Source organism: Botryllus schlosseri, chromosome 12 (genome assembly GCF_051294905.1).
Source record: "Botryllus schlosseri isolate E-star chromosome 12, Bs_hap1, whole genome shotgun sequence".
Lineage (NCBI taxonomy): Eukaryota > Metazoa > Chordata > Ascidiacea > Stolidobranchia > Styelidae > Botryllus > Botryllus schlosseri.
In genome coordinates, this window is record NC_137247.1 from 4,929,302 (window position 1) to 5,073,480 (window position 144,179).

The 144,179-nt window shown below is 40.3% G+C and overlaps 11 protein-coding genes, 1 long non-coding RNA gene and 1 pseudogene across 15 annotated transcripts; 4 read left to right on the forward strand and 9 right to left on the reverse strand.

Moving 5' to 3' along the window:
• Window positions 1-5,040: 5,040 nt before the first annotated feature.
• Window positions 5,041-28,905, reverse strand: LOC145451627 (solute carrier organic anion transporter family member 3A1-like). The gene is made up of 12 exons (XM_080329837.1): window positions 28,401-28,905; window positions 24,039-24,263; window positions 18,476-18,560; window positions 18,309-18,407; window positions 13,254-13,412; window positions 13,082-13,186; window positions 11,768-11,932; window positions 9,906-10,069; window positions 8,740-8,909; window positions 8,609-8,673; window positions 6,239-6,359; window positions 5,041-5,384 (listed from the first exon to the last, which is right to left on the reverse strand). The coding sequence occupies exons 1-12, from the start codon at window positions 28,668-28,670 to the stop codon at window positions 5,252-5,254; spliced, it is 1,761 nt and encodes a 586-aa protein (XP_080185963.1). The 5' UTR covers window positions 28,671-28,905; the 3' UTR covers window positions 5,041-5,251.
• A 3,417-nt stretch (window positions 28,906-32,322) lies between these two features.
• On the reverse strand, window positions 32,323-33,944 carry LOC145451702 (uncharacterized). The gene has a single exon (XM_080329915.1). It carries the CDS (start codon window positions 33,939-33,941, stop codon window positions 33,177-33,179), a length of 765 nt encoding a protein of 254 aa, XP_080186041.1. The 5' UTR covers window positions 33,942-33,944; the 3' UTR covers window positions 32,323-33,176.
• Window positions 33,945-33,978: 34 nt separating this feature from the next.
• LOC145451701 (uncharacterized) lies at window positions 33,979-35,638 on the reverse strand. Its single transcript, XM_080329914.1, has one exon. It carries the CDS (start codon window positions 35,636-35,638, stop codon window positions 34,862-34,864), a length of 777 nt encoding a protein of 258 aa, XP_080186040.1. The 3' UTR covers window positions 33,979-34,861.
• A 34-nt stretch (window positions 35,639-35,672) lies between these two features.
• Window positions 35,673-37,760, reverse strand: LOC145451703 (uncharacterized; annotated as a pseudogene). The gene has a single exon (XR_013919004.1). The product of XR_013919004.1 is annotated as an uncharacterized LOC145451703 (transcript).
• Window positions 37,761-43,289: 5,529 nt separating this feature from the next.
• On the forward strand, window positions 43,290-48,222 carry LOC145451637 (uncharacterized). The gene is made up of 4 exons (XM_080329847.1): window positions 43,290-43,725; window positions 43,785-43,854; window positions 45,322-45,561; window positions 48,040-48,222. The coding sequence occupies exons 1-4, from the start codon at window positions 43,406-43,408 to the stop codon at window positions 48,154-48,156; spliced, it is 747 nt and encodes a 248-aa protein (XP_080185973.1). The 5' UTR covers window positions 43,290-43,405; the 3' UTR covers window positions 48,157-48,222.
• A 2,286-nt stretch (window positions 48,223-50,508) lies between these two features.
• On the reverse strand, window positions 50,509-76,824 carry LOC145451623 (dynein axonemal intermediate chain 3-like). Its single transcript, XM_080329830.1, has 17 exons — window positions 76,613-76,824; window positions 76,174-76,361; window positions 73,090-73,362; window positions 72,235-72,455; window positions 69,692-69,808; window positions 68,640-68,751; window positions 67,713-67,916; window positions 66,105-66,284; window positions 65,031-65,153; window positions 63,909-64,037; window positions 62,741-62,900; window positions 58,397-58,579; window positions 57,142-57,272; window positions 55,210-55,383; window positions 54,191-54,313; window positions 54,006-54,119; window positions 50,509-50,731 (listed from the first exon to the last, which is right to left on the reverse strand). Exons 1-17 carry the CDS (start codon window positions 76,626-76,628, stop codon window positions 50,603-50,605), a joined length of 2,577 nt encoding a protein of 858 aa, XP_080185956.1. The 5' UTR covers window positions 76,629-76,824; the 3' UTR covers window positions 50,509-50,602.
• A 1,354-nt stretch (window positions 76,825-78,178) lies between these two features.
• On the forward strand, window positions 78,179-79,300 carry LOC145451777 (uncharacterized). The gene is made up of 2 exons (XR_013919035.1): window positions 78,179-78,628; window positions 79,128-79,300. It is a non-coding gene; the product is annotated as an uncharacterized LOC145451777 (long non-coding RNA).
• Window positions 79,301-93,578: 14,278 nt separating this feature from the next.
• On the reverse strand, window positions 93,579-96,481 carry LOC145451647 (cAMP-dependent protein kinase type II regulatory subunit-like). 2 transcript variants are annotated; one of them, XM_080329859.1, is made up of 2 exons: window positions 96,332-96,481; window positions 93,579-94,778 (listed from the first exon to the last, which is right to left on the reverse strand). In XM_080329859.1, exon 2 carries the CDS (start codon window positions 94,766-94,768, stop codon window positions 93,761-93,763), a length of 1,008 nt encoding a protein of 335 aa, XP_080185985.1. In that variant the 5' UTR covers window positions 94,769-94,778; window positions 96,332-96,481; the 3' UTR covers window positions 93,579-93,760. The 2 variants fall into 2 exon arrangements, with proteins under 2 accessions (XP_080185985.1, XP_080185984.1); XM_080329858.1 differs by lacking the exon at window positions 96,332-96,481 and having other exon boundaries at window positions 93,579-95,822.
• Window positions 96,482-96,916: 435 nt separating this feature from the next.
• LOC145451646 (uncharacterized) lies at window positions 96,917-111,149 on the forward strand. 2 transcript variants are annotated; one of them, XM_080329856.1, is made up of 9 exons: window positions 96,917-98,142; window positions 99,568-99,721; window positions 100,611-100,763; window positions 101,153-101,317; window positions 102,563-102,733; window positions 103,208-103,390; window positions 105,692-105,865; window positions 106,960-107,118; window positions 108,837-111,149. In XM_080329856.1, exons 2-9 carry the CDS (start codon window positions 99,610-99,612, stop codon window positions 111,065-111,067), a joined length of 3,348 nt encoding a protein of 1,115 aa, XP_080185982.1. In that variant the 5' UTR covers window positions 96,917-98,142; window positions 99,568-99,609; the 3' UTR covers window positions 111,068-111,149. The 2 variants fall into 2 exon arrangements, with proteins under 2 accessions (XP_080185982.1, XP_080185983.1); XM_080329857.1 differs by having other exon boundaries at window positions 99,568-99,712.
• Window positions 111,150-114,480: 3,331 nt separating this feature from the next.
• LOC145452290 (dnaJ homolog subfamily B member 1-like) lies at window positions 114,481-118,921 on the reverse strand. The gene is made up of 3 exons (XM_080330500.1): window positions 117,306-118,921; window positions 116,162-116,314; window positions 114,481-115,481 (listed from the first exon to the last, which is right to left on the reverse strand). The coding sequence occupies exons 1-3, from the start codon at window positions 117,885-117,887 to the stop codon at window positions 115,254-115,256; spliced, it is 963 nt and encodes a 320-aa protein (XP_080186626.1). The 5' UTR covers window positions 117,888-118,921; the 3' UTR covers window positions 114,481-115,253.
• A 7,455-nt stretch (window positions 118,922-126,376) lies between these two features.
• Window positions 126,377-128,069, reverse strand: LOC145451748 (uncharacterized). The gene is made up of 3 exons (XM_080329985.1): window positions 127,650-128,069; window positions 126,765-126,963; window positions 126,377-126,669 (listed from the first exon to the last, which is right to left on the reverse strand). The coding sequence occupies exons 1-3, from the start codon at window positions 127,817-127,819 to the stop codon at window positions 126,412-126,414; spliced, it is 627 nt and encodes a 208-aa protein (XP_080186111.1). The 5' UTR covers window positions 127,820-128,069; the 3' UTR covers window positions 126,377-126,411.
• An 88-nt stretch (window positions 128,070-128,157) lies between these two features.
• On the forward strand, window positions 128,158-137,829 carry LOC145451747 (TGF-beta-activated kinase 1 and MAP3K7-binding protein 3-like). The gene is made up of 6 exons (XM_080329984.1): window positions 128,158-129,098; window positions 130,966-131,186; window positions 132,243-132,397; window positions 132,468-132,561; window positions 133,949-134,145; window positions 135,933-137,829. The coding sequence occupies exons 1-6, from the start codon at window positions 128,422-128,424 to the stop codon at window positions 135,969-135,971; spliced, it is 1,383 nt and encodes a 460-aa protein (XP_080186110.1). The 5' UTR covers window positions 128,158-128,421; the 3' UTR covers window positions 135,972-137,829.
• Window positions 137,830-140,732: 2,903 nt separating this feature from the next.
• LOC145451746 (lysosome membrane protein 2-like) lies at window positions 140,733-143,983 on the reverse strand. Its single transcript, XM_080329983.1, has 2 exons — window positions 143,484-143,983; window positions 140,733-142,375 (listed from the first exon to the last, which is right to left on the reverse strand). The coding sequence occupies exons 1-2, from the start codon at window positions 143,524-143,526 to the stop codon at window positions 140,922-140,924; spliced, it is 1,497 nt and encodes a 498-aa protein (XP_080186109.1). The 5' UTR covers window positions 143,527-143,983; the 3' UTR covers window positions 140,733-140,921.
• Window positions 143,984-144,179: the final 196 nt, after the last annotated feature.

Genomic DNA, 144,179 nt, shown 5'->3' on the forward strand with positions numbered 1-144,179 from the left:
TGACGTTATGTGACGAGTACAGTGGATGATGATCAGTATGATTAATGATGATTACCATGAATTACAAGAGAAGGCACCGATCTATGTATGACGAACCACAACTACGGAACAGTATTTCGCCGACAGTCCGGGAATGTCAATATATTATGTCCAATGCTAGGGTTACCGTACGTAAACGGGTATCAATCGAAAGCTGACTCTGCACTGATTACGAAAATATAAATTTGATTCCGCTCGTGGCCCTGGAACTCCCACAATCAGCCTCGAATTTTTCATTGTTATGGAGATTGGCACTGGGACGCAACAATGCTGAACAATGCTGTCTGGCTCTTTTTCTCTTGAGCTACTCTCTCGTTTCGCCAGACAGCATTGTTGCGTCCCGATGACAATCTCCATAACAATGAAAAATTCGAGGCTGATTGTGGGAGTTTCAGGACCACGAGTAGGGCTGGGCACAATGATTCGAGTACTCGAATCTGAATCGAGTATTAATTTTGGTGATTCGAGTCGAGTAGTAAAATACGATTTTTTCGAGTACTGAAATCATACACGCTTCTCGCCACTGAAAGTTAATTCATCAACGAGAATTATAGTTTCGATACGAATTTTCACTGTTGAAGCCTTGGAACCTTGATTGGCGGTATCGTAGCATACAAAACATATAATACAAAGCTACGAAAGTTACTGGACATAGCACATTTCCAGAGTCGGGATTATCCCACAACATTGCCACCAAGATGGAATGAAATCGGTATGGTCGAAAAAGTACCAAAGTATCATTTATGAGATGGATAAAGGGTATTATATTCATTGTGGGGGAATAAACGGTACATATTTGAAGCTTGACGAATTGTATACTGCTATGACGTCATAATGAGTGATACTCGATTATTCGACTCGACTCGAAGCATATTACGTGATTAAGAATCGAATCACTCAGGTACTCGATTTTGCCCAGCCCTAGCCACGAGCGGAATAAAATTTATATTTTCGTAATCAGTGCAGAGTCAGCTTTCGATTGATACCTGTTTCACCAAATTTAATGCTCGGCAAGCCGGTCAAAAATCACCGTCAAATTGCCTGTAGCCAAATTTAAATTGTGACGTGATACGATTTCACTGAGGCGTGAGATTTGCCTGTGTCGACACCATATAGGACACTATGCACCCACCATCAATATGACAGAACAGAGCGAGCGTTGAATGCGCCACAGTATCGCAAATATCGCCTAATGGTCAGGCGAAACTGTCACTTTGTTTTCCACGCCCGAATGAAGATCTCTAACGTTTTATAAGAATTTATGACTTTCACACACATACTTACCAAAAGAGAGCCTTTAAAAACGAAGTGAAATGTCATGATTAACGGATGCTACAGAGTCTTTTCCGGTCCTATGAATGTTACTACTAGGGTTGGATTATCCGGATAACGGTTAACCGGTTAACCGGTTAACCGCAGGTTTTTTTATTATCCGATATCCGGATATAAATCTGCCGGTTAACCGGATAAAATAGTATCGGTAATAATGCGTTTTACACTTTTAGGAAGCTTCAATAAGTCGTATTATCAGTGTTGCGCTCGGCCAATTAGCGAGAACCGTGTCGCCAATTAGCGGGATACGTCAATGCAGTGTGTAACGCGACGCAATCTCCCGCTGTGAAGATCGCCAAATTAGGTCATTGATTGCCTCGAACTCGGCTATCGTTGCTGGCCTGATTTTTCGAGTCTTCAACAAGCCTATAGTTCCGCAGCCAGAATCACATCTGCAATGGGCTCTGTGGACTTTATAAGATCACTGGTCTACATAATCACACCTGCATTGGCTTGGTGCTCACGATATTATCGCTGGCCTGCACAATCGCATCTGCAATAGGCATGGTACGAACGATATCATATCATCGCTGGCGTAACCATCGAGTCTCGGGCCTGGCATGCGTTGGCTCCTGTCTCTTGGTGACTTGGAGACAATATGCCGGCAAGACTATTATGATCAGCGATTGTCATTAATGAGTGACATCACGTAACTTAATGACATCGAATGTTCGCATTTCATGCGTGCAAGCGTAATTAATTTCCACTGATACTAAATTCGAAAAAAAAAACGAAACCCCTTCGTTTTATTTAAAACACCCCCCCCCCCCCCACCACTTATTTTTCCGCTGTCTACGGGCCTGATCATGTGAATTTCCCATGGAGGAATTAGAGCGAGCTATCATGTCGGCCTCAATTCCAGTATCAACTACTCGTCCTTACAGCACTGGACACCTAAACAGAAGAATGGGCAAAAAGGAAGCGCTGCTTTACTATATTCAGCCCATTTTGTGGAAGCAGAAATAATTCCACTGATGAAACCCAATGATGGAAAGCAGAAAGAAGTCTTGATAAGAGATGACTACAGAGAATGTGCAACAGGCACCTTGGCGATTTTGGATGACAAATATGTTGATCATCGTTTTCGCAAGCCTGGTGCTACTCATAGCGCTAGATGGATGAGTCAAGTCCTGTACTGTCAAAAAATGTTCATGTGGAGTGAGCAAATGGACTATTCTGAAGAGTTATCCAAAATCGCCAAGGTGCCTGTTGCACATTCTCTGTAGTCATCTCTTATCAAGACTACTTTCTGCTTTCCATCATTGGGTTTCATCAGTGGAATTATTTCTTGCTTTGCTTCATCAGCTTTCACCGCCAACCAGCTGCCTTCAATGGACTTCAGCGTTTTATAGATTCTTGATTTATCAATATGTTTCCACTTCTTCTTGAACGTATTAAAATCCGTGTTTTCAGGGCCTGTGGTTGTCGATCCAAACAAACACTTTCAAACCTCTCGAATGACCAGTTCATAAATATGATGGCGACAGGCATTGTAGAAAACTTTCCTGTTAATCAATTCTTCAAGTAACGGAACCGCACCTTTGTTTTTACCAGTGTTTGAGGATGTTGTGTAAAACACAAGAGCTCTAACAGATTTTGTTAAATTCCAAAGTTCCAGCAATTCAAATGATGCATCACCCTGTGCTTTTCCTGTAGCACTTTAATGATGCAGCAGAGCGTATGGTAAAATTGAATACCGACTATGCTGCGTTCATAACGGATGACAAAAAACAGCGAGCGAGCCTCCTACAAGCTGTGGAAGATCACCGGAACAGATATGCAGATTTCTCGAAATCAACCATTTCATCCACCTGATTTATGTAATATTTTGCCAAGTTGATCTCTTTCTTTGCCTTATTTTTTCGTTTCCTGTGATGTTTATTATGTGGCTGTGAGTGGATGTTACATTTACAGTTGTATTCTTGCACATGGGGATCCAGGAAATTGATGAACAGTGCCGGGTAAGTTTGAGGGGTGTAGGATATGTGATCCAACAAATTGACGATCAGTTTTAGGTAGTTTTGAGCAGTTCTAAGGTAGTGTGGGACATGGAAATGATATCCTGAACTAGGAATGCCTTATATAGTGGGGTTTTGTAGCACTCCAAACCGCAACAGCTGCATAAATCCATGTTATTTGTCACTTTAACTATAGGCTAGGTAAGATCGTGACACTCAGATTTTAGGGGAGTCCCCTATTTTCAGCTATTCTTCCAGCTCAATGTGCACACGGATGCAGGGGACGAGTTACAAAAAAAAATAGCCAGAATATGATTTTAAGGTATAAGGCATGGGAATCGGACTGAAAACCTGGACTTTTTGAAAGTCGGTCAATTCTGAACAACCCTACCATACGTGTCACTACATTTACATTGCTGCTGGTCATCATCATTCATCATTGGTTTATTAGCAATTTTATCAGTTCAATACACCACAAAAATGCGATACAATGAAAAGACAGGAAGATGTCGAAGCGACAAGGAGTAGTCTATGGAATCTGACACCCATCTTGGCCTAGGCGTAGTAAAGAGGAGGCATGCACACTGAATGAAAGTAAAGAAGATAGTATAGAAGAAGAATGCGACAAGAAATAGGGCGGCATGTCATGGGAAGCGAGATCGATAGGTCAGTCGTGGTCCGGTAATCTTGAGGATGGACTGTATTTATTTAGTAGTAATTGGTTGTATTTCGACTTGAATGTGGACATGCTCGTCGACTGTCGGATGGCCGGCGGGATACTGTTCCACACATCAGGTCCGGCATATTTGATGGAGCGATGATCTTTTCGGTCGATCATATGATATTTGGACGACGTGGACGCGCGTGTGTTGTACTTGTGCGCTTTTGATTCAGAGGTAAAGAAGTCATTGAAATATTCGGGGCAACGACCGCAGTGAAACTGATACATAAACTTGGCGATTTCTAGTTTCCGCATATCTTCTATGTTTAGGTCTATTATGTTATCTTCTGTTGCTTTTCATTCAGTGTTAATGCGGCTTATTTACATGTTCGTTTATTATTATTATCTGCTGGCCAAGGTTGTTGTTTAATTGAAAGACTTCCAATTCGTTTTGATAGCTTCTTGTCTCTCATTGTATCGCAATCGTGTGGTGTTTTGAAATGATGTTGAATAATACGATTCTGTTCGAATCCAACCACAATTCGGCCCAACTACAGTCGCGCTCACATCCTCGCTAGCCCATTCACAATCGAGGTGTAGTAGTCAACCCTCAAGATCACCGGACGCCAATCTGACATATCAACCTCAACTATCGACACATGTGTAATTCATTTTCATCACTATTCGTTTATGCTATGGCAATCCGAAGACTGTGCCGTTACACATGCATCTTATTTACATCGCCTAGGGGTCTCATTTCAAGTACTACTCCTAGTCGTTTCGACACCTGCATATCTTTTCATTGTATCGCAATCTTGTGGTGTTTTGAAATGATAAAATGATTAATGAACTGGTACTATTACTGCTGAGGTCGCACACCTAGGCTACGAAGAGACTGCATTTCATGTCAGACTCTGGTGTGACTCTGTCATAACATTTACGCTTAGGTAAGATGACTCCCATCGCTCGATATTGTGGAAGTACGCCGTTAGCAATTTTCCATTTGGTGGCAATATCTGTTTTATCGGTATACTCCATGAAATACAGTGCTGCGAAGTAAGGCATTATCACCATGCCAATATTTCATTTAATAGTAACAAAATGCGCTAGGTGTCACACTTGTGTCAAAGCTAAGTGACAGAGGCACGTGGATTGTTGTCAGGGTGCTGTTTCCAGTTCATCGCATCACGAAAATCGCCATCCTTGGTCGACCGCAGTTTCGCTTCGTAGGCAAATACTTCATCTATTCCCTCGTTTTGCGTCACGCTAAATCCGCTTCTTTGTTCACAGCGACGTTGTGATTGATCCCTTTACTTCGTTGGGCAAAGTAGCCCAAAAGATTAAATACGAACGTGAAAGCCACCCCGGAGAATATAATGTTCAAGAACGAGTATCTGTTAAAAGTATGTATACCACGTTAAATTTTCCCTCCGAATATCGTTCTAACTTTGTTAGAGTTGGCATAGGCCAAGGCCCTATTCACTAATTTAAAGGAGCCATATAGGCTACACATACGCACCCACATCTGTACCAATCCACGCTGTATAGTTTGGTTTGGTTGGATTTGGAAATGATTCACTCAGTTAGATGTAGACATGGAAGTAATAGTATTCATTAATTTAATCACGCTTCAAAATTGTGAATCTAAGCCCGATCCCCAATGACTCAAACATGATATCCTTCAGTATACTGGTATGAAAAAAAAACATTGTAGGTAGTTCCGATGGCAGTAAACAAACTCATGTTGTTGTGAAACAGTGATTCATACTTTATAATTATAGGGTACTAGAATGAATTGTAATTTTGAGAATCGGAGTACGAATCCACTTCTATACCGAGTGAATGATTACTAAAACAGCGGTAGGAAGTGTTAATACTATTTTTCGATATGTGCCATACAAGCATACGTTAATATCTCAAACACACGACATGTGTAGCGTAGGCTACTGGGAAATGTTGCGGGGAAAATCACTAAATACCATATATAACTTAAAGCTTCATGTCATACGTCTGTAGTATGTCAAGTGTTAAAAGATCAAAGTTCCAGTAAATTGATTTCCGTTCGAGTATAATTCGAACATTTCAATAACTGATAACCAAACAACGTTTTTGAGGATATGTCCCAAGCAAATATTCCCTACATATTTATTCCTTCACAATGCTATAAAACTGAGAGTTTTATGTGGAAAATGCGAGGAATCTATTTAAATACAAATTGTTATCGATCATTCATTGGAGTGTTTCCCACCTGAACTCATTTCTATCGTGCTCCAGACAAACAGAACTGCCGATGCACGGACTTGGGGTGCTCCACGTAATACACGCGCCATCAATGACTGCTCCAGTAATCACCGGCGATGGTATGAGTGCTGTAACAATTGCAATAAACGGTGTTGTTGCGACATGTTAACAGAGAGATGGCTTCCAATGAATGCGCATTCGGACGAAGTTGTTCTGATCGTTCAACCGATTTAACGACATGTAAAATTTTTTTATCATGATTATTGGACTGATTGATTTCATATCAGATAGATCCATACATTTTCATTACAACACTCCATGTGAGGTACGTGTTATCAAGCTTGGGACATATAAAGCATTGTGGCTACGTTTTGGCGTGACATATGATTACAAATGCATACACAAAGCCATTATTTAGTCCGTGATTATAGAATAAGTCAACTTGCTCATACCCTGACCCATTCATTATAGGCTTTACACGTGTTAACCCGGATCAATGGTGGATTTGGGTTATCTTTTTTGGTAGGATTGCACGGACTAAAACTCGTTTGCCACCTGAGTACATGGCAAGGTTCAATTCAATTTAACCAACCCCGCGCAATGTCTAAGATCGAGCATCGCGCGAAACGTGCAAAATCGCGCAACACACAACGCGAAATAAGTTACTAAATGAAGGCGATTTAAGCAACTGTATGACTCAAGATCTGGACCGACATATTCCAGTCAGTAGCCAAGGTGCGATGCGACTTCGAAATGCCTTTCAATTATTGTGAGATTAGAGGTCTGGCGTTAAGCGCCAATGCGGTTTAGTGTCAAAGCCCGGATCAATTTCCATGAACTTTTTGTCACGGTCATTTGAACAGTTGTCATCGCACCGTGGATTCAGCTCGTTTCCCCGTTACGCGGCGACTACTTAACTTGATAACATAACATAACAAGTCCCACTGCAAAAATCCCCTATATCTCGCTGCTCGTTTATAGCTTTAACCTTTAGTGCAGTTGTTCCCAAACCTTTTTGTATTCATTCCCCACTTCAGATTTATTCCTATTGTTCATTCCCCACTACCCAAAACTATCGTCGTATTTCCTTTTAACTTCTGTCATTACGGAGCAGCTATTTGCTTGTTGGAGTGCACAAGACACACAACCACACCAGTACGCAAGACAATCCCCTATAATCGCAACATAAAACGCATTTTGAACCGATATCGGTAACCCTCAAAATTTAGCGAAAGCGTTGTTTCACGTCATGCCGGTCGTGCTGGATGCGTTTGTGACGGCATGATTGGTTATCCATCGTTAAAATGAGTTTTTGTGAACAACACGCAATGTAATTTTCGATACATCCATTCCAGAGCAGTTAACTGGTAACGGTAATCGCGCATGTGTCACCGTAAATATGTAGACTGTCATAGATAATGTTTAACAAATGCGTCTATTCCCCACCAGAAACCATTGAATTCCCCGCCAGTGGGGAATTCCCCACCAGTTGGGAACCACTGCTTTAGTGCATAGTTGCGAGAGGAGCGACCAATCAATTAATCAATCAGAAACATGGATAGCATATTGACTTTACATGTGCTTGCAGCGTTAGGCCCACAACTGTCTGTCAGGATCGACGGCACACAAAATAGCTTAGCTTGCACAATGCACATAATAATTGGGAAACGCAACTCGATCTTCAACCTCAATTGAATCAATATAAAAGCCATGTATATCTGAATACAAAAATGTGGTAAAGTCACCCGCCATATCCCAGTATATTTTTTGTGTAACTGCTGAAAGTGTTGAATGCTTTGTTCATGCTTAAAGTGTGAATTCCATACTAACTCTCAGAACGCTGGATACGGATTTTGAATCCTGGCATGTTCGCGCATATATTTTTACCGAAAGCAGTCGTTTATTGTATAATTCATAATTCGAGTGTTGGAGTTTTTCCAGTCCTGTATTTGTAGGCTTGGGTCGTCGCTTAATCGGCGAAATATTGAGCAATGAGCATTGAGCAATGAGCATGGATCAACCCTATATATATCTATGCGTTCGGCCAGCATGTTCTCATATTTCATCGGAGGATGGAACAAAGCCTATAGTTTGGTTTGAACGGTGAAATTTCGGACATGTCCGTATGGCAACCCTATATGAATTGAACTTGATTCATGTTCCGTTTAATTCTAATGCGGAATTTCATTAAACTTTCAAGTTTACGCAAATTCAGAAATTCCAATTCTAATCTAATTTGAAAAAGTCCGACTCTTGATATCAGCATTTATTTCTATAAGTGTCGCATGAATTTGCGAAGTTCTGGCTTAACCCGACTGTCACCAACAAAACCATTTGGGAATGCGATAATATGCTAGGATTCCAGACGTTAGCTTACCAAGAACTCTGATGACAAGAAACTTGAGACCGATCGCCGTACTCTTGTCTTGCGGTTGCACGGTGCTGTGAAAGTCAAAACGCCATAAAACCGAATTACAATTGGGACGTAAACTAAACCGGGGTACATACCTTAAAATAACGGAATAATATGGAGTTATAATATTGCAAGCGAGAAGCGCCGCCAGGCTCACAATGGCGACGAAAGTGTAACATCGAGAGGAACACTTGACTTCGAGTTGATGAAAACAAGACGACGCGTTTTCCTTTATGACGTCGGCGCCAAAACATTCGGCTGCATTCTGATGAAAAGAATTGTTGTGGTTAGGGATATATTATCCTGTATAATGGGTAGAGGATTATGGAAAGTAGGCGAATGGCCGGTGCCTAGCGCCGGACTATGTAAATAGGCCTGTATCTGTATATTGATCTTCAAGTGTACTAGTACGCCATATGAGTTGCGTTACCAGTATCACTCTAGGCTTTGAGTTCAAAATGCTACCATAATTCCAATCTGAAGCGTCCCAGGATTAAATTGGTCGAATAATAATCTGCCGTCTCGGCAATAGGTTGCTGTGTCAAAATGTTTCCTGAGAAATAACCGCTAGATTGCTATTCCAAGATAAGCAACCTTTTGCATGTGCCGCCTACATTGGTATAGTACGCAACTACACAATATTCCCGATGCTTATCGGCAGTGCCCAGACTGCCAACGGTTGCAGATGTCTCAATGTCTCAATCTCAATGTCTTAATGTTTTCCTATGTCGGTAAAACAATCCCTGGGACATTCTTACAATCCTCAACCAAGTATAGATTATAGCACTGCGTAATAAAGCCTAATACTCTATTCATAATCGAATCACTCGGTACTCGCTTTTTGTCAGCCCTAGAGATATAAGGTCGAAATCATTAACTTTTCGTAAGCCTGTAAGAGTGTCCCGAATACTTCCAAGAATATTGTCTTTTAAAATCCATTCTTTATCAATAGTTTGATCAGTTTACTGCTCTTGGACGCCGAAAATCGAAATTAAATTATATCGTGTATGCGGAAAGCCTGACGGGCAACTGACGACAATCAACTTTTCGATATAATCAGAAGCCGGGACAGACAGGATTATGTGATAAGATAGTTTTCAATCAAGTCTCTTGTTGCGAACAAATCGACTACAAACAACAATTACGCCGCTTCGCTCTGAATATCCGAAAAACTGTGATAGGTACACATACACATAAGTCACAGAAAAAACGCAGACGCGCAACCAAGATCCAAAGGCATTGCTCATCCTCATTTGCTCACCTCGACGTCGCAAGTGACGAAGTACGAAAAGGCGCACAGTAATATCGTAACAGCTGATATGACGCACGCGAATATCATCTTCCCGCGGGTTTTAAGCCCGGCTTTTTGCACGACCAGGCCACCAGAGACAAGTCCCAGACATAACACGAGAGGCATTGACATTCCTAGAACGAAACGGAGCCTGTAAGTACCCAGGTTCGCCGGATCAAAGGTCGCGAAGAGTCGATATAGGCCGTCACAATAATTGATGAATGCCCACGTCCCTGCGTTTCGTGGTACGGATCGATTACAAATGGCAGAGATGTTTGACAAGTGGCGAGACATCTGAGACAACTCTTTCTCTTCGACCACGGAGAGATTGATTAGAGATGTAATCACCCCGCGCGTTCCCGACATCTGATTGCTGTCTTGCGTGGTGACTGGTGACGAAGAGGGCCGAGCGACTTAACTTGTTGCCGACTTGAACGACTTGATAATTCTAGTTGGCTCTTTAGACGAGATCGCAATGACGATAATCTAATTCTAATCTATAATTTCGCGTTTTGATGAAAATGCTACAGAAGAGCTGTATTGCGCGAAGCGAATCAAACTTGGTGTAAAGACATTGTCATTCTTATGCTTACGAGCATATACACTTCTTTGATATGAACAGACCTCGATTTTTGATGCTTCTTTTTCGTTGGAAATTTAATTCAATTTCCATTTTTTTCGAATTCAGTAAGTCTAATTCCAATGTAATTTAGAAAAGCTGCCAATTTTCTCTGATGTATTGTGCTTTGGTAAACACAGATGCGAATATTGTGACGTAATTATTAGTGTTATTATTTTTCATACTGGATTATGTCGTTATTCGATGCCCGGATAATATTGTTTTATCAAATATCACGGTACGCATACTCCGGCCCGAACAGAACAGACTTCTTTTGATTTGAACGTGTTTAAACTAGAATACTGAGTGCAGCAGCTTACAGCGCTGTATAGCAAATATTCTATCACATATGCTTGCGAAGCAATATCCTTGCGTGTTGACGAATTGAGTGAATTAATGATATATCGCAGTTTTAAAGTTTTGTCGATAAGTGACAACAAGTGGCAACAAATGGCAAAATGCGTGACGATTTTAGCTCTCAAATTTCATATCTAAATTAGTTTCACGCGAAAATCCTTCGCAGGAAAAGAAATATTGTGATTCCGATCTGGGCAAAATCTTTATTCATTTTTGAAGCCCCAGACACCTAACCACACAGAACGTACGATTGTTTCCGTCTGGCTACCCTGCATTATATTATATCCAATTAGTTTCCAGTGTCGTCATAGTATACATACCCACGCGTCTATACCCCTGACCCGAAACATCCGACGGTTCGCAATAAAAGCGCCTAAAATTCAGGTGATCGCAGAATACCTTAAAGCGCGAGTATCAAATAACTGTATCCTTGAACCGTGTTTTGTCGTGGAGTGATTTTATCTGAAGTCAAATCCGAGTTAATGCGACGCTAATGGACCCCGAGTTCGAGGCGATCCACGCAACCTTAACGATTTCCGGAAATCAAAGGTCGTCTTCAAGGTTATTCGGCAAAAGTTTCTTGTGGTAGTATAGTATTACATTTGTGAAATTGTTTTTGATGGTATCCTGCAGTCTAATATGAAATACTGAATTCGGTGTTGTTATGTGAATTGACGCGCGCGTGTGAGATGCAAATAATGCTTGTCCTTTTGGTATCTTTTCACCGATGTTAGTATAGTTATCCAATATCCATTTATGCGAGCATCGCAGGACACCAATGAGCCATAACTCCGAAGTCTCAACATATAGCTGATTTATTCGGATTACGACACGGTAAAGTAAACCATTGTCTCACCGAAGATGAAACTTGCTCTCGACTTGCTCTGGTAAAACACGGTCTCCAAGAACTTCGGCATGAACGTAGTTAGAGTCCCCACGGTGAACATGAGAGCCGAGTATCCCAGCACTACGCAAAGATACAACGGATCGCAGAGCAGTCTTTGAACAGTGATGAAGGTACCTGGGTTTAAAATCGGTTAGTTTCTGGTCCGAGGCGCCTTTGTTCGTTCTACGGATGTATAAGGCACAGAATGAAACTGAAATCTTAAACGACTCACACGAGAACGCAACCTGGGTTTAGTACGGGTTCATCGGGTATCGAGACATGATATGTTTTTTACTCAGCCGTTAACAAGTGACTTTTGCCCCAAACTAATGCTCGTTAGCGCATTTTTCACAAAATCATCGTACGTAATCGTAACAATAAATTCCGAAGTGATAACACTGATGGGTAGTTGAAGTTATAAACAGATTACATAGCTAATACGCGACTGATCAAGTGTGGACATGATCGTTCGCCTCAATTAGCAGTTTCTTTTACTTTGTTTGCCGGGTATTGTAATAATGTCATGGGGTGCATTGCACTGTGGCTTCCGAAATTTAAAATCTGAGACGAACTCCTTGTTGAACCGACGAGGACTTCGAGGGTTTTAGCCATTCCATATTGTATACGTTGACTCTATCGGGTGTAAATCGTCCGTAGACTCATATTCCATGTATTTTCGGAAGTACTTACTCTATTATGCCTAAATTTTACAGCTTTTGATTGAAAAAATACTTTGTTTTTTGAAAGGCATTTTTTGAATCAATGTTTTAAACAAAGGCCTTTAAAAAAAATCAAAATTGTGATGTTGATGATGACCTCCTACCGTAAAAATGCTGCATGGCGATGTAGTCCTGGTTAAAGATATTTTTGGTCCGCATATGACAGGGGTTAGTCGCCTATTTCGCCAAAGGAGCTATATTTACCCTATATTTTCAAATTTCAATTCCATATGACGTCAAAATTAAATATTCGTGACGTCATGACTCGAAAACAACAATAAAAACAACAAGGGCCTTGTTTTAAACATGTTTCTCTTAAATTGATTTTTGTTTTAAATGCAACCCTATTAGTCACAAGGCTACGAATATGATTCTTTATTGAATTTTTCAGATCCAAAGTCGAGAGTGAAAGACTTTTTAAACTTTAACGACAAGGTCACCGTGATTGTTTTGATGGCAGCATCATTTCAAGCGTGTACTGCAGCTTGTTGACGGCCCGGTCATTTAGGAATACACACCGCGTCCACACGCATACATTTATTGCCAGTTTATCAAACATTCTTACTTTTCAAAAAGCAGATCACTTTCCCGCAATGTTCACGGGATATGTGCTGACGTCTACCGCCAAACGTCTGACACGTTTCATCGCTTGGTTTGCAACCTTTCCTGTCTGATGATAATGGAGATGTGTCATTCAACAAGTTGGACGAGGCGGCGGCATGCATTTAAGTCGTTACCGCGAGGGTTGATGGAATTCAGTTCCTCCCGGTTGCTTGATTTGAGGGCCGCAGGAAACCAGAATAGCGGAAGTGAGCTCAAAATAACCAGAATTCCGATTATAATGTATCCGAGCCACCAAGCCCCAATCCAGTCCTTTTCGTCGATGCTTATCTTCTCTAAATTAAAAGCAACACGTCACCTCAAAGCACTGTGGTATGATGACCTGGCCAATGATTCACACGCATTTTTCTTGTGCGTGCTGGTCAGCTTTCAGCTTATCCAAATTATATTATACTTAAAATTTTAGGTACACGGTTTTTATTTCAAATTGAGTTCGGATTTAAATTATAGCTAGTTTTTTTTAAATACGATTAGATTAGATTGTAGAATCTTTGTACAATGTACAGCAAGCTTGGCTCGTTTCGCACGATACACTTCTGTTGTAGCCTTTTCAGGAAAACCAGAAATTAAATTAGAATTAGAATTAAAACATTTCAACGGTTAGATTAGAATTAGATTACCGGCATTTCGATATAATTAGTTTAATTAGTCAACTAGAATCATTTAGTTGTCCAAGTCTGCTGGTTAGTAGTCACGATAGAGAATTAATGGCGTCTATTTTATTCCCAAGACATATCATTAGCACGATACGATTTTCTTTAGTAATAACTATGCCACAAACAGCATTAGTTACCCAGCAGTGAGTTGTATATAAATAAGCAAACCAATGCAATGCCCAGTCAGGCATATACCACGCTGAGAACCTACGTTATCTTGACCCGTAATCTGTTTTCGAAGTATTAGGTCTACATACCGGCGTCTGATTGGTAACGTGGTTATAGAGTTTGCGTGAACCGAATGTGATGCGCTTGGGAGCCATTTCTTATGCACTCGCGTTTCGCTATCAACACAGAGGACAATACTAAGACTTTCGGGAAACAGTGAGTATCACCACAACGTAATCCTCCTCAGAAGACCACGGTAGCGTACGCTGGACTGATTTTTTTAGCCTACGCGTTGCAAACATTTGCTCACACTTGTAGTTGTCTTATGATCTCTAGTCCACCTTCCTGGAGACTTTCAGATATATCTACACGACTACGACACTAGTTAACGACAGGTGGAGAAGGTACAAGCCGCTGACGAGATATCACAACCATTCACTCCTTATTGAAATATACATATATCACATTGAACGCCGCCGAAATGATCGCACAATGCACGATATCAGTATCATGCGAATGAATTACTGACGCTCGTAGGCTCCTTACATAACTTTGGATGCGGATTCACTCTCTTGCAATATATTCAATTCAATTGGCGATATCATCGATAGCGTCTTTGATATGCAAACTTGCACAGTACGCTCTCCGAACCTAACCCTTGTCGCACTTGTAATGAGATCCAGTAATTGTGTTATGTAAACCGAAACCCTATATTTCGTAAATAAACAATGTAACTATACCGACGATCCGACTTTGATGACTTCATTCTAATCGTCTCTCGTTGAACGCACGACTTTTCGTCCTGTGATTATCACGTTGGACCAGGGATTTGTTTTAGAAATCCCTGTGCGTTGGACAGGGGAACAGCTCGTTACCTGATTGGGCCGTGATTGCTGGGTGACAGGCGGATGATCTGATGCAGACGTGTACAATTGCACATACAAACTACCAATTTAGTTAGTTGACGGTCAACTAAGTACTGTTTATCGAGTAGTTGTGGTTATGGTTCTTGTTATCGATTAGTTGCTGAACAGTTAGATTACAGGGGTGGACAAACTTTTGAGCTCGCGGGCCGCATTCAACATCTAAATCCATGCGCGGGCCGCACTATATAAAATTGAGATTATAAACCAAAACGCAATGTTGGTATTTGATTATATAGTGAGGAAATGGAGATGCTTATTTAGAACAAAACAAACATTGCTTTGATGATGTCGAACACACGTCAGAAACATAGAGGCGAGATTTCATAGGCTGGTCGACCTCAATAACCAATTTGTCAAAACAATAGAGATGAAAGTCGGTTGTCCCTATTCTTAAAACAGGATTGAAATTAAAATCTGTGAGCAGCGATCTGTTCTTAGATTTACTTATTCCACTTTTGGTTCAGTTCCAGGACACACAATGCTGACAGCATCATAACCATATTAGCTTTAAACACGCTTCTACGATATGTAGATAAAATATAAATACCCCATCGCATACTGAGAACGAATCTACCTAAGACACGTGCGAATCGTTTGTATAAGCACATCACTAAAATAATTAAAATAGGAGTGGCCAATATGAAATCCGACTCGTGATCCGAATTATGTCAATCTCGTTTAGGATTTCTGTTGTGTTCGGTAGTTGAAACCTTTCAAACTGCGTGGGCCTTGAGATCGGGCTGTCGCGCCAGAAATTTAACATAAAGTAAGGAAGTATTTACCTTGGAACAGTGGTTTTCAAACTTTTTAAGACACGCCCCCCCCCTTACGATGGGGAAAGATTTCGTGCTCCCCTTATGGTCATATCACAAAACGCAACGAGGGTGCTAGCAAACCTAACTGACAGTTTGGCACTGAAGGTTACGACTGTGGACGAGAGATTTTTAAATATGAAATTGAGACTAAATACAGAGCAACAATTATGAAGTTAATGAGAATCGCGCGGAGCGCGCAATTTTTTTTAGTGGAGCTCAGTTTCGGGCCCCCTTCAAACGCTTTCACGCCCTCAAGGGGAGAGGGGGTGCACCCCAGTTTTAGAATTATCATGGTGAAATATACTAAAAATAAGTTCAATCAAGTTCCTGCATTAATTAGATTTTTGGTAGGCATTTTATCAACATTTGAAAAAAGTTTCGTTATACTCTCGCGGGCCGCACAGAACGGTGTTGCGGGCCGCATGCGGCCCGCGGGCCGTAGTTTGCCCACCCCTGAGTTAGAAAATACGGGCCGTCGTTTGGTGTGAATCGTGATATCGAAGCTCTGTTGTGTGGTGTTCTTGTAACAATTGGTGGCTCTGGGCAAAACCGAGTATAAGTCCTTCTGACTTCGCCATAGTATGAGCGATGTAGATAGTTACAGTAAGTACGTACATTTTATGCGACCAGAAAGAAAATAACGCCAGTTGTAGACTTCGTTAAGATAATTTGGTATTTTGAAAACCATATCTTTTTCATTGCACTTTGTGACAATGCTATAGGTAGGCTATCACGACTTCACAGACATTTCATTTTATCTAACCCCTAACCAGCTAGTGCGCCGCGAACTGTTTTTGATTTTGAAAGGGTGCCGCGAGTCCAAAAAGGTTGAGAACCACTGTACTGCATGTTCAATGTTTCCAACTTGTCATGCCGGGATAAAGCACCGAAACTATATGGTGACGAGATAGCGCGCTGGTATGATCCACAGCTGCAACACCAAGGGGTTACGGGTTCGATTCCGACCGAGGTCAACTGAAGAATTCCTACCTAAGTGTCGGGGGTTTATCGAGGCTCCTCCTCGCCAACTTATCCGTGATAAGCGGTGTCTTATTAAAGCCAAATAGAAGGGGGCCGTGTTACAAGTCGGCAGCTACGAAATAAAAATGAAGAAAATTGGCCTGGGGTAAATGACCACAGTAGTCAACAAACACCATGAATACCACACACAAACAAACCGAAATTATAATTGTCGTTTATGATATAACACTTATTGGAATTGGCACGGGGTGTCTAATTTCAGTACTAGAATCCTTGTGTCCAGCACTACTGTATAGTCATCCAAAGTATGATTCCCTGTGAGTCGCATTTTCTGAGACTCATTTCATACGAACATTTCGAAAGAAGAGATAGCACATTAAATCAAAACATCCCACTTGAACGCGCAGTCCCTGAGATTTCGGGGTTTGACTGCGGTTAATACATACCACTCAGGGGTAAGATAATATTTCACTCAAGAAGATTAACTGCTCGCATGGAGTTATAGCGGATACGGTGAATAAGTCAACACGCGTTTCGGGATGTAATGAACCCTGTGGAGTGCCATCATTGTGAGCGCGTAATTGAGTGGAAACAGATAATTCGGAAACACATATTATCCCTCCGCATGAAATTCACTTTTAAAGCCCGTGACAGCATAATCAATCAGAACATTGTGCGGCGCTTTTACATTGCATAGCTATATATAGAGCAACGGTTCTTAACCGGGCCTCGCTGAGCCAGTCTCAGGGGTTCGCCGGAGGTCACGACACATATAGTAAAAGTCGCACTGATTTGCTGCAATATTCCGTTATGAAGTTTTTGTTTTGTGTGAATATCATGTTCAATTGTTTTGTTCTGTTAATACTGCTATTGATGCACAGCCCAATTTGTGTGTCAGTGTTCTGTCAGTCAAGTATTAGAAGTTTAATGTGGTAGATTGTAACGCAGCAAAAATCTGGGGTGCGCCGAAGGTCTGCAGATTAGCGTATGGGTTCGCATGTTTAGTAAAGCTTATGATCCATGGCTATAGAAACAAAGAATGATATTCCTTGTCGTACCACTCGTACGGGACAGTATCGGGTTTAATTCCGTGACTCTTGCAATGCTGCCAGCTAAACATTGAAGTATATGTCGCAGCTTAACCGCCTGATGTGCACAGACCGCACGCCAGAATCATGTTACGCGCTGCAGGTGCACAGAACAACCTATGGTACATAAAACACTTATAACAGACTGCCGAGGAAATAGGGAACAATGACTAAAATCACAACTGGTTCATCTTATCCCAACTTTTATGACGCCTCTTGGGGGTACAGAACTTTAATATGCAATTGCATAAATATATATTCATATTGAAATAAATCCGAATATTTCGGCTGACACTCGTCACGGGTAATTGTCAGCAACTAGTTAAAGAGAATTGAAAATAGCATTGTCCATCAACAATCGTATCATCGTCATGTTTATGACGTCATAAACATGATAATTCCCAATCTGAAACGCAATCGCCCCTCGAGATAAAACAGACAAGACATTAGTAGGCAATCGAGTAAATATCATTATTATTATTAATTAAATATTGAACAATATTGAACAATATTTAATATTTGATCATCAATTCTTACCGACATCAACTTTATCGAAGTCCACGTACACCGTTGTCGTTAGCGAACCAATCAGAAATCCCATCCCCGGCCCCATGTTTTGCAGAAAGAGCATAACTCCTGAAGGTCAAACAAGGTCACGCATAAGCGGGCGCCCACTCGAACGCACAGCACAGCGTAACGCATACCTATGTATATCGGAGTGCGTGTGCCTTCGGCGAAATCGTCCACATACGAAGAACCCAACGGTACCAGTGTGGCAGCCCCGATTCCCTGCGGAAAGAAAATAAACACGACCTCAGTAATATCATTGTATCATTCAATTCATATTCGACAGGTGTCCGATGGAAATGGTTGCAATTTGGAGCAGATGATACATATTTCATTTCAGATTTGCTACCCAATTTCGTCGGAAATGACCCAGAAAGTCAGCTTTTATTGTTAGTAAAACATAACTTTCTAACCGTTCAACCATTCAGCTGAATGATAACTATAGTTTTGCGTTTGGAGATCTGCGCACGCCTATCTCCAAAATTCATGAAGTCTTCACTGTCGATTCGAATATACAAGCAACGACATAATCCCGAAACAGCATGTGTGAAACAGCTACAGCTTCATAAAAACTTTACTTATTGAATAAATGCATGTTAGGTGTATATATCAATATTATAACGCCAGTCAAGGTCAAGTGTCATACTCATAGGATATTACAGTATGGCGGAAACTTGACGTCACTACATATTCCTCAATCAATTGCAGAGCTCATGAAATCCGAATGGCGCAAGGACATTTTGAATAAAACATCTTCAAACAACTTTGTCTCGTGGCGTGAAAGTCGACCAAAATCCACATGCCATTTACACGCGAGGCGCTGTCGGATTTACAGATCGACAAATTACGCAGTCAAAGCTTCCAACAGTGATTAATTACAATTACCCGCTTTACGGTTCCGTGTTCAACAATCTCACGCAGTTTAACCCCATAGTAGAACCCGTAGTATAAATGTACTCGGATACAGTGAAAAATTGCCTGACGATGTGCACTATTTGTACACGCAGTGATGGAGTAATGGCTACAATTTTTCAGCATGGAAATCTATTACTACGTGAGCGGAGTTCTAGATATCCCTGTACTTGGGAAATCAGGAATAACGAACCGCGTGTAGTAATTCCTGAAACTGATTATGGGTGACTCACAGGTGAAGCCATGCTTCCATGTTTTTGTTAGTGGCGCTCCCCTGAAAAGCATCGTTTCGAAAAATTCTTTAAACTGCTATATCTTCCAAAAGTTTGGTCGAGATTGCAATCGGCTATAGGATGTTTTGTATAATTATGGGACGACTGTGGGCACGTGTCGAATGGCGCCTACAGCACCCAATTAGCTGGCAGTGTTGTTTGGTTAATTGGTTGCTGCCGCAGATAGCATGAAATGGCATCTCTTTGAGTTTGCTCAGTTGACCGCGCCTTGCTATATATTCCAATCATCCATTGTTCATTTCCGGCAAGAACTAAATGCACAGAGTTGGACAACAAGAAAATTTCCAGCTTTTCCAAATTGCATTAAAATTAGAACTATAGCTACACATTTTTTCCAAATTAGATTAATATTAGAATTATTGAATTCGCGAAAACTTGGAAATTGAACCAAGTTCAGCTGACGAACACGAACCTTTACAAAAGGTTCGCTGTGAATGCGAACGTGAACCCGAACCTCCGAAGATACGTGACGTCACAATTCTAATTTCAAACACGACATTTGCATAAGGATATAACTGCGTACGTGAACTGTACATGATATTGAGGGACCATACAGATTAGTGTTTTAAAGCACAATACGCGACGTTCGAAAATAACAAATCTAGATAATCACGCTTGAGCTTGTCAACTTCCCGTCACTACATCCACGAATGTAAATGTATTGTACAGAAACGTTTGTACACAATTATGCGTATATCTATTAGGATTGGTAGATATAAGCCTGCATTCTTGAACTCGCTTGTGGAAGTTAGCATCAATCTGAATTAGTTACTTCTAATTTACGCTATTTTAATCGTCATTATCGAAAGTGATAGTGTAAAACGCCTTTTGACCAAGTCCGAATGATATCGAAGTCCTCACGTATGTACTGTACATGTATTGTATACATGTACTAGCGTCCCTTTTGACCTTAAGCAACGTTGCATTCTCTTCATCAATTTCGTATTGTCAATCGATTGGTCAATAGGGTTGTTCAAAAAAAACTTTTTTTTCCAAATCTCACTCGCCTAGTGACTAAATCGTCAGGTTGTCCAAGAAAACGATGCACACCAAATTTGACTCGATTCCAACCAGTAAAGGCCGTGCAATCTTGAATTGAAATTTTAAAATTATTATTAAAAATAAAAAAATAAAAATTCTCAAATTTTCCTGTCAACCTCATGAAATTGTTGAGCTGTCTTCAAAGACGATGCAAAACAAATTTGAGTCAATTCCGACTAGTAGAAGCGGAGTTATTCGAGTTTTTCGTTGATAATTCTCGGATTATCCTTGATGTGGGGATTATCAACGAAAAACTCACATAACTCCGCTTCTACTGGTCGGAATTGACTCAAATTTGTTTTGCATCGTCTTTGAAGACAGCTCAACAATTTCATGAGGTTGACAGAAAAATTTGAGAATTTTTATTTTTTTATTTTTAATAATAATTTTAAAATTTCAATTCAAGATTGCACGGCCTTTACTGGTTGGAATCGAGTCAAATTTGGTGTGCATCGTTTTCTTGGACAACCTGACGATTTAGTCATTAGGCGAGTGAGATTTGGAAAAAAAAGTTTTTTTTGAACAACCCTATTGGTCAAGCCAGCGCTGTTCGCTGATTACGTGCGTATACTATAGACAACGATGCTCGTGATGCTGTGTGTTCACAAACGGAATAATATTCCAATCAAACTTTTCTAACACGGCAATTAATTTTTGTAAATTGGCAACGTGCATTTTAGTTTAGTACTGAATTTCATTTCATGCTTCCAGCGCCATATAGTGAGTGGTCCGACGTTAAAATGGATACGATTTCATTCAAAGGTGTTGAGATACCTTTAAAAATTGTAATTTATACAAAAGTTTACAGTGGAGAACCTACCAAGGTTCGTTTGCGAACACAAACCTTCAAATTTTTGAGGTTTACACACTAGGGCTCTTCAAAAATGACTTTTTTTCTCAAATCGTACTGGCTACTTGATAAAATTGTTAGGTTACCTAATTTAAGCCTACACACAAAATTTGGTTCAATTCCAGCCAGTAACCGCTTTGCTGCAGGAGAAGAAAGTTTCTATTTATTATATAAAAATAAATAACAAAAAATTTGAAAATTTTCTGTTCACCCCATGAAAGTGTTAGGCTGTCTATAGAAACGATGCTCGCCAAATTTGGTTCAATTCCGACCAGTGGAAGCGGAGTTATTGCCGTCGAAAAATTTGAATTTGAATAAAATAGTATTTACGGTGAGCACAACTATAATAAATAAACAAAGAATCGGTCACCGTAAATACTATTTTATTCAAATCCAAATTTTTCGGCGGCAATAATTCCGCTTCCACTGGTCGGAATTGAACCAAATTTGGTGAGCATCGTTTCTATAGACAGCCTAACACTTTCATGGGGTGAACAGAAAATTTTCAAATTTTTTGTTATTTATTTTTATATAATAAATAGAAACTTTCTTCTCCTGTAGCAAAGCGGTTACTGGCTGGAATTGAACCAAATTTTGTGTGTAGGCTTAAATTAGGTAACCTAACAATTTTATCAAGTAGCCAGTACGATTTGAGAAAAAAAGTCATTTTTGAAGAGCCCTATTACACACATCACTAGTAGAAACATTCCAGAAAGTAGATTAGAATTAGAGCAAAGAAACACTCCACAAAGTATATTAAAATTATAGATTACCGGTTGTCCAAGTCTGTAAATGCGTCCAACAAACCGTGTAATGCGTATATACAATTTATATATATCGTACATATAGCATAGCCATTGCTGTCATATTGCAATGAAGTGTGCATCTGCGAAGGCAGAAAATATCGCATTTATGATTTCTCCCTTTCATTTATGTTTGCATTTTCTGATCGGGGTCTAAATCGACCAAGTAAAATAGTTTCGAGACATCTGGCTATGCATTTGTGACGCAAAACTAACTGTTAATGAATCAGAAACTTGAGTCAAGTCAGAGTAACTGACCCGCAGTATAACCGGGCCAATCACTTCACTGTTTTTGTGACTGCGGTATTTCTGGAGTTGAACATTTTTTCAACAACGCGTTTCTCCTGTGCGGTTATAAGGGGGAAAGCGGGCTACCGTGTGTATACGGACCGCACTGGAATTTCCCTGTTCTAAGAGCGCTGCTGCATGTTCATGTGCAATGTGCATGTGTAATTGCGCATGATTGAAGAGGCTTAGAATGAGCTTAACCTTGGACTTTGTTCGGTATAGTATGGTACTTGTTATCATCACGCAATCTCCTGAGGCCCTCATCAAATCGGCCCCTAATTATGAGGAATTCTTCTGCAGAAGCGTGAAGACTAAAGATATTACATAAGGAACCTGGTGATGCTACGCTGTGTTTTGCTATGCTGTTCCGCGTAAAAGGTAACCCTTACAAAATAATTCAACATCGTTAGTCACGGCCACTGACAGCGGAGAATAGGTATTTAGGCGTAACCGATTTGAGTGTTTCATAAACATGCCGGGTTTCAAATTTAGTATTTTTTATAACCACATGGAAATTTCGCGGAAAATTTAGCTTCATCATTGCGTTTGCGGCACAAGATAGTGAGTCAAACTTCATACGGCACATGCGTTTCACGAAACCGATATTGCCATATATGCATGAATTGAATACGATACTGGAGTGAATAGTCATTGATACATGCATCGTGTCGTCTGACCAGCAACATTTTACAAGAACGCTACCTTGCTGCCATTAAGAAAATGATAGTAAACATTGAGCTTATGTCGAAAGCCATGCTCATTGCTCAACAGAGTGTGACCCCATCACTCAAAGTTGTCCAAATGAAACAAACTTGTTCATTACTATACCTGTCGCGATTATTATGGATATGATATCCGATCTGCTCAGTGCCGACTGCAACATAATGACTAGAAATGTACAGCTGGGGTTTTGTGCACTGTACTACTGTAGCACAGAGCTCGGAAGCCTATGCGACCATCTTGATTTTTTTAATGCCTTCCCTTTCCCTTAATGCAGCTCGTGATACGATTTCTTAAAAGTATACAACAGAGCACAAATATGCTTGTAAAATTCCCCCGCGAAATCAGTTCGAATGACTTGTGATTTTCTCCTCATGTTGATTGATGCCGACAAACTTCCGTATAAATTGTCAGGCATTCGAGCACTTGCTATGTCTTTGACGTATCGCAGACAGACATAATAATACCTGTCCTTGCAGTGAATTCACCAAATCCACACTCATGTTGATTTCAATGTGATGGCAAAGGCATTAGGCTTTAGGCCTTATGGCAATGTGCGATTGTTAATAATGCCACCGTGGCTGCGTGAACATTCTGATGGCCACGTATATACTATTATTTTTTCTGAAGAGTAAATACTAACTACATCAGACTGTTACATTATATCTACTTGCTGTCATAATCAACTCGAGCTGAACCATTTAGAAAATGGAAACAATCATGCGTCTGTCATTGGATTTCCGATACTAATTATTGTTATCATCAGGCCTTGAAGACAATAATGCACCCACACCTGCAGCATTTCTCCTGCGAAAATCAGCATATACGAATTGGAAGTGCCACAAGCTGTTGTGCCTCTCGTTTCAGATTTCCCAGATGTGATATTGGACAAATAGTCTGGATCGTAAACAGGCGTGATTGCGTGTGGAATGGCGTTTAAAAATCCGCCGATCGCGACCACCATTGCCCCAATAGCCATGCATCTCGGCCTGCTCCCTTTGCTACACAATTGACTGACCTGAAAAAGCGACAGGATATATTTATTAGGACCCTGGATTGCCATAGATTAAAATACTGTCGCCGAGAAATAGGTCTATGGTGTTTTGTTCAGGCCTAATAAACTGAAAACTCTTAAGAAGTACTCTAAAACATAGTCACTTGACCAAGTGGTGCAAGCAGTACAAACCTACTTAAATACAGTCTCTGAAGGCGTAGAAGTAGCCTACTGTACTTCGTTACTGACCATGACCATGACCATCTTTGTTTATTAGCCAATTTCGACGCCATTTTGATTTTCGAACACAAACGTAAGTCTAGTGAAACACCGCCAAATATTTTATCTCGCCGCTTGAAAATAGGGTTTTTGATTTCGGGGTCAAGGGCATTGAAAGCATGCAGATAAAAATCAAGTTCCAGTTTCCACACCGTTTGATTTTCTTCGAGAATAATGATCTCTTAACAAATCAAACTGCATCCACTTTGTTGGAGATGGTGTTGCATATCAGAAGTTTCGGGAATTCCACGTATCCCTTTTTAGTTGCCGTAGATTGAGATAGAGATAGGATAGGGAGTAATCAGACCGTACGTGGCTGATGTAGTTCCTACTTCCTATAACGAGATCGGCCGCGGTATCTGTATCATCAAGGAATTCGCCTGGATAGTTCAGCATCGACCGTCTCGTGTTTGACACAGGATGTAATGCGTCGAAGTGGGTGAGGTTGAGAAGAGCGTAAAGTTTATGCTTGTTCTCTTTAACCCACGACAGAATAATATCTATATTCACATTGGATTAAACCCAATATAATCGGCTGGCGCTCAGGGACAAACGTCAGCGCCCAGTAGAGATTTCAAAAGAACTTTGCATATACGATTGTTGATATACAAAGCTCTACTAGTGGCTGACGATTACCCCTGACGAGTGTCAGCAGAAAATATTCTGATATATGAACTGTGAAACGATATTTCGACGACAATCCGACAGTCGACGACCATATGTCCAGTGTCCACATTCAAATTAAAAAAAAGCAGGCAATACCGAATAAATACTAGTCAGAGCTTGAGATTACTGAACCGCGATCTGATATATGGACCTCGCCTTCCGTCACGTGCGACCTCATTTTGTCGCATGTCCTTTTATGTTATATTCTATTACTCTTCATTCAGTTTGCAATGTGCATTGTGCATGCCTTCTCTTTACATCGCCTAAGTCCAGGTGGGTGTCTGATTTCAAAGAATACTCCAAGTCGTTTCGACGCCTTCCTATCTTGTACCGCAATCTTGTGGTGTATTGTCTGATAAAACTGTTAATAATATACTGAACTGAATTTATGAAAGTGCCAATGTATTATTCAATTGTACATTGAAGTTCTGTACCTCCAAGAGTCTCCTTCAGTTACACACAATAGATTTTTAGATATTATATCACCGATTAAGTATCAAAGAAGAATTTGAACATAATATTCTCGATTTCGACTGCTTGTCCAAATATGCGGAACTGTCGTCAACAGCTTCAAATGAGATCCCACAGACCATAAATTGGTTTTCCGGGATTCTAGAATCGGCACGTTTCAAGCCGCGCATTGCTCATAACCTCACACCCAATACATACTCTACGTTTCTCTTGAACGCCGGTGTGGCCAGTTCGAGTCAACGACCGCATGACTCGGGTGGCAGCGATAAAAATAGTATTACATCACTATCCCTTCGTCATCGATTACCAGTTGCTCAGCACCAAACGGCCCCCTTCTGTTATCAAAATATTCGATAAATCCGGGAAGTTGCAGAAGTGGTGGCAAAAGGTCGACGGATAAGGTAACTTTTCTCACAGGCATAACAGAGTGTTGGCCAGTCGAGTTATCGCGATTAAGAGATCCGCTACGCCTACACAAGTAATCCGATTTCTCAAACTACCAAGGGTTTGCAAGCACAACACGCAAGACGCGTAATGCTTTGTTATTATCTACTGCTTAGAGATAGACGCTGACTGATTATGAAAATGTAACAAATCTGTTACGTCTAGAACGCGACAGGTTGACGCGTTACCAAGTCGTACGCTGCTGAGAAACTGATGGATTTTAGATTACCTGCTACTGGTGGACACTGGATATACAATTATAAATGTGTATTGTAGTTCTTGCGTAGAGAAATGCTACAAAACGACGCAATCAGACTAACATTCTTAATTTGCGTCGTCACTGAAAGCGCCCTCCATAATGCTACCTATGGGGGTACAGTCATTATGGAATATGTTGCCTTCTGTGAAATTTGTCAGTCTTCTCAGCCAATTTCTTCATCTGGGTATATGTCACTGGTTCTTAACCGGGGACCATGAGTGAGTTTTGAGGTCGGCCACTGAGCTACATGAAAATGATGAAGTTGGTCATAATTTCAAGATGTGTTCGTGCTTATAAGCGGACGAGTACACTGGTTCGTGAATGCCATATGACTAGGGTCACCATATTTTGGAATCCTGTAAGGAGGACACTTTCTAAAAATCATAAAAGTTAGTTTGCCGAAATTGAAAACAGTTGATTTTTAAACATTTACTGGAATTCTCGTTGTGTTGACTAAAAAAAATAAGGTCACGACTTTGACTCGGCTCCCGAATGACCCGCTCGAACGTCCGCATAACCTATTTGGCGTCATTTATGCTGATTTTCAGTTGACCTTGTCGATTAGCCTAGCTGTAAAAGCTGTAAAGGAACACGAGTTGCCAAAAAGGAGGTCATTTAGGCGTTCTAAGAGGACATTTTCAATTTTCTCAAAAGGAGGACGTTTGGTAACCCCACATATGACAGGCCAGGGCCAAAAACAGTGCGGAAATACTTGATGATAAATAAACCGAAACCAAAACCAGTACTACACTAATGAAATATTCGCAGGGTCTCATGCCGTTGAAAATACTGTTGCATCGCAAAGACAGATTTCGCGCCGAACTTAAGGTGGGACATGGGTCCACGGAAAGTGAGCCACGACTACAAAAGGTTAACAACTCATGGTCTATATATACATATATAATACACAGCACCGTATAGTCCACCATTATCAACATTGAAAGCGGCCTGCGAAACAGCGCGGATATCAAACAAACGCTCAAATCAGCTGTTTGCAAAACATGGCTGGGAAGATAGGAATAAGATATAACAAGATTTCGTCATTGGTTTATCCATTGCTAATTATAGAGGGCAGGGATATAAGTCATGATGCTGTATTTGGCGTTTGACACGGTAATGCGAGTAAAATCTGGTGCAAGCAAATTGCACATTGCTTGGATTCGGAATAGTCGAAGTCGTGTTATTGGAACAACGATCATCACATTTACACTCTGGTCAGCAACATCCTTGGTGGCAAATGAACCGGCAATTGTTCGGTTCGTGTTACCCAAAAATACGGTATACATATTAGGCTACCATTTTCCGGAAATTCAAGTCGAAAATATATAGGGTTCATTGCCACGATAATAAAAACGAAATGCCTGCAACAAAGCACTTTATTTGTGTTGGAATATCCGATTACCGAGTTGTACGCTCATGATGATTCTTATTGAAATATATATACTATACGGAACCCTTCTCAATAACATAGAATCCGATAATATATTCCAGGTATTGTATAATGTATATGCGCTGAATTAGGCCTTTGGAACGAAAAGGAACCCTGCAGCAATTTAACATTAATTAATTCCAAACTCGTTTACAGGCGTGGTAGTCGGATTCTGAACTAACATGTTGGAGCCGCTTCATCAATATTCAGTTATTAAATAAAAATTAATTAAAAACTAAGAAAAGTGTCTTTTCACAACACCAAAAAGCTCTCGTATGGTTCAACAATGACAACTTCTCATATGCACGTACGTGATTCGTGATTGTCTATACCTCTAATAGGCTGACGAGTTTAAAATTTAATTCATTGGGGGCATTAAATTGTCTACTCATAAGTTTAGTCTAGGTTCAGTCTTAGGCTTTTGATAAAGAGTTTGGCTACCAGCGAAAGTTCAGATTCATTGTGGGAAGATCTGGCTGCGTCCGTGGTTATATTAGTAACATTACTTCAAAATTTGCTCGGATAATCCGTTAATTAGGATGCATGGCTAAAGTACAACAGCGCGGCAAGGTATCGATCATAGATCACACATGAACAAGATCATCTCACTCACCAACACAACAAACAACACGTTTCCCACGTTGAATGAACCGACCAGTAGCCCGGAAAGTGAACTCGATATTTGGAATTGTCTTTCGATCGAAGTCAGAACGCCTTTGGTATACATCGACAGAGCCGACTGCGTGCACATGAGTATTCCGGAGAAGAACACGAACCACTTGATGCTTCTGAATCTTCGGGGATTTGCGGGAACCCTGCCGTTCGATGACGCTTTATCGAGCGGCGCCTGTGTCGAAAAATTTCGGTCCTCGAGATTGGCCATATTTCCAGGTCGGATGATTCGTTAGTTCTGAACCCCGTCTGGAAACACTGAACGTCTTATATAACGGCTGGATTTTCTCGAGGTAGTGATGCGTTCAATTTACAGTGTGATCGTACAACACTATGCCTTCTTTTACAAAAGAACGCACTGTATTTATTGTTTGTTTTGCCAGATCAGTACCACTTCCTCGGACTCTGTCTTGGCGACTGGTACGATCTCGTTTCACTATGCCTCAGTCGGTTCTATACCAATACCGAGAAAACCATTACCGAGAATGGACATTACCGAGAACGCTATTACCGAGAATGGACATTACCGAGAATGGGCATTACCGAGAATGGTCATTACCGAGAATGGACACCACCGAGAATGGCCAATGTCAAGAATATAGCTAACTGGGACTGACGTTGTCGAGAAATTTATACCTGAGCATCGCTACTGAATGTGGCAACGCCGTGATGCACTCACACGACCTGTGCATATGCATAACATGCCTGCATTGCATATATTGCATTCTCGGTAATGTCCATTCTCGGTGGTGTCCATTCTCGGTAATGTCCATTCTCTGTGGTGTCCATTCTCGGTAATGTCCATTCTCGGTGGTGTCCATTCTCGGTAATGGCATTCTCGGTAATGGTTTTCTCGGTATTGACCGGACACCGCCTCAGTCTGTGCGTACCTTACTAATTTCCGTACCTACGATCCATATTTCTGGGAACTTCTAAAAACAAAAAAAAATGCAACCAAAGCTGTCTCATTTCATTTCTTTGTTTCGATGAGATTTGAGACAATATTCGCAAATATAGGTAGCGAAACGGTACAAAACAAGACAACGATTCTAACACCATACCCAGTAGCGCTCTCCAGTCCAGACCACGATCTGACCTATCGACTTTTGCTTACCACGTCACTTCTTTACTTGTCCTTTTTATGATATATTGTATTACTTTTTATTCAGTGTTCGCTTTACATGCCATGTTGTGTACAGTACGGATAAGATAACGCAAGTGTGGAGCGACTGAGTTTTTGGTCGGTAGGTCGTGGATTCAATCACCACCCCGGTCAGACCTTACACGGCTGTTTCTGTACCTTGTCCAGCGGCATATGCACATCATTCCCTCATGTTATGCATATGCATATGCATATGCATAGATCGTGTCCCATCATATCCTATCTTGCTGGTTAGCTAGATTAACCAGCTAGAGGCCGCCGCCGCTCTTGTTGGCCTCCAGATCAACGCCAAGAAGACTGAGGTTCTGGCCATACCAGCTCTACCGAAGAACGCGACACCGATTCAACTGGGAGAAATCGATCTCAAGTATGTAACGAGTTTTGTGTACCTCGGTATTGACGTCGCTGACTCTGGAAAAGCGCTCAAGGCGAGGCGAGCAAAGGCCTGGGGCGCGGCAAGACGGCTGCATAGCCTCTTCCATTCAAGTGCCTCAACCCAGCTCAAGACCTGTATCTTCCGTGCCACTGTCGAGCAGGTTCTTCTCTACGGAATAGAGGCACTCACGCTGACAGAAAAGCTGGCTATGACGCTCAACGCTAACTACGACGCAATCCTCCGCTATGCACTCGGCATTCACCATCCGGAGCATATATCCACGAATGCATTGCGAGAACTCACAGGAACGGTCCCATGCCGTCTACTGGCAGCTGAACGACGCTTCCGCCTAATCGGCCATCTAGTGCGGCATCAAGACGAGCAACCAGCCGCCGCCATCATCAATCACATTCCCACGGAGCCATGGCGCAGAGGTGGCTGGAATCGGAAAACATGGCGCTCGACAATGGAGACTGACCTAGCGCAACGCGGGCTGTCGCTTGAAGACGCCCACGACCGCCTACGTTGGAGACGCTTAATACGAGCCTAAAACTGATTATCTCGATGTTTTCTGTTTCCCGTTTTCTTCTGCCCTTTTCATTTTTATTTTATCTAATTGAAAAGCCGATATATATATATATCCTATCTTGTTTTCATGTGCTAGGACAAGTTCTGCCCTTAGCCATTTCGACACCTTCCAATATGTTCATTCTATGCCAGATATGTGGTGTTTTAAAATGATAAAATTGCTAAATAGAAGAACGATCTATTATGAAAGAACAATAACCTTTAAATGTTGGAGGTTTTTCGTTATTCGCACCATCAATCGATTCGCGGCACGGGGTTTTCTCTGGATTTTGTCTCGCTTGATTTCAGCGTCATCCTTACTCGCGATTCTATACGAGGAAACCCGATTTGAGGAAACGCTCCAATAACATTGTCTAACTGAGGTATTACCTCGATTGCTTTCAAGACAAGTATATAATGGGTCAATAACAATTTGTCGTTACCGTTTTACTAACACCTCGAGGATTACGTCTATCTGCCGGAGGTGATCACGCGATGACAGACAGCTCATGCCACCAATGAGAATTTGACTGAAGTTTGTTGCAATCCGGACGTCCTTTCTTCTGGGTTTGATTTGGTGGATACTATCACCAACGTTACACGCAGTTTGCTTTTAGCTAATTACTACGCCACCAGCTGTGGGATTAAAATACACGATGTACGGGTACGCAGATATACAGCTGACGATTCTTTCCAACCATGCTGCCCGGTTTATTGTGATTGATGGCGATGTTACTGCGCGGCTTTCAAAAATCGGGTAAATTGATTGATCGCTATGTGCGGCTTTACATCGCCTAGGCCCAGGTAGGTCGTTGTTGTTGTTTGTGGTATTTATGGTGTTTGTCGACGACTATGGTCATTTACACCAGGCCGATTTTCTCATTTCTATTCCGTAGATGCCAACTTGTAGCGTGGCCCACTTATAGGCTTTTATGTAACACCGATAACACGGATGAGATGGCGAGTAGGAGCCTATGTAAACCTTCAACATTTATATAGTAAATCTGGAGTCGACATTGAACCCGCAACCCATTCGTGTTGCAGCTGTGGATTATACCACTACGCCAGTCGTTCGCCTTCTTCATTTTGTGGTCCCCTTGGTCGGAATTTGAGTGAAATTCCCACTAGAAGAAATCAGCCCGGTAATTAAATAAGGTCATTTTCTCCCGCGCAAACACCTGTTGACTGAAGAATAAGACGGACGCTACAGGGTGTTTTTTAAAAGCACGGCCGCAACAACACTTTTTCGACCTCCAAAAAATGGTCTTGGTCCCAATCAACACAGCTTCTGGAGGGCTTCGCTCCGCGGACTCTCCATACATCTATTGATACATACAATTAACAGTAACACAAATACACGCGCACACACACACACACACCTTTTCCAAAGCGAACTAAGTTCGGGATCACGCGATTCGTAGAAGTGGGCGTGTTAGGTATAACGGCGAACGCAAAACTTATTCCTTTATGTTTGGCAGTATGTTGATAAGTTATAAAATGTAATTAGGCCAAGGATTTTGTCTGAAGCATTGGTGTCGTAAATATCCATGCAGAATTTTATGCAACCCTGTTAGTGCTAACACGATATGGTCACTGCCAGAACATGCTGTATCTTTCACGATCGTATGGTATAGTATTTTATAATATCGTACTAGTATGGCCCAGAAAAATAAGGTGTAATTATGTGTTATACTGTACCATACCAATTACACTCCTAAAACTTGAGCAAATTTTCTTCTGGCTAAAAAAATCAAGCAGTAATTTGGTTCTGTATATTTCAAATTTTAATCAGTGAAGAACAAAGGAGTCTAAAACACGAAGGCATGGCGACCCGTACCATCAAACTTTGATTTTGCATTGCCCTCTGCGTGCCTGACGAGTAGCGGAACCGAAACAGCAGTAGAGTTGATAACATACGCGCGACCATAAAGACAACAGTGGCAACCACCCCCACACACCACAGCTTTGGCAAGCGAAGTGGTGGCATAACACAACCCTAACTACAATTTTAAGCAGTGTGTGAGCAGTCGATAATCAATTCTGTCCGTGGATTAACAACATATTTACCGGCAAGTACGAATGAGGGAAATCCATCAAGTTTACAGACAGCAACACGTCGGATCAACCCCACCGCACCAAAAGCCAACATACGCTACAGAAAAACAGGGCCGCGGTCCTCATTCAACACTTGCGTCATGATTACAGCCAAGAAAAACTCTACGGCTCACACGAGCAGCTCCGTCACTTGGAAACGTACGAATCACCGTCAGAACACAGACCGAATTGAACATCTATCATGCAGCACGTAGCAACTGATGACTTGAAATGACTGTCGTCGCTCACATGTCTCATCACATGATTGCGGTTAGTTCACATTTTGTCAGGAATAAATACTTATTTAACAGAGAACACGGGTGCAACTACGTTTCAAGTCGGTTATAAAATCAGCCTTGCTTCACTAAAAAACCAATTTCACCGATACACGTTTCTGTACCGCCGGTTACAGAGCGCACGGGTCTACCTAGTAAGTTGTAACTTGAATAGGAAACGTAACGTTCTGCCAAAACAATGAGCGTAAGGTAGTAATCCAGCTACGAAAATGTCGGTAACCTCTAGTTGGCTTCTTGTTCTGCATCATTATTCTCGTCGTCACCGTTATCATTGTCGGAGGTCCACAAGGTCAAGTTGTCTCGGAGCAGTTGCATGATCAGAGTAGAATCCTTATACGATTCCTCGGTGAGGTTGTCCAATTCCGCAATGGCAGTGTCGAAGGCTTCCTTGGCCAGCGAGCAGGCGCGGTCAGGCTCCTTCACGATCTCGTAGTAGAACACCGAGAAATTGAGTGCCAAACCGAGCCGTATGGGGTGGGTAGGCGCCAAGTCTTTCGCGGCTTCCGTAGCGGCTTTATACGCGGTCAAACTGAATTCTTGCGCTTCTTTACCGCCGGCTCCTTTGAACTCGGCGAGGTATCTGTAATAATCGCCTTTCATTTTGAGATAAAACACCTTGGACTCCGCGTCGAGTGCTTCGGCCGATAGGAGGTCCGCGTCAATATGCTGCAAGATTTCCTGGCACGTTTTATCTAGGTCCTCCTCGATTTTCTTCTTGTAATCGGTAACCATCGCCAGTTTACGATCTCCATCTTCACCCGGCGCTGAGCTATTTTTACCCTCGATACTGCCGATGATACGCCACGCCGCCCTGTGTCCACCAATCACGTTTTTGTAAGCAACGGACAGTAAATTTCTCTCTTCCACAGTTAGAACTTGTTTCGATTTCGTGACCTTGATCATATGTTCGCACATATCGTTGTAACGTTCCGCTTGTTCTGCTAGTTTCGCCATGTACACATGCTGTTCTCGTGTGTATTGATCCATTTTGATCTAACGGCTAGAGAGATATCGCACCTAGGAATCTAAATTGAAAGTTCATTGGTGAATTTCAAGTACACGTAATACATAATCAAACACGGTATTTCTCTAAGAATTGAAGCAAATAGGCATCACAATTAACAAAAATACAGGGTACGCATGCTGAGCAACTGAGGGTGTGGCCTGATGATAGTACGCTTTGGATGATACAATTGGATGATAACAGAAAATTTGTAATTGGCTGAACACATAATGGTAACACACATCAAAAAGGATTTTGTTTTTTCGTTAAAAAGAAAACTACACTGAAATAATTATTGCAACTAAGCACCACAAAACCAGATGCCAACCAAAAAAGGATAGCTATGCAGACGCACATACTCGGCATCAGTGTTAAAGTTGACGATGTATCCGCTAAACACGATCTACACGACTAACTAGACTCGGTCGAGAACAACATCTTTTAAATATATATTGTCTATTTTTAGATTACGAATATGTGGCACATAACAGTGGAAAGCCAGCATTGGCCTGGCAAATTGAGCTCAATATCAGTTCAACCTAGAATTGTGTACTAAGTCATTCCATAACATACACCCGCACACCGCAATGTGTCTGATAAGCGTTTCAACGCTGTTGAAGAAGAGGGTGCATTCGATAAACAGTTTGAAACTTGCTCTGAAGCTGGCACGTGAAATACGAAACGGAGTGCACGTTATCAGTTGACCTCCGATTTTTTGAATCAATGGAATTACGCAAACAAATTACATGACTCGAGTCATTAATAAAAAAGGTTGAACATCTCGAAGAATTATGCGACCACACAGCACTGGATGGGTTGAAAACAATAAATACAGCAATCTGCGACAAACTTTTCCAAATCAATCGAGCTTCAGTCAATTAAGGTAATGCATAATAGTCGACGATCAATTCTCATTTTGATTCTCTCCCTCATCCGCGTTGTCGGTCTCCGACGTCCACAACGTCAAGTTGTCTCTCAACAGTTGCATGATAAGCGTCGAGTCCTTGTAGGATTCTTCCGGCAAATTGTCTAATTCGGAAATAGCCTCGTCAAACGCCTCTTTCGCTAGCTTGCACGCTTCTTGCGGCATGTTCATGATTTCGTAGTAGTAAACCGAGAAGTTAAGAGCCAGGCCGAGACGTATCGGATGAGTGCTCGGTAATCCTTTGGCAGCCTCGGTAGCGGCCTTGTAAGCCTCTTGGCTTGCGTCGGTGGATTTTTGCTTCGCATCTCCAACCTTGAACTCTGCGAGATATCTCTGGTAGTCCCCGCTCATTTTGTGATAGAAAACGGTCGATTCCTCGTCAGTTTTATTGGCAGGGATCAGATCGTTTGTGATATGTTCCAAAATCTGATTGCAAGTTTTTTCGAGCTCCACTTCGATCTTTTGACGGAAATCTACGACCATGTCCGTTTTGACTTTCGTTTCCTCTCCCGGAGAGCGGATGGTCTTTGCTTCGATGCTGCTGATGATTCTCCACGACGCACGGTGGGCTCCAATCACGTTTTTATACGCGACAGACAGCAGATTCCTTTCCTCCACATTCAAAGTAGGGTCCTTTTTGACCACGCGCACCATGCATTCGCACATGTCGTTGTATCGCTCTGCTTGTTCCGCAAGTTTCGCCATGTACACCAGATCCCCGCGACTGAGATCGTCCATCCACTTCATCGCAGCCATACCCGATTTTAAACTAGCACTATTACCAAGAAACCTGTAGTTACATAAGATCAGTGGACATTTAAATTAGATTTGCAACCAAATGTCATAATGCACAAATCAAGATCGTGAAAATGCCTCTACATACATTTGTGCGCACAATTTGCCGTACTATTGTTAAAAAAAAGATTGGAATATCACTCAAATAATAGTGCTGTTCAAAAATACTTTTTGACCCGTCAGGCTTGCAACAACGGAAGAGGTACAGAACACGAGTAGGATACCGGTACTATTGAATAATTTCACAATCCAGATCAACACAAAATGCTTTCCGAACAGATTCCATTCCGCAATTGCAGATCCGGTAGTAGGTAAATTCAAGGGATCAAAAATTAGAATATTATATCATACTGAATACCCAAGAAGAACTATCAGAAAAACGGAAGGACCAAACAAGACTGTCAATACCAGACCTGGACAACTAGAGAATTTCCAGTTTATTCAAACTTGATTATAATTATAGCTACACCATTTTTTTTTCAAAACTACATTGGAATGAGAATTACTGAATCTTGGACATTGAATGACGTTCAGTTCATATCAAATCATAGTTCACAAGCATGAGAATAGCATGTCTGTACAACAAGCTTTGCACTATACAGTTCTTCTGCAAAATTTTCATAAAAACAAGAAATGAGATTATAATTAGAGCAAAAAAGCATTTCACAAATCAGATTACCGGCTCGAATTGTTGTAATTGGACAACTAGAATTATCTAGTGATCCAAGTCTGGTCAATACAGCATTATTTTACAGGCAGGAAATAGTTTACGATATACGACCAAAATACTGATACAAATCCAGGTAATCCGCCACGAAATCACACGCCGACATCACGAGATTTTACGTTCACCAAATGTAAGATGTGCACAAACGAAAGTATAACAACTATAGTCCAAAGTAGCTAGCAATTGAAGTCGTTAAGACGCAGTACGCCAACAAAACCTCAATTGTCTTCTGGTTCGTCATCATCTTTATCATCGTCGATTTCATTATCGGACGTCCACAAAGTCAAATTGTCTCGGAGCAGCTGCATGATCAAAGTCGAATCCTTGTACGATTCTTCAGAGAGATTGTCTAACTGAGCGATGGCGTCGTCGAATGCTTTCTTCGCGAGCTCACAAGCTTTGGACGGATCTTTCATGATCTCATAGTAGAAGACTGAGAAATTCAACGCCAGTCCCAGTCTGATGGGATGTGTGGTGGCTAGATCTTGAGAAGCAGCGCTGGCTTTTCCGTATGCTTCCAAGCTGTTGTTTTTAGCGAGAGCTTGCTTATCACCTACCTCAAATTCGGCAAGATATCGTTGGTAGTCGCCCTGCATTTTGTAATAGAAAACCTTGGATTCGTCATCTAGATCTTCACAAGTGAGGATGTCATTTGCGAGATGCTGCAAGATTTCGTCGCATTTATTGTTGAGTTCTTCCTCGATTTTTTGCCTGTAATCTTCAGCCATAGTTAGTTTTCTTACAGCTTCATCATCAGCTGGCGCAGAGTTTTTCTTTGCGATGCTGTTGATGATACGCCAAGACGCGCGGTGCGCTCCGATGACATTTTTGTATGCTACAGACAACAGGTTTCTTTCTTCCACGGTTAGTTTGGTCTTCGTTTTAACCACGGCGATCATGTGTGTACACATGTCACAGTAACGTTCGGCTTGCTCGGCAAGCTTCGCCAAGTAGACATGTTCTTCTCTGCTCTGTTCGGCCATATTAAACTCAAATGTTTGCGTAAGAGCAAATTTTATTGATTAATAATCTAAGACGCAAGGAGTTTGGAGACTTAATATGTGGAATCAAAATAGTTACCGTACGTCAATTTTCTTAATTTTCAGAAAATCAATAAGTTTCTCTAAAATTTTCATTTTTTTCCCGGCAAAGCAAGTTTGTCTGATTCAGTAGCTACAACATACATTATTATATTACATAAATTAATTCATCTCATTCACAGGCACTACCGTATTTAACCTAGTTTACCGACACGAAGGCAAAACGTTCACAACCAGGCTGCAGGTCAAGAAAGTCATCGAGTCGAGTCGATACATTGGTTATACAATTAGAAAATTCCCAGTTTTTTACAAATTAGATTGGAAATCATCATCATCATCATCATTGGTTTATTAGCAATTTTATCAGTTCAATACACCACAAAAAATGCGATACAATGAAAAGACAGGAAGATGTCGAAGCGACAAGGAGTAGTCTATGGAATCTGACACCCACCTTGGCCTAGGCGATGTAAAGAGGAGGCATGCACACTGAATGAAAGTAAAGAAGATAGTATAGAAAAAGAATGCGACAAGAAATAGGGCGGCATGTCATGGGAAGCGAGATCGGTAGGTCAGTCGTGGTCCGGTAATCTTGAGGATGGACTGTATTTATTTAGTAGTAATTGTTTGTATTTCGACTTGAATGTGGACATGCTCGTCGACTGTCTGATGGCCGGCGGGATACTGTTCCACACTTGGGCTATTGGCTACACGCTTTATTACAAACTAGATTCAAATTACTGAATTCGCAAAAGAAAAACAGTAGAAATCAGGTTCAGTTAATATCAGATCATTTTCGTTAGCATTTTCAAGTAAGCAAAAATTTGAATCAAAATCAGAGCATAGAAACATTTCATAAATTGGATAATAATTATATAGCCGCATGTTTTCAAACTGTATTAGAATTATTTGCGAAAGAATTACAACAAGAATTAAGTTACCGTACGGTAGTTAATATCAAATCCGACCTCTTAAGACAATGACAAATGAGAATGACAAATGTCTGCACACCAAGCTTGGCTCGTTCCTCACTATACAGTTTTCATGTAGCATTTTTACGAAAGCCGTAAATGAGAACAGAATTAAAATTGGAATATAGGAACACTTCGCAAATTAGATTACCAGAATTTGGCTCTAGTTAGACAACCAAGTCTGCCGGTAAGGCGGTAACGGCAGCTGGGGAACTACGACGGATGAAGGTTTAGTGATACAATCAAATACTCTCATGTCACAATCGAAATGAAAAACTGATACTCGGGCAGTCGAGCTACATTCTACACAACCAACAAGAAGGTAAAGACCAACATCTCAATCACCCTTCATGCTGTGATTGCTGTCATATATAGTGACAAGCGTATAGCCACAGTGCGGGAGGGCTACGGCCTATACGAAATTTGATTCCAAAATTCCGTAATTTTATCAATCAAATATTTAGGTATAACTCTACATTTATTGAGCACAAGAATTCAATAAATTTTAAGGCCCTGCTGCATTTCATAACACCATGTAGAAAAACGTAATTTGCGTCCTCGAAATGTAGATTCATTGTGATGTCATTGGGAGTTTCATACATCTCATTCCATAACTTTTTCTCACTGTTAACATAAATCCGAATCGTGAATAACCCTCCTTTCAACATAAATATGTAGTGATTGATCTCGGACCATTAAAAAGATTGTATAAAACTCGACTGAAACTGAGATCAAACAAGATAAAAATGCCACAACGTCAAATCTGAGACGACCGAAGGCGAGCCGAGTTCGTAATGACTCGTAGCGGTTCAACCGAAAACGGGCGCGTTAATAATCCGAGAGTGTCCGGAAATATCCGTCGGATTCTGTCGGACGTTCTCGGATCAGCATGGACGGTGTTGGAGGTGAATCCCGGTGGGTATTTTTCGCACAACGCTCAGTTTAGTAATCATTTTGTCATTTCAAAACAATGCAATATTGTGATAAAATTGAAATAATTACTGGAAGTAGTCGAAACGACTGAAGTAGTCTATAAATTAAACGCCTACTTTGGTCCAGAATGGAAGATAACATAGATATATTCGACAGGCGATGAAAATAACGTGGAATGTGTCGGTACTGTGCCGGTATTGATATGTCACCTGCGCTGATTGACGGTGTTTCATACCGAGTTGGGCGACAAGATTTCCTATGGCATATCTTTATGATGTGTCGAGTTTTATGTTTTTCAGTAAAATAGTAGGGTAGGAATTTTGCTGTCCAACTCGGGTATGTAGGCCTATATACATAGGTTTGCAGATTTGACGCAAAAGCCTGTCTATTCGGTCTGTGTTTATACAGCTCGGTGGTCTGTGCTATACTAGTGCAATACTAGTCTGCCCTCAAGACTACCGGACCACAATCTGACATATCGACCTCGCCTAACGACACACATGCATCAATCATTTTAGTTCCGCGGTTCTCAAACTTTTTTAGACACCCCCCCCCCCCCCTTTATGATAGCGAAAAATTTCGTGCTCCCATCGTCATAACACAAAATGCAACCAGAATTCTAGCAATCCCACGGATAGTTTGATGGCATGGAAGCCTATGACTATTGATGAGAGAATTCTCAAATATGGAATTCGGACCGTACACAGAGCAATAACTATGAATTGGAGGTGAATCGCGTAGAGTGCGAAAAAATTTCACTTGACCGTGTAGCTTCGCGCCCCCTTCAGATGCTTTTTTCAGGTTTTTGAAAATGTTCTCCGAGAATGCCTAAATGTCCTCCTTTTTGGCATTCCGTCCACCTTTACGGCTTTTACAGCTCGGATGATGGACAGTTTCAACTGAAAATCGGCATAAATGACACGAAGGCAGAGGTAGTCGGTAACGCGAAGTACGTTCTACTTTTTCGTAGTACTCTGGTGGTTTTCCTCTACTTATAGTACTTAGTCAAGTAGATCTAATTTGCCGCTTCTCCTACTTCGTAATATTTCGTGATCTACTTACTTACTTTCGCTATTTTCAGTTTTTCAAGTAGATGTGTAGTATATCCTTCAATCAGAAAGATAGTCTGAGGAATTTCAGGTCTGTCTTCACGGAGTAACAACATTAAATTTCATAAAATTTAAGTGGAGCCCAGAATTTCCGTCGCGCTTAGCGCACAGTATAGAGTGACAAATATGTTTTCGCGAAAGTATCGGTGAATATATGGCGGGTTGCGTGGTTCCGTTCACAGCGTGGGTTCGATCCCGGTCGGGTCAGACCAAAGACCTGATTAGTAACACTGGTATCCATGACTTCCCTGCTTGGCGCTCATGCATTACTGGGATAGCATGGAGGGGTGGTGCATGACTTAGAAAGCCGTAAAGGCTATATATCTGCACTTCCTTGTCCAGCGGCATATATACACATCATGCACTCATGGTATGCATTTGCACAGATCGTGTGTAGGTGTATAATGAGTCGGTGTATATGCCGCAAAAAACATCAAGGGCAAAAATAAACTACGTCCTTCCTTGCTTCCGGCATAACGTTTGAAACTACCGTTTCGCAATCTAAAAATAGTACATTGAAGGAAGGAAAGGAAAGGAAGGAAAGGACGTAGTTTATTTTTGTCCAAGAAGCCGGACGCTTAACCATTACGCTATCTTGAACGCTCTCTCATTCGAAATTTCATGCTGGTGACGTCATATTTTGTGATACGATTGTTGATATACAATGTTCTTTCCAATTCTCTACTAGTTGCTGACGATTACCCCTGACGAGTGTCAGCCGAAAATATTCGGGTTCATTTCAATATAAATATACTATTTAATTGTATATTGAAGTTCTGTACCTCCAAGAAGCTCTTCAATCTAGCATTTACCCATCATATCGTAGTCTAGCAGCCCATGGCATGTCCTAGTCTGGAAAAATGAACTCTGACTTTATTTTAGATTGACACCTGTTTTAGCAGACTTTCTGGACAAAAGACATGAATATATATTTTCCGCTTTTTAGAGTAGTATTTATATTTATATTTCAATTCCCAGCACCATAGCCTACTTTGAGTTCTAATAAGTTTCAGTTCTTTCATCTGGAGACCATACATGATGAGTAGCTATAAAAGCAAGTGTAGTAATGCCTCCGTTTTCCGAAAACAAAGCTACACTATACGACATTTTTACGATCAGCCATATAGGCTATTTTATTAACGTTTACTATTCGCGCAAAATGGTAACACCGTATCCGACACAACTTCTCCGTATTGCTCTTCGACCAAATTGCGGGCCTTATAATATCGGGGCGGGCGCCATACCATGATACTTTCTAAGTCGGGTTGTTCGAGTAAACAGGGGATTAGTGTCGCATTCCCATTCAATGCTATCATTTTCATTCCATGTTGCGGACGAATGCTTATGCTGTCGATAATTTATACCTCCTGGGATGCATCAATAATATGAATCAAGCTCTGCACCTTTCGCATAGCTCAATTTGCAGCTTTTGACAGTCTATGCGAACGAAGTACGATCGTTTTCACAACTATACTTACTCACCTGAGTAGATTTATAGTCGGTCAATTCTACTTCTACTTCAAGTAGTTTTGGGCCGCGTTTAAAAGGACTACTTCTACTGGTACTTGACTCCATTTTTGCGTCGCTACTTCTACTACTTGAGTAGATTTCTTGACGACTTTGACCACCTCTGGATGCAGGGGATAGGCTACTGAGGTGGTCAATAACGAAGTACTTCTACTTTTTCGAAGTACTCAAGTAGTTTTCCTCTACTGCTGGTACTTACTCAAGTAGAGCTTATTTTCGCTACTTCTACTTCGTAATATTTTGTGAAATACCTACTTACTTTTCGCTATTTGAAGTTTGTCAAGTAGAAGATGTTTAATCCCCCAATAAGAAATATAGCCTGAAGAATTTCGGGTATGTTTTCAAGTAGTACCATTAACATTTAATTTTCATAAAAGTCATGTAATACCCAGAATTTTCGTTGCGCTTCGCGCACAGTAGATATGGAGTGACAATTATGTTTCAACGAAAGTATCGCTGAATATTATTTAGATGCCGGGTTGCGTAGCACCGTTCACGCCGCATTGTCGCCTATATCAAATATTTCATCACATGTCCCCCATAACGTTTGAAACTTCGGTTTCGCACTCTAGCAATTACCTATTATACCTAGCAGCACATGACGTGTCCTAATCTGGAAAAGTGAAATTTCACTTTTTTTAACGTCTTCAGACTACAGAGTCATACTCTATAGTCAGACCTGTTTTAGCAGACCGCCGTTGAAACTTAATGGACAATGTCGCAATGTCGATAATACCAGCGCAATGTCGACAATGCCGGCGCAATGTCGATAATTCGGCGCAATATCAGCAATGTCGCCGCAATATAGGTACAATATACGAACTTATACCTTACAATATATAGAGTATATCTATGGTATTGGGTGGGGATATAATGTGAAATTCCTATATTTTAAAATTTACAGGAGATAAACTTAATGGAACGACTATATTGCGGCGACATTGCTGACATTGCGCCGAATTATCGACATTGCGCCAGCATTGTCGACATTGCGCTGGTATTATCGACATTGTGGCAACATCATCGACATTGCTATCTGTCAAGTATAATATCAGTTATAATTATTTGTATATAAGTATATTGCACGGTATAAGTTCGTATATTGTACCTACATTGCGGCGACATTATTGCGCGACATTGTCGACATTGCACGACATTGCCGACATTGCCGACATTGACAAAGTATATGTACCCAAGCACTGCTCTATATGAAAATAATTATATGAAAGCATCGGTATCAGATCTAAAACGTGAACCTAAATAAATTTCATATGACATCGATATATGTGTTTCCTTATCTATGTTTGTGATATCTAAGTTAAGTATATCTACATCTACAATGACATGGGCGATCCCATACTATATCCAAAGAAGTGATAGCTGCGATATCTGCGATCCACGAAGCCCCATCGCCCATTGAGATGTTTAAACTCCTGGCGGTCGGGAATTACGATACGACTGACAACCAGCAGGAAGATATACAAGATCACATGCTGCTCTATAGGAGTGATGATGGAGAATTGGCGGAAAACACTGACACTATTGCTTTGAAACCTTGCGTTGAACCAATGGAACTGCCAGGGAATAGATCGTTTCAGTGCAATGGTACCTATACCGAAACAGAAGAAACACCTAAAATCGAAAAAATCCTTGAACAGCTACCGAATGACGGTTCCCACGTTGAACCTGAACCTGAACCTCGTAGTGGAATCAGTGGCGATGTCACGGACGATATGCATCAGTAAAATAATTGTAAATTGATTCTTCATTTGTTGGTTTTGATGCTATATTGTTTTCCAGAGTTGAGCAGTCAGAAAAGGATTCATTGGTTCGCAGGAGCAAAAGGATCAGGTCTACGAGTACTACAGAGGTATGGTGCTACTTTCGTGGCGTGAGTCATAAAGACCAGTCGATTTTAAGTGTTTCTTTGCGCCCATGTTGGGGTGGCTCCCTGGCTCGAGACAATTTCTACATGATTTAATTGACTTAATTCGAGTCGCTGAACTGAAAAGACTAGAGTTAACTTGAACATGATGTGAATATGGAATGAACTGTGACTCGCTCACCCAGACACAAATTTTCAGGCCGAATTTCAAGTCTTGAAAACATATTTTTTTCACGTTAGGCCTACCATTAATTTATCGAACCCTGCCCTGGGACTTGACAATTAGTCGAAGCATCGCCGCCGAAATATGCAAGGGCCCGGCTTCTTAGCCGGTAAGTTCGCAATTGGTGGTTTCAGTCCTATCCGTATCAGAGCAAATACTTGACTCAACAAATTTCGGTATCTTTGCATCTCTCCTAATATATATTTTATATATATTTCAGTATTTGTATCTGAAGAGCTTCTTGGAGGTACAGAACTTCAATATAAAATTAAATAGTCTATTCATATTGAAATAAACCCGTATATTTTTGACTGATACTGGTATGGGGTAATCATCAGTAACTAATAGAGAATTGAAAAGAACATTGTTTATCAGCAATCTTATCACCAAATATAACGTCACCGGTATGAAATTTTGAATAATCATGACGAAGAGCTCATTGTACTATAGTTAGATGTACATTGATTAGTATATTCATATTGAAATGAACCCGAATATTTTCGGTTGACACTCGTCAGCGGTAATCGTCAGCAACTAGTAGAGAATTGGAATTGAACATTGTATATCAACCGTCGTATCACAAAATGTGACATCACCGGCATGAAATTTTCAATGTGAGAGCGTTTAATGTACTATTTTTAGGTGGTACACCAACTCCTTTTGTGCGAATAATTATTGAGACGACATATTTCGCGTCGTCGGGACTCGGGAGGGACCGTTCACACTTTCATTTGGTGTCGACTTTTATCAAAATGCATCAACCAAAACTCTGTCAACAAAAGGAGTTTGTGTAGCACCTAAAAATAGTACATTAAACGCTCTCTCATTGAAAATTTCATGCTGGTGACGTCACATTTTGTGATACGATGGTTGATATGCAATGTTCTTTCCAATTCTCTACTAGTTGCTGACGATTACCCCTGACGAGTGTCAACCGAAAATATTCGGGTTCATTTCAATATGAATATACTATTCAATTGTATATTGAAGTTTTGTACCTTCAAGAAGCTGTTCGAATATTGTTAGATGGTACACTAGCTCTTTCTGTTGGCAGAAACTAGGTTGGCGTAGTTTGACAACAGCCTCTACCGATAATGCAAAATCAGTCGTATTTCATGTTCCGATTATTTGTGATGATGAACAAATTTTCTCCGTCTCTCTCTCCTATTCTCCGTTGTGAAATCGCCGTGATGGTACTATTAGTTCTTTATGACTCTGATTGTGATTAGGTTCGCCAAACTCCGATGGGACTTCCCAAACCAATCAGACTGAAGAAGAAGATATTTTCCGTGGAAGAGATATACCTCAACAAGGCCTATCGGACACCCGACGCAAAATGCTTAGAGACTATTTTTGAATTTCCGAAAGTGCTAAAAGACGGCACGGTCTGTAATTGCTCAAAGCAAGCACGAAAGCGCAAATTCGACTTCTCGGACGGGTCGAGGAATATGAATAAGAGTAAGAAAAAGGTAGGTGAATTAGAAGTGTTTATTTTTGATCTGTATAATTCTTTGATGTAATAATGTCAGTCACCGTAGCTCGATGGTTACTCATCTGGTCTCGCAAGACAGAGGTCCCTGGATCGATTCCCACTGGATATCTCCTGAATGCGTTCAACCCGAACCCTGGAGTTCAAGGGTATTTTAAACAATAATGTACCCGTGTTTTGAATCATCAAAAGTTCTTGTTGCAAACTATTTCGTCGCTAGAGTCTAGGGTTGTTAAAAATAGTTTTTGTTGCAAACTATTCGTCACTAGATTCTAGGGTTGTTAAAAATAACTTTTTTCCCGGATTCCGGGGATTCACTGATTGAATTGTTAGGTTGCCTCAAAAAACGTTGCGCACCAAATTTGGGTCAATTCTAAACAGTAGAAGGCGCTGCAGAGCCAATTCAAACTTTGAATTTATTATTACTAGTTTGATTTTTTTTTACCTAAAAAACGGAAGATTTTGACCTAAAAATCTGAATTTAGACTTTTTTGAACTAAAAAAAATGAATTTTGATCTCACGTATGCTAATTAGGTGTTTTCACACATAATGGTAAAATTGTATTACTTATCTTCATTTCTGGTTGGAACTGTCTGTCCTTACGAAGTAGTTTGGCCTGAAAAACCGTTTTTGGCTCAAAAACTGAAAAATTTTACATGAAAAAACTAGTATTTTAACGAAATCTGGCCCTATGAAGAATTCCAGTAGTTACATCACATATTATGGTAGAAATAATTATAATTTGTTGTAGTACAACGAAAGATACTTTCCTACATTCTCGGGTAGGAAGTGTCCGTCCTTACTAAGTAGCTTGCCAAGAATGGAGAAGGAATGTTCAACAGCAGTATTTGTTGGCTGACGACACTGAAGTTGTGCGTACACTGCTGGTGAGCACACTGTGTTGCCTCATTCTGACAATGTTGTCTTCATCACAATTTTTCATATTGCGCTTCTCTATATAAGAACCATGCAATGCCCAAGCAGTCTTGCTTCAGTTAGGATATTGCGGTATGACGCCATGTCAACCTATTTGTTTGATTTGACCGTTTATGATTCACAATGAGCAGACAATGGGCGTTTACAATTGTCTGCCTATAAAGTAGGCTACAAGCTGTAAAATAAAAAATAAGTTCCCCGACAGTGCAAAATCTACGATACAAACAAAATGCAGAGGTCGAAAAATTTCTGACTTTGTAAACAATTTTGACATGTCAAAAATAAATCACCCTAATTATAACACAATAAAAGTTGTTTCAAATTTTACTGTCAACCCCTTGAAATCGTGGAGTTGCCTATAAGAACAATGTATAGCAATTTTTGCTCACTTTCAACTAGTAGTTATTGTAGTTGAAAATTATTGATGTATGCAAAAATAGCATTGACGGTGGAAAACCCAGAATTGTGAATGAAAAACTCAAATTTGTTTTGCGTCGATTTTGTAGACAACTCTACGACTTCATTGGTTTAACAGTAAAATTTGGAAACATTTTTTTATTCATGATAAATGCTAAAATTTCAATTATCTCTGCAGCGGCTTATACTGGTTGGAACTGAGATAAATTTGATGTGAAGCATTTTTTCGGCTACCTAGCAATTTAATCAGTCCATCTCCGCAATCTTGAAAGAGAGAGTGGGATCAGATTTATTTTCGGCCGCACCATCGAGATGCTTTGACGATGGAGATGCGCTACGACCCTTAAGCAAGGTCATATCTAGTCTGCACCACCAATTTTTCTCCATGCTATCCGTGGATGCTGAGCGCCTAGAAAGATAGCCGCGGATACCAGTTTTTGAGTCTTTGGTCTGACCCAGCCGGGGATTGAACCCACGATCGATCAAGAAGCCGGACGCATCACCATTACACTATCTCACTCGATAAAAAACAACATTTGTACAACCCTACTGCGGAGTCAAAGTAGCTTGCATCCATTTTACACATTTGTAGATAATTAACTTTATATCAAGTTCTCATTTTCTTTCGGCCATATCTTGGCCATGCTTAAGTTCGGAACAATCTAACAAGCATAAAAATGGCCGAGATATGTTCGAAAAATATATTATAAAAATTTGATTTTCTATAGCTATGAAAAATGGATCTCAAACCTTGAAAAATGAAGACGCTCGAAGTTGAACCTACTTTTGTGCCGGCATTGATTTTCAACTGATGATGATGTTTGATTCAACTGATAATTCAAGAGATGAAATTACTGATAAACTGAGACTTGTGTTGGATCATAAGTGGCCCAGTTATTTTAAATGTGTTTTTGTCTTGTCTGACAACGTGTGGCTATTTTTTTCTGTATAGCAACTGTTTACCAGAAGGCAATAAATTACACAATGCTTCAACAAGATAGCCTCTTCAAATTTGGTTCTAGTTTCCGTGATTGTGTTTCGTTCTTTTCACTAATTTTACCCCTCGAATGAACTCATCTCTGACTGTTCATTCATTCGATCTAGAGATGGAAAGGAGTCAAGAGAAAACGTTTGAAATTGAACAAAGATTCTGACGATGTTTTAAAGAGGAAACTCGCGAAATTAGATAACGAACTTTTACTCGCCGACCTGTCACCCTGATATCTTAACTGTGACCATTGCACGTTTTTGATCATGCTATAAATAAATTTTCTTTTCGAATAAAAATTTCATGCAAGTTTGAGTCGCTACAAAGATATTCAATGACAGGAAGCTTGTAGTCCGGAGAAATAGGCCTTGGTATTGTCAGCGTGGTGTGACTGAGAAAATTAGTTACAAATCTTACTCGGTTGAGCATAGCTGTTTTGTAATGCACTAGTGCATTTTTTGGAGTGCGCAGGAGAGTTATTGTGTGCTTGTATCACGTGAGTGGTGACTGAATACTAGTCAAAATTACCGGTCTACGATCTGACATATCTATTTTGCCAACTGACACATGTCGTTTAATTTTTATCGCTTGTCTCCTACGTTAGTTGTTCAGTGTAGATGCATCGTATTTACGCGTTTTATGCCAAAGTGGGTGTTTGATTGAAACTACCTCCAAGTCGTTTAAACTCCCTCCTATCTTTCCGTTTTGTCACAATCTTGCGATGTTTTTGAAATGTTTATAAACCGAACTGAATGTATCTGTATTCTGATTATATCAGCCAACTATTTTTTATTTGTAACTGCTCGAATGTTACATTTTGTGAAGTAGAGGGTAGATTTTGATCGCTTTTCTGAATGATATTGCCAATACGTGGGTGATGTACCGTAGGTTTCCACTAAGTAAGAATGCACGGCACAAATCCCGGAAATTCGTGCTGCTTCGAGTAGGAATAAGGTCACAATTTTCAAGTTATTCCTAATATGCTTGAACTAGAAGTAGAATATGGAACTTTGAATGCATATAGGTTAACTACGGAAGATATTCGAAGGAAAAAATGAACTTCTCACCTATTTTGTCAGAATTGTACTTGGTCTAGATCAGGGGTCACCAACCTTTTTGCAACCGAGGGCTACTTTTGGGTAATGATTGAAGCGGCGGGCTACTATTTACTCCCGCCGTTTACCCGCACCACACTTAATTTCCGCTTTGATATTCATAGCACTGGGCAGGCCTGGGCATCATGTTATCTGTTTCTATAGCAGTCAGTGGGAAGCCTGGCATTGTATGATATCAACTAGTGCGCTGCACTCTGGTATTTAACTTGACACTGCAATTCTGAGTGAGTGTTCCAGATGTGCATTAATTAAGCGTGTTTTGTGTTTGTTTTTGAAGTTCATGTCCGAAAAGGCTGATTCACAACGATAAGTTGAACCATAGACGCTTGCATTCTTCATAGCTGCTGCGCATACACCACTGTACTTTTCCGTATCAACAATGCACCAAACGTTTGCTGCAGACTGAGATGGGGGTCATTTTGTAATTTCAATCTCCAACTGTTCAGCATCCAGAAATTACAAGATTTCATTATACCGGACAGCAGCAACGATTAAACGATTACAGAAAGTTAGAAACATGATACATCAAACTGCGTTGAGTGTAACAGAAACAAGCTGTGCCAAAAGATGCATTATGTAATGGGTATACAGATATCGAAAATCTGCTAGTACTTCACGGCTATCTGACTCCGAATAGTAATATTGTTTACTACTTTGGCATTGTCCTGGTCGTCGAGCTATCGCAACGGAACCCCCTACCATTTCAAGAAGACCGTGGACGGCATTCCGTCATGTCGCCTTTATAGGCAATGCACCGTATCTTGAATTTCTGTTTATTCTATCACATACATCTATATATCACTTATTGTAGTTGAAGATATTTTTCAAGTGTTTATGCATGTAAGTTACATGTTAGTGTGTTTGGAACAAGAATAGCTGAATCAATCAATCTATATATTTAAAAGCTCACTGGTAATAATCTGATAAACATTGGTAAATGCTGCTATTCCACCTATTTTTAGAATGGGCTCGCGGGCTACTCATCTAGTCCCCGCGGGCTACCTGGTGCCCGCGGGCACCGGGTTGGTGACCCCTGGTCTAGATCTAGAAAACGAAACCACTCAGTTATCGATCAGTGCTAGGTACTGATGATCCATGTTCTATGACTAGGTCAATTACTACTAGATGGCCCTAAAGGTCTCAGAAATGAGCAATGGGCGTGGATAATGAATATGGATTTGAAAAGTTTGGCTGGATTCGTGTAGAATTTTTTCAAATATTTGTGTGAATACGACTTGTCACTAGATTACATGTAGATTTGCAGTTCATTTATTTAATAGGATAATACATTTGTAACATATTGTGCTGTGCTATCTAATACTCTAATGGAGATATTTAAATCGGTAGATGTGCATTCCACTGGGTGGATCAAATATAATGTTTGGTGTTCGAACATATATAACAACTGACATACTGGTGTAAGAACTCGGTAAGAATTGTGAAGATTCATGCGGAGAAGAAACATACTCATTTGCAAATGAAAGCTTATATTGTGATAAAAACATATTCTTTACAAAATATAAAGCTATTTCTTAGAATCAAAAGGCACGCAAAAGCTTGACAATCACATTTCGGGTTCCTCTTCCAGAATTCCCAGTTCTCGTAACAATTTTTTCTCAAGTTCCAAGTATCCCTCGTATTGTTTTTCGTATTCCTCGGCCAAAGCTTCTTCGGATTTTTCATCAGGTTTGTCCTGAATGAAGGAAACAAAATAATTTGGGTTGATGACAGGGTTGTAATGACCAGAGGTGGTCAGTAACCAAGTACTTCTACTTTTTCGAAGTACTCAAGTAGTTTCCCCCTACTTCTGGTACTTACTCAAGTAGATCTGATTTCGCTACTTCTACTTCGTGATATTTTGTGATCTACTTACTTTTTGCTATTTTCAGTTTGTCAAGTAGAAGTAGTTCAATCTTCCAATCAGGAAGATAGCCTGAGGAATTTCGGGGCTGTTTTCACGGAGTATCAACATTTAATTTTCATAAAATTTTAGTAAAGCCCAGAATTTTCGTCGCGCTTCGCACGCAGTGGATTCAGAGTCACCATTAGGCTATGATTTCACGAAAGTATCAGTGAATATAATTTAGGTAGAGGGTTGACGTGGCTCCGTTCAGACCACATTGTCGCCCTTCGCCCATATCAAATAATAACGTTTGAAACTGATGTTTCGCAATCTAGCATTTACTTGTCATATCGTAATCTAGCAGTCCATGGCGTGTCCTAATCTGGAAAAGTGGACTCTGACTTTTTTGTCGGTTTGGAGCTGTTTTAGCATACCACCTTTGAAACTTTCTGGACTAAAACCATGAAATACATGTTCTGCTTTTAGAAGTAGTATTTATATTTCACTTTCAATTCCCAGTATCATATACTTTGAGTTATAATTAATATCAGTTCTTTTGTCTGGATAACATACATATTACATGTTGTAGTATAAAAGCAAGTGTAGTAATGCCTTTAATTTCTGGGGATAAAGCTACACAATATGGCATTTTTATGGTCCACCATATTTTTTATTAACGTTTACTAATCGCGCAAAGTGTTTACACCGTATCCTATACAACTTCTTCGTATTGCTCTTCGACTAAACTACGGGCGTTATAATATGAGGGATGGCGTCATACCGTGCTATTTTCTAAAACGTACCGTACTGTTCGAGAAAACAGAGGATTAGCATCATATTTCCATATCAATACTGTCATTTTCATCCCATGATGTGGACTAATGCTTATGCTATTGAAAATTGGATACCTGCTGGTATGCATCTATATGAATCAAGCTCGTCACCTATCGCATAGCTCAATTTGCACCTTTTTACAGTCCATGTGGACGAATTAGGATCGTTTTCAAAACTACTTACTTACTTGAGTACTTTTAAAGTCAGTCAATTCTACTTCTACTTCAAGTAGTTCTTGGTGGCTTAAAGAAGAAGTACTTCTACTCATACTCGAGTAGATTTTTTTCGTCGCTACTTCTACTTCTACTTGAGTAGATTTCTAGACTACTTTGACCACCTCTGGTAATGACTCGAATCACGATTATTTGGTGACTCGACTTGAAGGGAATTGCTCTACTCGAGTCATTGAGCATGACTTGCACGACCAAGAGATTTTGAAGAATAGTAAAGTTATATTATTGGTATTTCGTCTATCAGAGCCAGAAACTGTGGAGAATGAAAAAAATTAGTATATTATGGATGCAAGGATTCAACATCACCCAAGCAGAGTTGTAGAAAAGTGAATTGAGCGTGTTTTGAACCCGAAACTGAACACGATGACTCAGACTCGAGTCTCAACACTATGACTTGGACTCGATCCTCTGCACGACTCGGACTCGACTCTGTGATGAATTGAAAATGACTTGATCTGACTCGAGTCAAAACTATGAAAGTAAGATTGACTTGTGAGTTGGTTACAACCCTGGTTGACAATAAACATCGATTACGAACAGTTATAATAAAGGTCTTCCACCAGCCAATGAATGTACTGGAATGTATTCCATCTCACACTTATTATTTTAGAAACAAACTTCACAACATGCTTATATCACAAGCCAGCTAATCATATGAATAAACACAAGGGCGATATCCAATTTGTAACTTTTTTAGTATCCAACTGTGCCGTTGTGTAGCTATTGTTTGGCACATGAGATTGATTATTGGCAGATCACATGGAGGGAGAGGTCGACTTTGTTTTTGCGTTGCTGTTGTTCTCATGGGAGGTTTCTGTTTTAATCTTTATAATCTACTTGCCATAACTACTTTAATATACATTTTAATGATATGTTCATAATGAAAATTTATTTGGAAGAGACTCTTGGAAATACAGAACTACAATACACAATTGATTAATATTTTCATATTGAAATAACCTGAACTATTATTGGCCGAAACTCGTCAGGGGTAATCGTCAGCAACGAGTAGATAATTGAAAAGAAAATCACTGTATATCAACAATGGTATCATCAAGTTTAATATAACCAGAAGATTTCGAGTAGGGATGGTGTGAACCTCTGCAAGGTTCAGGTTCGTGTGAACGCGAACCTCATGACGTCACGTGATGTCATATTGCTAATTCCAACCCTACATTTCAGTGAAGTGATAGCCAATAATAATGTACACGATACCTAGCGACGACTAGGGTCACATAATGCCACAATGCTGAAGTACGTAAACATCGCCAAATGTATCAACTGGGGCAATCAAATGGTACAATAATCCCGTAAAATCAATATCTTCCGTCGCTTTGCCAACAATTTCGACGAGGACTTGCAAAACGATATAAGCTCACGCCTTTAACGGTCTTGGCCAGACCGGACAATGTATTCGGAGTCTGAGTATTCCTACGTTGATATCTAGCAGAGTGTAAAACAAGTTTCTATACTTGCTACCGATATTACCCCACTAACAAGTTACACAGCAGTAGCTAACACCCCAATCGCACAGATTTGGTGTTTACGATACAATAAACATATGAAATCAAGATGACCCCGTACGTCTGCTCGATATTTCATATCTGACAACGATATCAATTTCATTGAGTGGTTGAATAAGCATCATTCGCTGACAACCTACATGTAGTATATTTCACTCTTGATGTTGTGTGATTGTGTGTCAAGCACACAGCAGAGAGTCGCTAAATATTCAAGTAAACTTTTGTGACAAAGCAAGTAAAATTTTTGAGATTGGTGCATGCTCGTTTAGTGTTGATTTTTTATGCTGCCAGCGCCATGCATATGGTGGCCCACAGTTGAAATGTTATAAATTTCAACCGAAGATGTTATAATGAAGTGAAAATTGTAATATATGAAAAAGGTTCACAGTGCAGAACCTACCAAGGTTCGTTTGCGAACGTGAACCTCTAAATTTATGTGGTTCACCCACAGAACGCGAACGTGAACCTCACACTCACACCAACCCTACTTTCGAGCTGGTTAATTCAAACTGAATGAATCGCATTACGCATTACCTCCTTTTTCTTTTTGACGACATTACGGCCTTTCGATTGCCGCGCGACACGCTTGCTCGTAAAATATTCTATCCTCTTGGTCTCGCGGTCAAAGTAATTCTGCATCCCGCTCACCTGAAATATAAACCAAGAAACGGCGGTAAAATCATTTTGTATTTGCATGTTCCGGAGTAGCTGAGAGTTACCTCGTTGGCAGACGCGTGCCTCAAATTCCAGGGTATTTCAAGTATGTGCAATGTGCCAACGTTATCTGAGACGGCGATCAAATGCTGTTTCTTAGACACCACCCATGGAACGATTGATGTGATCTGAAAACAATGTCAAAAAAATTACGTCTTTGGTTGTATTAAGCTTAATCATTATCCATTTGTTTACGAGATAACCACTCAAATTAATGATCAAACTGGAAAGCAGTTCCCAAAAGCAGTCACTGATATTTTCATGTACTGCTGGCATCTGATTTCCAGGGTTGTAACCAAGTCACAAGGTTCCGAGTCACAAGTCCATCTCACTTTTTTAGTTTTGACTCGAGTCAAGTCGAGTCATTTTCAATTCCCCACCGAGTCAAGTCCGAGTCCAAATCAGTTAGTAGAGGATCGAGTCCGAGTCATAATGTTTTGACTCGAGTCCGAGTCCAAATAATTATGTTTACTGTTCAGTTTTCAGTTCAACCTACTTTTTTCAACTACGCTCGAGCGATATAGAATAGCTCACATTCATAATACACTAATTTTTCTCAGTTCTAACAGTTTCTGGTCCTATTTTCCTAGTATCAGGACTGATAGACGAAATACCAATATGTGGTGACTTTACTATTCTTTGAAGTTACAATGAAATGTCTGTCACGGCCTTCCGAGTCTCGAGTCATATGACTTGGTTCGAGTCATGCACAATGACTCAAGTACAAGTCGAGTCAATACAAAAATTGACTCAGGTCGAGTCATTTTACGCATTTGAAAAAATGTCTCGAGTCAAGTCGAGTCACTACAAAATCGCGACTCGAGTCATTTCAACCCTGCTTATTTCAGAATCCAGGATACTGCAGTCTGATTAATAATGGGTCTAATTCAATTCATCCCATCCGCAATAGCAATTAATGCAGAGAAAGGAATTTGTATATATATTTGTCCGTCGAACACTGCCATACACTTTTGGCGAAAAGTGTCTCAAGATCTTAAACAAACGCAGTAAATTTCTCTTTTACCTGTGCGGCCGTGACGTTTTGTACGAGAGACGGTTCGTGAGTTCGATCCAGGAGGTCCCAGACCTCCACGTTGCCATCTTTTGTGCCCAAAAAGAATACTGCCGGTCTGGTAGTGCTCCAGTGACCCGCTGTGTACAATTTTGTCGCGCAAGCGGAGTTGAGAATAGCGTCGTCCTGAAAACAATTGCTTTGTATAATAGTCGCGATAGCCATAACACTGAATGTGACTCTCACAAAGTAGGCCTAATATCTTCGTTTGCAATCGAAAACGAGATGTACACCCAATCAACTTCCCGCAGGGGTGGGCAAGCTTTTTTGGTCGCGGGCCGCATTCAACATTTGAATCCATTCGCGGGACGCACTACATAAAATTGGGACACTAAGCCAAAATTCAATATTGTTGTCTGATTATATAGTGACCGACGACATGGAAACAATATATATGTATTTGTATATTTGAAACAAACCAAATGTTAATTTAATGATAACGTACACGCTTCAGAAACATTGACGAGAATTTATAAGCGGGTAGTCCTCATTGTCAAAATTCAGTCAGTAGTCCCGATTCTTAAAACTGGATGTAAATTTGAGTCTGTGAACACTGAGTAGAGATCTGTTCAAAAAATTGCTGATTTCACTTTTGACTTAACTCCAGGAAATACATATTTCCTTTAAATACGCTTCTCCAATATATAAATATTATAAATATAAATACTTCTACACATACAAACAACGAATCTATCTAACACACTCGCAAATCGTTATTTTTTCAAGTAAAGCACTAAAAGTAACAAACTTGCTTGTGTTACCAATCTAAAATCACACTCATGGTTCGAATTATGCCGTTTAAGCTACGCTTTCTGAGATTTTTAGCAACTGAAACCTTACTAAATGCATGGGCCTCGAGGTCGGGCTATCACGCCATCAATGGAATAAAAAAAGACCATGTAAAGAATATAACTCATCATTATCATGTTGAAATATATTAAGAACAATTTCAATCAAGTTCCACAGTAATTTGATTATTTTTACAATGGATGGACTCTTTCCATTATAATTTAGCAAATTTTTTGACATTTGTAATGCATGCTGTCAGAATTGTCCAATATTTATCAATGTTTTTTTTTATGAATTCTAAGTGGATTACAAAAAACGAAATTGAAAAATTTTCAACGGTTCAAAAGATAATTCGATTCTAAATTCTCTTGTCACTAGGTGGCGCTGCATGCAAAAATCTTTAAAATCGATATTTTTTGCTTAAATTGATGGTGGAGAACCAATTGAAACGTCTAATTATACAATTTTGGGATCTAGGAATTGGAAAAAATCAACTTTTTCGCTCTAAACTCAATGAAAAAAAAGTTACCGATGAAAAAAAATGGGGGGGGGGGGGCGGATTTGAAAATCCATGTGGTGTTCAGTTTCCACAAAGAAAATTATTGCAAAATGTACTTTGAAGCAGTATGGTTAATATAAAATTGGATTTTCGAAGTGCAATCTATTCTGCCATAAAATCTCAACAATTTTTTTTTGCAATTGTTGATTGCTTAAAATAGTATTTACTGGTCGTCATTGAGTTTAGAGCAAAAAAGTTGATTTTTTCCAATTCCTTGGCCCCAAAATTGTATAATTAGACATTTCAATTGGTTCCCACCATCAATTTAAGCAAAAAATATCGATTTTAAAGATTTTTGCATGTAGCGCCACCTAGTGACAAGAGAATTTTGAATCGCATTATCTTTTAAACCACTGGATATTTTTCAATTTTGTTTTTTTGTAATCCACTTAGAATTCATAACAGAACAACATTTGTAAATATTGTACAATTCTGAGGGTGTGCATTACAGCCCTTGCTAAATTATAATGGAATTAGCCAACGTTGATTGAGGATTTCGCAGGCCGCGGGCCTTAGTTTGCCCACGCCTCACTTACCGTAACATTTTCTTTCCAAACGCTGAAAGTCCATCCGCCAACGCTGAGCAGAATGTCGTTAAAGAACGGAGATCGTTGAAGTGAATTTACAGGGCCGTCGTGAGACGCACACGCCCAAGTTGGACGTGGTACTGCAAAACGAAGATACAATTTCACGATTGCGTCGGATTTGTGAAACAAATCAATATACATCAACGTGTTATTGACAAGTTAATGTTTTATTATTAACAGATTGTGACGGTACACCTAGTTAGTTTACGAAGCAGCCTACTGTAGGATTTATTGGGTTTATAAACAACTCCTGCAGGACCGGTTCCGGTCCAGGGACCACAGATCGCCGACCACTGTACTACAGTATCTGCGGTCACCACATCGACGACCTCTGGGCAGAGATACCATAATTTTCCGAATATAGTGCGCCCCCACGTATAATACGCACCCTTAAAATGGCGTGTAAATTCTGGGAAAAAGCCTGTACCCATGTATAGTACGCATCGTGCATTCGCAGTAAATGAATAGTTGTGTTTTAGTACACGATGTTGTTCTATTTTGCGATGTCATTGTCGAACTATCATGACATAATGATCGCTAATCATAATACAATTAACGGCATTGTCTCGAAACGAAAGTAGATAGTAGCCAAAGCCTGCGACGCGATAGCTCAGGCTAGCGACACACGACATCTTGCGCACGAGGCCTATTACAATTACAGATGCGATTGCTCAGGCCAACGGTTATGTCGGGCGCACCAGTCCTGTTGGGGATGCGACTGATTACGCAAGCGATTATATCTTGCGCACATGGCTTCTTGTGTATGCGATTGTTAAGGCCTGTCTTTGACGCGATGAATCAGCAACGATTGCCGCGCACGCTTGTAGCAATCAGCGACCTAATTTCGCTCGCGTACAAACGGCAAACTAACTCGGCAAGAGAACGCGTGCTCTGCAGAAGACTCTCGTTAATTGGCAACACGATTTTCGTAAATTGGCAACACGCTTCTCTATTTGGCAGCGCGTTACACTCTATAATACGAATTACGGGGCACGATGGCTAGAGATGATGCGCGATTGGAAACAAACGTGAAGAAAGGTGTGATTTCAAGTTTTTGATGGAGGGAGATTTTTTTCAAGGCTTGCTGTACCCATGTATAATACGCGCCCCCCTATTTTAGGGCAAAAAATCGGTAAAATTTTGCGCATTATACATGGAAAATTACGGTACTTCCTTTTCCGACTGAATTTTCCACTCAACGTACCGTTGGATTTCCCGGTTTCGTTGTCCTTCTCCAGTTTGAAAGTCGCGTAAACCACTTCCCCATCCTCGGTCCCAAGAAAGTATTTGCTGGATACAGCGTCAAGCGGCTTCTGATTTTTCGCAGACGAACCCCGGCCGTAACCGACTGTGCTCTCCCTCCTGGCGGACAAGTCTGGTTGAGGTACTGAGAAAGGCAAATAGATTCGAAGTGATTTTTGGTCGTGGTCTCGACCAGGGCAGAATTCAGCAGGAATATTTCTGTCCTTGATATTTTTGCGGCATATTCATCCACTCATGATATACATACAATGATCTGTGCATATGCGATTATGCATACCATAAATGCATGACGTGCATATCAGGGCTCTTCAAAAATCACTTTTTTTCTCAAATCGCACTGGCTACTTGATAAAATTGTTAGGTTACCTAATTTAAGCCTACGCACCAGATTTGGTTCAATTCCAACCAATAGCCGCATTGCTACAGGAGAAGAAAGTTTCTATTTGTTATGTAAAAATAAATAACAAAAACTTTCTTGGTTGAATTCCAAACAGTACAAGCTCAGTTATTGTCATCGAAAAATTTGGATTTGAATAAAAAAGTATTTACGGTGGGCACCACTATAGTAAATAATTAAAGAATTGGTCACTGTAAATACTATTTTATTGATAATCCAAATTTTTCGACGGCAATACCTGAATAATTGAACCAAATTTGGTGAACATCGTTTCTATAGACAACCTAACACTTTCATGGGGTGAACAGAAAATTTTCAAATTTTTTGTTATTTATTTTTACATAATAAATAGAAACTTTCTTCTCCTGAAGCAATGCGGCTATTGGTTGGAATTGAACCAAATTTGGTGTGTAGGCTTAAATTAGGTAACCTAACAATTTTATCAAGTAGCCAGTGCGATTTGAGAAAAAAGGTCATTTTTGAAGAGCCCTAGTGCATATGTCGCTGGACAAGGAAGGTGCAGATATAGCCTCGTAAGGCTTTCTAAGTCTTGCACCACCCCTCCATGCTATCCCGGAAATGCTGAACACCAAGCCGGGAAGCCATGGATACCAGTGTTACTGATGAGGGGTTGAGTCTAACCCGAACGGGGATTCAACCAACGATGTAGTGGTGTAGTGTAACACAAATTCAGGTTTATTTCAATATGAATACATTATGCCATTATATAAAAAAAAATCATGTTCCGACAACGCCTATGGTTGGTATGCTGCTGCACGCCGCTAACCTCTTGCAATCTCGCTGTAACAAACATTTGCATGGGAAAACAACCCTACTAAGAAGCGATTGATAAGGCTTATAGATTGCGGCGATAAGGACTTTGCTATCACACGGAGTATAGTTTTGATCCGATATTTTATCTGGATTACGGCAGATACCAAGAAAACTCCCTCATGCACAAGAGAACGGTATCGGTTTTCATTTTTTCCTATTCCAGCCACATCTGGTAACAGTTAGACATACATAGTTTGCTATATCGCTGAATGCCATGCCTGAAAACAGCAATTCAACTTCATATGAATGGCCTCTATAATTACGTGAATGTCAGTAACGTGTTTTTTTATAATTTCAATTCGCACCTCTGGGCCGTTAGAAAATTTTCAGATTTTCCAGTTTAGATTGGAATTAGAATTACTGATTTTGCAAAAACTTGCAGGTTGACGTAAATTACAAATTCATTGGCCCCCGTTCATTCAAGGTTCGCGACCCCGTAAGTTGACCAAGCAACGGTATAATTTCATCAAGTCAATTTCGGTACGGTAACCACAGTTAGAACATTTAGAGCTTGTTTACAAATTAGATTTGAATTACAGTTACAGTTTCTTACAAATTACATTGAAGTCATAGCTACACAATATATTTCCAAATTAGATTTAAAGAGCTTCTCGGAGATACAGAACTTCAATATACAGTTGAATAGTATATTCATATTGAAATGAACCAGAAGACTCTCGGCTGACACTCGTCAGGGGTAATCGTCAGCAACTAGTAGAGAATTGGAAAGACATTGTATATCAACAATCCTATCTCAAAATATGACGTCACCAGCATGAAATTTCAAATAACAGAGCGTTCAATGTACTATTTTTTAGATAGTACACTAACTCCCAGAGGTGGTCAAAGTAGTCACCGTCGCTACTCAAGTAGAAGTAACGCCGGAATTTCTACTCAAGTAGAAGTAGGAGTGATGGTTCACAAGTAAGTAAGTAAGTAGGTAGGCCTATTCTAGGCTTATTTTTGCCTACAAAACTGAAAACTGTCAAGTGGAAGTAGAAGTAGTCTAAAATCATAACTACTTAATAAGTAGTGTGAGTAGGTAAAATCTACTTCAAGTACTTCAAAAAGTAGAAGTACTTCGCTACTGACCACCTCTGCTAACTCCTTTTGTTGACACAGCGTTGGCTGGTGTATTTTGATAAAAGTTGACTCAAATTCTCCACTAGTTGCTGACGATTATCCCTGACGAGTGTCAGCCGAAAATATTCGGGTTCATTTCAATATGAATATACTATTCAATCGTAAATTATACTTACTGTATTGGCGAAAGAACTAATCAAGTTCATCTCACATGAAATGACAGTTCATTCGCATATGCACGAGAGCAGTAAATTTATGCACACCAACCTTGGCTTATTTCACAAGATACACTTCTGTAGCATTTTCAAGAGATTCAAAAATTAGATTAAAATTAAAACTAGATCAGTGGTTCTCAACCTTTTTGGCTTCGCGGACCCCTTTTGACCGTCACGGACCCTCGCGGACCCCCTCGAGTTTTAGTCTAATTTTAGCTCTATTATGATACAACCTTCGTATCTGTCTTGTGCAAATATGAACTGTAGGCTTGTGATATACAGCAAAATAAAGATTTTTCTTGAAAATAACATCATACTATTTATGTAGAAATTGGTAAAGCTAATTTTGCTGCTGTATATCTTGAAGTAGGCTACGTGGTTGTGTCTAGAAAATCCGCGTCTTCGTTTTGATATGAACGAGGAGTTCTGAAAACCATTTCCGCAAAGATAGATGGAGGCTAATGCAATATTAACGCATAACGCTTCTGACGATACATTTGGTGTGATCGCAACGTTTATGGCACCAAAATGAAGAAACAGATATTTTATGAACTTATCATGTCCAGCATCTAGCGTAGGGACGGGCAACATACGAACCGCGGGCCGGATTCGGCCAGCCGCGATGGCATTTTGATCGGCCCCCAGAGAGTTTCTACCGTCAAAGTGAAATCCTTATCTAAAAGTATAGACAAATTTTATGCGCCAAAGAATGGATCCAAGTTTTCCAACCTGAGAAAGACTGTCATGAAAGGACTTGTCCTGTTCGGGTTTACATACATATTTACGAGCAAACATTTTCGACCATGAGCAATTGAACATTAACAAGACATGGCTGCATACCAATATAACTAGTGATATGAATTTCAGGGTTGGCGCGTAATGCTGTGATAGTAACGAAACACTCCTTGTTCATCAAAAAACAGCCTTGTCGATAGGTCATCCGCAATAAGAATGCGCCAAATCTGATAGCCGAGCTTTAAGAGCAGGTATATCATTGTTCGAGTGACGACGAGTGTAAGCCGAAAATTTTCGGGTTCATTTCCATATGAATATACTATACAATTGTATATTGAAGTTCTGTACCTCCAAGAAGCTCTTCAAATAGTGGTTATGTATGTTACTTGATAAAATGGATTCCGTGGTGAGGTTTCATTCCCTGTATTGGGACGAATTAGGGAAATACTTCGGAAATTCATATTTCAAACGATTGCACTCTAATTTGATGACATTGACAACTTCAAACCGAGAAGGTTTCGCAGATATTACGACGTCACCCTGATTGACGTTGCTATCTCCATATTTTCATTTTTTCCACAAACCCCACCAAAACGTCTCTAAACAGCAGTATGTTTGTATCAGCAGGTTAATGGAAAATTGGCAATGAAAATGAATTTTCACAGTACGATAGTTCATGTCAGACGATTATGATGATGATATGAATCATGAAGTTTTAGCAGTTGTGGTGCAAAACTGCCTCATGCTTTCTCAAAATAAAAAATGAAATAAAAATCAGGTTATCAACCATTTTAAAAAGTTAGAGGTCTCGCGGACCCCTTGGAATTGCTTCGCGGACCCCTAGGGGTCCGCGGACCCCCGGTTGAGAACCGCTGAACTAGATCATACTCAGGAACATTTCACAAATTAGATTACAATTAGTTTACCAGCATTTCTCTCTAATTGGTCCGATTAGACAACTAGAATTATCTAGTTTTGAAGTCTGCTGATGATGATACTATTCTCCCAAAATTGGGCTTACCGTGATCCCGTTTGCCTTGTTTTTCTTTCAAGCTGAACACCAACGGACTGTATTCGCCGCTTCCGTCGTGTTTTTGGAGTACCATCTTCAACATCGGTTTCCAAGTCAGGTCCAGGTGTTTGAACGTTTGAGGCCCGGTGATCGAAGCGACTTTTTCGATCTGATATTAAAATTGCGAATAGGCTTGAATCAGGGTTGTATTGACTCGACTCGCGAGTTTTTTGGTGACTCGACTTGACCCGAGTCATTTTTTTCAAATGCGTAAAATGACTTGACTCGACGCGATTTTTGTATTGACTTGACTTGTACTCGAGTCATTGTGCATGGCTCGAACCAAGTCATATGACTCGAGACCAGGACGGCCAAGATAGACATTTCATTGTAACTTCGAAGAATAGTAAAGTTACCACATGATGGGAATTTCGTCTATCAGTCCTGATACTTGGAAAATAGGGTCAGAAACTGAGGAAAATTACGATATTATGAATGCGAGCCATTCTATTTCACTCGAGCAGAGTTGAAATGAGTGGGTTCAACCGGATTGAACTAAAAACTGAACAATGAACATTATGACTTAGACTCGGACCTTGGAATCGGGACAAAAAGTTATTTTTGAACAACCCTAATGACTAGGGCAAGTTTTTGCAACTTTGTTTTACAGCTTCCGACAGCTTCCTAAATACTCGGAAGTTATGTAGAATGCTGTTTTAAGCTGTTTCAAGGAATCTTATAGTGCAACTTTTTGCAACTTTTGTCCATCTTTTTTCACGCAACTTTTTATCGATTTTTCATGCAACCAACTTTTTACTGGACATATTTGGCAGTAGATGTAAATAGATCGCCTGATTATTCGACTGAAATACCGTAAATCAGCACTGAAGTAACGGTCTGACGGGTATTTCGGGAGCTCAGCCGGAAAGTTGACCATTTTTTTTATTAATTTTTAGTCAACCAACGGAGAATGTGGATCGAAAACTGTTTTTCGGGAGTGGAACTGGGATGTTGACCTTTTTTTTAGTTAACCGACCAAAATGTGGTCTTCAAGTGCAACTTTTGTGAAAGATAAATGCAACTAATGCAACTTTCCACGGATTTAACTGCAACAAAAACTTGCCCTACTAATGACCCTGTATCCTAACCCATGTATGGTTTCAAAATTCCATCTCACCTGCTCCCTTTGTCCCGTCGGTTTCGGAGGCCTTGTATCCCAAACCATGATGCTTTCGTCAGGACTGCACGTCATGATTTGGACGCATTCGCAATTTCGATTTTCGACTGGAACGCCGTGCCGACTTATCTGTTCAATGTTGAAGCGAGATAAGACGGTTAGCGTTGAATCATTAACATTTTGATGTAATGCCGTGACCGAGTGTTAGGGCGTTGCTTCACGATAACATATCCTACCTAAATTTGTTGTTCAATCACCATTATCATTACTTAGGTCATTCTGCGAGTCATATCGCCAGCTCGTAGGCCAAATTCTGCACTCAAAATTCGAAAAAAGTACAGAATCAACACCCCATCATCAGTTATACCAAAGTTGCCGTGGAATATCGTACATCCAGTGGTTTGGAGCAGTGGTTCCCAAACTTTTTCAGCTTGTGGCACACCAGAAAAGTTTAAAAAAAACTAGGAACAGAACTCAGAACATACAGAACAGAAACGAGGTTGCGCTGTCGACAAACATTCCGGCATTTCATCACTTATCCCAAGCAGTGTCTCTCGTTAACAGCTTTTCATGTCAGTGAAAAAATAACAGCAGTGTTCACATAGCCGTGAGGATGCAATTGATAACATAATTGATAACACCAATCACGGAATAAAATTTAGAAGCAGACAGCAAAATATTTCTGCAGTTCTTATCCGAAAATATTTGTGGCACACCTGAGAATCTGCCGCGACGCACTAATGTGCCGCAGCACACAGTTAGGAAATCACTGGTTTACAATGAAATACGGGATTTAATAAACAAAACTATTGTCGGTGTTGAGTCAGACCATGTCGTTACATTGCCATCATAACTTCGAGTTTACGGTAGAAATAGGCATATTTGGCACCTTTCTTTCAACACAATATAGTGAACCGTGTGTTTTAATTAATAGAAAGATCTACATCGTCAGCTATAGGGTCGACGAATTATCTAATTAATACAGTTCGATGTACTAACAAATTCAATATTTCATAGTTGTCTGCTATAAACTTGCCTATTTAGTAAAGACATCAGCTATATGTTCTTCTTATCGTATGTACCGTTTAAAAGAAAATGATAATTCCGAAATAAAAAAACCACCTCAAAATGGTCAGGAATCCATTCTAGTCCGGTGATTACGTTCCTGTGGCTGTTCTCAATCGCTGAGACGGCGCAATACCGCACGACCGGCGTGTCGGGCCCGGTTTCTTCTCCAAACATAGCCTGAAATATTGACGTAATTCAATATACGAAAGTATCACTAGGTGGGGTAAATCTACTTGTTTACACGAATGTCAGACACAATAAAAATTGTGTCGATTTCTTAGCCATGGGCAGTGAATTTTATTTTTTACTATTTCGATTATTCTTTATGCTGAAATCGCTATGATTCGACCTATTAACATACAGTGAGCCGAAAATCTGTAATATTTAAAGATACTCTTGAAGGGACAGAATTTCAATATACAATTGTACATTATATTCATATTGAAATAAACCCGGATAATTTTGGCTGATACATTCGAATCTACGATACAAGATTTTTGTCTGAGATGTGGCACCAAATTCGGATTGTACCTCGTCAACAGGAAAAAGGAATGAAAGACCGTTATAATTGCACTGGACCGTTTTGGCATTCATCAACATATATCATCCCAAATCATCATAAGATTGTGCCAATTTTACGCAATTATCATCGATTTCTGACTAGGTGCGCAGCTGAGCATGGCTATTTCTAAAGTTTTTTATGACTATGGCTAAGTGAAATAGTGTGTTTGAATGTTAGACTTCGCCAAATAGTTTCTTCTCCTTCCAATATATTTTCATTTTACCGCAATCTTGTAGTGATTTGAACTGATTAAGATATAATTGACTGATATATTGACATTGACAAATAAAACCTAGCTGAGAGGGGTAATCGTCAGCAGCTAGTAGAGTATTGAAAACAACATTGTATGATTGTTTTGTTGATATACAATGTTCTTTTCAATTGTCTACTAGTACCTGACGATTACGCCTGACGAGTGTCAGCCGAAAATATTCGGGTTTATTTCAATACGAGTATATTATTCAACTGTTTACTGAAGTCTTTGCCTCCAATAATGTGACCAAAATCTCCACAAACAAACTGCACAGTATATGAAAAAGTCTATGAATAAGCCTCATTACGCGTACCTTCTTTTTCTTATCGACCTTTGCGTTCCCGAGACCGCTGCGACTACTTTGCAGCCTGTCGGCGTGCTCCGATATGTCCCACAGCACCAGCTGGCCGTTTATACATCCGCCGGCTATGATATTGGGATCGGTGGGGCAGAATTTGAAGCTGAATATGTCGTCAGGAGCCTCCAGTAACAACTGCAATGGGAACGTGCAAAAAATACAGTTTGGATGAGATGTCGCACACGCTTGTTAAACACAGTGGGCCTGACATGGAACAGTGATTCTCGACTGCCAGTCCGCGAACTGGTGCCGGTGCGTTACATATACTAGAATTTTACATCTCATTGCCAAAATGTAAGAAGTTGGACGCCGGTCCATTAATTTGACAAATAACATCAAATTTTAAATTGATATAGATATGTGAACTTTTTTTCCGAATTGTGGGGATTCGCTGATAAGATTGTGGGTCGCCTAAAAACACGCTGCACACAAAATTTGACTCCATTCCAACTGGTAGAAGCCGACGCGGAGCTAAGTGAAAATTTTGAAATTATTTTTGAATAAATTAAAAATACATTTCAACCCCATTGAAGTTAAGATGCCAAAAAGAATGGTGAGAACAATTTTCGCTCACATCGAACCCGTAGAAGCAAAGTTATTGCAGTTGAAAATATTGGATTTGCAAAAATACCATTGACGATGGGTAGTCCCAGAATTACAAATGAAAAACTCAAATAACTTCGCTTCTGCTGGCTTTAATCGCGTCAAATTTGTTTGCCGTCGCTTTTGCAGACAACTCAACAATTTCATGGAGTTGACAGTAAAATTTGAATTTTTTTTTCAATTTTTCCATAATAAACTGATGCATTTCAATCGGATCTGCGCCGGCTTCTGCTGGTCGAAATCGAGCCAAATTTGGTGTACAGCGTTTTTTTAGGCAACCTAACAATTTTATCAGTGAATCCCCACGATAAAAAAAATAGTTTTGGAACAACCCTAGTGCTCAAGCCAGGGTTGTAACCAAGTCACAAGGCACCGAGTCACAAGTCAATCTCACTTTTACAGTTTTGACTCGAGTCAAGTCGTGTAATTTTCAATTCACCACCGAGTCAAGTCCGAGACCAAGTCAATGAGCAGAGGGTCGAGTCCGAGTCATGGTATTATGACTCGAGTCGAGTCCAAGTCATTGTGTTGACTGCCAAGTTTCCAGTTCAAGGCTTGTTAAATCCTCGTTCTATAACTCTGTTTGGTGATATCGAATGGTTCGCATTTATAATATACTAATTTTCGTCAATTTTAGCAGTTTCTGGACGCATTTTCAAGTACCAGTACCAATAGACAAAGTCCTAATATGTGATTACTTTGCTATTCATCGAAATTACAATGAAACGTCGGTCTTGGCCGTCTGAGTCTTGAGTCATATGACTTGGTTCGAGTCATGCGCAATGACTCGAGTCCAAGTCGAGTTAATAGTAAAATTGACTCGAGTCGAGTCGAGTCATTTCCGTATTTTGAGAAAATGACTCGAGTCAAGTCGAGTCACCTGAAAAACGTGACTCGAGTCGGACTCGAGTCGAGTCATGACTCGAGTCATTACAACCCTGGCTCAAGCCGAGCTCTAACCTGCGGGTGAATGGGATCGGAGAAGCTCCAAATCAGAATCAGCGAAGGCGACATCAGCAACTGCGTCGCCTGGTCGACCCTGTCGTTAAACGATAATCTCTCTGCGCAAGACACCGCCATAATGCCTTTAATCGTCGGATGCCAGTCGATACACGATATCGTCCTGTCTTTACTGTATTGCAGATCGGTGAACGATTGATATTCCTGAAAAGTACAGTTGGAACAAGCTAGAGTAGCCGTTCTTAAACTGGGAGGCGCGAAAGAAGCTAAGGGCGCCGCAAAGTCTTCTGATTTTGGCTGGGCGCAATGATACCAGAACTCAAATTTAAATTGTGCATGATCTTTGCACCACTGAAATTATACCGCCCCTGTCACAGTGTTGGGATCAAGTCACCACCTTCGAGTCACAAGCCATCACGAGTCATTGCAAATTTTCACCAGGTGAAGTTACAAGTCAAGTCAAGTCGAGAATTTTCAAAGTACGAGACATGACTCACGGTCATTGCATTTTGCTAACCGTTTTAAACACAGATTAAGTCTCCATTTATTCTGAATCGAGGAACGAATAAAGAGTTGATTATGTACGCGAAAAGGCGCTGTATCACTCACGCGTACGTAGAACTTCTAATCTACACAAGTGGTATAGCATCAGTCTATAATTATCCGCCAAAATAACGCGCGAAACCCCAGAAAGTTCAAAAATGATATGGTGCAATAACCTACCCTCCTACGTATCCATGATATACAATTATACACGTATGAATGATGGTAGTTCAATATATATTATACAAGAGGGCTGGTTAAGGTGAGCCAGTTTACGGCAACGTAAGCTGTAAGCTCCCATCACTGTGTTTGCGATCAATTTATTTGTAATATAACAATGGAGGGTCGGTAAAACGCACAATCATTAAGTGATTAACAGCTAACCTTCAGATGGCCGTCTGATTTGTTTCCGAAATTTGTGTCTTCCTCTCCAAGAACCGCCCAGTCATCGAAGAAGACATCCATGATCTCGTTCTGTTGCAGGGCCAGCTCGAATCTGGAAACAAATACAGACGAGCTGTAGAGCTAAATGGAGCACACAATCGTGTGAAGGCCGATTAACTGAATGAGTTGACTATTTAAGAACGTCTATAAATAAAATAACACACATAGCCCAGCGACGCATTACTGGCACAGAACAAAACAGCACACAAAGTTCCATGGTGGACGTATTGTGATATCATCATTGGTTTTATTAGCAATTTTTATCAGTTCTATACACCACAAAAATGTGATACAAAGAAATAAAAAGTTGTCGAAGCGACTTGGAGTAGTCTATGGAATCGGACACCCACCTTGGCCTATGCGATGTAAAGAGGAGGCATGCACGCTGAATGAAAAGTAAAAGAAGATAGTATAGAAAAAAGCAAGCGACAAAAAATGGGGTGGCATGTCATGGAAGGCGAGATCGATAGGTCAGGCCGTGATCGGGTAATCTTGAGGATGAACTTGTATTTCGACTTGAATGTGGACATGCTCGTCGACTGTCGGCTAGCCGGTGGGATACTGTTCCACACATCAGGTCCGGCATTTTTGATATCAATTAGTAGTGTTTGTTACCGGTACTGCCGATTGGTCAGCGGAAGGTTCATATACTTAAACAAGTTACGTGAAGGTTCAGAATTATTGTGGTTAACATCACTGATAGAACTTTAAATTAATGAAGTTAATCTCTTTAGGTGAAACATTTGTGTTGCTGCCTTACTGGTCACCGTATAGTTGGTACATATTGTTATCAATGTTGAACATTCATGTTCTATGAAACCTGCACACAAAAAAAATTCGCTTTGCGACTGATCCGATGAGCAAAAAAGTTGAAGAATAATAATGGCCTCTTAATAGCAAGTGTTGAAATTGATGGTGCAATTCATCCCTCTCATCAAATGCAGACTGTGAACATAAGCGTGCTCAAATCAATTGATGAATCGCAAAGTTACCGAGGCACCGAGCTTTCGATAAACTCTTTGAACTCTTGGCTTTGCTCGACGGCCGCTTTTTCTTCGTCAGATAATTGCCGAGGTTCATACTGCACCGCTGCGGTACACGGGTGCTTCCTGGAAAAGATGGCAAGAAAGATTGATAGTCGAGAGAGAAAAACTCGGAATTTAGTGATGTTCGGTGAATGTGTATTAGGGTTGTCCAAAATTTGGAAAATCTTAAAAATACCCCGTGATTGTGTCTCATTCCATAGATTATTGATAAAAAATAACAATGAGCCCAAAAGAAGCTCACGGGAACGCCGTTAAGATTTCGGCCAAAGCGTTTTAAAGTAGCTGCCCAAGAATGGGCGTGCCACCGACCATAGAACGGCGAGAAGACTAGTAATCAAATAACCACGGCTCCTGATTGGCTAATTGGCTATGCTTCAATGATCACCACAGCAACAACTTGCTGATTATGTGCTCAAGGAGTCTGCTACCGGTGGGGATTCTGAAATCGCGTTGTTGGTAGGTTGGCAGATGATGATTTAAGATTAATTCAGGACATGTTAAGGTACGAAATACATGATGAACAATCAACAGCTGCTTCACAAAAACTTCTACAGCATGACTGCTTTATTGGAAGGGAACGGCTGTAGCCTACATGCCGTGTTTTCACCGAGGGAAAGCAAAGGCGCTTATGCAAGCGGTAAACGAATTCCCCGTTTGGAAAGGATCCATCATCAGTGAACACAAATATAAAGCTTTATCAATGACACGATACCGTAATTTGTGTGATCTTATTAGGCTCAAGCTGTAATATATAGGTGACGTTTTGAATTATATTGGAATCGGCTGAATCAGCGGGTTATGCTTGGCACTCATCAGATGCTTACAGTAAATTGAATTCACTTGTAAGTGTTGCTAAAGTCCCTAATGATAACGCACACTCGCACAGGCTATGCCCAATGTGGTATGTCAAAGTCCCTATTGATCCCGCAGAAAATAGGTGTACAGATAATCACAGACTATACTGCATAGTATCCAGCATAGTTTGGACATGATATCCAGCATTGTGCTTACTTTACACCTCTTTTCTGCAGCATCATTAAGGACTTTGACAACACTTACATGTGAGTTCAATTTGCTGTAAGTATAACTGCCAAGCACAACCGGCTGATTCAGTCAATCCCTAGAGCATTCAAAATATCAACTATATACTACAACTTGAGTCCAATAAGCTCACACAAAGTATAGTGTCATGGTCAAGCTTTATATTTGTATTCACTGATGATGGATCCCTTCTGAAACGGGGAATTCGTTCACTACTTGCATAAGCGTCTTTGCTTTCCCTCGATGAAAACATGGCATGTAGGCTACAGCCGTTTCCTTCACAGCAAAGCAGTCATGCTGTAGAAGTTTATGTGAAGCAGCTGTTGATTGTTCATCATGTATTTCGTACCTTAACATGTCCTGACTTAATCTTAAATCATCATCTGCCAACCTACCAACAACGTGATTTCAGAATCCCCACCGGTAGTAGACTCCTTGAGCACATAATCAGCAAGTTGTTGCTGTGGTGATCATTGAAGCATAGACAATTAGCCAATCAGGAGCCGTGGTTATTTGATTACTAGTCTTCTCGCCGTTCTATGGTCGGTGGCACGCCCATTCTTGGGCAGCTACTTTAAAACGCTTTGGCCGAAATCTTAACGGCGTTCCCGTGAGCTTCTTTTGGGCTTATTGTTATTTTTTATCAATAATCTATGGAATGAGACACAATCACGGGGTATTTTTAAGATTTTCCAAATTTTGGACAACCCTAATGTGTATGCCTGTATCTTTTGCAAACTGCAGGGGGGACAATAGACATCAAGTTTTAGGGATTTGATGTTGCGTTGAGATAAGTCAATTTGAAAAACCAAGTTTTCAGGTGGGTGTCTGACAGGGCTGTATTGAATCGAGTCATGACTTGAGTCCAAGTCGAGTTCTGATTTTCGGTGACTCGACTCAACTTGACTCGACCCATTTTTTCAAAGCCGTAAAATGACATGACTCGAGTAAATTTGTGTATTGTCATATGACTCAAGACTAGGACGGCCAAGACTGACATTTCATTGTAACATCGAAAAATAGTAAAGTTACCACATCATTGGTATTTCGTCTATCAGTCCTGATACTTGAAAAATAGGACCAAAAACTGTTAACACTGAGGAAAATGACTATATTATGAATACGAGTCATTCTATATCACTCGATCAGAGTCGAAAAAATTGGGTTGAACCAGATTGAACTGAAAACTGAACAGCGAACGTAATGACTTGGACTCGAGTCAAAACGCTATAACTTGGACTCAATCCTCTACTCACCGACTTGGACTCGGTGGTGAATTGACAATGACTCGATCCGACTCGAGTCAAAACTATAAAAGTGAGATTTACTTGTGACTCGGAATCTTGTCAACTCAAGTAATCAGAATAAGCAAAAGTAGTCCGTGTGCCTGATTTTTCAAACCACACTGATATCAGCGAGACTAAAATGTAAAAACATCAATCCTTTACCAAACTGTTTGAGACGACCCTTCCACTTTCTCGGGAACAGCCTGCACCGAGCTATCTTGCTCCATACGCTTCAAGGCAAAGTTCTTGTCGTCATAGCCCGGGATGCCCATGTAGGAAGCCGCCAGTCCTTCTTCAGAGGCCGCCGTCGGGTCGATGTCGCGGTCTTTGAATGTGACAGGGGTGCCGAATTCCCGCCTTACACGAGACGCAATGAATTTGAGCTGCGAAAAAGGGGTGAAGATTGCACGATTTCGTTAAACAGACTCTATATATACCAAAACTTGACACATATTTAATAACATCTGCATAACAGTGGCTCTCAATTTCTTCAGCTTGCGGACTGGTAAAATCGCAAAGCAAATTTTGCAGACTTTCAAATGTGAAAATTAACCCAGAATCTAATCACAACAAAAGCATGCTAACTTAAAACAAAGAATTGCTACTTCAATTCAATGACAAATCTGCTGCACTCTTTTGATATTACACCTGTTATGGGTAAAACTGAATGCATCACATTCATAATATTGTTATTTTCATCACCTTACACACTTTCTGGCCCTATTTTACATAAACCAGTACTGATAGATGAAATACGAATAATGTGGTAGCTTGCTACTCTTCAAAGTCACAACGAAATGACTGCCTTGCCAGTCCAAGTCTCGAGTTGTACGACTTGGTCGAGTCATGCGCAATGACTCGAGTACAAGTCGAGTCAATAGAAAACTGCCTCATGTCGAGTCGAGTCATATTCCATATTTTGGAAAATAACTTCAGTCAAGTTGAGTCACCGAAATATCACGACTCGAGTCGTTACAACCTTGCCTTAAGAGTATGTAAACATTGTAAAGGTTATACCTTGGGTCGGTTGTCCTCCACAATTTCGCATTCGACTTCCGCCTCGCTGCCCAACGCAACCCAATCTTTTGCTTCCGGCGGATTGTACGTGTACACCGTTTCCTCTTTGGCCCCTTCCTCTCCATCTTCTGCTTGCTCCCCGTCTTCACCCTCCTCCCCACTTTTAGGCTGTATCAATTTGTTCTTGGCTTCTTCCGTAACGCACAGGTAGAAATTTTGGCCGTATTTGAAATCAGGGTCGTAGACTACGAGTAGTTCTTCGCCCGGATAATCCTGGAAGTGAGGACGGTCGTCGATAAGATGATGATGGAAGATAGTGCAGTTCATTTCGTTGATAATTTTATCGCTTCAAAACGCCAAAGGATTGTGATACAGTGAAAAGATTGGAAGAGAATCTTGGAGGTACGCAACTTCCAGACTTGTCAACACTACAAATCTGGTTAAGTGATTGTCAACTCACTAAAGATTTTTTCAAGTACTTCTAGTTCTACATTAAAAATATTAGTTGCAGGTCAACTAGTGAACATGTGTCGTCGCCTGCCGTGAATCATGACACCGGTGTTCTGTTGTGTGATGCTCTTGCGGCCATTGCTGGGTCAAAGTCATTACTACTAACAGTGGCTTGGCCAGGAATGGATTTTTGGGGTTGAAACGCCTCCAATTTCAAACTTGTACTCAATGTACTGATTTTCATGTGGAAAGCTGATCTGATTTCGATAAAATAAATAAGTTGCTTCAGAATTGTTTCAGTTTTAGGTTAGCTTTAGTTCTAGTTGTGAGTATTGAAATGTGAGTAGTTCTAGTTGCGGATTTTGAAATTTTTGAAAAACAATTTTGGCAACTTTGATATACAATTGAATACCTCTACCGTAATTTTCCGAATGTAGTGCGCCCCCATGTATAATACGCACTCCTAAAATGGCGTGTAAATTCTGGGGAAAAGCCTGTACCCATGTATTGTACGCACCCTGCATTCGCAGTACATGAATAGTTGTGTTATAGTACACGATGTTGTTCTGTTTTGCGATGTCACTGTCGAACAATCGTGACATAACCATCGCTAATTATAATACAATTAACGGCATTGTCTCTTAACGAGAGTAAATAGTAGCCAAAGCCTGCGAGGCCGGCGACGCGATAGTTCAGGCTAGCGACATACGACATCTTGCTCACGGGGCCTAGCCTATTAAAATTACAGATGCGATTGCTCAGGTCAACGGTTATGTCGGGCGCACCAGTCCTGTTCGAGATGCGACTGATTACGCAAGCACATGACCTCTTGTATATGCGATTGTTAAGGCCTGTCGTTGACGCTAACGCTTGTAGCAATCAGCGACCTAATTTTGCTCGCGTACAAACGGCAAACTAACTCAGCAGGAGACCGCGTGCTGTGCAGACACTATCGTTAATTGGCAACTCGCTTTTCGTTAATTGGAAACTCGCTTCTCTATTTGGCAGCGCGTTACACTCTATAATACGAATTACGGGCCACGACGGCTAGAGGTGATGCGCGATTGGAAACAAACACGAAGAAAAGTGTGATTTCAAGTTTGTGATCAAGGGAGATTTTTTCTAGGCTTGCTGTACCCATGTATAATACGCACCCCCTATTTTAGGTCGAAAAATCGGTAAAATTTTGCGCATTATACATGGAAAATTACGGTATATTGAAATAGACTAGAGAGGGAGAGATGATATTGTTTTTCGCCTGCGCCATCGAGATGATTTGACGACGGAGATGCGATACGACCGTAAGGTCACCTAGTTGTCACCCCTGTATTTTTTTCTCTTGAATGCTATCCGTCGATGCTGAGCGCCTAGCACAGGGGTGGGCAAACTACGGCCCGCGAGAGTCTAAAGATTGATAAAATGTGTACCAAAAATCGAATAAATGCAAGGGACTTGATTAAACTTTTTCTTAGTATATTTCACCATGATAATTCTAAGGCAGTGATTCTCAAACTAGGGCGGCGTGAAAGCGTCTGAATCCGGGCGCGAAGCTGATCTCAACATTTTTTTTCGCGCTTCGCATCCAATTCATAGTTTTTGCTCTGTATTTAGTCTGAATTTCATATTTAATAATCTCTCATCAACAGTAGCAACCTTCCATGCCACCACACTATTCGTTAGGTTTGCTAGCATCCTGGTCGCGTTTTGTGATATGGCAATAAGGGGGAGGGGGTGAAATCTTTCACCATCATAAGGGGGGGGGGCGTGTCTTAAAAAGTTTTAGAACCACTGTTCTAAGGTAAATACTTGATATCATATTTTTTATGTTTAATTTCTGGCGCGACTGCCCGATCTCAAGGCGCACGCAGTTTGAATGTTTTCAACTGCTAAACATCACAGAAATCCTAAACGAGATTGACATAATTCGGATCACGAGTGCAGGTGATTTCAGATTGGCCACTCCAGTCTTAATTATTTCAGTGATGTGCTTATAAAAAAACGATTCGCGCTTGTTGCAGGTAGATTCGTTCTCTGTATGCGTAGAATTATGGTATTTATATTTTATCTACACATAGTAGAAGCGTCTTTGAAGCTAACATGATTATGATGCTGTCAGCATTGTGTATCCCGGAACTAAACCAAAAGTGGAATTAGTAAATCTATGAACAGATCGCTGCTCACAGATTTAAATTTCAATCCTGTTCTAAGAATCGGGACAACCGACTTTCATCTCTATAGTTTTGACAAATTGGTTATTGAGGTCGACCAGCTTATGAAATCTCGTCACTGTTTCTGACACGTGTACGATAACATCAAAGCAATATTTGTTTTGTTTTAAATAAGCATATATATTATCTCCATGTCCTCACTATATACTCAAATACTAATATTGCGTTTTGGTTTATAGTGCGGCCCGCGAATGGATTCAGACGTTGAATGCAGCCCGCGAGCTCAAAAGTTTGCCCATCCCTGGCCTAGCAGGATGGCCGCAGATACCAGTTTTCGAGTCTTTTGATCTGACCCGGCCGTGGATCGAGCCCACGACCTACCGATCAAGTAGCAGAACGCATCACCATTACACTATCTCGCTCGGTGAGAGCACAGACTGGAATTGATTATTTTTCAATTTCATACCAAGACAATTCTTTTCACTGGACTAAAATCAGAAATGGCCGCGCGCTTCTTCATGTCCTCGATAATATCCTCCTTTTTGATGAGTTTGTAAGGATTGTCCTCGGTTACATGCTCGTCGCAGACACACGAATATATTTCTTGCGACTTTGTGGCGAGAAAGAGCGGAATCACTCCTTCCGGTGGTGTGGCTGTGGAACAATAAACATTAAATAGTACACAACACTGTGATCTCAAGGATTGGAGAGCAGCTGTGGAGCTCGTGGGTGCTGATGAATTTCAGTTTTAGGCCACATCTTTATCATTCAACCCCAAATCAAAGACGACAAAGGGCAAGGGTTCCACTTCATATAGGAAAACTGAAAGCTTACATAGAATATCATTAATTCCAAACGTTAGTAGTCCAAATATAATTGAGGAAGAGGAAACTTAACGAACAAACCTGCGTCCCCACTCATTTCTGCTGTATTTCAGACGGGCTGGCAATCGAATCCTGCAATCCGTGCAAAATGAAAACAACTTATTATACCCGCATGATCTTCTGAAATATGCAGAGCTGTTAGACATTTCTCAAGCACAGCTCGATTTCAATCGAACTAGCTATGAATTTGTAAATTACGGTATTTCGCCTGAATAAAGTACCGCAATGTTTAACTCAAAACATAATCGATTTCGGTTATACCGGTCTGACTTCACTGATGGATGGAAAATGCATATTTCTCCATGGTGATTGTGCGTCGAACCGTAAAGATTGATCGTTGGTAACTTTGCAAGGTATAATCGATACGGATCGTATATGATTTCCTAGTAAGCTATTTCAATGTGCATTTAATATTATTTACTACTTATAGACTTATTTGTTTTCTCATGAATTATTCCAACACCGAAACCGAAACTAACGATCTCACTGCGAATACCAGCTTGCGGTTATTTACTTTCGATATATACCGCCACGAATAGAGATAGAGAGCTATTACTTATTCATGATTTATTAGGCAAATACAAAGAGTAGAAAAGATACAATTCACCTCCGAAAATACTTCGTAACTAAATTCACATTGAAAAAACTTGACGATGGATCTAAAATGACATCCATTCAATGTTTCTAGATGCATTTTTTTTAGCAAAACTATCTCAATGACTTACCAGTTGCAGGCATTCGGCACATCTCATCTTAGATGTAGGCCTATATTTCAGCTAGAAGTAGACACGAACCGCACATAAAACATGAAATTTCCAATTTCGTCGTAATCTACGTCCCCTGTGTCCGCTTTTCTTGCAAAATATCGTGGATTTTCGTTGAATTTTGCACATAATGTCTGTGGTATAACTATCAACACGGGCTACCATGCAGACCTATTCTGTCCAATAGGCCTAACGGTCTGCCGATGAGTATTATTATTCAATATACCTGATTTGGATTAGAAATTTATTTTATTTCGATTTCATGAGAGAATCACTGAGAATTGAACCAGTAAAATGCGCAACTACATTAGCTCACGAGAAAGAAAAGGGAGGATTCCTACGCGTCACACACGCACGAGAGCTATATATATGCAATAATAGCCTAGGCTACAATATGTATAGTGCCACAAATCTTATGTGTCATTTTATTATAGAATATTGGAATTCAGAGAATATGTGGATATGCACAGAGACTAGACTATAATAGATATATAAACACCGACAGGATGCACGAAACGCACCGGCGTGAGCCCGCACACAAGGATTTATCGCTGAACTTGTGAAAAATCTCTCTCTCATGTATTCACATGAATTTTATCAAGTCTTATCAGGAGTAGGAGTATGTCGAATAATGATAACTAACTTCACTTCGTGGCAAGTGAAAAAGTTCTGCACATGGTCCACATCAACGTCTACACGTGAAAACGGCCAACGACATTTGTTTGAGGTATTCCAATGTGTGCGCCTACTTGGATACCCAGTGTCGATGTATCTAGTGCGATTCTTTCAAAAATCTGTCACTCTATTTTAAGATATACTATATAAGTCAATCTATTTTAATACGTCGTGGGGAGGATGCGCGTCTACATCGCTTTCAGCACCTTCCCATTGGTATTTCAGATAGATAGATCATACGTAGATTCAATGTTCACGAAGACCGCGCTCGTTGCGAGTCTGTGAAATATACCTACGGCCGCTCTCGTCTGGTCAGGATTATGGTTTGGTTTTTGCACATAATTGGAAACCAAACCTAATTTCTGATAAAACGAGATGGGTAATGACTGCGAGTGGACAACAGCACCTTGTGAAGACGACCACGGGGCAATTTATAGCTTGATACAGCTGAAACTTCTATTCCTGATTGGGGATTTTGTTTTAGGGCTTCATTTTCTTTCCAAAACTATTTTATCAGAAAATGAAACCTAAAGCACATCTCCATTCCACGGGAGAGCATCTCGTACAAAGAAGTGGGAGACAAAATCAAGATATAAAAGTAAGTTTGAATATTCGATTATTCTTTTTGATTCCATTTTAGCTTATGCATTCAGGTTATAATGTTTTAGGAGCGAAGTTTGATTATTTAAATATGCATAAAGTTCTTTGGTGCCAGTGACGTTATATAACAATAGATGTTCGTACAATTCCTATCAGGATGGGAATTATTTTTAGCGCAGAGTACGGCAGAGTATGCAGATCGAGTCCTCAGAAATACGATATAATCTGTATTTCTATTATAACCTATAATAGGTTTATGGACACTCCCGTTTTGTAACATGATATACAAAGCGACCACTAAGCGAATACCATCAAATCCATAACCCATGGGGCGTGTAACTTCCGTAACATAAGCTACATTATTGTCACATTATTCGCTATCATTTCAACTGTCAGTCGCCCAAATATTACCAAAACTCCATTACGTACTATACGCTATGCTCATAAAGAGACCGCTTGTTGAATCAGTAGCACTTTAAAATGGTTCTTGTTCACAGCAATCCGCGTTGAGGAGATGCATCGGAAGAACTGCTCATCCAGTCGTTGACACGATTGCAGTCCATTACAAAGTACATTACAAGGTCAATGAACAATGGACATCTGTGACGTTGAATATACCATTCATTTCGATATTTCGCAACATCATTGCAATAAAGTTGTAAACATTGAATGTTGATATCTCTTCTACGGCGTGCAAGCATGTGGGCATTAAAGGCACATGCTCGATTTTTTACACCCCATTCAGTGATATATTTCAATCGCTATTTAGCTTTTAACATTTCAAAGATCACATCATAGAGGTACCGCGATTACGCGTAGACTCGACACGACTTAGCCATCATGGCGGCGCATTCTGTAATGGTGATGCCGATTGCCGACCATAAAAATTATTTCGGAAAGGCATGTATAGACCTGCTCCCGGATTTCTATATTTATACAGTGTATAATAGGGGTATTCAAAAATGATTTTTTTTTTCTCAAATCGTACTGGCTACTTGATCAAATTGTTAGGTTACCTAATTTAAGCCTACACACAAAATTTGGATCAATTCCAACCAGTAACCGCATTGCTACAAGAGAAGAAAGTTTCGATTTATTACATAAAATAAATAACAAAAAATTTGAAAATTCGAAATTTGAATAAAATAGTATTTACGGTGGGCACCACTATAATAAATAATTAAAGAATTGGTCACCGTGAATACTATTTTATTCATAATTCAAATTTTTCGATGGCAATTACTCCGCTTTCACTGGTTGGAATTGAATCAAATTTGGTGAACAGCGTTTCAATAGACAACTCAACACTTTCATGGGGTGAACAGAAAATTTTTAAATTTTTTGTTATTTATTTTCATATTATAAATCGAAACTTTCTTCTCCTGTAGCAATGCGGTTACTGGCTGGAATTGAGCCAAATTTGGCGTGTAGGCTTAAATTAGTTAACATAACAATTTTATCAAGTAGCCAGTACGATTCGAGAAAAAAAGTCATTTTTGAATACCCCTAGTGCAGGGCTGGCCAACCTTTTCAGCCAACGGGCCACATTCTATTGACAAATTTTCGCGCGGGCCACTAGCCGCGCGAAGCGCGAAAAATTTTTGAAGTTCACAGGTCAATATTATTGTCATTTGGCTATATTGCGGGCCTGTTGTACATCGCTGGGCTAATTTTGCGAGGACAGGGCTATTCGGCGCATGGACAGATCGATATCGAAAGATGCGACCAACATGCGTCAATCATTTCGTGCCTAGGTTTCATAGCCAACGGTCTTACTGCGAGCGCAAACGCAATGTCGCATATGTTGAACGACACTTTGTCTCGTAATCGCGAATATAGTTCGACTCAATCTGATACATTAGGATTAGGTGTTCTTACATTTTCATAAAAGGGCAACAATATTAAAAACAAGAAATCGAGTGACAACATGTTGCGCCAAGCTTGTAGAAAATTTTTACCTTTGATAAATCTACCGCAAATTATTCTGCATTATTGTAGTGTACGAAGATATATATACCAATATGTGAATGGCTGATGGATCTGTCAATGCGTCGGAACTGATATTTTAGTCATCACATCTCAAGTGTTGCGGCCAGAATAATCAAATTTTTGGTTGGCCTTGCAAGTTCACAATCTGTGCAATCCATTTTTGATGATATTAGAAATTTTGGAAATGACCTCGCGGGCCACTCAAAACCTTCTCGCGGGCCACGGGTTGGCCGGCCCTGCCCTAGTGTATAAATGACCAACGACGCTATAGCGCGATATATAGGCTACTTCTCACAAATGCCGCAAGACCGATTATATAGTCAAGTTAAGGGATTTGAGAACATGCTGTTCAGTTGCACCTATAATTATTGCGACGTAATTATCTTTATTCTCATGAATGACTTCAAAATGTCATGTCGTAACATAATACGCTACAGAACCTCCTAGATCATGGGTGTCTAACTCAACTTGGGTCGCGGGACGAATTCAAAAATTTTGATAGCTCGCGGGCAGAACCAGTGGAAAGTGTTTCCAAAATGTTACCATCAAAAGCACACCTTTATTTTTCACTGAAATGCTTTATTATCAAGGTTTTGGTCGGGAACCTATGGCTCGCGAGCCATATATGGCTGTTTTGGGTGTTAGATATGGCTCTTTGATATATTTTTAATTTGGTACTCAATTTTACCGATATTGCAGCAACTTGTTGATAAATTTTCATAACGACCGGAATAATTATTCTCGTGTCAGCATAAACATGTATTTGAGAGGTCAAGACAGTGGCGTATCCAGGGTTACGGGCTCGGACCCTTTGCAAAATCCTCAAATTTAAGTTGCTGCAGCGCCAGCGACCAATATCCCTTGCGAATTCGATGTACCCGACATCGCGCGCTGTGTAATCCTGGATTGCACCATATGTTGAACGATCACGATCATAGAGAATAGCAGACATGACGACGCCTATCTGGCAATCTAGTTTTCAAATACACATTGTATTCCTGATCTGATGCGATAAATGGACTGCCTTGGAGGTGACATTCCAATTAGAAATTTAAATTACAAACAACGCTTCGCTATCCACGTTCTTCATTCGTAAGTAGCTTTCTAGTACTGTTGTTAAAATGTAGACGTGTATATAGTGCAACGTTCATGTTACCGCCGAATACTGAGAATTGGGAAGTCGATCAATATTTAGATTTTCGGAATCACTGCTACAGCTATATTAGATTAATATCAGTTATTACCTAATTATTAATTCTGAGCGATGTTTGCGATGAATTGGGCTATCACAGGATGATTAATGAGCCAACGAGTTTTGTGACAGAGAAAATATAGCGCCCTCCCATGTAGCGAGTTCGAATCAGTACTACGATGACGTCAGGAATTTTCAATTGCGACGTAGATATTGATTGACCTGTATGATTGTATATGTATCTTTGGGAGTTCAAATGCAAAATATAGGGCCAACCCCAACATGGCTCCTCAGACGAAAAAGGTTCCCGACCACTGCTTACATTACAGATCATACGCCGGTATTCGCAAACAATCGAATTTGCAAAACTACGATGATATAAGTTGGCATATATCTTAGGGTTACCATATTTCAGAAACCCAAATTCCGGACACTCTTTAGCGCCCACTAGCTGATTTCAAAATGAGTTATGACGTCACACTAGCAAAGCTTTGCTCAGAGACCAGAGGTGCCACGATCCGCTTCAGGAGTATGTGGCTGTGTGATGTGTAACCGGGACCGAAAGGTCCGAAAGCATATGTTTACAGCCTCCTTACATCGAAATATACAATGATTTTGAGGCCACATAGGGTAATCGATGTAACTTCTGGGGGGGGGGGGTGTGGGTGCTTGCTATATGAATCTGGTTTATATATGCATCTGGTCGTTAAATTATTTGAATGAATTCTGTCAATAACATTGGTCGTTCCATATATTACTATATAGATACTACTCTCCGCCCACATGATCAGAGTTAGTGTTAGAGCTGGTGGACGATGATGAGTTCGAAAATACTGGGAGCGTAATGCACTTCGTTAAGTCATGTTCATGTCCTACCGATAGGTTGTTTATCATCCTTATGCCGGCGCGCACCACGGAGCTTTACAAACACCCAACATCCAGTGGTTTCAAACCTTTTGTGGTCGCGAATTCATCTCCAATTTGAAAATGTTCCGTGGCCCAGAACAACATTTGACTAGCAGAATACTAAAAGACGTCAACACCTTCGACCAGACTTTCTCACGGGCTATTTTGGAAGCTGATTACATCCAATATATTCGCAAACCTCAGAATAAAGGCAGACGCCCCCCCCCCCCCCCCCCCCCCGTTTGGTACCACTGTCTTTGAATAAGGCATTTAAATGGTTTCAACGTTTTCTAGGATAATACCGTTCTCCTATAATTGTGATCACAAATAGGCTTATTCCAGTAAATGAAGGTTGTTTTGATTATATTTTATTGCAGTTTTTTCGAGGGTGGTAGTCCATATTAAAATCAATAAATGTGATAGTAAATCGCGCGCAGCGCGAAAAAAAATATCATGCATCAGCATAAATATTCCCCAAAAAATATTGTTTTTATGCTGATATATGAAAAAATTATGAGCCTACGTCAAAGTCTTCAAAATTCCGGACATTTGGCATATTTTAGAAATTCCTCCCGGACGCTAGTTTGAACAGTGAAATTCCGGACATGTCCGGGAAATTCCGGACGTATGGCAACCCTATCTACGCTTCACCCTGGCTCACTTTGTTGTCATGCGGCGTAGCCGGACGATGCAATTTGATTCAATATTTTTAAATCATCATTAGGCTTTTTCTGAAGACACATTCGAATACTATCATGAGATTCATAGTCGGCGATTCTATGATTTTTTCAAGGCACACAATGTACCAAGACACCAGACATAGGGCGATGTACCGAACAGATAGGGAGATGTCTATACGACCGTGTGCGCGTGCGGTTTAGGAATCTAGCATCCAGCTCGTCCAATTGTGTTATATAAAGACGCATTATAAGAAAAGACACTCCGGGAGTAGAAGGCTAAGCTCTCCAACATTTCTAAACGTGGTACAGCCTATAGTATCGAATCACAGTCTCTATCGTGCATATAGCGGTTGAGGTAGGCCTAATCAACTAGGCTATATACGCCAACCCCCTCACTGAGCTAAAACACAGGATAATGCTGGTCCTCGTTTTTATCATAGCGATGAACTGGACAGCCACTCATGGAACAGTTCTAAGTTATTTCCCCCACAGAACTGTCGAACAGGTGGAAATACAAGCCATTTTTATAAAATGAATACTAGTCAGCCTTCAGGATTACCGGACCACGACCTAACATATCGATCTCGCCTTCCGCCACATGCCACCTCATTTTGTCGCTTGCCTTTTATATTCTCTGCTTTACTGTTCATTCAGTGTGCATGCCTCTTCTCTATACTTCGCCTAGGCCAAGGTGGGAGTCTGATTTCAAGGACTACCCCAAGACGCTTCGACACATTCCTATATTTTCATTGTATCGCAGATTTGTGGTGTTTTGAAATGAGGAAAATATGTTGAGAAAACTGATAGCCTACTAATTTATATCATAGAATTACAATCTTCTTTTGTGACACATTTTGGACTCCCCATGAAAGAATCGTCCTGGTCACGTCAATGCCTCTTCGATTAATTTCAACCTAAAATGTTTATTCACGGGACATGCTGGGTGTCCTGTCCAAGTCCATATGCCCACTGTTCAACTTCAGAACCGGAGTGTCCTTATTGTACAAACACGTGCTGACATCTCACCTCATCATATTGAATTTGAAACATCTTCAAATTAGAATTTGACTATATATTCAGACATGGGTCCTAGATTTGAATGAATTTTATCTTGAACTCTCCTCACTGTGCACTTGTGGAGTGCGCATGTGTGCAATACTGTGCACTAGTGCGGTGTGCACTTGGCTGCCCTTGTTGTGCGGTCAATCGCACCAATGTTAGCTGCTGATTTTCAAATCTAGGCAAAAGTGATGAAATTATATATTATATTCACTCCTGAAAATTCTCTACTCGGATCATCTGGAGTTGAATTGTTGGAAGCAACAAGTGGATTGTGGATCCTAGCTGGCGAGCAAACTTGTGGCCACTAGTGGGCGACGTTATCTCGAAGAAAGGTTTGTGGAAGATAGTGATCACTGATCATGATCAATATGATCATCATATCCAACTTCATATGTGAGTTTGTGAATATATTTTTAAAACATTGGCAATCTGTGTTGCTAAATCCTTTGTTAATTCAACTGTTAGTTATTGAAGATGATCCAACATCCAATAAGTGATCGAGAGAAGAATTATATATATTCTTAGTATCAGAGTCAAATAAAACATGAAATACAATTTGAATAACGCAAATTACACCATATAGCAATGACAGAGTGGCCTCGTGATCTGATAATGACAGTACCACTTTGAATGATATGTCATGACATGTGTGCATAAATCAGGATATTTTTCGAATGTAGATATCTGGTTCCATAGCAAACCATGGGCATTTAACGGCCCGCGGGTGAAATATGGCCGAGACGCGAATATGACGATGACCGACAGACTAATTATAATTGTCTAATTTCATTAAATTGTAGCAAAATGCTAGTAATGTAATTCTAATCTAATTTGTGAATTTTTCATATATGCTTTAATTTTAATTATAATCTAATTTGTGAAATGTTCCTATACTATAATTTGAGTTCTCTAATCTAATTTATTATTTTCCTGAAAAAGCTTCTTTTTACGGTGGAATTTTGCAGCGAGTTAACAAGAATATCCTTCTCGCACAGGAAAATCTAGTGCTAAGGCCATATCGTATTACTTACACTGTGTCCTGTACAGTACAATCATAGTAGTTAGCGTGACGGACGAATAATAGCCATGCTGGCGTAGTAGCTGTAGTCTGCGAACAACATTCTGGTTTCGACAACAAACAGCACATCAGCGAATAAAGAGAGATACAGTTAACACAGGCTTGTTCACTTCCATGCCCACAACTACATCAAGAATAAAGAAGATGATTGCTTCAGATTCAATTTAAATCATATAAGAGGTTTGGTTAAACGTTAAGTTGAGCACCGGGCACCAATGACCATAGTCTTTAGAATATTAGATGGATACTTAGCTATTATATTGATTTCTTACTTTAACGAAAACGTACGCTGTAAGCTCCGATCACTTCTTTTGCGGTCAATTTATTTGTGATGGGTCAATGGAGGTCCAGTAAAACGGGAACTCATTGAATGAATGAAATTGGTCGCTCGCACAGGTCACACCAGCGTGTATCGGGAACAATCCGAACATATCAAAGATAACGCTATTTTTATCGACACAAATTACTTGATGACTTGAAATTGACTCGTCAATTTTGCTTCGAGTCACGAGTCAAATCGCCGAATCAAGTCACGTCATTTTTGCAAAGTGACTCTAGTCAAGTCAAGTCATGCGAAAAAGGTGACTCGAGTCATCCCAACACTGACATACGTTAACCATTCTTATGTGTACGGGAATGCACTGTATAATTTGATGTGAACGGAACTTGATTTTTGCTGAATATATTTCATTCACAATTTAATTCAATTGCCAAGTTTTCGTGAATTCAGCAATTCTAATTCTAATTTTAATAAAATTTGGAAAAAATGCGTAACTATAATTCTAATCTAATTTGGAAAAGTCTGTGTAGCTTCCATTCTAATTCTAATCTAATTTGGAATAATTGTGTAACTCTAATTTTAATTCTAAAAAAAATGTGTAGCTCTAATTCTAATTCTAATTCTAATCTAATTTGAAAAAGCTGAAAATTTTCTAGTTGTCCAAGTCTGATGACCGGCCCATGAAAAGTTGCTTGGAATTAACAACATCAAATCTAATTTTGGACGTTAATGCGCGGATTAAAACTACACGCTGTATAAAATGAACCGCAAAATGCGTTTAGATGGAAGCCTGTTTATTCATGTACCCTACTAGGCTGCATAGCCTATACGCACGGCGTGAATGAGCATTAGGGCTCTTCAAAAATGACCTTTTTTCTCAAATCGTACTGGCTACTTGATAAAATTGTTAGGTTACCAAATTTAAGCCTACACACAAAATTTGGTTCAATTTCAACCAGTAACCGCTTTGCTACAGGAGAAGAAAGTTTCTATTTGGATTTGCATAAAATAGTATTTACGGTGAGCACAATTATGATAAATAAACGAAGAATCGGTCACCGTAAATACTATTTTATTCAAATCCAAATTTTTCGACGGCAATGACTCCGCTTCCACTGGTTGGAATTGAACCAAATTTGGTGAGCATCGTTTCTATAGACAGCCTAATACTTTCATGGGGTGAACAGAAAATTTTTTATTATTTATTTTTATATAATAAATAGAAACTTTCTTCTCATGTAGCAAAGCGATTACTGGCTGGAATTGAACCAAATTTTGTGTGTAGGCTTGAATTAGGTAACCTAACAATTTGATAAAGTAGCCAGTATGATTTGAGGAAAAAAGTCATTTTTGAAGAGCCCTAATGAGCATGTGCATTGGGGCTGTTCAAAAATAACTTTTTTTATCCGGATTCCAGCCATTCACTGATTAAATTGTCAGGTTACCCTAAAAAACGCTGCACACCAAATTTGGTTCAATTCTAACAAGTATAACCCGCCGCAAATGCATTCGTGCAATCCAGATTCAAAATAACACCAATATCGCAAAGTCTGCCATAACAATAAAAGTCACAAGTCACTGTTTCCATGGATAGAGTATAGTTCAAATCCTGTGTGTTGGCATTGTTACATTAGAATTACGCGGTCTGCACTTTAAATTGATATGTGATACGATTCCAAATCTCTAATTGGTAAAACAAGTCAATCAAGGCACGTGAATGCCGGTCATAGTCACCCGTAAACGAAGAACGGGCATGCCAAAAAAGGATGGCGGAGCTCAGCTCGGGATGCAGCCACCACGACGAACTTTGTAACATCCCAGCTGCAATTTAGTGTCTTATTAGAAAAAAGTGTCTGGAAGTTATTGTGATTCAAAATGAGTTGGGTTTCATATTTATCCCTGTTTTGAATATTGGCAAATAATTTTTTTTTGTAAATTGGTCCCCACGTTCTCATATCTCATTATTAGTTAATATATTAACACATCGACTTAGTTAGTAGCTTGTGTAAGCAATTTAATTCACATCTGTCAATTTAGAAATAAAAATAACTCTCCGCATAATATAGTTAAATCTTTTAACTCGACCCGTCAATGTATTTTCTATTATAATTTGACCCGCCAAGAGAAATAATTGCCCACCTCTGTTCTATCGGAACACCCCATGACAATTCAAACTGTAACAATGTATTCGTTTGCATAGTAGTGTAGTGTATTCACACACCGACAATCCGGCATAACATGATTCCTATATCTCTGTTGTAAATGCATGGTGGACTGGTGGCGCTTTGTGCCTTCATGGCCTACTTGTACCGGAACGCGGCGAGACATGGGAATTGTCAGCTGATCAGATCAACATTTTTCTTTTGTTTGCACGATAGTGCAGTGGTCGACGATCTCTATGGTCCGTGAAAAGTTCGTAGCCGATACTTTTGCAAGTTCAATGAAGGTTCAGAATTAATGTGGTCTGTATCACTGATAAATAAATTGATAGATTGAGGTTCATCTCTTCAATCAAAACATGTGTGTTTACTATAGCCTGGACGGCCTTTCTTTGCTAAAAATATTACGAAACCGCGAAAAACTGAAAGATACAGTATGGTGTCACTAAGGCTAATTCTTAGGTGAGAACGTCTGTAGACGCAGCAAAATAGGCCCAATGCTCACATTGAATAACGACCTCATAGCGCATGAGCTGCAATAAATTTTCAAAGTTAAACATTCGTGTTTTTGTACACAGGGCGCAAAAATAAATTTGATTTCTAAACCTCAGGAGAAAGAGAAGTTTACTTTCGTCTGTGCCAGGGATATCTTGAGCTTCTAGATATCCCTGGTCTGTGCCATCGTAGTGTTTTTTGTGATGGAGGTGGGAAGAAACAGACGCGGTCATTTTCTCAAAACAACGGAACTGACCCGACATTACATTGTAATTTCGAAGAATAGTAAAGTAACCACGCTATTGGTAGCGGTAGGCTGCTTGACAATGCGACTAGAAACTGATAAAGGTGAGAAAAATTAGGATATTATAAATGCGAACCACTCGATATCACCGAACAGAGTTATAAGAAGTGGGTTAAACAAGAATTTAACTGGACACTGAGCCGTAGGGCTGTTCAAAAATAACTTATTTTTCTGGATTCCAGTCGTTCGGTTATCAAATTGTCAGGTTACCCTAAAAAACGCTGCACACCAAATTTGCTTAAATTCTAAGAAGTATATAGGGCTCCGCAGATCCAATTAAATTTTTTAATTTAAACAGGAAAATTAAACAAAAAATTTTTCAAATTTTTCTGTCAGCCACATGAAATTGTTGAGCTGTCTTCAGAGACGATGCGAAACAAATTTGACTCAATTCCAACTAGTAGAAGCGGAGTTATTGCAGTTTTTCGTTGATATTTCTCGATTTATCCTTGATTGGTGGATAATCCGAGGATTATCAACGAAAAACTCACATAACTCCGCTTCTACTGGTCGGAATTGAGTCAAATTTTTTCTGCATCTTCTTTGAAGACAGCTCAACAATTTCAAGGGGTTGGCAGAAAAATTTGAAATTTAAAAAAAAAATTTTCCCTAATAAATTAAAAAATTTAATTGGATCCGCAGAGTCCTATACTTGTTAGAATTAAACCAAATATGGTGTGCAGCGTTTTTTAGGGTAACCTGACAATTTAATCAGTGAATAGCTGGAATCTGGGAAAAAAGGGTATTTTTGAACAGCCCTACTGAGCAGTCAAAGCAAAGACTTGGACTCGGACTCGAGTCATAATAATATGACTTGGACTCGACCCTGTGCTAACTGACTTGGACTCGGACTTGACTCGGTGGTGAACTGAAAATGACTCGACTTGACACGAGTCAAAACTATAAAAGTTAGATCGGGGCCTATACGATATATATATATCGTAGGCCCCGGTTAGATTGACTTGTGACTCGGAGCATTATGACTTGGTTAGAACCCTGGAAACAGATTTGGGTCATCGAGTCAGCATGACCAATGACCTTTTTTTTATCTCCTCGCAATCCTGGCGTGCTGAGCGTGAGCGTCGGTGAGGAAACCGTAGATACTAGTTTTACAAGAAAGTCTTTTCATCAAGCCTGGCTGAGGTTCGTATCCGTGACATACCAACCACGCGCGTCAACGAAGAACAACTACCATATGATCAGGACTGAATACAAGAAAACGCATTGCTCTATCAAGTATGCCGGACCCCAATTGTGGAACAGCATCTCGCAGTCGTCGAGCATGTCCGCATTCAAGTCGAAATACAAGCAATTTCTTCTAAATCAATACTAGTCAGTCTTCAGGATTACCGGACCACGACCTAACATTGACCTCGCCCTCCGCCACATGCCACCCCATTTTGTCGCTTGCGTCTTATATAGTCTCTGCATTACTTTTCATTCAGTGTGCATGCCTTTTATTTATTTCGCCTAGGATAAGGTGGGTGTCTGATCTTAATGGATACTCCAAGTTGTTTCGACACCTTCCTATCTTTTCATTGTATCGCAGTCTTGTGATGTTTTGAAACGATGAAAATAATAATAAACCTGATTGATTGATTGAACCAGCAAGAAGCTGCCGTTCTGCCGCAACAGTATCTTGTCGTCGTTGCTTATTAAAAGAAAAATTTGGTGCTTATCACCTGTTGGTCTTTTGCACCACGGTCAATAATGGCGTAAGAAATAAAAAGCAATCAATGATGGCGTACGTAAGTATCTAGTCGTTATCAAGAGATAAGGGCTGAGAGGGAAGTGCTTACCGTATTAGTTTTTGCAATTATATTGAATGATTTCAATTAATACGGCGCATTTGCACTGTTGCAACATGTGTGATGCAGAGATAAGCGGATTCTCAAATCTCGGAATCCGAATCCATCCGGCTCCGGCTGGCACTTTAGAGTACAAAAAAAGTCTGCAAAATTCTGCCAAATTTTCATGTTTCAATATGTAAAATACTGCCAAAACCCGACTTTTCAAATTCAAAGTGCGGATGCAGTCCGACCACGCTAAATATCGATTAAATCCTGCTCATGAGTCGGATCGTGATCTCCTCTGTATGTAGGTATCATGATGATCTGACAAGCGGACATGGGATCAATCATACCTATACTTGGCCCATTAGCGTACTCCGTTTTTCATTTCTTCCTGCTTTAGTTCGTTTAATTGTTCGGTGTTTCGATTGGTTGAAAGTAACACCTCACTTTTTCCTACGAGATCTCTTGCTGTTTCCTGCATAACAATGGTTCTCGGCCGAATTAGTGGTTGTGTACCAATTGGAAACCTGTCGCGCGCACCAACAATTTGTCGACAATAACATAAAAATTTTCCGCCAATACCACTACTTTAAAACAAGAAGTAACTCCAGCCCACCTTACGTGGCGTCACCGGCACTGCTGAACTAATACGTTACCGATACCGACTACTGGGATTTCATTGCAATGTCTCCCTGTCAAATCATTTTGTTGTTCCCAAAAAAGTCTATAGGGGCAATGCCATAGTTACCATATATATCCAGACTTGGACAACTGGGTAATTCCATTAGTCTAATTAGAGGACAAATCAGAAGCAAATGCCGGTATTACAAATATTATTTCTAAACTTGGCCTTTCTCGGCGTGTGACACCTCAGACAAATTGAAAAACGCTCGCGACACACCCACAAGAAAGTGGCTTGAAAATCTATTCAAGTATAAATGTGATGACTATGCTTGCTTATACAAAAATACATTCGTCTGAAACGATGCCTAATTGTTGACAAACATACCCGCATTACGTCGTTTCCCATGCAGTGTATCTCGGTTACAGCTTTTAATTCAGTAAAAACGAAAAATAACATGGTCACTTGCCCATTAGGGTGCAAGTGCCAACAAAATTTATAGGAGGATTTAACATAACTTTTCGTGAAAACAGCGTTTCAATAAGCGGGGCGTTTCGTAAATCAATGAAGTGTTCTTTTTCTGCAAACGATTGGTCGATTTATGGCTTTCATATGAATTGACCTATATTAGTTTACAACAGACCCTGATAAGTCTTCTTGAAGTGTAATTCCGGACATCATTCTCATGATTTGCGGTACGCTTCCTTGCCTGTCCTAAAGAAATAGAATACACTAGGCTCGATTTTGACATAAATCTCCTGACTGGACAGTGGACATCTTCCGTTGAACGCGGCATCTAAACCACCTTGGCGTGTACGACATATTTCCTTCATAACATCGGCTGACAACTATATAAAGTTCGATCCCTGCGTGACTGCTGGAGCGTGAAGTTTTTGAGGAAATTTGAATTAATTGCAGCTTCATTACCGTGGCGTTCTGAAGAAAACGGCTGGGCCAAAACTTTTTTTACGTTTTGCCCTTCAATTTGAGACCACATCATTTTTAGAGTGCAGTGCCCCTTTAATTTGAAGGAATCAAAGTGTTTCATCCCGGTGTAGCGACTCAATTATGATGTTGACATTACCCTATTCATCGACAATGTCATGATTGGTTCCATGGACTATGGACATATGTGCTTTTTTTCAACCTCTGAAGAATTTAGACTGCTTTTGAGACGCATTATGCTTGTCTGCGTGCCTTCTCTTCAATAATATACGGTGTCCTTCCAAAATACCAGAAAGACGCGCGGCACACCTCAGAATCTGTGGCGACACAAAGTTTGGGAATCACTCTCATTTTTCTGACATTACTACGGGAGAACTGTATCGCGCGAAACGGGGCAAGCTTGGTGTAAAAGCATTTGCTGTTCTAATGCTGAGGATAATGAACCATGGTTTGATACGAAGTGAATTCGATTATTGTTGCATTTCCTTCAAATTAGGAATTAAATTCAATCCCCAAGGTTTTGTAAATGCATTAATACTAATTCTTACCTAACCTGGTAAAAACTGTGTAGCTATAATTCAAATTTCAATCTAATCTGGAAAGGATAAACATTAGGGCTCTTCAAAAATGACTTTTTTTCTCAAATCGTACTGGCTACTTGATAAAATTGTTAGGTTACCTAATTTAAGCCCACACACAAAATTTGGTTCAATTCCAGCCAGTAACCGCTTTGCTACAGGAGAAGAAAGTTTCTATTTATTATATAAAAATAAATAATACAAAATTTATAAATTTTCTGTTCATCCCATGAAAGTGTTGGGCTGTTTATAGAAACGTTGCTCACCAAATTTGGTTCAATTCCAACCCGCGAAAGTGGAGTTATTGCCGTCGAAAAATTTGGATTTCAATAAAATAGTATTTACGGTGAGCACAACTATAATAAATAAACAAAGAATCGGGTCACCGTAAATACTATTTTATTCAAATCACAATTTTTCGACGGCAATAACTCCGCTTCCACTGGTTGGAATTGAACCAAATTTGGTGAGCATCGTTACTATAGACAGCCTAACACTTTCATGGGGTGAACAGAAAATTTTCAAAATTTTTATCATTTATTTTTATATAATAGATAGAAACTTTCTTCTCCTGTAGCAAAGCGGTTACTGGCTGGAATTGAACCAAATTTTGTGTGTAAGCTTAAATTAGGTAACCTGACAATTTTATAAAGTAGCCAGTACGATTTGAGAAAAAAAGTCATTTTTGAAGAGCCCTAATAAACATGTTCTGAGTTGTCCAACTGTGGCTATATCGGAGGTGACGTGACCGAAGATCTATCATTCCATACCATTGGCCGTAGAATGTAACATAAATTCAATGGCTGGCTGGCCTTCTCTGAATAACGACACTAATCCGCTGTGCCTCCCGAACACTGACATCGAGTGAAATCGAAAATGAATTGACCTTTATAACAACTTTGAAAAAACAACTGAACAAATATACGAGAAAGTATAACCAAAGAAAACCGAACAGTGCATTACTGGCGCGCAACAAAATGTCGTGTGTCGCGATCCAGTGTGTTCACAAGTAATTCCTAAAATCCAAGCGCCCAAGCAACGCCGCGTCTAGTCCATGCTCATTTCTCTGGTAATCTCGCTCAGCTGCTGCTCGTACAACGGGATATTTCGCATGAGCAGCTCCTTACACGGGCCCAATAATCTCTCGAAAGCCTTCACGTCCAAAACGGCGCATTTGCAATCGCCGTCCGCGATCGCGGACGCAGCCCTGGGCTGATTTTGAAGTAAAGCCAACTCGCCGAAATACGCGCCTTTTCCGTACTTTTGCAACTGCACTTCTTCGTTTGGGTTTTGCGGGTTATCGCCGCGTCGTTTGATTACAACGTGTCCGTCCGAGACCATGTAAAAATAGTCGGCCGGGTCGCCTTGTCTTAGTATGAAATCGCCGTCCTTGTAGGCTTTCGTCACCATGGCGTCGGCCACTTTCATTCTTTCTTCCAACGTTAAAGTGCTCAAGCACGGCACTGTCTCCAAAAAGTCTTCGTATTCTTTCCGTTTGCGAGCCGCGTTTCGCACGATAATCCGTCGAAACGTAGACCTATCCATCGCCCATAACGACCCGTCTGTGGTCGCGATTATGGTAGCCGCGCGTGGACAGTTATACATTAAAGCCAATTCCCCAAAAGCGCCACAGCCTTTGTAACTACCCACGTTGTTTTGACTGCCCGTGGTTCTATCTTTGATGAAGATATCATAATCGCCGCTTTCGATAACGTAAAAATTGTCGCCATCATCGCCTTCGTCGATAACGTGCGTGCCAGCGGTGACTTTATACTCAAACATCGCGTCTAAGACTTGGTTCATTTGCTCCTGGTCTAGATTCGCGAAAATCAAGATTTTGCTAATAGCTTTCGATAATCTATCACGCTGTTGGTCTGTTTTTGGGTGTACTGTGCGATCGTCGCCTGTATCGTCCGCATCCGGGTCGTATCCTTCAGCGCTGATAGATTTCCGCCGCGCGTAGTTTGCTTGCCGTGCCATCATCGCAAACTCTTCGTCCACGTTATCTTCCTCGTCGCTAGGCATGCCCTCGTCTTCGTAGGTCGTTCTCGGCATGTCGCCACCTCTGTGATGAAGCAAGCTTGTAAAATACTGCGAGGCAAAGTCCACGATATCGGCCGGCTGCTCGCGCAGCACGGCCACTACGAAATTTTGCAGCATTTCCTGCAATCCGCCGGGAACGGGGATGTTGGAAAGGTTCATACCAAATGTAAGGTAACAAGTAGCGACGCGACTATTTAACCTTGTAAAAAACACAGAAATTCCGATATCGACGTTTACAGGTATGTTGTTACGTTGAGGTCACGCGATCCGCAAAAGATCGATTGGAGTCGGAACACAATATATCAAAATAAGCATCCATCATCATTACTATCTGACGGGCTATTACGTCGTTGCGTACAATTAAAGCAACAAATGTGCGTATAGAGCTCAAAATCACAAAAAAAGCAGTCGTGCAGTCACAAAAACACGAAGAATTAGGGTATGGAATAGATGTAGATACTTTTTCATACCTGCTCTAGATCAAATAATACTGGGACAGGACAAGTTAATTTATCAACGATAATATTTCCCATTACGGAAGGCTTGAAACCTCGACTGGACGTACCGCAGCACTCAGCACATAAAACATTCAGGATGAGCTTCGCACGTTTAGGAATATGACATATGCGTGCTGCAAATATCAACCCACAAAATGTGCAATGAAATAGGTACGGTAGAAATAGTAGCACATAATTTTTGATGTGATGTAGAACTGATAACATATTCTTTATGGTCGCATAAAACGTACACATTTGAACCCCCCCCCCGATAATCCATATTATTGTGACGTCATCGCCAGTGATACTCGAATATTCGAATCAGTCCAGTCCTATGTAATGCAAAATGTCGCCATCCACACTAAGACGTTGGTATGGGATGGCTACCCATATAAATCAATAACACTTTATGCTTCCCCCCATTCCATTTCCAGCCTCAGTATTGCATAGCATATTTCGCGAACCGCAATCATACACAGCATTGGCAGCAGTATGTATCACCGATGTTGCAGCTTTGGTAGCCAAGGGACACCAAATAAAGTCACGAAACACCACTTTCTTCAGTCATAAATGGCGAAATGCTTCTAAAATGCACCCAAACGAAATTAATTTGCCGTCATGTACAGTACGACACATACGTTTTACGCTATCTACGTTAAATCATGACAAACACGAGTTCTATCACAAGTTCTCCTAAGCACAACCAAGAAGACAATCGAAACATGCCAACCGTAACCCTGACGCAAATGAAATGATCGCTAACAGCCTTTATGTTTGCTTCGATGGAGGTATTTAGGCTTGAAAGTTCAAACGTTGCGACCATTTTGGACAATGGTGAGACGTCATTAACATTATATACGATTCGCAAGTTTACAGAACGCCGGAGATTCTATTTGACTTGACGCATACACAGGGCCGCTCACAATAACCGTGCGCATACCGAGTAGATAATATCCCCAAGCAGAAGGCTGACTGCGGCAATTTTTACGAGCGGTAAACGATAAAGACGATCGTATCGACTGACTGCAGTAAAAGACTGACAAATCCCGACGGAAGGTAAATTAACTTAGCTCATTACCTGGATTGACGTCCGAAGATTCCCTGATAAAAGACCGACTCTGTAGGGTATTTGCGTCAATATTACTTCGTATACGTACGTAATATGCTTGAAGGCAAATGAGCGATATTCTTTACTAGCAAATCGCACAAAAGTTAATGGAAATCAACCAAAACATACGGTACGGTATCAAAAACGCGGATACAATGATACTTTTGATTACCTAAGGCTGCGATACCACGAACTTTGGCTGGAACTTGGCATAAGTAACGATTCCACACATAATACGGATTCTATGATAATTAACAGGCTTCACAGCGATTACAAATTCAGAAAGTAATTGCAATCAGCTTCACGACGCACAGGCTTGTGCGTAAGAGACGAACTTTTTTCGTGTTTTTCGTCACAGTTCACTATTGCGTCATAGAATCCTAAATGACTGGGTGAAGACTATGATGCACCAAACGATATCGCTTTCGTGTTATATTTATGTTACGTCGTGACTTATAACATATTGTTCGGTCCCGAAAGTTTATACTGATTTATACTACGAAGGCAATTAATTCACATATTTTCGAACGAACGTAAGGCAGAAAACAAACGTCTGCTTCACTGGCGGTTTACGTCACGGCTAACCACAAAATAGGTAATTCGAGATAGCATCGTATCGTAGTCAGAAGACTACTCGTAAAATGCAACGCAGACGCATATTTGAACATGCTCAATCTAATAACTGTCACTACTCAAAGGCCGGATGGTAGTCATACGTCATTCCACTTCAACAGGACAAGTAGCCGTCCGCTAGTATAGAATGATGTTGCAGCGCACGTAATGCACGCGTCTGCATGCGAGTTCCACTGAGCGAAAGGTTATATTTTTCATTTACAGAGATGACCCAACCAGATCTTGCCGTATAGCTGTCCTGACCTGCCGCTAGATCTCATGGATGAGCCATTTAAAAAGCAAATCAAAACATCGGTTGATCGATTTTAATGCTTGCGGATGACAATAGAAATTTCTACACATTTCTATGATTAAAGCTAGCGCTTGTAAAAGAGAAATCTAACTCCCTTCTTTGCGTAGCCGTGAAAGTGAATCGTCATATCGCTTTCAACGAGCTCCCTCTTTGTGCGCATACTTTGAAATGGCTTTCGCCCTAATATACTACGGAGAGTCTCCACTTCTACCCTCTTATCAAAGGAATAACATTCGGCGACCGTACAAACACACTATCTACCTACGGCACTTTCCTGCTCTGCCGTCACAGTAATCTGATTAACCCTGTTTCGTATAATATTCAACGGAGGACAAGGATATACAATTTTGTATTGACCACAAAGCAAACAAAAGCTATCTGAGAGTATCGTCAGCAGAAAGGCGTCGCTGATATGTCAGCAATATTTATGCCAAAACCTACGGAACGGACAGCCATCCGAAATAATATCACTCTAGCAAGGCTAACGCCGGCGTTTTCAGCCATGCTATTTGTTTTGTAAAATTGGCTAACTGACCCTTATCTTTGTGACTGAAAGCGGCGAATTTGCGGCGCGGTACGCCTGGAGCGAACATTAAGTGTATGGATTCGATTCCTTGGCACGTGTTTGTCTGTGATCATCAACAGCGCGTGTGATAGTCGATACCGATCGCCAACCATGACGACAGTCGAGTCGGGCAAGTCAATGGAGTTTCTTTGCTTCATGGAGCATGAGTTTCAACAATTTTGGAAATGGAGAAAAAAGAGAGAAGCGAACCATCAAGTCACGTGATACCTACTGTCTGTGTGCTCACAATCACCTCTAGTGGTCGTCTGTGCTAAAGATTTGACAGCACTGGTGAGTGTAATTTCACTGTGAAATTGTGAATGATTTTTCATCTGTGAATCGATATCGGTTTTTATTTTATCGTGTAATGTTAACTTTAATTGTTTGCGAATCGAATGCCGAATTTTTATTTCTAGAATGCCATTATTTCTCGTTTTTTCGCCCGTATTTGAATCGTCAAATGTCACAACTTGCTTCGAACAGATCAGGCCAGTACTTTGAGTCGAGAAGGTTGAATCGATTGTAATGCATGCTTCAATATTATTACTAGTTGATTCAGTCACGATATCCTGGAATCAAATGCGAAGACAGAAACCAATTTCTGAGTTAATTTGTTAAATATGCTTTGAATCAAAATCACATTTGTAGGATTATATATCGACATGTTATTGAAGCACCTGTAATGCCAAGTTACATTAATTTGTAAGCGATTTCTAAATTGTGTTGGTCAGTAGCAATTTTGGGTATATCTAATGATCGTTAGCAAATCACTCTACAGATTGGTCTGATCTATGAATTGATACAATGGAGCCATGGCTGCCTGAAATACAATATGTTCAGCGAAAATTGAGAAATTTGTGGTGCCAGATATCGTGTGATAGTAAATAGTAATATTTAGCATGAATATTTTGTGAATGCAATTCAACTGGGTTACCAGTTCTATAGACTGGGATTCGATGCAATCTTGTTGAAACTGTGCAGTGCGTAATGATGTTTCTATTGATCCAAATTCCGCACCATTTTAATGCGTTAAATCTGATTTTCAAGCCACTAAAGCAACTGCGTTGCTTCACAATAAATATGTAAGGTAAATGCCCATTGGCTGTGTTAGATTAACTGTAATTAGACTGGCAGCATGACCTACCATTGACATGTCAGTTTTCTGACAGATTGAGGTTATATCGTAATTTTTAATGTACCCTTTCTGCCCATTCATCAATACTTGTACAATCTGAATTGTTTCTTAAATTATACTGTCCGAACAAATAGCCAGTTTTTATTAACATGCGTCACTGTGTAAGTATGCTCACATTTAATAACTGCATTCGTCACAAAGCATGATAATTATTAGCGTGGTGTTATGTTAAATGTATGTATATATCCACCACCTGTTATTTAGTCCAATTTGCCACCTGTCATTTCCATTAACTTCGAACATGTGAAGGTCCCATAATTCATAAGATGGAAAATATAGGTATTATAGCATACCAATGAAAAATTTGCATTTGCATATTCATCGATTTTTAGTGAAATCTACATCTTTCCACACCAAAACTCTTGTATGACTCGAATGATACGTACCATACTAGCTTATGAATCATTCGTATTCACTGGTTACTCCAATAATCAATAGGCTATGCAAGTCTGTATTCATGTTATCATTGGTCTTCTTACCTCAAACTATGCATGTGTTTCAAAGTTGTATATTTTCATCAGCCGACAGCGTATAAATGGCTGATTTGACCCCTGTCTGGAACCATGGCTGATAGATCGGACGATGTTCGTCGAATAGATGGAGCAACTGTTTGCAGTGAGGATATAGCATCAGAAGATAGTGTGAAGATTCTGACGAGCTCCAATGGTATTTACAGTAAATGTTCATTTATTATTTTTTAGACGTTTCATAGTAATTAGTCTGTAGATTCGGCATATGGTTTTAATTGACTTTGTTTGCCGTTAAGGCATATGAGACGTCTGGTAGTAAGGTGTTCTAGAATTGACGTTATCAGTTCGCAAATGATGTTTGAGTTGCAATTTTCCACATTCTGTAAAGGTTAAACATCTGTCCTCACAGAATCAGCTTGAGCAGATAGACTGATATTAAATTTCCATTGATTTTCTTATCACGAAATTGCGACATTTGGAGTTGGCCGCTTTATGGTATCCGATAATTCCTTTACCATTTCCATGCCCGCACAACTGTAAATGTTTCTTGCGATATTTTGTGACGATGGAGTACGGAAACTTAGATTCATTATTATTTAATTAATTATATTACAGTACTTGACCAACTACTGCTATTGATATCATTCTTTTCAGTGATGAATCGGACAACTAACAGAATAGTGCACCCCTTACCCTCCTAATCTTGAATGCATCATTCTTTTTTCCATAACTAGAGGCGGGCTTATTATCACAGATTGAGTGTAATTCACAGATTAAAATGTATATCTTGGTAGTAAACCTTTCGTGAATTAAAATTAATACTTATGGTATAGTTATGATAGCGAATTGAGCTTTTGAAACATTCTATGTGCATTTAATGTCCATTGCAAGATGCATTGTAACATTGTAACAGTAACATTGTCAGTCGGGTCTTTACTGTCGTTTAGTTTACAAAACATCGCGTCACATGCCCTCACTGCCATTTTCCTTGCGCTCTCTGTATGCTTGAATGCGTTGAAGTTGCTGTCATTGAAATATGTTTGAACTCCGGCCTGGTGGAAGGAACGCTCAAACTGTTATATTGATTCCAACAGACTTGGAATCACACACTGCCAATGCTGAAGGTGCAATGGAGATACAGTCCACTTCCGGCACATCGGATATTGATGGCAATCCACATTCCAATGCAATGAATAATCCGACGCCAAATGGCACCACGGAAGCCAATGTCTCAACAACCGGAGATGGTAATGAATATCGTATTTCACTGGTTCAATCATTGTAGGCCTATTACATAACTGGCCAATGTCAACACCTACAATAATTTTGAATTCAGCAGATGCGTCGCAATTTAGGTTATATTCTGCTGCCGCAATACACGAGTTCCACGGGGCCTGTTGATAAATAAGTGTGAGCAACGGGGCCTGTTGATAAATAAGTGTGAGCAATGCAATTTGAATATACCGTGTATCATCCTTGTTGATATACAGCGCTCTTTGCAATTCTCTACTAGTTACTGACGCTTGCCCCTGACGAGTGTCGGCCAAAAATATTTGGGTCCATTTCAATATGAAAATACTATTCAATCGTATATATCATCCTCTACAATCATATCCATTCTCATTTCATTTGACAGGAATCGAAAGAGCGTGCACTGGTTGTGAATCGGTTGATGAAACGGAGGCTCAACCAAATCCTTCAGGCGGTAATGCCAAGTGCAATGAAGTGGATTTGACCGAGCCCTGTGCCAAAGCTATGGAGACCGAGACAACAGGAGATATTGAGACATTACCTTCTGAAGGTATACCATTACCATACTACCATATTATTCTCACCTTTTGAAAAAAAATTCATAGCTCATTGTGGATCACTGTTATTGAATGCTGTAGCTTCCATTGATTACTGTCAATTTACATATGGATGTTAGGATGTTTTTCTACATTATGACCCCCTGAAACCCACTGAAAACAATTTCTAACACACTTAAAACTTAAAAAAAAAATTGTTGGTACTTGGTACTGATGTGTGTGTAGGTAGGATATTTAGATGAGATTTAGTTTTTGTTTAAGTCAAATCTGTGGAAAGCTGCACTTATTTTTCACAAAAGTTGCATTTATTTGTCATAAAAGTTGCACTAAAAAGTTGCATTAGGGACAATTTCCTTGAAATTATTAGGGTATGAGATACTCGAATTGACCTGTATCCAAGGTACCGTAGCAAAACTCAGTGTTGCCGACTTCAACAAAATCATTAGCCTGAAAAAAATGACCCAATAAAAATATAATTTTCGACGGTCTAGCCTGAATGTACGTCAAATCAGAAAGTAGGCTACCTCAAGTTTAAACGACGGTGAAGTAATCAAGCAATTTATTTATATTTCAAGTAAAAAGTGAGTTGCATGAAAATGAAAATGGCAAAAACTTTCTTGAAAAATTGAAAAAAGTTGCAAAAAGTTTCCCAAAAAATCGAAAAAAGTTCCAAAAAGTTTCCCAAAAAATCGAAAAAAGTTCCAAAAAGTTGCGGTGTAAGATTCCCCGAAACAGCTTGAAACACCATACTACATAACTTCTAAGTATATAGGAAGCTGTAAAAAAAGTTGCAAAAGTTGCAAAATCTTGCCCTAGTAATGATAGATATTTGATTTCAGTAAAATCTTTCCTAAGCAGTGCTAAGCTCCACTACAAAACTGGATTTTGATCAGATTTTAGTGTTTTAGTTTTATGTAGGTTTGCAGTGCACAGTGTATTGGGTGTAGCATAGTACACATACAACGATTTAGACTTGGTTTCAATAAGATATTAAAGTCACATGCAGTATTCGCAATATTACAACATTGTAGTTTGATCTGGCTTTATGAATTTCATATTTTAGTATCTTTGCACGTTGTATTGGGTAAAGCATAGTATAGGCCTACATATGGCGATTTAGACTTGGTTTCAATAAAAAAGTTGAAATCACATAGTATTCCCAAATGCCTTAATACCTATCACCACCACCCCAATGTGTTGATCGGTATTAATATCAAAGTATTGTTCTAAAAATTCAGGCTTAGCACCAAAACCTGCCGATGTTGATGTAAAATCAATGGAGACGCAGCCGAATGTTGCAAGCGTTGATGGTAGCCTTGAAATGACACACGGCGATGCACCGGATGAGCCTACACGAGGAACGGTGCACGTGCAACCAACAAAAGAGGTGGTAAAAACTCGAACGGAAGGTATGCATTCTGGTTAACTATAAAGAATTTGTGCCAGTGGTTAGCGTATAGGAAACTGTACAACACGCACAATACGGCATGTGTGGTAAACCGAGCGTCACATTTCAAGCGTAAATAGCTAATAAGGCCCGAGCTATTGAATAAATGTCCGCTATATTTTTAAATTGGCGACTGATTGATGGTGTATTAGGGTTATGTAATTGTACCTCTTTACAGGATTCTTGCCTGTGATAGTTTGTGTGTGTATTTCCAACTGAATTACGATCACAGTAGTTTGTAACCTTCACTAACCCGCGGAACAATTATGATGGCTATTAAGACAAATCATGTATGAATTGAGTGGGGTCTGGAGCTCCAGGGTACGTCTAGTATTTCATGGAACACGGTTATAAAACCGCTACTAGAATAAGGACGGTTTTTCTGTTGTATTTGCCAAATGGGCGGTCAAATCGGAACATGCAAACTTTCTTTTAGAAAAACCCATGAATACCTGTCGCGTTGGCGATGACACTAAAGAGACTTTAGGAAAGCAATCAAACACGTCAAACTGTGATGGGGGCTCGGTGAATGAAGACGGTGGAAGCAGCATCATCTCCACGCCGACAGCAGAAGGCCTCGCGCCTGTTGATGAATCCCAAAAGCCACTAGTTGAGGAAGGTACGTCTGCAGCGTTACCTTTATGGAGGTACAAAACTTCAATTGCTCGACAAACAATCAGGGTTTTAAGGACTCGAGTCATAACTCGCGATTTTTTGGCGACTCGACTTGACACGAGTCATTTTTTCAATTGAGTCGAGTCATTGTGGATGACTCGAGACTAGGACGGCTAAGACAGACATTTCATTGTAACTTCGAAGAATAGTAAAGTTACCACATTATTCGTATTTTGTCTATCATTCCTGATACTTGGAAAATAGGGCCAGAAACTGTCTAGGCTGAGGAAAATAAATATGTTATAAATGCGAGTCATTCTATCACTGCAGCAGAGTTGTAAGAAGTGGATTGAACTGAACATAATGACTTGGACTCGGACTCGAGTCAAAACGCTATGACTCGGACTCGACCCTATACTAGCTGACTTGAGCTCAAACTTGACTCGGCGGTGAATTGGAAATTACTCGACTTGACTCGAGTCAAAACTATAAAAGTGAGATCAATTTGTGACTCTGAACCTTGTGACTTGGTTACAACCCTGCAAACAATATATATTTATATTGTGAAATTTATTCCACTGTAACAGTGGTGCCAACCTTTATGAGATTCGAATTCGAAATAGAGCATTGAAACATTTCGCAAACTAGATTACAATTAGTTTACTGGCATTTCGCTCCAATTTAGAGAAAAAAGCCAACTAGAATTTTCTAGTAGTAGCCTCCTTTTAACATTTTGAAAAATCAATATCCCTCTATTTTCTCAATATTCAGCTTTCCTGGTTTCGTTGACCCCTTAATCTGAACTGTCAAGGAGAAAGTAAGTTGTGACTTGTGGCACACTGTCATGTTGACATGTAAAGCCTAGCTTATGACAGCTTTCATCATTATCCCTTCAAATTGTAAAATATTTATATTAATAAATCTCAAAGTAGGCTAATACAAAGGAAGAAACTCAAGACCGAGAAGTAGCTTATTGTTCTGCTAATAGTTCATTAAATTTATTTTATTTTTAGTGTAACAGAATAGAATTGAAGATATATTTTTTCATGCCCCCCCCTGAAAAAGGCTCGTGGGCCCCAGGTTGGTAACCTCTCCACTATAAGCTTAATAAAACCGTAATAATGACAAGCAAAGGGCATATAACAAGGCACATCACACAGTTATCAGTATAACAGACAAATTTAGCAAGAGCAATATAAATACAACTCACACATGAATGAAATATTCACAGAGGATAGAGATGCTCTTTGTTGTGGCAGAGAATCGGCTGTTGCAGCTTTATATTGATTAAATGAAAAAGGGAGTAACTATAGGGAACTGATTGCTAGTATAATAATTGGCACTTTCAGGGTGTTTTAGGAGGTGTTGTCCAAAGGCCGAATGGTAAGTACCTTTGATCGATGTAATCTCCTTACCATTATGATTATTGACGAGTTCCAGTGTTGTAAGTAACTATTGATCCTGGATGATTGTTCAATTACCCCCTCTGATGGAAAAATTGAGCCTGCAAATGTGCTAGTTACTCTTAGCTGAGATGCAGGAGGGCGTTATGTATTTTTGTCCTTGATGTTTTTGCGGCTCATGATACACATAATTATACACGATCTGTGCATACTGCATATGCATACCATGAGTGCATGATGTGCATATGCCGCTGGACAAGGAAGGTGCAGATATAGCTTGTAAGGCTTTCTAAGTCTTGCACCATGCCTCCATGCTATCCCGGTAATGCATAAGCGCCAAGCGGGGAAGTCATGGACACCAGTGTTACTAATCACGGCTTTGGTATTGAATCCATGACCTAACGATCAAGAAGCCGGGTGCTTCACCATTACGATATCTTTACAGATAAGTGTGACAGCCTTTGTGTTGAACAAAACATCCCATACTTCCTGATAAGTGTAAATGCTCATTAAAACGCTTGTCTACATGTAAAGCAAACGTAAGGCCGCAGCTATCAATTTTCCGTAAGGGGCACTGCGCTCCAAAAATTGAAGATAAAATCGGGGAAAACATCTTGGCAACTGCCATTTTCTTCTGAAATCCTTGGTAAAGGAACTGCCGTTAAACGAAAATTCCAGCTATTCCCATTTCACGCGTGTTCAATAAATATATTTCTGTGGTGGAGCGGCGACAAGTTTACACTGCTTAACCCGTTGCTAATTTGCTGGCATTTGAGACCACATCATATTTAGAGTGCAGTGCCCCTGTAACTTTCTGTAGCTTCGCATTGTCTGCAAGTATTGCCAAAATCTTGTTTGCATCTGCAGTGATTAACAGATAGATAATCCCTGATTTCTTTCAGGAAATATTTCAAAATCCGTGGAGAGCATTGTTTCTGATGTGCTGGTTGATCTTTTGACCAAAGTTTGTGATGATCATCATATAAAAGTCATGCGGAAGGCATTGAATGACGTTAGCGAGACTTGCGTGGACCAAGGATCACCCGGTGTTGGTGACGAAAAGTCGATTGTTAACGGTATTGATATTGTTACTCTGTTACTTTTATTTGTGATCTATGCATTTATTCACGATTCAAAAAGTTTTCACTCGTAGATGGATTTAGGTTGTTCTGTAGCGTTATTGATACTGCTAGGACATTTAATGACACTAGAACAACTATAAAATAATAGTAAGAGCTTCTTGGAGATACAGTGCTTCAAAATACAATCGAATAGTATATTCACATTGAAATGAACCCGAATATTTTCGGCTGACACTTGTCAGGGGGAAACGTCAGCAGCTAGTAGAGAATTGGAAAGGACATTGTATGTCAACTAGGGTTGCCATATTTTGGAATCGGGAAAGGAGAACACTCTTTCAAATCATAAAAGATAGTTTACTGAAATTGAAAACAGATGATTTTGAGATATTTACTGGAAATCTTGATGTGTTGACTAAAAAAAATATCATCAGTCTGACTCTACTCCTGAATTAACCGCTATTAACGATGGTAGGACATATGGTAACCCTAATATCAACAATCGTATCACAAGATATGACGTCACCTGCATGAATTTTCGAATAATAGGGGTGTGCTGGGCCAGGTGGGGGTCTCAATTATTCGAAATTTCATGCTGGTGACGTCACATTTTGTGATACGATTGTTGATATACAATGTCCTTTCCAATCCTCGACTAGTTGCTGACGATTGCCCCTGACAAGTCTCAGCCGAAAATATTCGGGCATATTTCAACATGAATATACTATTCAAAATGATAATAGTTACCATTCGGTTATCTATGACTAGCCCTCTATGCTGACGAAAGAATATTGCGTACTGGTGCCATGGTAATTCTGTTGTATACATTATGAGATTTTTGAGACCACTTGTGCAAAACAGCCTACAGCCTACAGCTGGAAGTATTGATAGTTTACCACTTTTTTGAGGTTATCTGGGTAATGCTTGAATGAATAAGTCCGCTCAGCAGCAGACTTGGGTTCCTATCATGCTGACTATGAGGTAATTTCCAGACTGCTTCCAGACCACAAGCACTGGCAATATTGTAGTACTGTTCGGTACCTGCCTTGTTGAATGAAGTTTGTTATCGCAATAATCATATTTGTTCACAGGCCTTGTTGAAGAAGACACAGCTGCAGAAAGGAGTGAAGGGTCCAAGCATACAGAACCATTAGACAACAATCCTGCTGCTACAGGCACGGCAATGGAGACAAGCGTCTCAACTGCCGACATTATCACACAAAATACAGATGAGGATGCGAATATTCTAGGTAATGATATTATTCTAGGTAATGATATTTTTTATCAGTTGTTCTGTCAATATAGGCTGAGACGGGTCATACCACTTATGCAGTGTGTACTGATTGTACGAGTAACATTCAGGCCACTGTATTATTGGTGTATGAAAACGATAACAATGTATAATAGCTGGTACTATATCACACATCAGCTGGTAAAAATGAAGAAATCTGTAATTTGGCAAATGCCGATGTGATTTTATCCCATAAGAAATATGTATACACGTTTGTGTGATAGGAATTCGTGTCTTGATGGCAATGCTAGGCTCCATGCTTGAGTGCTTTTGGATTTGAATATAAAATTATTTACGGTGGCAAATTCTATCATTTAGCTATGCTACTCCTATAACTTTGCTGATATGGGTTGGAATTGAGTCGAAATTTATTTTTCATCGTTTTTTTAGACAACAATTTCATGTGGTAGGCAGTAAAATTTGTAAACATGTTACCGGTACTGTTGAATTTTTTCAATGAATCCGAAAATTTTTACTCATAGCTTTGCTCCTACTGGTTGGAAATGATTCAAATTTGAATGATGTCAGATTCAATATCATCAAATAGCCCGTAAAATTTGAAAAAGAGTTATTTTTGAACAACAGCAACGCTGAGGGATCAATTCGTTTTATGACCTATGAAATCTTATGTGACAACAGGGATTTCTAATGGTTTGTTGAATGGCAAGAAGATTCTCTGTAAAAATTCGGAAGTTAACCTTTTTCAAAGCACGTGGCCGTCTGATAACATCTCTCAGAACATTACCAAAGCTTCAGGCACTGATAGATGTATATATAATCTGTTATAGCAGATAGCTGTTTATAAAATCTCCTTCCATGGCACCTTCTGAATATCAATGTTATCACGAACTGTAATCTGATACATGCGTTTTAGTTCTCCGATCTCCCCGTAAATATAATCCGACCAAGAATTTTCGCCTTAGCCGTCTTCTCGGCTCAATTACAAATCTCTGTCTGGGCTTTATTGGGCTCACAAAACAGGGGAATTTTCAACTTTGTGTTTAGTTGTGAATTAGTCATGCCTTAAAGTCTTATCACAAACTATATTTTCCAATTTGCATCTCTCGAATGCTCTAGTGATTTGGTACACAGCGAATTATCAGGCGCAGAAAGCAATTGTGGCTACATGGGAAAAACGTCAAAGTGTTTGCAGGATCGCATAAGCCAACATGTCCCTAGATTTGTTAGAACACGTGCTTCACGCTTGGTGAAAAGCTCACCCTTGACTCATCCCCTCAAGCTTGATTCCCAGCAATCTGATGCCTTAAATTGAAGGAGTTTGTGTTCATCTAAAAAATAGTACATTGAACGCTCTCTCATTTGAAATTTCATGTTGGTGACGTCATATTTTGTGATAGGATTGTTGATATGCAATGTTCTTTCCAACTCTCTACAAGTTGCTGACGATTACCCCTGACGAGCGTCACCCGAAAATATTTGGCTTCATTTCAATATGAACATACTATTCTATTGTATATTGAAGTTCTGTACCTCAAAGAAGCTGTTCAGAAAGCAAATTATATATGTGGAAACCTTATTTATTCACCTGATTATTTTCTAGTCCCCAGCACTGTTACTGCTGTGCGTTGATAATGTTTGGGACGGTGGAAACAACGAATGATAGGGGATCAACAATATTTGATACACTATATAAGTATGAACCTTTTTTTTTTCCAGCACTCGCAAAGCAAGTCGTCGAAGAAACCATAGCGCCCATCGCGTCGGAAAAATTCTGCCGCATAGGCCCGGCGCAAAAAGTGTCCGTCGCGCCGAAGACGGCGCCGCGCGTCAAACGCACAGAGAAATTCGTGGTGAAAAATGTCAGCAAGGTGTCGAAGATATTCCGCGTCTCGAACCTGAATTACAAGATCAAGCCGGTGCTGAAAAACGCCTCGTCGCTGTCCTGCCCGGTCGTGTATCTCGGCGAGCTTGCGTTTATAGACCTCGAAGATTTCGTCACGGAAGGCAAAAAGCCTTCCGATCGAAATCAAGTCATCCTCAACTACAACGGACAGCACGGCGCGCCAAACGGCGACAACCCTTACGCGGAAAGTCCGAACATGGTCGTCAAGCGTACGTCCTCGTTTTCACTGCCTGATTTCGTGCGTTCGAACGGCGCCAACGAGCCGCATTCCGATCTCAAAGTCTTAACCTCCGAGCAGACGAGTTCGAACGTGCAATTTCCGAGTCATTCCGGGTTCAGAATCATCGCGCGCCAGGTGCCGCGGTCTGTGATTTCGAACGCGTCGAAACCAGCTGCGTTTGAAAAACTGGCGACCGTCATGCCGAAATCCACGATGCCGCAACAGACCCAACAGACGGTCAAGTCTTTTAAGTATGAGTTTGCTAATAACTCTCTAGTCAGTCAGGGTAACGTTATGCCCACGGTTTCTAGGGCGGTGAACGTTCAAGTACCGTTGACTATCTCACAGAAAATTCTGCCGAATAGAAAGCTTATGCCGCACAAAAAAGTAGTGACGCTACCGACCACTGTAGTACCAAAAACGCAAGCGTCTGCGATTAACGTGTTCCCGCCGTACACCCCGTCGCACTCGGTCCCCACCAAGGCGATGCCCACGTTACATGGGTCGAAACTTCTTGTCGTAAACACTACAAAGTGTCAGAATACCACATCGGGAAACTTGACTGCCGTCGTAGATGGCGATTCGAATAGTAACGCGAAAAGACCGATTTCGTTCAAAACTATCGGCAGTAACAGCACCGACTCTGAACGTAAGCAGATTACTGACTCTAAAAAAGGTCAGGTCTCCGCGAATAAGCAAGCGGGCTCTGGAAATATAAAGGTTGTGGGCTCGGTAATTAAAAAGGCCGCAGTCCGCGGGAATAATCAGGCGGGCGTTTTGGGAAAAGAACAGGTCACAGTTAAAAGCAGCCCGCCCGTTCTACAACCTTCGCTGGAAATCCAGAGAAAGTTTTTGCCCGGTAGCTTACGTTCTGGCGTCGAAGTCTCTTTTGAAGACGGGGTCCGGCATTTTATCACGAATCTATCGAAAATGATGCATCTGGACGATGAGCCCATATCGTCCTGGTCGGAATTGAAAAAAGGCATGACAGTAGCCGCCAAGTGGACAGACGGACAATACTACGACGCTCACGTGGTCGCGTGTTATTTTCCTGTCAATAAAAAAATGCAACCCGTAGTGAAGTTGGAGTCGTTACCAACGAGCGCGTATAAGAACGAGAAAAAAAGTGACGACAAGAAACAGACGCAATCCGTGAAATCTAATTCGAACGCGGCGAAAACCGTTTGGAAAAGTAAACGCGTAGGCTGCACGCAGTGTCGCGCTATCTTCGACTCTCTCTCTGAGTTTCGTAACCATCAAAAAACCAAGTGTAAAGGCAGAGGTGTTATCGTGCCAGAGTCGGCCACTGAAATTACAGACGCTATGATCGAAGCGGTTACGGAAACTAAAAAGAAACCCGAAAAAGAGAAAGATACTGAAACTAAAAATAAAGATGCAAAGACAGATATCCGTTCTGCAGTGAGTAGGCGCCAAGCGACAATCACTCCTGTCAAAGACGAAAAGGTAGAACGGAAGAAAAGTAACACAAAAGTCAGTTCTGTGACTAGAGCAGTGAAACGTACGGCGTCTAAAGACTTGACTTCACCGCCTAGGAAGAAATCGAAGGCAGCCAACGTGATCGCCAAACAGCGCATGCAGGAAGACAATTTCGGGGCTATCTTCAAGGTAGGGACAAAGTTCCTGCATCGTTGGCAGCTGGACAACGGCGGGAGCAAGTGGTATCAGGGCGAGGTGATGAGCATCACGCACGACCGCGGTTCTTTTTTGAATTGGGAATTCGAAGTTTCCTACAAGGGCGAGGAGGACAATTATCTTTTAAAGCTGTACGAAGATTTTCCGACCGACATCAGAATCATAGGCTGACCGGGCGACTGTGACTCTGGTCGTTTCCGCTCTGCAGTTTCGTTTGATAATTTCACTTCAATAAATGTTGTTCCTACACCTATACGTGGCGCGCGTTCTGCCGGGTTGAAGCGGTATTGGAATGACTCGCATCGAATGACTTGAACTCAGCATGTGAGAAATGTGCAATGACTCGTAGGCAAATTTAAGGCGTCAACAGAGGTGGTCAAAGTAGTCAAATAAGCTACCCAAGTAGAAGTAGCGACGAAAAAATCTCAAATATGAGAAGAAATACTTCCATAAGCAACCTTAAACTACCTGAAGTATAAGTAGAATTGACTGACTTTAAATTCACTCAAGTAAGTAAGTAGTTGTGAAAACGATCGCAATTCGTTAGCATTGATTGTCAAAAGCTGCAAATTGAGCTATGCGAAAGGTGCAGAGCATGATTCATATCGATGCATACCAGGAGGTATCCAATTTACGATAGCATAAGCGTTCATCCGCATCATGGGATGAAAATGATAGTATTGATATGGAAATGCGATACTAATCCTCTGTTTACTCAAACAGCCTGTTTTAGAAAATATCATGGTATGGCGCCCTCCCCCATATTGCAAGGCCGGTAGTTTAGTCGTAGAGCAATACGGAGAAGTTGTGTTGGATACGGTGTAAACACTTTTCGCGATTGGTAGACGGTAATAAAAAATATGGTGGTTCGTAAAACTGCAATATATTGTGTAGCTTTATTTCCGGAAATTAAAGGCATTACTACACTTGCTTCTATAGGCTACTTCAACATGTAGGCTATGTTCTCCAGACAAAAGAACTGAAACTAATTAGGACTCGAAGTATGACGCTAGGGATTGAAAGAGAAATATAAATACTAGGTACTTCTATAAGCGGAAAATGTATTTCCTGTCTTTAGTCCAGAAAGTTTCAAAAGTGGTATGCTAAAACAGATCTAAAGCTAAAAAAAGAGTTAAATTTTCCAGATTAGAACACGCCATGGACTGCTAGATTACGATATAAGTAAATGCTAGATCGCGAAACATCAGTTTCAAACGTTATGATGGGCCATAATATATAATGTGATGTAATATTTCATAGGGGCGACAATGCGGTGTGATCGGAACCACGCAACCTAAATTACATTCACCGATGCTTTCGTGAAATCATACTTGTCACTCCATATCCACAGTGCGCAAAGCGCGACGAAAATTCTGGGCTTTACTCAACTTTTATGAAAATTAAATGCTGATACTCCGTAAAAACAGCTCCGAAATTCCTCAGGCTATCTTACTGATTGGAGAATTTAACTACTTCTAAGTAAGTAAGTAAGAAGATCACAAAATATTATGAAGTAGAAGTAGCGGGAACTTAGATATACTTGAGTAAGTATCCAAGTAGCGGGAAACTACTTGAGTACTTCAAAAAGTAGAAGTACTTCGTTACTGCATGACCACCTCTGGGCGTCAAATATGTTGGAGAAAGAGGTGCTTACAAGCCGAAGGTCGAGTTATTCAACATGGTTGCCGATTAAAAAGTTATGTTTTACTGAGAACTAACGATGGTCGTTTGTTATCTATTTTAACGAAATTTGCATGTAACAATTTTTCTTTGCACATGTGAATTCAGCACTGCCTCTAGCTTTCATGCAGTGTTTAGCCAAAACACGTTCACATTGCATTGGGCTCCCCGGTAGTAGCCTATTTAGTGTGGAATGCATTCCTTGAACAGCATTTTCAGCAAATTACGTGAATAACATGCGACTCGCATTGTAGTTTAATATTGTGATTCAATTCAATTTATCGCTACAATTTTCATCATTTCAATACACCACAAGACTAAGACACAACTAAAGATAGGGAGGTGTCGAAACGACTTGGAGTAGTCTCCGAAATCAGACACCCATCTGGCCTAGGTGATGCATGTACAATGTACATTGTACAGTGCATACTAAATGAAAAGTAAAAGTGGATAATATAACAGCTAGAGCCCCAAAGGGGCCTGGTTGCCCATCCAGCAAGTCGCTGCTGAAGAGATTCGGCGTCCTAAACATAGAAGATATGCGGAAACTAGAAATCGCCAAGTTTATGTATCAGTTCCACTGCGGTCGTTGCCCCGAATATTTCAATGACTTCTTTACCTCTGAATCAAAAGCGCACAAGTACAACACACGCGCGTCCACGTCGTCCAAATATCATATGATCGACCGAAAAGATCATCGCTCCATCAAATATGCCGGACCTGATGTGTGGAACAGTATCCCGCCGGCCATCCGACAGTCGACATGTCCACATTCAAGTCGAAATACAAGCAATTACTACTAAATAAATACAGTCCATCCTCAAGATTACCGGACCACGACTGACCTATCGATCTCGCTTCCCATGACATGCCGCCCTATTTCTTGTCGCATTCTTCTTCTATACTATTTTCTTTACTTTCATTCAGTGTGCATGCCTCCTCTTTACATCGCCTAGGCCAAGGTGGGTGTCAGATTCCATAGACTACTCCTTGTCGCTTCGACATCTTCCTGTCTTTTCATTGTATCGCATTTTTGTGGTGTATTGAACTGATAAAATTGCTAATAAACCAATGATGATGATTCAAATGATGATGATGCAGCAGAGCTTGCAAATGTGACTAAATACTGGAGTGGATACGGTTGCGGCAAAATTGAATGCTGAATGTTGGTAGTCTATCCAATCGTTTAAACACTCGCTCTAGCATCGAGCCCATACAGTCCAGGTTACATACGCTTCAAGAGCATATTCTCCATGTTATGGTACAGTGTCTCAAATAAGACTAAATGCAGATGCCTCGTCGTGCATATCAGGTAAACAAGATTTCATAATGCTGGTGCTAATCCTTAGCCCGTCACGAGCCAAAGCAGCGTCTGCTCGTGACTAGGTGTTGGGTTTCTCTATATCGCTGGTAATTATCCAATATCCATGGATGCAAGTGCAAATATAGGAAATGTAATGACCATGACCTAACACTAATCTTCTCAATACAGTTTACTATAGATGGCATCCATAGACCACGAAAAAAATCAGCAACAATTGTCTTATGAAAATCTATTATACTAGCATCACTTTGTCACGACCATATCTTAGCGCTGTTGTTCGTGGAGATGCATCATATGTCTAGCCGCTGATCTCAATCTATATTCATGTTGAAATGAACCCGAATATTTACGACTGACACTCGCCAGGGGTAGTGGTCAGCAACTAGTAGAGAAATATTCCGGTTCATTTCAATATGAATATACTATTCAATCGTACATTGAAGTTCTGCACCTCCGATAAGCTCATCAATTCTACTCTGGTACAGTCGCATCAATGAGTGCCTGGGTCTCATTCAACACAACCTGTTAAATACAAACGTCTCTTTGGGCAATACTCTGCAACCAAAACAACAAAAAAGAGTAAGTGCATAAAAGTTTCTTTATCGCAGTATGTACATTGTACAATAAGATGGTCCGAGGATAAAACCAAGCACGAAGTAAAATATGAGACAGGCAAAAGCCACCCAAGGCAATGCTTACCAAGCATATTCTGTACGCTTTGAGAGACACGATGATAGGATAGAATACAATGGAAGTGCGTAGAAAAATAAGTGATAAGAATATAGGTATGTTAGAAGCTGCCCGACACGTCACACATCGCTTGCTACCAGACATGGACAACTAGAAAATTTTCAGCGTACGGTATCTAAATTACATTCGAATTACAGCTAGTTTTTTCCAAATAATATTAGAATTTCTGAATTCACGAATGGCAAATGTCTGTAAACTGTGTACAGCAAACTTGGGTCGATTCGCACTATAGTTCTTCCGTTGCATTTTCAGGAAAACCAGAAATTACACTAGAATTAAAATCCGAGTGTCACAAATTAGATTACTGGCATTTCGGTCAAATTACAAAACTAGAATTATCTAGTTGCCCAAGTCTGCTTGGCACACGAGATCACCGAACGGACCACAAAAGAGATGATGGTTTCGTTATGATTTCGTTCTCCAGTCATTTCAACGCAGAGTTGGAACGTTGCAATTTACTGTGAAATGTAGCTGACATCAACAGTGCCTTTGAGAAATCCGATATAACATTTTCCATGCACCCTTAAAGTGACGTGATCAGCCACTTCCTATCTGGAAGCATTAATACTCCTGAGGTATTTTGCAACAGAGAGCCTGCAGTCGTCATGGCAGTATATTGTTTAACGCGACTTTTTGGCCGTTGTTCAAACGTTCGGGAAATCGAATATTAAACTTAATGACGAGGTCCCCGCGTTGATCTCCGTTTCTCGGAATCGGCAGACCGTGTTGCGGGATGCGTCTCTCCGTCGTCGGCGTTATGACGTCGCTGCAATTTACGGGAATGAAGCGTCCCTCAAGAGTTGGCACTTGCACAGTACACCCCACAAGAGACTGGAAGAAAGAACAGATACATCAGCGATTGATCATACAGTTGATGATGGTTCAATTCAGTTAATTGTAGGCCAATTTAAAATTATGTGAATCTATCAGCCAGAAAATAGAGCAATGTTATTTCTGCCGGGAATGCGTTTGTTGATATGAAATGTTCTTTCCGATTGTTGACATAGGCTACAGTGTACTTTCCCATTCTCTACTAGTTCCTGACGAGTGTCGGCCGAGAATATTCGGGTAGCCTATAATTCCATGACCCATATTAGTATATTATTTAATTGCATATTGAAGTTCTGTACCGCCAAGAAGCTCTTAAAAAATTTGGGTTTATTTCAGTATAATTCAGTATATATATTCAAAATCAATTCTATCACAAAATGCAACATCACTCATCGTAAGTACAAAGGCAAATTTGTCAGGCAAGCACTATACTTTATCCTATTCAGTGGGCGATAATGTAATGCCGTATGGTAGAAGGTGTCAATGAGAGATCTTGAACAAAAGCTTACGCACGGCACTGAATTGAATGACATGATACAAGGTGAGTTAGGCAAGGTTAAATAACTTTCCTCACTGAACACATGAAATTTCAAGTAACACGTCTTGGGATGCAAATTAAACCGTGTATCAGAGTAACATATTCATTATCAACTGCATGAAACAAATCTTGGAGAACATACCTCTCTCAAAGTTATGGTTTTAACATATATGATATCGCTGCCGTCTCTCTTGAATAATCCATGCGGCAGATCTCTTATCGTGAATATAATATCGGCGCGTAATCGTCCGGGGCTGTCGTCTCCCTCTTGCGGGTATGTGATACGAGTTCCTTCCTAAAAATGGTTCTATTTGAGGAGAGATCCTACTAAGTTGTACAAAAATTATGCTTTCAAAATGATCAGAAAAGCAATCTGAACGCAAAATTCATTCATGTAGCATGTCAAAGAAAGTGCTTGGGCCTTCTATTTCTGAAAGACTTTTTGTGGACCCCATGTTGACTGTTTCATTGATTCCAGCAAACATTTGTCATAAAACTAGAACATGGCACGGTATTGAGATTCACAATGATTACAATAGGTCTATGATTAAAGCAAACCAAGTTGCCAGATTTTTGCAAAGTCTTAAACTTCAAAACGGTACAATCGATAGATTTAAAGCATTTACCCAGTCGGGTCTGGCATAATCTTGAATTGTAAAGTGATTGTCAATAGTGCTGAATTTTACAAAACCTATCACAACAACATATAGTCACTAGACAACTTAGTCTATCGTACACTTTAGGATGGTTCCAATAAGGGTTGTAAATTGTAATGACTCGACTCGAGTCATTTTTTTCAAATGCGAGTCATTGTGCATGACTCTAACCAGATCATATGACTCGAGACTGTGACGGCCAAGACAGACATTTCATCTTCGAAGAATAGCAAAGTGATCACAATATTGGTATTTTGTCTATCAGTCTTGATACACGGAAAATAGAGCCAGAAACTCTCAGGACTGAGGAAAATTACGATAGGCTATTATGAATGCGAGCTATTCTATATCACTCGAGCAGGGTTTAACATGATTGAACTCTAAACTGAACACAATGACTTGAACTCGGACACGACGATCTGCACAAAGACTTGACTTGGTGGCGAGTTCAAAATAAGTGAGATTGACTTGTGGCTTGGTTACAACCCTGGTTTCAGTCCAGATTCGTATTTAGGAGATTGCATCTACAAAGCAAAAACCACACGAATAATGGAAAGCTCAATACTGGCATTGGTCAAGTTATCGTGTTAACTTTCTAGGAATACCCCATATACAAAGAAGGCTTCTTACTTTCCATCCTTTTTTGATTTCGATATCTAATATTTTGTCTTCCGATCTCATGGTACGTCCACAAGGATTGAACCTTTTTCGTGTAATTTTCAGTTTCTTCACACAACCGTGATAGACCTCTTCCAGAGACACCTTTAAATCATGAACCACAGGCGGATCTTGCGGCAACTGTCCATTTTTTTGATGCTGCTGACGTTCGAAAAATTCCTCGTTCCGTTTGAACATCTTATCAAAGTCAGAGTCCATCGTGTTAAATCCTTTGAAAATATTGTCAAAATCGAAAGGGGTATCGGAAAAAAACGTTTCGAAAGTTTCACGAGCGTCGAAGGTAAACGAGCAACCGCCAGATCCTCCCATTTCATTGCGTAAACCCTCCTCCACGTATGTGTCGTAAATCCGTCGTTTACGAGGATTCGTCAGAACTTCATAAGCTTCCGCCACGAGTTTGAATTTTTCTTCCGCCTCCGGACATTGATTTTTATCGGGATGGTATTTCAGTGCCATTTTTTTGTATGCTCTTTTAATGTCCTCACACACAGCGTCCCGCGGTATATTGAGAATCTCATAGTAATCTTTTACCATCTTTGCTCAGAAGGTCACAAAAATGTGACGATCTGCCTAACATAGACGGTAATGCAGTTTTGATTCAGATTTTCAAATTATTAAATAAATTACGCTGTTGCAAAAAATGAATATTAGAAAGTGAACAATATTCAAGTTTGAGTAGATAAGCAAACCACAAAACTAGGATATAATCACAAGTACTGTCCTATAACACAAACTCTTAAACAAAAATGTGTGAGATGATTGGAAACATCAGGGATTGGGTTAGGCTGAAGGGGCGGTTAGATTGGGTTGTGTAGGAAAATTTAAGTTATCAGAAATTCATCGTGCTTCAATCAATTATCGTTATAATGTGATGTAGAACTGGCCATTTATGCGATAAATTCTTTGTGGTCGCAAAAAAGGTACATATTTGCACTTTACACAACGTTCATACTGTTATCAAGTTAAAAATTGGTGATGCTCGGATATCTGAAGCCCAGTACTAGATTCGTAATCGTATCACTCATAATAGTTACAGGCCTGCTCGTTTTTGCCCAACCACATAATATTATAGTCCTGATCAATGCTGGACTGGCAAATTCAATTCAGAGGTGCTAACATTTTTGATCAACACAGACACCAATAATATGGTGATATAAATAGCGTATCTAAACACCAGTACGGTGAGCACTAAGCAGAACAGGATGGTACAGGTACGATACCGCAGTCAATTTCTGTTTTATCAACAAAATATTTCAAGTAGAGAGGAGAGGAAGACAATAATAATATACCACAAATTTCCTGGCCAGCGCATCGACCAAAACAATTTGAATAGCTTACAACTCTCTTTACTCGTTTACAATGGAAGATCATCTCATATTACAGCAATATGCGTTTGTTCGGCGAGCCTCTTCTTCTACAGGACTAAGCGGTCAGAAATTCCTTAGGACGTCCTCAACACTCCAGTAAACCGAGGAAAGTTTACTCGATGTAAACAACACTACAAAAGTTAAATATCAGCACACGGGGTTAGGAATAAATAGAGTTGCAGTACCGCGGTATCCAAATGAAACAAAAGCTCCGGGCGAAAATTCTAGAATACTACGTTACCGCGTAGTTCATCGTCATAACATAACTCTAAATATACACAAGGACATGATGCGCATTTGCGTACTGTTGGATCGAAAAATGATAATGTAATGTAAACACTGAGCTTCGAGTGGTGAAATACCCCCTCGACCCATGTTCTGTAATTACTCCCGACTATATTGTCGGTGACGATTTCTTGTGATTGTGTTGTTTACTGCACTTTTCATGCGCTGATGGTCTTGCGGCGCCTTTATAAAAAGTCCGAAGATACAGGTTGTAATGACTCGACTCGAGTCACGATTTTCTGATGACTCGAATTGACTCGAGTCAAATGCTCAAAATACGGAAATGACTCAACTCGAGTCAATCTGTGCATTGAGACTTAAACTCGAGTCATTGCGCATGGAAATAGCGCAGTGGTGACGATAAGCGCCTACTACTGGAGCGGCTCCGGTTCGATTCCCATCGGAGGTCTATCTGTGCTCCTCTTCCCCCGCCTTCACCGTTCTTACGACGGTAAAAAGCCAAGAAAAAGACCCGACGAAAGAATGCACTCACAAAGTATGGAAAGAACTAGAACTAAAATCCGACAGTCGTGGAACATGTCCTCATTCAAGTCGAAATACAAGCAATTTTTTCTAAATGTATACTAGTAAAGCCGTCAGGATTACCGGACCAGGACCAAACATAGCGATCTCGCCATCAGCTACATGCCACCTCATTTTGTCGCTTATTGCCTTATATATTCTATTCTTTACTTTTCATTCAGTTTGCATGCATCTTCTCAACTTCGCCTAGGCCAAGGGGGATGTATGATTCCAAAGACTACTCAAAGTCGTTTCGACACCTTCCTATCTTTTCATTGTATCTCAATTTTGTGGTGTATTGGACCGAAAAAAACTTGCTAATAAACCGAACCGAAGTATTTGGGCACTTCGACTTCCTCTCATCTATCTCATCTCTTCATTACATCACATTACCGGATTACCGGACCACGACTGACCTATCGATCTCGCTTCCCATGACATGCCGCCCTATTTGTCGTCGCTTTCTTTTTTATACTATCTTCTTTACTTTCATTCAGTGTGCATGCCTCCTCTTTACATCGCCTAGGCCAAGGTGGGTGTCAGATTCCATAGACTACTCCTAGTCGCTTCGACATCTTCCTGTCTTTTCATTGTATCGCATTTTTTGTGGTGTATTGAACCATATACTTCGTTTCCATGCTCGGCCGACGGTCGGCCGAAAGGCCATGACGCATGCGTTGTACATGTCGGCCGTGTTTCCATGAGCAGACGTAACCCAACCGTGACTTGGCCGAACTAGGTGGGCGAAGCGATCGCGATGACGTTTTTGGCTTACTTACTAATTAACAATTTCATAATAATCAGAAGATTGCGATAAATGACTCGGTAGGAATGAGCCGAAAAGACTTGTAGCGGTCATTCAATCAAATAACACGCTTTGACCTTGAACGCGAAATGCATCCAACATGTAAAATGGTCACGATGAACCAATTGCTTGAAACTAACAGAAGATAAAATAAGATGGATAAAAGATGAAAATTGGTGGCATATCTTAGTATGTGGGCGATATAGATATGGGATATCGTGGTCCAATAATTTCGAGCACAGAATAGTAACTTCTCCAGTAGTCCACCGGTACTACTGTTTCGTCGTCGTGATTCAGACATGAACGTCCAGTGTCCTGTCGATGATTTGCTTACCAGGGGAATGTGAATAAGTTCACCTAGTTTGTGGTCAAGCGGTATAGTTTGTATTGTATCCATGCACCATAGAACGCAAACCTTCGAATTGTGGCAGCAGCGTATGTGATCAGATCGCGAAGATTTCGGTAGCCTACGGGTAATTCGTAGCAGTACCGGTACTACTAAATTCCGTTGCGATCATAATTCTTGGTTTCTCAAGGCGTCCAAGATCCGTCCGGAGTGCAGCCATGGTTAATTTGATACGAAAAGTGTATTGTAAGTAGCGAATACCAATTAGCTAATCGAAGACACAGCGCATGCATGGCCGAAGGGCTAAGCCGAAGGATTTACTAGATGGCCGACGAGTCGGCCGACGTGGGTGTGCATCACTGTAAATGCGCAACAAAATTCTCTCGTTCGTCGGCCGAGTCTCTCGAAAATGGGCCCATCGGCCGAGCATGGAAACGAAGTAATATACTTCGTTTCCATGCTCGGCCGACGGTCGGCCGAAAGGCCATGACGCATGCGTTGTACATGTCGGCCGTGTTTCCATGACTAGGCGTAATCCGACCGTGACTTTGCCGAACTAGGTGGGCGAAGCGTTCTCGATAACGTTTTTGGCTTGCTTACTAAGTAATAATTTCATAATAATCACAGGATTGCGATAAAATGACTCGGGAGGAATGAGCCGAGATGACTTGTAGCGGTCATTCAATCAAACAACACGCTTTGACCTTGAACACGTAGGCCTAAATCCATCCAACATGTAAAATGGTCATGATGAACAGAAGATAAACTAAAATGGAAAAAAGATGAAAATTGGAGGCATATCTTAGTATGTGGGGGATATAGATATTCTATGGGATATCGGGGTCCAATAATTTCGAGCGCAGAATAATAACTTGTCCAGTAGTCTACCGGTACTACTGTTTCGTCGTCATGATCCACACATGAACTTCCAGTGTCCTGTTGATGATTTGCTTACAAGGGGAATGTGAATAAGATCACCTAGTTTGTGGTGAAAATGTACAGTTTGTGTTGTACCCATGCACCAGAACACAAACCCTCGAATTGTGGCAGCAGCGTACGTGATCAGATCGCGAAGATTTCGGTAGCCTACGGGTAATTCGTAGCAATACCGGTACTACTTCATTCCATTGCAATCATAATTAAATTCCGGGTTTTTCAACGCGTCCAAGATCCGTCCGGAGTGCAGCCATAGTTAATTTTATACGAAAAGCGTATTGTAAGTAGCGAATACCAATTCGCTAGTCGAGGACACAGCGCAAGTATGGCCGAAGGGCTAAGCCGAAGCTTTCATTCGTCGGCCGACGTGGGTGTGCAATCTGTGAATGCGCAACAAAATTCTCTCGTTCGTCGGGCGAGTCTCTCGAAAAGAGGCCCATCGGCCGAGCATGGAAACGAAGTAAATGTGTCCTATATGGTGTCGACACAAGCAAATCTCACGGTTCAATGAAATTGTATCACGTCACAATTTCCATTTGGCTACAGGCAATTTGACGGTTATTTTTGACCGGCTTGCCGAGCAATAAATTTGATAAATCGGGTATCAATCGAAAGCTAACTCTGCACTGATTACGAAAATATAAATTTTATTCCACTCATGGCCCTGGAACCCCCACAATCAGCCCCAAATTATTCATTGTTGAGTAGATTGGCAGTGTGACGCAACAATGCTGTCTGGCGAAACGAGAGAGAAACTCAAGAGCAAGGATGCGGCCGAGCGGCGAGAGTGGGATCAGCTGACGTCGCGGCAATAGCTATGTGCAATTATAGATAACTAACCTAGCTATACAAAGACGGAAGGATCTCCATAAGTTGAAGGATATTGCAGGAAAATTCGTAGGTCCCAAATACATTCTGTGGACCCAGTTCTACCTTTACAAATCAAGGAAAGGCTGGTAATGTGTGCTCGCTTTTAGCGAAGCGCCTATAGAAAGTATCAACAGCGCCACGCATCTCTGGAGCCCTACGCAACAACCAGGCTACGGTAATCGATATCATAATAATCTGACATATCCAATGTAGACTACTTAGACGTAGCCTACATATCTCTATCAGCTGAAGGATATTGCGCGAAAATTGGTAGGGACCAAATACATTCTGTGGATCCAGTTCTACCTTTACAAATCAAGGAAAGGATGGTAATGTGTGCTCGCTTTTAGCGAAGCGCCTACAGAAAGTATCAACAGCGCCACGCATCTCTGGAGCCCTACGCAACAACCGGGCTACGGTAATCGATATCATAATAATCTGACATATCCAATGTAGACTACTTAGACGTAGCCTACATATCTCTATCAGCTGAAGGATATTGCGCGAAAATTGGTAGGGACCAAATACATTCTGTGAACCCAGTTCTACCCTTACAAATCAAGGAAAGGCTGGTAATGTGTGCTCGCTTTTAGCGAAGCGCCTATAGAAAGTATCAACAGCGCCACGCGTCTCTGGAGCCCTACGCAACTAGCGGGCTAAGGCAATCGATATCATAATAATGTGACATATCCAATGTAGACAATTTAGACGTAAGCTAAATATCTCTATCAGTTGAAGGATATTGCGCGAAAATTGGTAGGGCCCTAATACATTCTGTGGACCCAGTTCTACCCTTAAAAGTCAAGGAAAGGCTGATAATTGATAAGGCGTGCTCGCTTGTACCGAAGCAAATAGAAAAAGTATCAACAGCGCAGCGTTTCTCTGCGACGCGATTGCACATAGCTATTGCCGCGACGTCAGCTGATCCCACTCTCGCCGCTCGGCCGCATCCTTGCTCTTGAGTTTCTCTCTCGTTTCGCCAGACAGCATTGTTGCGTCACACTGCCAATCTACTCAACAATGAATAATTTGGGGCTGATTGTGGGGGTTCCAGGGCCATGAGTGGAATAAAATTTATATTTTCGTAATCAGTGCAGAGTCAGCTTTTGATTGATACCCGATTCATCAAATTTATTGTTCGGCAAGCCGGTCAAAGATAACCGTCAAATTGCCTGTAGCCAAATGGAAATTGTGACGTGATACAATTTCATTGAACCGTGAGATTTGCTTGTGTCGACACCATATAGGACACTATGATTGAACTGATAAAATTGCTAGTAAACCAATGATGATGATGATGATGATGACATTGTGTATCGCATTATGTCGCGTGTACTTGTGATCAATTTTTTGTCAATTTCCCAATGATTTCCTCGTTACCTATTAGTTAAATCCAAAAGAACTCGCTGGTATGATCCCTGTCCTGAGTGTCCCCACTGAGCTATATAAACACTGGAGTGCGTTACTCGCGATATTTGCGTGATCAAATGGCCGCCATCTTTGGGTTAAGTTGATGGTTGCGCGTTAAGCTGGTAGTCAAGGCAGAAAAGGTTGGTTGATGTGACTGTTTTGATTACTCTTTGGCCTGGACATATCGATTTCGATGGTTCGGACAAGATAAGGTTATATATGTGTCATTGTATGTATTCATTTGCAAATATCTTCCTGATGTAGATTGCTTAACTCGTTGTATCCAGGTAAATAAACATATGCTTCTGCTCAAAAATTCCTGCTGGCCTTGAGTGCTGTTTTCACAATTACTGGGATAAGTCAATTGTCATGGCATTGATAATTCGATTTGGATATGATTCCGTTAATCCTAAGGGAGCTTGATAATGTTGTCTTCTCTATCCCTACAGTTTCAGGTACTGTGTATGGCAATTTGATTTGGATATGATGCCATTAATCCTGAGGGAGCTTGCTGATGTTGTCTTTATACTCATTATAGCTTCAGTTTCATGTACTGCGTCCTCGAATTGTTGTTGCAAGCACACACTGTAATTTACTATTCTTACAAATCTTGAAAACCAGCAAACAGGCACATCTCAAGTATAAATAATTACCAAGCTATCAAATGATTGCAATGGATATTGTCAGTTTTGTTGTTATTTCCCAGGTACTGTATCTATAGGTAGTAAAAGCATATATGGCTATGACCACCAGCTTCAAGTTATTACCGGAGACTGCCTCAGAATCAACCTGGCCTCGATACAAAATCTTCTTACTACAATGGCGCTGATGAATGAATGAATGCTATCGCTGCCAGCTACGTGGTGGCTATGAATACCACTGGCGGAGGAAAATTCAGCATCATGTGACATGACAAAGGCACAGCTACAATCAAAGTTATACGATCTAATTGTTATTCTACTTATTCATTGTGTCAAAGTAGTCGAAATAAATTGTAGAAAGTGAAAGTGAGGATATGTGAGTTATGTGTAGCAATATGGGTTAGCGATTTCTGCAGAGGTGATCAAATGAGAGAAATAATATATTTATATCATTAAATGAGAGATACAAGATGAATGCATGAGTCCGTATTTAGATCGGGGTAGAATTGCCTAGTACTCACTGAAATTGACGCAATGTTGGTTACAACAATCTGCACTCGGAGTTTATTATCGTTATTGATTTGATCAGATCAATCATCGATGAAAAGATAGCAAGGTAACGCAACGACCTGAGGTAATCTACAAAATCTACACCCACCCACCTTTCGTTGCCTGCTAGATGAAGCATTCCTACCTGGTGCATTTTCGGATCAACCATTTCTGGGATCACGCAGTTGCTGCCTACGTGATCCCTTTCTTCCCTACAAGACGATACATTACAACCTGGCTTTCGATCACACGAAATACCGCGCTGTACTGTCTAGTACCCGAACTTTCGTTTTCAGAAACACTAGCTTCAGTCATGAGAAACGCAAGGTTATGAATGATTTTTCTATTAAAATAAGTAACATAAAAAATAAAAACAGAAATATATTAATTAATTGTTATTGACTTGACGTCACCCTCGACATAATTGAGGGTGATCTGAAAGTAAAATGTGGGATAAGTTAGGGCTTAATATCTGCGAACGAGGTACAATAAACGAACCAATTCTGATCGAAGTTGCAATTTAAAAGACCAAATTTGCTGACCACTCCCGTCTAGCAAAGTACCCATTCTGCTAGGCGGTTTCTGATGAGTTTGAGCATTTGACTAGGACTAAAATTACTTGGATTTGATGATTGGGTAAATATGGACCAGGAAAACTAGACTCAATGTTCCTGGACGATATGTCTGCCCGCAATGCGGAAAGCCAAGTGGAGTGGCAGGAAAGCCCGTCGCATGTCAATGAAGCAACAGTTGCACCGGTTTCGTTAAGCTTGTTCATGCAAATTTCAACCAAATTTGCTCGTTCCGATCCTGTCAAACCATTCTTGAAAAAGAATCCAAGCGGAATCTTCCAGGATGAATTGACGCAAACAGCCATAAAAACTAATACATCTCTTGCCAGTGGCAAAGAATCATCGTCCTCGCAGTCAGTACCCATGTCTACATATCCTCGATATCTTCTTCCATCCCAAAAAACCTGTTTGCGGATCGACATTTCATCCATCATTATGGAACATATTACAGGAGCTGTTGATGCCTCTACTTTTCCTCTGATAGCAGAAAACGCAATACCAGTAAAGCCAGGCTCAGCGGGAAGTTTTCCATACCAGCGTCTTATCACATTCGGATGGGGAAGAGCGAGTTGAAAATTTTGACGCACAAAATTGTATGCCTTTGCAGAATAATACTGCAGCGTCATTGCAAAAATATTGCAGTTCTTCAGAGTATTTGACTCCTCTTCTACCAACTTGTAGCTTCATGCGCTGCAACAGCTCACTTGGTAGACGACTGAATTTTTGTGGCATTACTTCTCCGCACAAATCGCTGATCAAATTTTTTTTTTCAGAGATGCAATGACCTCATCCAGAGTTTTCACTTTTTTTCTCAGGCGGCATGTCCTCATTTTGGCAGCATGCAACCCCTTTTTAATTTGTACCACTCTACGGCGTTGCTGTTGAATCAGCTTTTGAGGAGAGGCACGTGCACAGTAACTGCGGTCGTGGAGAACTGCTTCACCAGTTTGTGCTTTACAATAACGTTTCTTATCTTGAAGTGTTGCTGGTCTTGCTTGCCGTTTGTTGGAAGCCTGAAATTCACGAATTTCACATCAACAGAGGCTAGAGTAAGGGTATACTTATATAAACTTAACTTTAGAAGTAAATATATAAATGTCTACTGTACCTTTGACCTCATATATTTAGGAAAGTTCAGAAATCTCGTTGGCACCACATTCTCCCTCAAACGTATCAACTGGCCCACATGGTAAATGGCACTTTCCGGAAAATGATCGGAGCAGATAACTGACGATCTTGATGGGACCCAGTTTTTTGTTTTCATGCTTTCTAACCATCTTCCTTTCAGCGATTCATTAGTAGGAAAGCTGCATTATATGGAGCATTGTATGAAGCAAAGCACACTAAATAGTCAATTCTTTGTTATGAGCTATGATAAAAGCAGAAGGGACATAAAATAACTTGTCTGATAAAATTATACATCTGCCACTTTTCACTCCATAGGCTATTGTATTCAAGATTGACGCAGCCTTCTAAAGCTAAAGCAGTTCAAATGTAAACCTTGAAAAATATATTTGAATAAATAAATTGACAGTTTCGCACAAAGCTATAAGGAATAAAGATGAACTCGACTATGGAATTTGCAAATTCCACAGTATTTGTTTAGCATCTGAAAAAGATATCCTGTTTTAACTATGCTGATGAAAACCCATCTAGGCCATTAATTGAATCTTTTCCTTGTATTCCTACTCTTGCCTACATAGCATAAGCAAGAATTGAATACTAAACTGATTATTGGCCGAACTGCTTGTACTCGATCATGGACAAAATACGAAGAGTGAGATGGACATTATTACAGATTATTACAGATATTGATGATGAACATTACATAGAGGATATGGTGACACGGATTTCTGCTGGTAGTCTGGTCTGGTCATTTCATTCATATAGCTGCAACGAAATGTTCTGCTGTCACTTTACCATGACCTGTTCATTACAACTGTGACTGATCTGGGCATGTCTGGCTGCTATGCTTATTCTGTTATTCACTTACCGGTGAAAATTTCTGGGGTATCGACGCTTTACCATCGACTCTTCATCACTACTGCCGTTACTATTACTTCTCCCATACGACTCACTGGATATCTTCTTCCGCCTTTTACTACACCCATAGGCACAGCAAAGGCTACCACTACCACCTGATGAACGTACTATCTTCGACATGTCGAATTACACAGAATATCAATATACTGACACGAGATATTGGGCTGAAACAAATCCTGAATGTTAGAATAATTAGTCATTCAAAGCTCTATACGCATACAATACTACAGAACCAACACGAATCAAATATATTCAATCACTGACCGCTTTTCCATAAGCCCCTGTACTAAATCGATTAACCGAGCACCCACAATGCATCTGCGCATTGAGATCACGCAAATTTGCTTAGCCGGAGATAGCAGTAGTTCGGGGCTTGAGTGTCCCTGGTTTGTTTCAGAACCCTGCGAATCAAGACCACCGAGCCGTGTAGGAATTATAATTACACCGGTAGCTGTCACAAAAGAGTCGATGAAAAACTGTAGATAGTGAAAGGAAAGGAGCAGTTACGATCGAGATCAGAGGATTTAATTTTGAGCGTAATTGATTTGGCATCCTTTATTATGCGGGTTTTCCTAGCCATTACCGTGCAGATTTTCTGCAAGCAGAGCCTCTGTGCGTGACGCTACTCCACGGACATTATATTCCTCTCACATAAGAACTTTACGATTTGGAAAGTGATATTATCGCTGATTCAGCAAATGGTTAACGGCACTGTTTGAGAAATGGCGGAAGATAAATGGAAAATTATCGATACTCATGTCAACTCCATGATAGACTGGACCAAAGCATTGTCCGTAACGCCAACCAACAATCAAACGCCGTCAACTCAACGGCAAGGACACATACATAGAAAAAGCGAACCGGACGTTGTGATGATACGCGAGGCGCAAAAATCCAAAATAGGACAGCTGCCTGTTCCACCTCAATCAGCACCTGTTCAGCCTGGCTCATTTACGCTCGACTGGAGCTCAAGGCCGTACGGAACAGCCGAGGAAAATGCTGGCCATGAGGAGAACACTGCCATTGAAGTTGATGCATTTAAACCGACAACTGGTTCAAAATCACCTCACATTATTCCAACTCCACCCACGCATCGTCGCACTAATTCCCCATCACCACGTCATCCCCAAGCTACCAATGACCATGAACAAAGTGGGTTTGTTGGGGTAGAAGCACCCAGGCCTCCCCCATATCAACGAGGTATAGCAAATGGTCAGGCACGAACAAATCGTCCGTATAATGGTGCAGCTGATGGGCAAATGTCCCACTCGCCGCGGCTTCCAGACAATTCGTACAAGGCGTTTATAACGGTGAAAAATCCAGCGGGACCTAACTTTGGATATCCGTCTCCAAAAACTAACAGAAGAAGCTCGATGCCTGGAAATCATATCGACCCTAGGTAAGAAAATCGATAACTTATCATTAAGACCAATATTTAATCTCGTGGTACAAAATTTTGTGTAGGATATTCTCAATTCAGGTGTCTGGTATAGGTATTTAAATTTGTTATACTGTTTAAATAACAGATTAATTGATGCACAATTCATATAGGCTATCTGAGTCTCGTGAAACAGAGTGTTGAGCGATCATGCAAATTTTTCTTTCTGCAAACAGACGATTTGCTGCAGTTTAGCTAAATATCTTTAACTAGCATAGAAATAACCAATACTGTATGTGAGTTGATGGATGTGATGTATATTCAATACTACAAAATCATCAAAATGCAAAGTTAGATTTAGTGATCTGAAGTGAAATAGGCTTGTGTTCTGTATAGAACCACCTTTCCTAAATATAGCCTATTGCTACAAATTTTTCATGATACTGGATTGAAAAATTCCCCTTCCTCGTTAATTGATGAATGACTTGTTGACCTATTGATTAGGCTTGCAGAATTGATTTTATTAGGTAATGGCGCTAATTTCTCTCGATTGCTTTCTAGTATATATATCAGTCACTAAGGACGATTTAATGGATTCCACTGTTGAATACAGTATGGCAATAGTGGTATATTTTGCTTGTTCAAAACGTTATGATTGAGTTTCAATACAATATTACTATAATGTACTTGTAGGATTCATCAGCACTCTGCTGTTTCAGGTATTGCCGCCTTATGTAATGTGATGGTATTCAGTATCATTCGATAGAACTGTGTGGGATATTTCTGACCTTTGTTTGTGTGGTTAAAATTCTAAGATAGTTTCCTACCTGATAGAAGTGTGTGTATAAAAGCACACTCGGTCAGCTCTTATTTAGTTATAGCTTCTGTAGGTGGTATTGCCAGTTACAATTGAGTACAGTAATGGCTATTTTGAGGTGCTGCAGCTGAACAAATTATTTTGAAGGAATGCATTTCACATGCGGAAAAGTATAGCTTTGATTCTACATTTAACAATAATGTAATACAAAAATGTTGTTTCTTGGACAGCTAATTCTAGTAACACTTGATTTTGTATTGCTCGACTTCAAGTTATTTGCGTAATTCAGTTTATAAATCCAAATCACAGTAATTTCCATAGCAATGATAGTCCTACATGTATGCTTTCCCAAATGTTTGTAGAACAGTGGGAATCTTATGAAGTGAAATGTGTTGTGCTTCATTAACATTGAAATCAGAGTTATTGAATGCTCATTTGATCATTTCTCGCCAGCCTGATCACTACCCTCTGTCACTGAAAATAAACACGCTCTGTCTAACCCTAAAATCATTTAATGGCTTTGTAATTATGTAAAGTTAATAATTGATGTAGGCTTTTCAAAAAAGAACAGAAAAGAATTCATCCTGACTTCGTTAGTCAGTTAAGCCTATTGCTTGCAATAGTCAAAGTGTTAAGTCGGTTGTTACAGTGCAGTATCAAGCTTCTGCGCCAGAGTGAATGCATTCTATTCTTCTTCCAAGGAAGATACTTTGTCAAATAATGTACTACTACTTTATAATGACATGCTAATATACCACCCAAGGTTAGGCCAACAATAAAGTTTATAGAATCACAATACAACAACAAAATATTCAACACCACCATTAGGATGAGGTCAGGTTTCGCAAAATAACTTATGCAATAGGATGTACTAGGGTGAATATCTCAAATGTTGTGTTGAAATTCGAATTTTCAGGAGTTTCAATATTTATTTTCTTCATATGTTATTCCTTTGAAATCATTAATACGTGTCGTGATGATCTGTTAGACTTAACTTTTGAGATATTGTGTTATCTAATGAGACCTTTGTTTGAATGGGGCCTACTGGTTTACTAATTTGTTATTTTGTAGGGCGCAGAGTGCTAGTCCAAGTATCCCTCGAAGATCAACGTCCATTCAGCCGACCATGCCTAGAAGAAGCACACACGACAATTTTATCACGAGCATACTTCCAGAGATCCCGAGTCATCCGGTCCTGCCTGTTGTGACAATACCGACTTCATTCAATCCTAGCCCCAACGTGATTATGACCTTATCAAACAAAAAACCTGATGATCAAGAATATACCAAAGGTAAGCAACTGGCGGATAGAGAGTTATTCTATTATAATTGAAACTTCAGATTGATTGCAGCACTACAATGATTGGCTCAATTCCAACCACTGGAAGCTGAGTTACTGATGTCGAAAAATTTGGATTTGAATAAAATAGTATTTACGGTGGGCACAACTATAATCAATAATCAAATAATTCGTCACCGTAAATACTATTTTATTCAAATCCAAAATTTTTTGACGGCAATAACTCCGCTTCCAGTGGTGGGAATCGAGCTAATTTTGGTGAGCATCGTTTCTACAGACAAGCGAACAATTTTATAGGGGGAATTTTTTTATTCATTTTTCTAACCCCGGCTACTGGTTGGAATTAAACCAAATTTGGTGTGCAGGCTTCAATTAGGTAACCTAACAATTTTATCAAGTAGCCAGTACAATTTGAGGAAGAAACTCATTTTTGAACACCCCTACTACGCACGCTAATGGGAATGTCATAGCCGTGGAGCCGCAATCAACCCACAGTATTGTCACCCGAGTCACAAGTCAATCTCACTTTCATAGTTTTGACTTGAGTCAAGTCATTTTCTATTCACCACCGAGTCCAAGTCAGCGAGCAGAGGGTTGAGTCCGAGTAATGATATTATGACTCGAGTCTGAGTCCAAGTCATTGTGTTGACTGTTGACTGCTCGGTTTCCAGTTAAAGTGTTGTTAAGCCCACCTTTTATAACTCTGTTTGGTGATATCGAATGGTTCGCATTCATAATATACTAATTTTCCTCTGCTTTTAGCAGTTTCTGGTTGCATTTTCAAAGACCAGTACCAATAGACAACAGCGGGTTTACTTTACTATTCGTCGAAATCACAATGAAATGTCGGTCTTGGCCGTCTGAGTTTCGAGTCATATGACTTGGTTCGAGTCACGCGCAATGACTCAAGTCCAGTCGTATCATTTCCGTATGTTTAGAAAATGACTCGAGTCCAGTCGAGTCATCAGAAAATCGTGACTCGAGTCGGACTTGAGTCATTACAACCCTGGTATACGGTATACCTAAATACGTTGTCTTCACTCTTCAGCACTTTTACAACATCAGCAAGACCGTATGCAAAGACTACAGAAAGAACTGGAGGCAAAGAAGAAGCTTTTAGAATCTCTGAATGCGACGGTAGCGGTCAAAGAAAGGGAATCTTGCGAGCAGCGTAACGACGAAATTTCGAAATGCATGCCCACGGTAATATTGCGACGGTCTTCGTTTTGTACGATGCGCGTGTGCGTGATTGCGTCTGTTTTTGTCGTTTCAGCCGGACGACATCAGGAAACTTCGCGATAAAAATCGTCAGCTGGAAATAGAATGCAATTGCATGATAAAGGAGGTTGAAGTTGTCTCGAGTAGTGGTGAGGCGACATGTCTTTGTTCTTCTCTTTGTGTGTGCGCAACTGATTTCTATATTCTAAACGTCTAAAGCAGGGGTCACCAACACGTGGCCCGTGAGGTCGTATTGTGATTTGAGATTTCGGAAGAATGCTACGCAAAGCATTATGAAATTCTGAAATTTATCCCGGTTTGTTATTTCAAAATAAGCTATTCGCCTGTGCATATCCATCCCTATTCCCCACAAACTGAAATGGCTTCGGTGATGGGCAACATCAAGAGAGAATCCACTGATATGAATGGGCATATCGGCTGGACGTACAATAGCCCAGACACTGCCAAGACCGAAACGTAGAGAAACAAACGGCTTGGAGTTTCCCCCACAAGATCAAATTTTAGGAGAATATAGTCTTTCTGCTAATAACTAAGCTTTGTCAGGTATCGTGAGCAGCTCATTGGTCAAAACAAAATGAAGTTGATGATCATGATATTTCTTGTTGTATTTATACTTCTTCAACAAGATATTACCTACTTCTTTTGTGGTAACTATGCCCATCGCCCATGTCAGAGAGCACAATGTTGCACTGACATAAAGTTTTATGAACAGGGTCGCCAAACAGTGTGGCCTATTTCGTCATCGATATCGCATGCTTGCGGCCTCTATGAAATTTGAAAAGTGACACGCGACCAGGAGAACATTGTAGTGCGAAAGCTTGGTGTACAGTAGGGCTGTTCAAAAAAAACTTTTTTCCTGAATCTTGCAGGCTAGGTGGTTATCCAGCGATCAAGGATAATCCCAGAATTATCTAAGAAAAACTCAAATAACTACGCTTCTACGGTTTGGAATTGAGTCAAATTTGTTTTGCATCGTTTTTGAAGACAGCACAACAATTTCATGTGGTTGACAGAAAAATTAAAAAAAAAATTTCTTTTGCTTTTTTGGTAAATTCACAATTTTCAAATTTGGTGTGTGTCCTTTCTTTAGGGCAACTTAACGATTTAATCACCTAGCTAGCAAGATTCAGGAGAATTTTTTTTTTTTAACAGCCGTAGTGTACAGACAAATGTCATTCTCATGCGTAATGAGAACGATTTCTGATTCGATATGAACTGAGCTTGAGTTACTACCAAAGTTTTCGCGAATTCGGTAATTCTAATTTTACTTGGCCAAAATTGTGTAGCTATAATTCTAATTCCAGTCGAATTTGGAAAAACCTGTGTAGCTGCATTTCTAATTCTAATCTAACTTGGAAAACAATGTGTAGCTATAAATCTAATTGTAATCTAATTTGGAGAAGCTGAAGATTCGTTAGTTGTCCTACTCTGCCGCCGAGCAGTCCGATCGCACCCCGGCCGAGAACCACAGCGCTACGACTTTACCGTTCTCAATTTTCTATATATTTCATTCAGGCCACAATTCGATGGAGACCAACTTCCACGACTCCATCATTAAGAAAGGAAAGGGAAAAATCAAACCGGGCCACTCCGACCCGTTGCCCTCGCCGCCGTTGCCGCCGCCTCCCGAGCCGCCCGTGGAAGAGGAGGACTCCAAGTGGTCTTGCAAATATTGCACTTTTCTTAATCACAGCGCCCTGGACAAGTGCGAGGTGAGAGAAGTTTCATGGTCGCGGTCGAGTGGAATTTTGTGAAATGTATCTACGCTCTAATTTTAATTCTAATCTAATCGAGCGAAATGCCAATAATCCAATTCTAATCTAATTTGTGAAATGTTTTGTGTACCGGTACTTTTAGTTCTAATCTAATCAAGCGAAATGCCAGTAATCTAATTTTAATCTAATTTGTGAAATGTTTTGTGTAATTTTAGATATAATCTAATCGAGCGAAATGCCAGTAATATAATTCTAGTCTAATTTGTGAAATGTGCCTGTGCTGTAATTTCAATTCCAATCTAATCGAATGAAATGCCAGTGATCTAATTCTAGTTTAATTTGTGAAATGTTTCTCTTCTGTATTTTAGTTCTAATCTAATCGAGCGAAATGCAAGTAATCTAATTCTAGTCTAATTTGTGAAATGCTTTTGTTGTGTAATTTTAGTTCTAATCTAATCAAGCGAAATGCCAGTAATCTAATTTTAATCTAATTTGTGAAATGTTTTGTGTAATTTTAGTTCTAATCTAATCGAGCGAAATGCCAGTAATATAATTCTAGTCCAATTTGTGAAATGTGCCTGTGCTGTAATTTTAATTCCAATCTAATCGAATGAAATGCCAGTGATCTAATTCTAGTTTAATTTGTGAAATGTTTCTCTTCTGTAATTTTAGTTCTAATCTAATCGAGCGAAATGCAAGTAATCTAATTCTAGTCTAATTTGTGAAATGCTTTTGTTGTGTAATTTTAGTTCTAATCTAATCGAGCGAAATGGCAGCAATCCAATTCTAGTCCAATTTGTGAAATGTTTCTCTTCTGTAATTTTAGTTCTAATCTAATCGAGCGAAATGCAAGCAATCTAATTCTAGTCTAATTTGTGAAATGCTTTTGTTGTGTAATTTTAGTTCTAATCTAATGGTATATTATAGTTTTGAACCTCTAAGAAGCTCTTCAAACTCCGGGAAGTAATGTTTCGGCGCAAGCCAAAGTCCGGACAATGTGCTAGCCAAATATTAAGCAACAATTTTCCTTACCTTATCTGCAAACCATAATTGATCATTGTTATAATACATGCATATTTATTAGCTATTGGCGTAGTGAGAACGCTTTTGAGTTGCATGAGCCTTTTTCTCCATGCCTTATTTTAAACATTTGCACGTGTCTCATCCTAAATTCCAGGGTTGTAACCAAGTCACGGGGTTCCGAGTCACAAGTCTATTTCACGTTTACAGTTTTGACTCGAGTCGAGTCATTTTCAATTAGCTACCGAGTCAAGTCCAAGTCAGCTAGTGGAGGGTCGGGTTTAAGTCATAGTGTTTTGACTAGCGTCCAATTCATTATGTTCACTGTTCAGTTGTCAGTGCAATCCGGTTCAACCCAATTTTTTCAACTCTGCTCTGGTGAAAAAAAATGACTGGCATTCTTAAGATAGTAATTTTCGTCAATCTTAACAGTTTCTGGTCCTATTTTTCAAGTATCAAGACTGACAGGCTAACTACCAATAATGTGGTAACTTTACTATTCTTGGAAGTTACAATGTAATGTCTGTCTTGGCCGTCCTGCTCTAGAGTCGTATGACTTGGTTCGAGTAATGCACAATGACTCGAGTACAAGTTGAGTCAATACAATAATTGACTCAAGTCTAGTCATTTTGCACATTTGAAAATAGACTCGAGACAAGTTGAGTCACCAAAAATTCGCGACTCAAGTCATTACAACCCCTAAATTCTCAAAATCTGGCGCGTTTCACACACGTAATTGAGCCGTGTGTGGCTTTCTATTTTAGATGTGCGATTACAGAAGACACAGGCCAGCGGTGTCGTGAAACTTACTCAAAACTCGATGCTTGCAATGGCGGATACCGGGCGTTTCAGAGTTTGAAAAGGCGTCGTGTTTCCACGGAGAATTGGCGGGATCAAGAAAACCCTCAAGTTCCTACAAAATTTGTTGAGGATATCGTTTGTTCGCGAGACTGTTCCTGTGGTATTCTTCGGATTATGTGTAGAACTAAGACGCATTTATATTTGAAGCCGGCGTCCGATTAGCACTGCACGGTCACTTTTGCAGGCTCACCGCTATCAGACTACCTGCCCAAACCAAATTGTATCGGTTATGTCTTCCTTGTTTCAAACGCACGCCGTGATTGTTAGGTGCCTTAGCTTTGCTACACCCACAGAAGTTTGCAAACTGCTGGATTTTCAAAATGCGCAACTAGAACTAGAGCTACTCACTTTTCAAAACTCGCAGCTAGAACTATAGCAGGTAACTTAGATTCAATTCTGGAGCAACCCCTTAATCGGCTAAATCCACCCACTGGCTACGCCACTGTTAGTAGCGGAATCTCACAACAAAACACTGACATCACAATTCACGCCAAGCGACGAAAGTATATTCCACTTGTTCTGTACCCATTTTTTAATGTGCAACTCGAACTCGAACTACTCGAACTAATAGTTAGTTGACCGCCAACTAACTAGGATGATAATTTGCGCAAGTCTCAGCGCCCGTATTTCGAGATCTAGAATGCTTATTCCCGGCCGGTTTATGATTGCGTTGTCACGATGACTCCGCAATTCGTTATCAGAATGGTTATCATGTTAGAAGAAGGTATATTTTGCTTCCGTTGTTCTACCCGCGGACCATTGATACGCGGTCTGTAATCTGAGCCTCACAATTCGCTGACTGTTTCAGTGTTATGCACTGTTGCATGCGAGTGTTTGTTGTTTGACGCTGGCGGGCGACTTGACATTATTGCTAAGTAAAGCAATAACAGGTATAAGATTATCATCCCTTATTCAGCTGGTGCGGATATGACCCCCGTCTGTATAACGGGATTTTCACGGTACGCGCTCGCAGACAGAGCACTAGTTCAAGTGGTCGGAATAGAATAGTTCGCATTTTTGTCATTGATTCAGTTCCAAAACCAAATATGTTCCTGAAACTGTCCAACAGACACTATATTTTCTTTGCTTTGCACGAAACAAGAGTTTAAGTTTGAATATCGGAATATACTTAAGTTGACAGAGCTAAATGCTGATGTGATTTTCTGATCTTTTGATCTTTTCGTGGTCAATACAAGGTGGGCACTCGAAAGCTCGTGACATCATCCGCTGTGCGTTAGATAGAAACTGCTGTACAATCACTAGGGCTAGGTACGATGATTCTAATAGTATTGAATGCAATTATTTGAGCCGAGTAGCATTCATTTGCGGTAGCTATTGGTGAATGATCAAAACGAGCCCGTATGAACCCGATCTAGTATCGCCGTGTCTAGTAACGTGATATATTTGAGCGTTAGTTCACCATCCATCTTTGAACCTTGGACCAATCCCTACCGATCGGCCGTTTATTGATAACTATTCCAGGTTTGTATAGCGACCTTGCCGTGATCGTGTTTTTCAAAGTTCCATTCCGATTCCGCTTTATCCGGTGATGATTTCTTACGTAATCAACAGGCGTCTGTATCTTTCTCGTTGGTGCTTCCTATTCGGTCGTAGCGCTGTAGTTTATGCACAGGCTTGCCGGTGGCGAGTGATATTATCCGATGCTTTTGCTAATATGTAATACTGCTATTTTGAGGTTACGGCTCTGTCGTTATCCTGATGCGCTGTACAGTAAAAACAGTATTTACTCGAATGCATTTTTTCTAAATATTTTATAAAATATAAAACTGACTGACCTTTCGCGGTGTGTGGAGTCGTTTTGGATCTGTTGCGTTCGAAGGTGTGTCGAGCGAGAGCAGGGGTTCGGAGATGTCAGGGACTCAGGGCAACTAATGTTCAGCTTTTCTAACTTGGATTTAGAGGTCGACCGATATTGATTTTTATTGGCCGATACCGATATCATAGGCCGATATTAATATGGAAGGAGCAGAGAACAGTTTCACCAAAAATAATATATATTTGGCAAGATGGCACTTGTACATTAGGGCTCTTCAAAAATGACTTTTTTTCTCAAATCGTACTGACTACTTGATAAAATTGTTAGGTTACCTAATTTAAGCCTACACACAAAATTTGGTTCAATTCCAGCCAGTAACCGCTTTGCTACAGGAGAAGAAATTTCTATTCATTATATAAAAACAAATAATAAAAAAATTGAAATTTTCTGTTCACCTCATGAAAGTGTTAGGCTGTCTATAGAAACGATGCTCACCAAATTTGGTTCAATTCCAACCAGTGGAAGCGGAGTTATTGCCGTCGAAAAATTTGGATTTGAATAAAATAGTATTTACGGTGACCGATTCTTTGTTTATTTATTATAGTTGTGCTCATAGGCCGATATCGATAATCGGGAAAGCTCTAAATATCGGCCTCGATAATCAGCCTTGTCGATTATCGGTCGACCTCTACTGGATTAGTAGCCTATTTGAATTTTCTAGTTTATTTCCAAATTTGACTGGAATTATAAATATTGTTAGTTTTTCCAAATTATTTTAGAATTAGATTAAGATTAGAACTACTGATTTCGTGACAACATAAAAATTGAATGGAGTTCATTCTCTTGATAATGTCAATACTTTTAGATTCGAATTGCACATTCAGGGTAGGAACTCTGTAGGCCGATCAAAATCCCGTCGCGTGCCGTATGTTGCCCGCCGCTGGTGTAGGAGGGCATACTCATTAGTTATGTCCATTCTTTTATCAGAGATAAGCAGATATCTCCGATAATATCTGGTATTCATCAGGTAACTCATCTTGAGAGTTTGTGGAGTGAAAGTTACGATAAGCGAAATGTAAATTGTAACGTTGGAACGAGACAGCGGCCGAATATCATTCGTTTTGTGATAGTCAGATTTGATTTTAAATTATTATTATTTTTCTTCGTATGCGAGTTGCTCAACTATATGTTGCCTTTGTCGACCTGCGTCTGAGTCGCAAACTGAGATATGAACATTGTTGAACAATGAACATACACCGAACGATTTTCTGAAGTATAATCAGAGGTGGTCAGTAACGAAGTACTTCTACTTTTTGAAGTACTTGAAGTAGATTTTGCCTACTCGCACTACTTATTAAGTAGTCATGATTTTTGACTATTTCTACTTCTACTTGACAGTTTTTAGACAGAAATTGGCGTAGAATACCTATACTTACTTATGAACCGCCACTCCTACTTCTACTTGAGTAGAAATTTCGGCCTTACTTCTACTTCTACTTGAGTAGCGACGGTGACTACTTTGACCACCTCTGAGTATAATGCAATTGATTAATGTTTCTGGCAAAACTGCCAAGTATGGAAGTATCGAATAGTCACATTCGATAATGGAAGTAAGGAAAAATATTTCCATACCATACTTGCACATTTCCATATTCCATACCAAAATGTTGTTTCATGCCATACCATACTTGCAATTGCATACGATACCATGCCATACTATATGCTCTGCAGTTGCTCGGCAATCCTTCACCTGTCCCATGACATAATAACATAACACATATCATACGACCTGCCAGAGTTCATGACCCAAGTTAAACATGATGAAATAGCGAAATATTAAAGAATTCAAGCCTTTGGTTAGGCCACTTACTGCAGCCACAAAATTTACGTAATGATTACATCGTACAATGTATACATAAGGCCGTAATCACAAGCACCTTATCGACGCAGCTTGCGAGCGTAATGCATCGTACACACATAATCGAGTTCTTTGAATTAGCCTAATGTACGGATAGGACGATTTTTAGCCATCTAGGATCATTTAGTTACATGCAGAGGTGGTCAGTGACGAAGTTTTCGGAATACGTGGTAGGTCAACTTGCACTATTCACTCTAGTGGTTAACTCGAGTTTTTTACTATAATTCCACTTCTATTTAAGTTTCCAGTTTTTCGCACAAAAGTAGACCTGGAATGCTTATTTTCTAACTTACTTGGAAATCACTGCCTCTGCTTTTAACTTACGTAATGATGATAACTTTGACCATCTCTGTTTCTCATGGGTCGGCAACACCTCGTACGTGTAAGCGATTCTAATATGTTTAAAATAGCGTCAATCGTTACCTCGATCTTTAGAGAATTGCAGACCAGTCTTGTGTGGCATCATACCGACTTGTATGATAGGAGTTGGAGTGGGCATATATTTCATGATCAGGCCAGATCGTGGTAACAACCTTGGTGTGCGTGTTAACTGACGTACGATCACTATAATGCCACCGAACAGAACACAGCTCCGGTGCGGCAGCGACCAACATTCACATATACCCTTCTCGATCCATACTGTGAAAACATCTGGTGTAACCGATGTGTCAGCCACGCATAAGCGGTAGGATTTCTTGCTTGAATCAATGAATATGACAGAACTAAAAGAAATTTTCACGCCAGTTTGTAATATATTGACATTGACATATTTTGGCACGCTATACATGCGATAGGTTGCCGAGATGCCGACCTTTTAGTTAACATGGATTGGATATATTATGCTGTAATTCAGCCACGAATGGAAGCATCCAACATCCAACCAATAAGGCTGTATCGCTGCGGCTCGCACTCGCTAATTTGCTGGTGGCCCAATGTAGAGAATGATATGCAACCATGTCGCCGCGAAAGCGCCGAATCTCTTACGTAAACGCGTGATCGCAAACAACCTTTTCGCACCGTTGGATATTCAAGTTTTATTGCATCGAATCATTCATTGCATAGTGTACTATACAGCAAACAAACAACAAAGAGTAACTAACAAACTTACGAACATTTGGTATTACATATATCGGCAAGATAACAAAAATGCAATCAGCACAAATTAATACTGTATGAACTCAGTAGAACGAAACATATTCAAGTTTTTTCGACTTCCGGTATCAATCTTTCTCTGTCGGGGTTACGTGAGCCTCGCCTCGACTTTCTCCAAACGCACGCTGAAGACACAACCAGCACGACTAGAAATATCCCAATCGTCAAATACGACACCACGTTCATAAACTTTGTGATTTTCATGATACCCCTAAACTGAGCCGAAGTATGGTCGTCCATCGTGGCCACACCTGCCAGCCACATAGCCGGGCATAGGAATGTCCTGACGTGTCTCATCTGCGTTATGTATTTAGAAGGCTTGACCTGTAAGTTTATCTGTAGGCTGCGACTGCTGTAAAACACAACCCCGCTGGTAGGCTCTACGTCGAATACGGAATCGTGTAGGTCTTTATCGGGATGAACACCGTCCACGCCGTTAATGTATTGAGGAGCAGCGTTATAAAAGTGAGGTAGTGATAGTAGCACAGGCGCACCGTCTTTACAAGGAGCTGATGTCATGACTCCAGAGTCATAACAGTTATCCGGAGGCACGCAAAACCCTGCGTTTTCCGGTTGTACCGTAGCGTTCGCTAGTAGATCGTCAGCAAAATGAAATCGTAATGTATCGACTCCTTTCACGGTAGTGTCTTTCTCGTAAGTTAATTTTAAAGACCGGCACATATCAGAAAAGAACATGTACCGTACTTCATCACGCTTGACGTAAGGCCTAAAAAACGAACCGTCGGTACCGTTGATCATGTTGGCATTGTCTGTTGACCAATACGGTAACAGCTTCATGCCGTTCCATCTCTCCAACTCATTCGTCATAGTATAATCTGCTTTGCCGGTTTGCGATAAGTACAACCCGTCGTCTGTGTTGTTGAACCCGTGAAAAGGAGCGAAAATCGGGTCGTAACTCATCCCGAACAGCTTAAAAATATCGTTTAACATCTCAAAAAACGGGTCTTCGTATCCGAACAATATCTGTTTCGCAGTGTGCTGCTCAAATAAATTTCTCTCGCCGATAAACTCGACTAGTTTAGCAAAAGCTGCGGTTTGTTTGTCGGGCAAGCCCATAGACTCCATCATAGCCGCTACTGTAGCCAACGGCATGTTGGCGTGGTACAGCAAATCGTCTTCCCGTCCGGATGACAAGTCAGGCTCAAATATTAAAGTGTGATTAAATCGGAAAGCCACAGTGCTGTTTGAGTAAAACGCTACGTCGTAACGCGGCACCATCATTTTGTAAGTGTAAGGCCCCACTTCTTCCACGATTGCTTTTTCCCCTTTGATTACATCGTCTCCGTTGGTGACGTTAAACAGGTAGTATTTCATGTAGATCGGTGTGGGCGGCAGTATCCACACGTCGTACACTGGGGAATCAAGCGAAATCGTGATATGCCGACGAAATTCGGAGTCTACAACTTTTTGTGGGAGCTGTTTCACTTGACTCACGATTCCCAACGCCACTCCGATGACCCCTATCGCGCAACAGGCAACTGAAAAAAGGGGAACCGCGATGATTATCCTGCAGCATGCAAATCTAGTTCCTAGCATGCAGGCGTTACTAGAAAATTACAGTTGTCTAATCAGGTTAATTAGATTGAGATGCCGATAATATAATTCTAATCTAATTTGTGAAATGTTCCCATGCTCTAATTTTAATTCTAATCTAGCTTCTGGTTTTCCTGGAAATGCGACATGAGCACTGTATACTGTATAGAGCGAAACGAGGCAAGCTTGGTGTGCAGCTGCCATTCTCGTGCTTCTGAAAATGAGCTCTGACTTGATACGAACTGAACTTTATTTTGGTTTCATTTCTTGCTAATTCTGAATTTTATTCGATTTACAAGTTCCAAAAGTCAAAACTACTTTGTGTGGAAGTAGAAGATGAAGGTTTTTGAAACGTACTCAAGTAATTATAGTTTCAAACGGTAGAGTATTAATTCTAACAATTCGAGTCGAGCAGTGAGAGATGATTTTTGAGTACTGAAGTTATAAGCTTCTTGTCAGTAAGAGTTAATTCATCGACGAAAATTTCAGTTTCCATACTATCTTCCACTGTGGAAGCCTTGAAACCTCGATTGATAACATCTCATCATAGGAAACATCAGGTCGTGATCAACCCACCGCATTGTCACTGAGAGCACTGAGGTAGGCATGGTGGAAAAGCTATCTTTAATGTGATGTTGAACTGGAATTATTTTCTTTGTGGTACGGTAGTATAAAAGGAATGCCAGCGATCTTGTTATTGGTGTGATAGTAAATGTATAGGTATTAATACAAATAGTGAAATACTGACGATATTCATGCGGTGGTGGTTGATGGAAAATAGGAGTACCTCGATTTTATGTATTTCTGGATAGCTTCTGAATAATAAACGTAAGCCAATCAAGCTTAGACTAATAATATTTAATATAAAAGCTCAACTTTCGTATTAGTCGTAAATTGCATGTGTTGTATAAATTGTTAGTCATTTGTTTAGTCCTATCTCATTGTGGGTTGCGACCTGAAAAAGGTTGGAAAGCAGTGATCTACAGTCAACTCACACCTATGGATTTTAGTGCGACATAATGACAAGTCACAAGACAGTCTTCAGTAGCCTACCTGCGCCTTTTGGACAGTTCTTTCTGCCAGTTTCACCAGCCATTTCCCTGCAAATTCCACACACAGTTCGAACCACTATATATAATATACTGCGCTAGGTCATCGCTAGGAAAGGCGGAGAATCTGTCAGACAAAAGGTTGAAATGTACGTGACACGATTGATTCCTATATCTTGCACGACCTCACAAAAGCGACGGTGACGGTTAGCAAACAGATTCAATCGCACACCCCGGAGCAAAAAATGGATGTAATAATTTGATCGCTCTATGGAACGTCACGAATATCAAATATTTGTGACGCGAATCAATAACGGGAAGACCTCAAAATCTTAAAATCAACCAATGTTAAAACTAAATCGGGGTAGGTGTCATGCACTGCAAGGATTCCGGGAGCAATACTATTCTTTTACAACAGAAGTGATAACTGATATCCAAATTTCTGCAGAATAAGGATAACAGTTCGCTAACACATATAAAGTCACAAGATGTTATGTATGCATTTCTACGTAGGCCTATAAGGCCAATTATCCGAAAGAGACCTACATATTACTGCATTAATATCATTTGGTATAGCAAGCAGGAAGTCATTTACATTCATTACCACCACTAACCTAAAAAATTTCGCAAATGCGTATTATTTGAAGATCGCTAGGTAAATAAAATGATGACGGCCTGGAGCAGCAAACATATAACGACT

Excerpts from the sequence above, each read along its gene's own strand:
- LOC145451627 (XM_080329837.1), bottom strand. The coding sequence starts at position 28,670 with ATGGCCAATCTCGAGGACCGAAATTTTTCGACACAGGCGCCGCTCGAT. Across the intron at positions 8,910-9,905 it reads TCGTCACTTGCGACGTCGAG|AATGCAGCCGAATGTTTTGG; the intron begins GTGAGCAAATGA and ends TCTTTTCATCAG. Across the intron at positions 6,360-8,608 it reads TCTTGTCATCAGAGTTCTTG|CACTCATACCATCGCCGGTG; the intron begins GTAAGCTAACGT and ends CAATTGTTACAG.
- LOC145451702 (XM_080329915.1), bottom strand. The coding sequence starts at position 33,941 with ATGGATCAATACACACGAGAACAGCATGTGTACATGGCGAAACTAGCA.
- LOC145451701 (XM_080329914.1), bottom strand. The coding sequence starts at position 35,638 with ATGGCTGCGATGAAGTGGATGGACGATCTCAGTCGCGGGGATCTGGTG.
- LOC145451637 (XM_080329847.1), top strand. The coding sequence starts at position 43,406 with ATGTTTAAACTCCTGGCGGTCGGGAATTACGATACGACTGACAACCAG. Across the intron at positions 43,726-43,784 it reads GTCACGGACGATATGCATCA|AGTTGAGCAGTCAGAAAAGG; the intron begins GTAAAATAATTG and ends ATTGTTTTCCAG. Across the intron at positions 43,855-45,321 it reads GGTCTACGAGTACTACAGAG|GTTCGCCAAACTCCGATGGG; the intron begins GTATGGTGCTAC and ends GATTGTGATTAG.
- LOC145451623 (XM_080329830.1), bottom strand. Across the intron at positions 68,752-69,691 it reads ATCGAAAGCTCGGTGCCTCG|ATTCGAGCTGGCCCTGCAAC; the intron begins GTAACTTTGCGA and ends ATTTGTTTCCAG. Across the intron at positions 58,580-62,740 it reads ACAAGGCAAACGGGATCACG|TACCTCAACCAGACTTGTCC; the intron begins GTAAGCCCAATT and ends TGCCTTTCTCAG.
- LOC145451647 (XM_080329858.1), bottom strand. The coding sequence starts at position 94,915 with ATGAACCTTTCCAACATCCCCGTTCCCGGCGGATTGCAGGAAATGCTG.
- LOC145451646 (XM_080329856.1), top strand. The coding sequence starts at position 99,610 with ATGGCTGATAGATCGGACGATGTTCGTCGAATAGATGGAGCAACTGTT. Across the intron at positions 102,734-103,207 it reads GGTAAAAACTCGAACGGAAG|AAAAACCCATGAATACCTGT; the intron begins GTATGCATTCTG and ends ACTTTCTTTTAG. Across the intron at positions 107,119-108,836 it reads TGAGGATGCGAATATTCTAG|CACTCGCAAAGCAAGTCGTC; the intron begins GTAATGATATTA and ends TTTTTTTTCCAG.
- LOC145452290 (XM_080330500.1), bottom strand. The coding sequence starts at position 117,887 with ATGGTAAAAGATTACTATGAGATTCTCAATATACCGCGGGACGCTGTG. Across the intron at positions 116,315-117,305 it reads AAATCAAAAAAGGATGGAAA|GAAGGAACTCGTATCACATA; the intron begins GTAAGAAGCCTT and ends AACCATTTTTAG. Across the intron at positions 115,482-116,161 it reads AAACCATAACTTTGAGAGAG|TCTCTTGTGGGGTGTACTGT; the intron begins GTATGTTCTCCA and ends TCTTTCTTCCAG.
- LOC145451748 (XM_080329985.1), bottom strand. The coding sequence starts at position 127,819 with ATGTCGAAGATAGTACGTTCATCAGGTGGTAGTGGTAGCCTTTGCTGT. Across the intron at positions 126,964-127,649 it reads TACCCCAGAAATTTTCACCG|CTTTCCTACTAATGAATCGC; the intron begins GTAAGTGAATAA and ends CATATAATGCAG. Across the intron at positions 126,670-126,764 it reads CTAAATATATGAGGTCAAAG|GCTTCCAACAAACGGCAAGC; the intron begins GTACAGTAGACA and ends CGTGAATTTCAG.
- LOC145451747 (XM_080329984.1), top strand. The coding sequence starts at position 128,422 with ATGGCGGAAGATAAATGGAAAATTATCGATACTCATGTCAACTCCATG. Across the intron at positions 132,398-132,467 it reads TTTCGAAATGCATGCCCACG|CCGGACGACATCAGGAAACT; the intron begins GTAATATTGCGA and ends TTGTCGTTTCAG. Across the intron at positions 134,146-135,932 it reads GCGCCCTGGACAAGTGCGAG|ATGTGCGATTACAGAAGACA; the intron begins GTGAGAGAAGTT and ends TTTCTATTTTAG.
- LOC145451746 (XM_080329983.1), bottom strand. The coding sequence starts at position 143,526 with ATGGCTGGTGAAACTGGCAGAAAGAACTGTCCAAAAGGCGCAG. Across the intron at positions 142,376-143,483 it reads GAACTGTCCAAAAGGCGCAG|TTGCCTGTTGCGCGATAGGG; the intron begins GTAGGCTACTGA and ends CCCTTTTTTCAG.